A 115,884-nucleotide genomic window follows, 5' to 3' on the forward strand; every position below is an offset into this window, starting at 1 on the left:
CAAAAAGTCTTTCGTACAGCGATTGTACGTACAACCAATTAGTCAAATAATGAGGCATATACATATAATGATAATGCCATGCATTTTCCGTAGCTGCTTAGTCATGCAACAAAATTCTCTCCTTCCATCAAGGTCTATCAACACTAAAAGCATGAGCGTAAACAACGAATTCAATACATGAAACGGTGGATAAAGTTTCTCTCATCAAAAATATTTAAACGACAACTTATTTTAATCCCTTCAAATGGTGTTAATACATACTAAAAGAATTTACACTGGAAAAAATAATTTTAACCATCGATTGATTATATTTATACGCGCATGTAGTGCTAGTTTCCCAAAAGAACAAACAATTGCAATTACTTTTCAACCATTTATCACACAGTCATTACTGCACCTATGTATAATGAAAGAGTATGATAATTGAGTGAGTTGCCGGAGATACCTGAACCACCCGCACCTTCATCTATGCAGCCAGAGCGGTTTTCTTTTGCTCAAGTAGTTTGGTCAGAGCATTATCAATTTGAATAAAGACATCCTCCTTTGCCACGTTTCCATTAACCTGAAATGAAATGGATCTAAAACGTCAGTTACACATTGGACATGAATAGCTCTTGTCACAAATCAATCCAATCTTCCTTCAAAAGATCTTTCTCTTTTCTTTTCTAAATACTTCATGCAGAGAGCTAATTAATGCCTATAACAAAATATTTCCGCAGTATAAGGAATTGATAAGATAACAGGGTGACTACCAAACAGACTCAGCTTCAACATTAAGCATTAAGCATTATCATTTTTAATCTATGTTACAAGTTATGCTTCGATTCTTGATGAATACAAGAATATCACATGACTTCAAAAAAAAGTCCACCATTATATGTTTGGTTGCAAACAAATAAAGAAAAATATGGACCTGATGTCTACAAGATTGCTTCAAAACTAAAAGAAAAGAAAACTATGATTTGAAGATAGATAATTTTTAAAAAGGAACAAGAAATAAATATGTATGATGAAGACACTTTAATATCTTTGACGTCACTAATGATTAGAAAATTCTTCAAAAGGAAATTCAATAAAACCATAGACATTCTATGTCTACTTCCAACAACAGGAATCCATCAAGCACCTCCGAATCCCATCCTACATGTGTTATTAACAATACAGATAGAGAGGATTAATGGTAGAGCCTCTCAAGCTCCCCACCACTAAAACATTAGTCAATCAAGGTCCTTTCCTACAAATTCTGTTCACCATAAGATCCTTTCCTGGAAAGAAAGAAAGACAAGACAAGACAAGATCCTAAAAGAAGAATACAGTGGCTGATAACCCATTGAACCAAGTTAGACAAACAATACAATAGGCAACTATAGACCAGCGGTGGCTAATATACATATATATAGAGACTGATTTTTCATGTCACAAAAAAAAACAAATATTCACGTAATTCAACAGTGCAATTCTTTTTATGTCTTATATTTTCACTGTCATGACTGAACTCATTCATCAAAATCTTTTTCTTAACATCTCAGTCTTTTTGTCAAACCCTACTACTAGTAGCATTTCACAAATCAAACATACACAGGCATGTATAAATGTCAATAGAGAGAGAAAGACAAAGACAAAGACAAAGAGATGATATCACATGCCTTAATTGTTATGTTTTCATACATTGAAAGTACTGCCTCCACATTCTGATGATGCGTACGCAAACGTAATTTCACCTATATGGACCAAGAAAGAAAATAATATAATAGTTGTCCCATGAATACAACCATAAAAAAGGTAAAATCATTATTTGAAGGAAAAAAAAAGAGACCAAAGAACAAAATAATTTTATTTAGTAAAAAAAATTTTAAGCTAGAAGGAAGAATCTGCTCATGCCTTTTCTTCTGTATCATCAAAGCGTTGGGTTAGCCTCGCAGCTATTTCTTCAGTTTCTGGGGGAGAGTACTTCAAGTGGTATATCTTCCCTGTTACAGGATCTAACCTACGACCCACAACTCTCTCAACAAGAATATCTTCTGAGACCTGCAATATAGGTAGACAAATCCTATGTATACTTCTGGAAAGCTCATCCTAAAATTTTACATGCACTATTTAATACTGAAACAAGAAATAATTAAAATATAGAATCAAGAGGGAGTTCATGACTTCTCTTCCTAACATAATGTTGAATATGCCAAAAGCAGTAAGAAAAGGTCATTACTTCTAAGAGAATGAAAAGATCAGGCTGGAAACCAAATTTCTTAAGAGCAGTTGCCTGTGATGAGCTCCTAGGATATCCATCCAAAAGCCAACCCTTTTCTAAAGAATCTGGCTGCGACAGACGTTCCTTCACCATCTACAGGATCAAATTAAGGAATCAACCAAAAGAGTTTGGAGTTTGCATCAAAGTGAAATATAACAGCCCTACCATGACAACAATTTCGTCTGGTACCAACTGTCCTTTCTCCATGTATTCCTTTGCTCGCTTCCCATTTTCACTTCCTGAAGCAATTTCAGCCCTCAGTAAATCTCCAGCAGCAATATGCACCAAGCCATACTGCAAATATGAGGATGACTTGATTCAATCTGCTTTTCCTCAGGAGCATTTAGAAAATAAGGAATTCATGCAGCAACAACAGAAAACCATGTAAACAACAGCATGCAGCAATTTGGAGACAAACAGGAAACAAATGACAAGTAACAGGATCTCAGATAGATAAAATATCATTGCATCCAAGTAATTACATATCGGAGGCAAGTTAATGCAATCACTGACTGTCATGATTTCTTTATTAATGAACCAGTTACTTTGTGTGCATTTCTTTAGTGAAGAAGATACAAAAACAGCTTTCAGAATTTTAACATAGGAAACTCCTCACTAGAGCCAGCAGTAGAACTTGAGAGGAAACTACTGGTCACCACAGCCAGTAAATTGATAAATTGCTAAACCTTATATTGACACACACATTTCCCATCAATCCACAGAGAACATGGAAGAACAATGTCCTCAATGTTTATCTAGCAATCAGACGAGCATTTATTATGTTTCTGCTTTCTGCGAATCCTCGTTATGCTCTTTGTGGATGCAGGCATGTGTGTAACTGAACATAAATATGTGGAATACCAGTGTCCTGGAAAGGCAACAGACACAGAAAGACAACCAAAAATCCTGAGTCTAAACACATTCATTCTCCTCACCATCTCCATCCTCCAAACTGTTCAAGGTTTCACTTTATAGCCCACACCTCTTAAAGCAAACACCTTGACAACAGTTGGCATTCTGGTCTTAGTAACACACATACTGAACCCAATAATCTGAGCATATGTTACTAAGCAAGGAACCTGTAAAATACTTTGCTAATATAAAATATATTTTTGGCTGTAAAGTGCATATTTCTACCACAAAGAGAGAATTAAAAAAGGAAGAAAAAGACCATGAAAAATAGTTTGATATGGGAAAAGCAATAAAAGGTGAGATTAGAATACATGATATCATCTTCTAAGACATCATTTATACTAGTCAGGTGTCTCAGTAACATGCAAGTTCAAATAGATGGTGCAAACCACCACTTATCCACAAGCACCTGTGCATGCTGTGTGTGTATGTTAGTGCATGCAAGAGTGCTGTCTGTTTGTGCTGAGGATAGTGAGCTGTAAGAAGCTAGAGGCACAATGTAACACTTTGATGATGTACTTTTCACCCTTTGCAGCACATATTTTTCCAATGTTTCATAAGATAATCATACCAAAGCCAGTGATGAAAAGATAACCGATGAACAAGATCAAGTGGTAAGCTAATTTTCTAAAGCGATTTTACATGACTGAAACTTCTTTAATTTGAGCTTCTGATACTTTCCTCTGTGGATCCTCTAACTTCTCAAGCACACCAATACATTTAATAACTCCAAAATCTATCCATTCATCACATGTATGACAAATAAATTTCAAACATCCTAACTCAATGAAAGCTACTGGATGAAGAGTACAGATGGATCTGCCTTGTCAGCTGCGTGAAGCTTTGATGCTCCTGTATTTGCATTCTTGAGCCTTCACCTCTTGAAACCGATCAGCACAATAATTGGGTGGCACAAATAAAACCTAAGGAAAGTAGTAGTGCTACATGCGTGGAAAACCTTCTTAGGTTATTATTTCTCCCTCCTTTTTCTAATTAGGGGCCCTGATCACCCATATGTGCAGTGTGCTAAGAGATGAGGGACTAAAGAGCACAAGTTTTTGCACAGAACACAGCATCTGATGCAAAGCTAAATACCTAATTTTCTCAAAAGTTTATTTTGGGCATTGAAATACTAAAGGGAATCATCAGTTTCAAATACTGGAGGTTGAAGAAGGGCTATGGCAGCTTTAAAAAAAAGTGATGGTGGAAGAGCAGCAGTTTAAGAACTTGTAGCAGATCTGAAACTACTAAGAAAAGAAAATAATAAAGCTTTATAGAAGAGAATAACTAAGCATACTGCTCAACCAAACAAAAATGTTAGATTGCTCAAGTTTATATGTCTATTAAATTAAATAACAGGAAATTACTCAATCCTATCACATCAAAAACGATTTCTTCATCAAATTATGTCAATTGAGAAACTCCAATAAAACTTGACATGAAGTAATGGCTTGCAAATTGAGGAACCCAGACGCCAAAATGGAAGAATGAACAGAAAAGAGCTTACTTTCTTAGTGATGAGCTCACATTGAGTACCTTTACCAGAAGCAGGAGCTCCTGATATCATTATCTTTAAAGGCTTTGTCTTTGCCGATGATGCCACTACCTGCTCATAGCCCACATAAAAAACAACACTGTAATTAAATGGCACAAAAATCCCATAAAGTTATTCAAAACTCGAGAAACCAAATTGAACCCATATTCAAAAACAACACTTTATCTAATTAAACTGCATAAAAATTCAATTAAAGAGATTGAAAACTTAGCAGTCACAGTCAACCAACATTGAGAAACAACTCAGTTTATAATTAAACTACACAAAACCCCATAAAATGATTTAAAACTTGAAATTCAATCAAACTGAACCCATATTACAACAACAAAAAAAACTTTGCCTAATTAAATTACAGAAAACACCATGAAACCAATTGAAAACTTGAGAATCATTGAGAACCCACATAAAAAAATACAACAGTTTCTCTAATTAAACTACACAACAACGCGAAAAATGATGCAAAACTTTAAATTCCAAAGTTCCCACCTGGAAATTGACGACCTTGGGCGAGCGGGTCTTCTGAAAACGAGGGTTTTCATGTAAATTGAGAGAGAAAGATGCGTTGTTAGAAGCAAAGCTCAAATGGGTAGCGAGAATGTGCTTAGGCTTAGTTGAACAAGAGGGAGAGAGAGAATTAGCTTTCACATTCATAGGCGAATTTACGCAGCAAGTTGAAGCCATTTTTGCTGCTTCCGTCTCTCCCTCGATGGTTTTGATTTTTGTGTTTGTCGTATTTATATTTTTTCAGGATAAGATTTCAAAAGATTCCCCGTTCTTTTTCATTAGTTTAATTTGTCTTCATCTGAGCCCTTTTTGGGGTCTAACTTGTAATCTTTTCAAGTTTTTCAATGATTTTGTTTTTCCCTTTAATTTATTTTTTTTTTTAAAGGGAAAAAGAAGCACATATTAACATTTAAAAATAAACCATCGCAAAATAAATAAATAAAAGGGTTGATAACGATAATTCCCCTTAGATATACTTAAATAATAAAATCCCCTTATGATTATAGAAATAACAAAATTTTTTCTACTATTAATTTTTTGATATTTAAATAAATGTTCGAGGGACAATTAGATAAATATTTATCAACACATCACACTGTGAATTCAACCTGTACACCAACGGTTCACTAACGTTAGAGGAATTTTTTTTTTTAATTTATTAAATAGCAAAGGAACTTTTGTTATTTGATTAAACCTCAATGGATGAAGAAAACCCCTAAATAAAATGATAAATATAAGATGTAGTATTTTACTGTTTGGGAATTGGGAGGGAAATTGAAAAAGGAAAATACAAAGAAAAAAGAATGGTAAAATGAAATATAAAATACATGTTGGGAGCCCCATATGATAAGGTCATTTGCATAACATTGGAATTTAAATTTAGGATCATGTTTATATTATTTGAATTGGGATGAGAAATATGATTTGACTTTGAATTAATTTTATAAGCTCAACTAAAGCATTTTTATATTATTTAACTTATCTCTGACTTCTACTTTTCAACTAATGAAATGATTTAAATATAAACCATGTTTATGTTATTTAAATCAAAGATTAATTTATATTGTAGTTTTAAGCTTTAAATAACCTAAACATGGCTTTTGATTTAAAGCGTTTGTTAGTAGTTGAGTTTAATTTAAAGCTTTAAATAACATAAACATGGCTTTTAAATACAAATGTTTGATGGGTGTTGTGTATTTTATCATATATTTATTTTAAGAGTAATGTAATTTGAACTCATAAGAATTCTTTTTAAATAAAATATATACTTATTTGTATTTCATCATCGATGCTTCAACATATAATTTTATTCATTGGATTTACTTACTTTTGTATTGGTTTTCATATTTTTTTATTAATTTTTTTGAGTTACTTTCATACTAACGTTTGTTGTTGCTTTATTATCAAGGTAGAAAAAGAAAATAAACAAAAAGAAAGAATCTTAATCTTTGATGGCTTTTTTATTTTGTTAAACTCTTAGGATCTGTTTTGTATGATTTCATTGAGTGGAGCTTATGAAAGAAGTGCTTATTAGAGTGGAGTTTATGAAAATAGAGTTTTTGTGAAAATTCTGTTAGTATTTGGTTAAGAAAAGATAAAGAGTTTTCAAGTATTAATTTACCAAAAAGAAATTAAATATATAAGAATAGATAAGTTGAATTTGTAAAATTGAATAGGAATAGTTTTGAAATTTTAATAGCTCAAATTGAGTTTCTTCCAGAAGTTGTAAAATAACTTATATAAAATTCTATAAACACTTTTAAAATGCAACCTGAGTTTGTTTGGTACGACTTCTTTGAGTACATCTTATAAAAGAAGAGAGTAGTGTTTATATGATTGCTTTTGTGAAATTTTTTATAGCTGTTTGGTTAGGAAAATGTAAAAATGTTTTCTAATATTAATTTACCAAAAACGATTTTAATATCCAAGAAATAGATCAAGTCAAATTTATAAAATTGAATGGGGATATTTTTTAAACTTTAGCACTCTAAATAAGCTCAAAATGAGCTTATGAGAAAACTCAAAATTTGAGCTTCTCCAATAAGCCGTAAAATAGCTTATTTAAAATCATATACTAAATACTTTTGAAATACAACTAAATAGCTTAACAAAATTTCAAAAATACTTATAACTTTAAATAATCTCTTTTTGGCCATAGATAAGCCCAACCAAACAGGCTAACAACTTAAAAGAATTTTAAATGTAACTTTAAATAAATTCTTTTGACCAATAGACATGCCCAAACATATTCTTATTATTCCAAAATTTTTAACTTATTCAATCACTTAATCTAGATTCATCGGTTCCATTTTTATCCCTCATTTCTAAATACATCTCTATTATAGTTTCAAAAATTCTTTTTAAACTTTATTTAATACCCAAAAATACCTTGTTTAATTAGCTTTAGCCAGTGTTTTTGTTTGCACCCTTTTCCCCCAATTCCAAACTTAACTAGGGTTTTTGTTTACACTACTTTTTCCTAATTTCTTAATTATGTTTTTTTATTTATACATTTTTTTTTCCAATTTTAAATTTAAAACTTATTTTTTTTCTTTAGCTTCAAATTCATTTCGTTGTATGATTGCTTTCTCCATAACTTATAGTAAAATTAAAAAAAAAAAAAATGTTTCAATGATTTAGAAAATTTAGATTTAGGGTGTATGTAAGAATTTAAGTTAAAAATAAAAACAAAAATATAAAATACCGAATAAGTGTATTTATAAATTATTATGTTACTAAGGTTAATCTTGTCAAAACAAAAATACATTTAAAAGTGGGGATCTTGATCAATTTGATAGGGCTGAAAATTATTTCCCATATACTATTTTCCTTTCAATTAAAGATATTGGGCTGGGACAGAAGCAATGGAAGGCTGGGCCGGGCTGCACCTCAACTAAATCTTCATCCCACAAGTTGGGCTACTCAATTATCACTAAGGATAGAGATCTTTTAGCCCCACTTAATTGATCAGTAAACTTTGTAACAAAATGTAATAATAAACACTACTTAGTTAAAAGGTTGGTGTAATTAAAAAAAAAAAATTTTTTTTTTTCATATTTGTATAAAGGAATTTACTATTTTGGTCTTTCTTTTAATTTATTAAAGACTTCTCATATCCAACATTCTTCTTTCCTTTTAATGATTAGATCTATTGTTTTCATCAATCTTTTTCTAACGATCAGATTTATTATTTTATTAAATTTATTGAAATAGATTATCGACTTTTATTTAAGTATTTTCATAGATTGTGTTATTTTTTAAATTTTAATATGACTTTTAAAATCTTTGTTAAGAATAAACTTCTAAATTTACAATTTTATCATTGTTTTATAATTTTACCCTCATATAAATTAAAAGTTAGGGCTATAGATAAATTACATGGGGTTTAAAAATTATTTTCCTTTGTTTATATTTTCAAATCTCAACAATTCATCAATGAATAACAAAATATCTTCTGAAATTTAAAAAATAACATAAATTTGCTTATCATTTCTGCTATTAGTGTTCCCTTACCAAATTATCCTTATACTGTTTATTTTAACAGAAAAACTTAACAATAGAAGAATTTTAGTGATTAATTTAACTACAGTGGAATTTCTGTTATTTTATTGTAAGATTATTTTTATTAACCGAAATAAATGAAATTTGTGTGGGATAAAATTTGGTTATAAACCAGTTAACACCCCGAACGGGTTTTACCCGTTACTAAAATAAATGAAATTTGGTAAGACACAAATTAAACATCCAGGAAGTTTCACTTATATGTACTACTTCCTGGATGTTTCTGTCTTGTTTCGTGAGTTGTTCTAAGAAAATGCGCAGAATCTAAAGTCTCCTTCCTGCCAAGTTTCATAGCACTTTTAAACAATCTCCTACTGAAGTTTCTTAGAAAGCTTCTTCGAACTTCCTATATATCCCAATATTTACCCAACTCCCATCATCACAATTCGCAATTTGTTCCATTTGTTGTTACAAGGATGAAATTCAGATTACCATACACAACCGTGCTGCCCCTCAGTCACGCCGTCCCTGTCGCCTGCATACATAACCATCAGGAGTATCCACCGTGAGTGCTTTACTCCGATGAATTGATATTCACTGCCACCGTCATTACCCCAATGCTAATCCTGCAACTTCCGATGACATACATCGATGGAAGTCTGGTTCCTACTGTTATTTTTGACCATCAACAAGTTACATTCCAGGCCTTCCTTTTATGCATTGTGGGTGCCTGTTATGGTTCCGGTTACTCCATGCTTTTCCGGGAATCAAAGCCGAAGATTGCAGGCGTTGGGCATACTTTTGCTGTGGCTTCCATCGCCACAGGTATTGCAATTTTCTTGTGGGCGGCTGCTTTCTCTGGATTCAGGTCCTGCCTTCCGTTATTCCTTAGTATTGTTGCATAAATTGTATTTTACAATAAGTTTTTCTGTACTGGTTGCAACTGAGTGCATTCGTACATACAAATTAATTACTCTAGTATTTATATTATATATCAAACAAAAAGAAGAAATTAAATCTATTGCACAATATTCTTAATTTTGGAAGCAATTAATCAATACAAAACTTTGTCCGTGGCTAAGAACTCAACTGCACTGTTCATAAGAGCCAGACCTAAAATTATGAAGAGCACAACACAAGACAAATCCAGGGGGCGTATTGAGATTCTTGGGGAGAAGAGCAGAAAAGAAAATGGTTACGGCAGCCAGGACACAGAAAAAGCCGAGAAGGTAAAATCCTCTGGCCAGTTTGGGGAAAATAGCAACAAGATTATTCCTGTTAGTGATGCATAGAAAGCAAGCATCAATATGAAGGAAAACAGGTGATAAAGAAAGGAGATGGTAACCAAAAATACATGATGCAGCGAAGAGAGCAATGGCAATGTCGAATGGCAACATTACTATCTTGTTAGTCCATATTTCAAATATACTCTTGAACATCATTCCTTTTTGTTCTGTTTCAGTATTTCCACACTCCCAATTGATCAATCTCCTCACATGAACCCATGTCCGAAGATTCTGATTGAGTCGACTGATTCACCTTTCTCTGAATCATATAAGTGAACCGCATTGCTTATAAAATATGCATCTGCTGAAAAAGAAAATACAAACCAAGTTACTTATAGCCTTCTAGCTTTCTATTTACTGTGGAATTGCATACTGAAATTAACATTGCTACTGCTATGTTTTACATCGTCTACACATGTCATTTGTCTCCATTACTAGTACTTTCATTCTTTTATTGAACAAGAAAACTTAGTGACAAATTAATTTATCTTGTGTCGTCGGTTATGATCAAGTAAAATCATATAAAAACAAAAACAAGCTCTCGAGCTCTAGAGAGAGGCGAGAATCCATAATGTAGCATATGTAGTACAGTATATCATATGAAAGGTAGCAGGAAATAATTAAGGTTTGAAACCATAATAATATCCATAACACCAACGGAAAATCCCATTTAATTCTAAAACTATGAAAACTTGTAAACATTTTAATTCAGTAGCCAAGTTCCTTGACGTGAGTCTTAAGGCATTAGACTCAAATTAAGAAACAACTCCGCTTACTAGTTTAATACGTGACATGTGGGTAAGAGAAGAAAATTGAAGACAGGGATTTTGAAGAGATTAATAATTTTCTGTAAATTACCTGAACAAAACCCAAAGAATTTATGATAAAGTTTAGGAATAGCCCTCCTTTTGCAAACAAGACTAGTTCTTCTTTGCAATTTGTGCGAAATCGCTCTCAAAGTCTAATGATGAATTTCGGACCATTTTGATTATGCTTGACTTAAAAAGTTTCCAAGCTGGAATGAGAGAGATTATAGCTTGTCCATTCAGAGGTGCAATGCCATGGAAGATAATTGAAGATATTGTAGACCTCTCACTGGGGGGCCGAATAGAAAATTATGGCTAGAGAGGCTTTGAAATTTTGTTTAAAATACCCACCTTGACTCACCAGTCAACTGATAAAAAAAAATTGAATGTTTATGTCACATCAGTTTTATATTTACTTTTCCATCAATCTCATGATTTAATTTCAAATTATGTTTCTAGTACACGTTCTTATAAAACTACAATTGCCCATTATAAAACAAAGACAACTTGATTTATATAAACCATTTCAATTCTCAGTTAGAATAACTAAAATTATATTTGGGGACGAAGAATGATAAGTTTTTAAAGTGATCATGTTCTCAAATTAAAAATTAAGTGAAGGGTGGTTTATGGGATTTTAGGGTTTTATAATAATAAAAATAATTTTTAACACTTTGACCTTCCACTATCAAACAAAAGAAATCTAATTTTTTAATATTTTTGATAATTAAAAGTTTATTCTAAAATTATGTTACTAAACTTACTTTTAATATTTATTTTAAAAAGGATTTTGACACTCCACTTATATGTATATTTAAACCCTAATTTTTTTTTTTTCTTATTCATATCCTATTTTGATAAAATCGAAATATTTTTCAGAACTACAAGGTAATTTCTTTAACAAAGACAAAAGATTTGTAAAGGAACTTATTAGGTTACGAAGGGTATAAAATTATAAGTTTCTTTCACAGGGGAGGTGAATAAAACCATTCTTTCTCTTTTGATTTTGAGTGAACAAAGCCTCGAGAATTTACGACAATGATGAAATGTTATAAAAAAAAAAATCACATAACCTTTCAAAAATAAGAACTAACATTATTTTATTATAGCTTAAAAGAAAAAAACATATTAAACGACTCTTATACAAACAAAAACTTTTATTTATACTAAACACTAAAGACTTAATTCATTAGTTGAAAACCAGTTATAATATTAAAATGTTTCCTAATAACAATTTGCATATATATGATTTTAAAAATAAAATCAAATAGAAAAACTAAATAAGTAAACAAACGAAATTGCCCTCCATCAATGTTATCTTAATATCATCTTTATGAAATGCTTTGGTACACAACTTCTTCTTCTTCTTTTTCTTCTAGCCATTATTCGGGGCATTGCTGTCAAAGTCTGATGACTCACGTCAACCAATGGCAGACTATTGAATTAAAACTTTTACAAGTTTTCATAGTTCTAAACTTCTAAAATTGAATGAGATTTTCCTTTGGTGGGATGGATATTATTAAAGCTCACTGAGACGTAAAACGGAAATAATTAGAGAGCCTTTGAATTGTTTAAAAGAAGACAAAGATGCAAAACCCCCGATATATTTTTACTCTTAATTTAAAAATAAAAATAAATTTGCAGCTAGCAAATAATATAAATTATTTTGATTGGTTCTCGTAAAATCTTCAAGACAATTATTACAATGAAAACAAAATAAAATGACTTTTGACTGTCCGCCTGTCCGGTAAGAGATGAATCCTTTTATAAACGTTAAGGATTCATCTCAATATTGTTTCTCACTTATGGATATCTCAATTTTCTTCCTTCTGCAAACTCCTCGATATTCATCAACAACATTTCGTTTTCTTAAAGAAGGCAAATCTTTATCAGTTGGGAAACCAAATCCTCACCTCACCCCGCTGTTTGGATGGCTAACCGCGACAAACCAGTCAATGGAAAAGGCCCTAAACTTTCACTTTCCAGAAACGGCGATCTTTTTTTGACTGATATTTTACAAACAAGAACAAAGAAAGAAATTCTACAGAAAAGACAGAGAAGAGAGAGAGAGTTTTGTGGGGTGCGTTTGTTTCCCTATTTTTGCCCTTTCCTATTCTTATAATTTCCAAAATAAACGTTTGTTTCCTATTTTGAAAACACTATTATATTTTATTCAATTTTTTTGAACCCCCTAAGTTTATTAATTTAACTAAACACCCCCCAAAAAAAGTTTAAAAATTGACAAAAACACCCCCACCCACCCACCCACATTTGCCAGATTTCGGCCACCACTATCGGAAGGTGGCCGGAATTTGGTATAATGGCGCACTATCGGTTGGATCTGGCTAGTAGTGCACTGATATAGCATGTTCGACCAAATCCACGGTAGATCTGGCCGGAAAAGGCCAAAGCTATGGCCAAAGATATGGTCGTTGACGACTAGATCTTTGGCCGTAGCTAGTCGTCAACGACGGCCATATCTTTGGCCATCATTGATGACCAAACATGACCAGATCTAGCCCTAGATCTGATCTTTTCCAGCTAGATCCACAGTGGATCTAGCTGGAAAAGGCCATCTCGACGCACGATTGGCCAGATCAAGTCGGTTATGCATTGATACGATGACTCCGGCCACCCTTCGGCAGTGGTGACCAGTTGCCGGTATTTAATGGGTGGGTGGGGGTGTTTTTGTAATTTTTAATGTTTTTATTACAAGGGTGTTTAGAAATTAACAAACCTAAAGGAGTGTTCTTGTTAATTTGTAAATCTTATCTCCTTATTACCACCCAACTCTTACTTTTTCAAAAATACTATCCAAAATACTAAAACAAACGCACTCGTGTATATTCAATAAAGTTGTAGAGTGCCTTTATACTTGAGCTTTCTATTTATTAAAAATACCGCATATTGACTTTTCTAAACTAATGACTTATTGTACACACTCACTAATATAATGATAACAAAGTTTATTTACATAAACTAAATATACAGCTAACTATATAGTCAATATCCCCCCTTAAGCTGGAGACTAATGTATATCAAAGAGTCCAAGCTTGGACATAAAGTGTTGATGTTGATGTTTGCACAAGCCTTTAGTGAAGAGATCAGCTGGCTGGTTAGCAGTGGAAAGATGAGCAGTCTTTATGATATTCACTGTAATTTTCTCACAAATAAGGTGACAATCAATTTCCAAATGTTTAGTCCGCTCATGATAGACTGGGTTTGCTGCAATATAAAGGGCTGTTTTATTGTCACAATACAAGAGAACTGGTGGAAGATTGTCTATTCTCAAATCTTTAAGCGGACTAATTATCCAAGTCAGCTCACAAGAAGTGGATGTCATAGCTCAGTATTCAACTTCACAAGACAACCGAGAAACAGTGGATTTTTTTTTGTCTTCCATGAAACTAAAGAGTCTCCAAATTTGATGCAGAAAAAATTTAATGAATGCCTGGAGATTGGACAAGATGCCCAATCAAGATTACAATATGCTTCAAGATGCAATTTCTTGTTAGAAGAGAATAAAATCCTCAAACCAAGATTTTGTTTTATGTATTTTAAGACTCTCATAGCAATTGTCATGTGAGATTTCTTGGGCATGTGCATATGCTCACTTAACCTCTGCACAGAGTAGGAAATGTCAGGACGAGTCATATAGAGATATAAAAGTTTTCAACTAACCTCTTGTAGGAAGAAAAATCATCCAATAAATGATCATTTTGATTTGCACCTGAAAGTTTGTCAAGTTTTACTGAAGTTAATTTCAGATGTTGCTCAGATGGCATATCTGCTGGTTTAGTAGCAGCAAGAGTAGCTTCTGAAAGTATCTCTAAAGCAAACTTATGTTGATTGATGACAATGCCTTTGCTAGATCTGCTGACTTGTATCGCATATGGCTAAGATCTTTCATTTTGAATTTAAAATTGAGATACCTTTTTACTTCTTCAATGGCTGCAATATTATTTCCCGTTAGAAGGATATCATCCACATATAGTAGTAAGATGACAAAGCTGGAACCTTTCTTCTTGGTGAATAATGAATAATCATTTTTGGACTGTTGAAAGCCATTCTAAAGCAAAGCATTGGTGAACTTATGATGCCATTGCCTTGATGCTTGTTTCAATCTATACAAGGATTTTAACAATCTACAAACTGTATTCTTATGCTGAGCAGTATGTTCAAGTCCTTATGGAAGTCTCATATAAATTTCCTCTTGTAAACCTCCTTGTAAAAATACATTAAACACATCCATTTCAAACAAAGCCCAATGATTCATAGTAGCAAGAGCCAAAATAGTCCTAACAGTAACAATCTTAACAATAGGAGAAAAGGTTTTAGTGTAATCTATACCTTCCGGTTGAGTGTAACCCTTAGTTACAAGCCGAGCCTTATACCTTTCTACAATTCCATCAGCTTTGAATTTAATTTTGTAAACCCATTTGACCCTATTGCTTTCTTTCCTGGTGGTAGAGAAATCAATTCCCAAGTTCTATTGGATTTCAAATCTTGAAGTTCATTTTACATAGCAACTCTCCAATCATGGTGTTGGACAGCTTGATGATATGTTTGAGGTTCTGTGTGAGTTGATAAAGAGGAAAGAAGACACTGATATTTTGGGGATAAACTAGAGTAGGAAACACAATTAGAAATGGGATATTTGGTATTTGTGGTTACAGCATAGTCTTTATGCCATATAGGAGGTTTAGTGGATCTAGCAGATTTTCTTGTTGGAAGAGGTTGCATAGATTAAGAAATAATATCAGTTAATGGAATAGAATTAGGAGAGGAAGAAGAAATATTACCTGAAAGGGAAGAAAAAGTTGGTGAACTATGTACTGGTTCAGATTAAGGGATGGAATATGTATTGTGCACAAAATTAGGCATGAATCAAATGGATATGAATCAAATATAGTCTTTGCACTAGGAAATAAAGCTACAAACTTTGATATAGTTTGGAATTAGAATATGGAAAAATGTGTTCAAAAAAATCAACATCTCTGTTGACAAAAATTTTATTGTTAGTAATATCAAACAATTTATATCCCTTTTGAAAAGTAGGATACCCCAAAAAAATGCAAGGTAAAGCTTGGACTAAACTTATCTGATTTAGGCAAAATCATAGCATAACAAAGGCCTTCGAACACTCTCATGTTTGTCAAATCTGGTGTTTTATGAAAAAGCATTTCATATGGGGATTTATTAAGGATGTATGTGGCAGTTAAATGCAGTCTCTCCAAAAATGAATAGGAAGTGAGATTGAAATTTAAGTGCTCTTGAAATAATTAATATATGCCCATGTTTCCTTCTAAACCCCATTTTGTTGGGGTGTATAAGGACATGAATTTTCATGAATAATGCTAGAGAACTTAAGAAATTTTCAAATTCTTTGCTAAAGAATTCAATCCATTATCTATCCTAATTTCTTAGGTGTAATGGAAAACTGATTTGAACCATCACAATAAATTTTTTGAAAACATGAAAAGTATCAGATTTTGTAACCATAAAAAATGTCCAAGTTGCCCTTGAATGATCATCCACCAAGTAAGGAAAAACTTAAAACCATCATACACAAGTTCCTTATAAGGACCCCCTTTACAATATGCAAAAGATCAAAGATTTTATCAGATGATACATGTTTAAAAAGGACTTCCTGCATGTTAGCCATTGGACAAACTTTACAATGATGAGTTGATCCTTTATAGAAATGTTCTTAAGAGATGGAATCAACTTTAATCTAGAAAAAAATGCATTCCTAATCTATGATGCCAAACAGAATCATTAACACTAGTACAAGCATTCAGACTTGATGTAAAATCTGATTTATTATCTACACAGAGTAAGACAGATTATTATCCTGTGTTTTGACCAAATAGTAGAGCCCATGATACTGTTTACCAATTGCTATCATCGATCTAGTCCATAGGTCCTGAAATAGGCAAAAATGAGGAAAAAATAGGACAGTAACATTGTTGTCCTTACAGAATTTAGGTACAGACAACAAGTTATAATGAAAATTGGGAACAAAAAGAACTTTTTTTTAGTTTAACTCTAGATGAAAGTGATATGTCACCAGTATGAGTGATTGTGTTATCATACCATTTGGAAGATTAACATTGGGTTTTTCGAGAGAGTTGTACGGAGAAACATTTTCCAAACTTTGGAATACAAAAGTCATATGGTCGTTGGCTCTTGTATCAAGTATCCATTCATCGTTTAAAATTGTTCCAGGAAGAGAAATTATATGACCTGCCACATTTGCAGTAATCCCTTAATTCTCTTGAGTCAAATTGTTGGTGATGCTTGAACCTTCTTTCCTAAGAAGTTTGAGTATTTCCTGGTACTGAGCTAGAGTAAAGATGTCCGAAGGCTTGCTTATAGAGGCAGAATTTTGTTGTTGATTATCATGCACATCAGATTCACTGTGATTGGCAATAGGAGTCTTGTAATTAGATCCTTTCTTCGGCTTATTTCTCTGTCGGACTTCAGGGTATCCATGTAGCTTCCAACAATAATTGACAGTAAGATTTGTCAAATGACAGTATTCACACTCCATAGATCTGGTACTTTGAGTTTGATTATTTGGAGCCTTATGAGTAAAAAAAAAAGCTGAAACTTCATGTTGATTGTTGATAGTGTTTGTAATTTCTCGCTATTTCTCTTCTTGATTGAGCATTGAATAAGCAATGTTAACTATGTTAATGGATTCATCAACAAGATAGAACTTCGGACTGCCGAATAACTCTCATTTAGACCTATAAGAAATTGCAACCTTTTGGGTTTGTCCATGCTCTTTGGTGACTTTAGAAACAGGACAAGTACAACTAGTAGACGGAAGCATTGAAGCATATTCATCTTGAAGAATCTTCAGTCTTGTATAGTAAGTGGGAATCGTGGATGTACCTTGTTGGATTGTAGTAATCTCCTTCATGATTGAATAGATTTGCGATCCATTTATCTTGTTATAAGTCTCTTGATTTCCAAAATGTGATTGCATTTTCTCCATAAATGACCCCAACAACTAAATCTGTTGCAATGGTGTTCATAATCCAAGACCTAATTGTCGCATCACATCGGTCCCATTGCTGAGCTTGAATAGCTTTTGAAGGACGCATAAATGACCCATTGATAAACCCTAGCTTATTTTTGGCCAAAAGAGCAATTCGCATTGCATGACTCCAAAGCCCATAATTGTCAGTTCTAGTCATAATTTGTCCAACAATTTGACTACCAAGAGTGTCGAAATGATGCAAATAGAGTGGATTGGTATAGTTTGTCACCATTATCGCACCTCGAACACTGTTACCCTCAACTTCATTCATCTTCGATCAAGATTAGTTCAAGAAATCTTCTCAAAAGAAAGGAATGATTCAAGAAATGATCAATAAAGGATCACTTGGATCTAAATGTTGATTTTGAGGAGAAAAATATTGGCGAAAATTTGATGGAATGGGTCAATATCGAAGCTCTGATACCAGTTTACAAACAAGAACAAAGAAAGAAATTCTAAAGAGAAGACAGAGAAGAGAGAGAGAAAGTTTCTTGTATATTCAATAAAGTTGTAGAGTGTAGGGATAGGCGCCGGCCGGGGCGGGGCCGAGGACCCCATGCCCCGTCCCCGTTACCCACTCTCATGACCGTCCCTATGGGCAGGGATTTTTATCATGACCATCCTCGGCCCGTGGGGATGGAATCACTCCCATTCCCATCCCGGCCCAGCCTGATGAATAGGGCTTCGCAGGGAATTCCTCCCGCTGGGATTTATCCCTTGAACGGGGATTTTTGCTCCGTGTTGATCAAAACTTTCCGTAACAATAATATTTAATTATTTTAATTGTGAAAAACTAGCACGTTGATAGATNCATCCTCGGCCCGTGGGGATGGAATCACTCCCATTCCCGTCCCGGCCCAGCCCGATGAATAGGGCTTCGCAGGGAATTCCTCCCGCTGGGATTTATCCCTTGAACGGGGATTTTTGCCCCGTGTTGATCAAAACTTTCCGTAACAATAATATTTAATTATTTTAATTGTGAAAAACTAGCACGTTGATAGATATTATATTTGACAATTTGACTGTTTAATTTCAGTAGTTAATTAATTAAAAAGACAGAATTTAAGGTAAGAAAATATAAATTCAACAATTTCTTGTAAAATTTAATTTAAGATTTAAAAACAATACATAACTACCACTATAAACTAAATTAATTATTACTAAGTTAGTAACACGTTTTCTACATAGTATTAAATAGAAGAATTCATATTCCACATTCTGATGCTTTATGTTGCTAAGGCATTGTAATGTTCCACTGAAATAGTCTCATCTCCTAAAATTCATAAAATAAATACTTGAAAGAAAATTTCGCCAAAAATTGATATGAATAATTGAATATGGTGAATAACAACAATTTCTTGGCAAAAATTGGAACATGTTCATGGATTTCAAAGCAATAAAATATTAACGTCCTTCAGGCTGCAACCATGCGTCTATGCCATTCACAGTTCAAAAAGCTTGTGAACCATATATTTCCAATTTCTTAACAACTTGTTAAAGTTAAATGTCATCCAATTTCTGAACAGCTGGTTACAAAATATACAACCTAAGAAAAGAGATTCCCTTTAAACATTAGAACCTTGGACAGGCCCAAGGCATAATAATAATAATAAATAAATAAATAAATAAAACACAACTAGGGGCACAAGCAAAAAGAGAGCCTAAGTGCTCCATCAATCACCTCAATAGTGTCTATACAAAAAACTAACCAAGCCACCACCAATGAAGGGATGCTTGTAGTAAAAAACAAAGGTGAAAGTAAAATTCAAAGTGAACATAACGACAGCTATATACTAACCATTGCTGCTGCAACTACCAAGCAAACCACAAAGAGAAATATCCACATGATTGTTGCCGCCTACCAAAAACCTTGCTATTACCGATATACAAAATCCAGCTACCACACAAACTAAGCTGCCACAATGCAAAAACATTTTAATTCAAAATTTACAACCACATTATGTGCATACCCTTTGAACATATAACCCTTCTAATGAAAAACAATGAACTTTTAGCCAAAAAGAAAAAAGTTGTGAATAAGAAATCTTTACCTAACTTGAACTGTTATTGATATGTACAACACCTGCATCACTGTCATCAAACATCCGCCACTTTAAGTTCCTTTTAAACAAATAAATAATATTATTTACATATCATAAAATGACTTATTTTGTATAATAAATAGGATTCTTCTCTTTAGTAACCCCAACAATTACTTTAATTTGTTTACCAAGTACAATTTGGTGCCCTCTATAAGTTATATATGTGAACACAACAAGCAATAAAAAAGATACCCATACCATAACCATGAAAATCTTTAATTAATTATTTAATTAAGTGTAAGAGAAGAGTCATTTTTTGTTTACATATCATAAAAATGACTAAAGTAGGAAAAAAAGATAATTAATTACAAACGTATAATACCTCATCATCCACATCGCTATCATCATAAATTGTCGAACAACATTCTTGAGCTGACATAACAATATAAAAAATTTACATTAGAGACTAACATATGTCAACAATTTTTTCTTGTTAATTGATCTAGAAATTTAAAAAATTGATTTGAGTACCCTTTCTATTAGTTCGTAACCAATTCTGAGAACACATCAATGCCTCTATCGTATTATAATGAAGTCTGTTGCGATGTGGACTCACTACATTGCCGCCAATGTTGAATGTGGACTCAGAAGCAATTGTGGAGATAGGAATGGCAAGGACATCTCGAGCAATACTTTGTAGGATAGGATATGTAGACCCATTTAATCTCCACCAACTCAATATATCAAAATCAGAAGTCCTGGGTAGAATTGTATCCTCTAAGTAACAATCCAACTCTGCCTTCCCTCGGCGAATACTAATTTCTTTTTCCATAAACATATCAAAACCAGCCATATATCCTTCAACACCTTTACTAGTACGAACAATAGTGTGAGAGAAAGGTGTATTGAAAGAGGGTTGATGTTGATAACTTTCTTGCCTTCGTTGGTATTGAAGAAACAAATTAGAACATAAGTTTCGAATCCTCATAATTTCATCTTGTGCATCATCTCCATAGATCAAAGGAAAGAAATATTCTTATAACTTCAACTTATATCTAGGATCTAAAACTATTGCAACCCCCATTACACCATGAATGATGTTCCAATACTTGCTAAACTTTTCATCCATCTTTGTTGCCATTTGCCTAATCACATCATTTTTAGATCTCAACCAAGAAGACAACTGAATTCTAATCTCACAGATTTTTGGAAAATAAATATTGGTTGTGGGATATGTTGTTCCGAAGAATAAGAGTGTTGTCTCGTAAAATATTTTTAACTTTCCTGAAATTTCTTTAGCCAACTGCCATTCTTCCTCGGTTGGCAAACATCTAAAATTTGGCTCACGAGGTTTTAAACGGCTAAATACTCCTTTTTAAAGGAAAGTCGTTTCAAGCATCAAATAGGTGGAGTTCCACCGAGTCCTACAATCAAGAGCCAGCTTCTTCGTACATCGACCGCCTGAATGAGTTGCGATTTCATCAAAACGTTGTTGTCTCTTAGGCGATGTCGTCCAATAAGCAACACTATCACGAATCTTTACTATTGCTTCTGCAATCACTGATAGGCCATCTTGAATAATTAAATTCAAAATATGTGCACAACAACACATATGAAACAAATCACCATGTAGCATAAGCGATGAGCGTTCAAGCTCTCCCAAGATATCTTGAACTACTGCATTATTAGTGGAGCAGTTATCTACTGTCAATGTAGAAAACTTCTCATCAATTTTCCACTCAAAGAAATTATCCATCAAGGTTGCAGAGAACACATCTTTGGTATGTGGGCAAGGCACATATAAGAACCTGCAAATAAATTAAACAAAATTCATATATTAATAATAATATAGCTACACAATATGTATGAGGAAATAAGAATAATAAAACATAAACATGTAATACCTTAGAAGTCGACTTTGTAAGACCCAATTGTTATCGATAAAATGTGTTGTCACGGTCATATATCCTTTGTTCTGATTTGTTGCAGTCCACAAATCAGTGGTGATAGCAATTCTTCCCAAATTATTTTTTAACATTTCCATAGACTTCTTCTCAACTTTATAAATCTTCATAATATCCTTCTTGATGGTCCTTCTACAGACAACCGTAAACAAGGGTTGCATAATGCTACAGAATTTTCTAAACCCCACATGATCAACCATGGCAACAGGGTACTCATGTAGAATAATCATATTTGCCATTTCGTTTCTTGCCGCCTCTTGGTCAAAATCGTAAGTGCTTAATGTCCTCTTAGCATCTTCTCTCTGGCTCACCACAAGCAACTTTTGTGATACATCTCCATACTTTCTCCGTAGGCAGACTTTATAGTGATCATGCAAATGTCGTGTTCCATTTTTATAACCACCAACAAGTTTTTTATGGTAGTAGTTACACTCTGCCTTGTCCTTACCATCAACTTTGACCTTTTGAAAATGAAGCTAGACAACTGACTTAGTCCTTCCACTTCCAATAACACGATTTTCTTCAGTTGAAATTTGAATAGGGCTTGAATGAGGTTTGTGGTTAGAAAGTGTTTCTTCAGAATCACCACTTCCTTCAGGTGGAGATTGCATTTGGACACTTTGAACAGTTGTAGATTGCCTTCGGGGATTGATAATCGAAACTTTCTTGGATGAGTTAGAATATTGATGTATGTCCTGTTGAAAGCTCTTTCTTTTGCCATGTAAATAGTGCGGATTTGACATGGTCAAATCTAGAACAATCCTACAGCCACAAAACATAGTTAATTTCCTCAAAACACCAAACAACAAAAGTCAATTAGACCCGTATTAAAAGACTTCCTGCCACGGCCCCAAACAACCCTCAAGTCGCCAAAAATCTCCCATTGAATAGCTGCCCACAAACATGACCCTACAAGCTCCCAAAACCCCACAAAACCCCACCAAGACAACTCACAAAAACCCTACAAACTCCCCAAGACCCCTAAAAACTCCACCAAGACAGCTCACGAAAGCTCCACAAACTCCCCAAGACCCCTAAATACCGCACCAAGACAGCTCACGAAAATCCTTAGAAACAACCAACCCACCGTGACACAACTCGCCCACAACTAAAAAACCCTCCAAAGGCATCACACAAACGAGCATTTATAAGATTCTTTCTAGGAGAGAATACTATTGGAGCTACCTTATAACATATTTTTTCAAAGAAACATTACTAAGAAGAATGATTGTTTTACCTTGTCTAAGAGATTAAGAGTTAGAGAGTTGAAATTGAGAGTGTGGAGGCTGGAGAGTGGAGAGGATGCTTGAGTAGGGATGAGCGCCTGAGATGTGAGCCACACTGCCATAGGCCCACAGAATCGTGTTTTAGGGACTTCAGCAGCAAGACTTTTGAGTCTTGACCTAAGACTTGAGAGAGACTTGAGAGTGAGATAGTGATATTGTAATTGGCTGATTGCGAATTGAGCCCTAAAACAATTAAAATTCTTCTTTTGTCTTTCCTTAATTCTTTAAAAATTAAAACGCTGCGTTTTGTTTCTTCCCTAATTTATTTTTCCTTTTTAATCAAGGTCAAACAGTTTGACTCAAACTATAAAAAGTTAAAAAAGAATTTAAGATGTTACTTTTTACACTTACAAAGTTACACATATAACAGTAACACATGTTACGCATCCCATAAAATAAATTAAAGGATTAATAAAAAAATTGATTTAATAAATACACAAGCACAATACACAATGTTAAAATTTAAATTGATTGCTATCACTCATCACCTCTCTGGTTTACAATGAATGAATTTTTCTTATTGTTTGTTATCACTTATTACAAGAGGAAAGTATGTTTATATACTAGGTTTAAATTACTAAAATCTATTATTACAAGGATTTCTATTCATAAGCCCAAACCCAATAAAAAATTAATAACTTAAAAGAAATCATTCAATGGTTATGCATGGAAAAATCCCAAACCACCTACAAGCTTGGGGGCGCGACCCTCGCTTGCTCATCTGGAAGCAGGACCCCCGATTGTGTCTGCGTTGCCCATTTTTGTTTGGCCATAAGAGTCCTTCGAATATTCTTGTCTTGATTTTAGTGATCAGTCATGACATTTTGGAATATGAATACAGAAGAGAGGAAGAGGCTCAATACATTAAAAAAAAGATATGGGACTGCCCCCCCATACATAAATAGTTCAAGTAATTGAGTCTGAGAGTCAAATGAATAAAAAATTTCATGTTTGGTTCGGGAAGGGATTATGGAAATTTTGAGATGAATAGAACGATAATCTACTTTCATTAAGTGATTTATTAGATAATCAAAAATTGAGGATCTTAAATACTATTCGAAATTCAGAAGAACTGCAGAGAGGGGCCATTGAACGATTGGAAAAAGCCAGGGCCCATTTATGGAAAGTTGGAAAGTTGAAATGTTGGATTGCTGGAGTACTCATACAACTCCAACAAGAATTAATACATTAATTATATTCAATCTTAACATAATTTATTAGGTAAATTACTGAATTATTCAATTGTATGGAAGCTTAGGTTTAGTTAGCCATGTTAATTAATTAATTTTTCATAAAATTAATATAACTAAATTCAATCTTAACATAATTTACTAGGTAAATTGATAAATTAATTCATAAAACACTATCTCCACTACAACTAATAAAATTAGTCCATTTGTGAAAGGGACAAATCCTATTATTTGATTAAGTTTAACGTCATATTTAATTGATCAATTAATTAATTACAAGGATAATTGAATTTGTGTAATTTGTAAGTCGTTAAACAATTGTATATATTCTTATATTGGTTTGTAAATTGTAATAATCTAATAAAATTTATTTTTGGGCCATGTATTATTATTTTGTGAAATTCAAAAAGTAATAATACATATATTTAATTATTAGACATTTAGACTCTCTCGTATTTTTCTATAAATTTAATACAAACATTAGAAAATATTATAAAAGTAAATATCATAAATTTACATACATTACTTAAAATCATGATTTAAACTCTAACTTTATATACAATTTCGTAAAGGGAAATAAAAAAAACATAAAATTCTAAAAAAAATGGGGTGGGGAAGGGATCCACCGGGTCGGGGTGGTCCGGGGCGGGCCGGGCCGGGGATTACACTATCCCCTCCCTCGGCCCATCCTCGGATGCAGGGATTTTACTACGGACCATCCCCGGCCCTATCCCCAATTTTTTCGGAGATTCCCCGACCCATTTGGGTTGGGTCAGATCCCCACGGGGCCGGGGCAAACGCCCATCTCCAGTAGAGTGCCTTTACACCTCGGCTTTCTATTTATTAAAAATTTAAAACTACTGCATATTGACTTTTCTAAACTAATGACTTACTGTACACACTCACTAATATAATGACAGCAGAGTTTATTTATATAAACTAAATATACAGCTAACTATATAGTCAATATGATATTGGGAAAATCCTCGTTTGGAACTCGAAAACTGAATCCAAATGTCCAGTTGAATTAGTCCTTTTAGACACTGGGATTCTCGTCCTCCGTATTTTGGATAATAATGTTACTCTGTGGAAAAGCTTTGATTCACCAACGGATACACTTCTTCCTCATCAAGCAACCAAAGACGCACCACTTATTTCATCAAGAAGCAAAAGCAACCATTCGTCAGGTTTTTACAAGTTTTATTTCGACAACGACAACGTTCTCCGACTTCTTTATGCTGGTCCTGAAGTGTCAAGTGTATATTGACCAAATCCCGAGTACTTAAGCTGGAATCAAGGACTGAAGGAAGGATGATATGCAACAACAGTCGAATGGCGGAATTCGATGGTTTAGGCTATTTCATATCAACTGATGAAGCATGGTTTCGTGCCACTGATTTTGGTGTGGTGCTCAAAAGAAGATTGACGCTCGATTTTGATGGTAATATTAGAATGTATAGCCTAGATGAGGCCAAAGGGACATGGAATGTTTCTTGGCAAGCCTTATCTCAACAATGTACGATTCATGGCATTTGTGGACCAAATAGTCTTTGTAGTTATGTTCCTAAGTCTAGTAGAATATGCTCTTGTTTACCAGGATTCAAGATAAAAAATCCCATTGATTGGTCTTATGGTTGTGAACCTGAATTCGAAATCAACTGCAATAATACTGAGGTTCCTTTCCTTCAACTCCCTAATGTTGATTTCTTTGGCTACGATATCCTTTACATGCCAAATTTAACTTTCTGCCAGTTTAAAAATGTATGCCTGCAATCGTGCATTTGCAAGGCTTTCATGCACAAATTCAACATAGAGAAAAACGTCTTTGACCGTTATCCGAAATTCCTCTTGTTTAATGGATACCGGTCGCCTAGTTTTCGTGGAATCACTCATTTAAAAGTGCCTAAAGCTGGAAATGTTTTTTCAAACAAAGACAATTCTCCAATAATGTCAATGTTGAATTGCTCAGGAGTCAGCGGATCATCAGAAACACATAGAATATACATGAAAGCAAAAGAAAATGAAAAGCTAAGATTTTTAGTGTGGTTTGCCTGCGGTATTGGCAGTGTTGAGATGACCTGCATCTTTTTAGTTTGGTGTTTTCTGTATCGGACTAACAATAGAGAGCCCGAAGTGGGGGGCTATTTTCTTGCTGCAACTGGCTTTAAGAAATTCGGTTACACTGAGCTCCAAAAGGCTACATTGGGTTTCACTGAAGAGATTGGAAGAGGTGCGGGAGGTGTCGTGTACAAAGGTTTACTGNAGGCAGAAGAAGAAGAATGTTATTGATAACTGATGGGTTTAAGGGGGACAAAGTGGGTCCCATTCACCACTTTGATATCTGTACACATCAGCAATCATCTCCTTCATCTATTATACATCATGTATTCTATCTATTTATTTATTGTATTGGGTATTTTCGTACTTTTGACTACCCATTGACTCTATCACTCCTTTGTCTTTTCCTTGAAATTATATTCTCCACGCGCCCTTTTTTTGCGTGACAAATAATACATACGTCTCCCGCTTATCATTCTATATTTGAGTTCATTTGCATTTGCTTTTACTTCTTTTTTAAATTCTTTTTCAATCATTGCAACTAAATAATTTAATAGAAAACACTAAAAAAAATTCTAGATGAAATTAAATATTTCTAGTGTTTTTTATTACCTATAATAAAGAGAGAAAAAAAAGAATTATTAGAAATTTATAGATTATTAAATTCAAAATTCAAATATTTTGAATCAATATTCTAAATTAAGAAAATCAATTTTACTTTTGTAATTAGCACAATAAATAATAAAATACGAAATTCAAATATATTAAAAAATAAAAGAAAAAAGTGGACCAGAGAAGCGCATGCTTTGAAAGAGGACGAAGCACTAGCAGGCGCCAGGTGGGCGCTGTGGAGAAGCATGCAAATGTAAAGCAGGTTGCAAAAGAAACTATTAATTCCCAGAATGCCCTCAAGAAGTTAACTGGACATACGTACCCTTTCCTTTTTAGACCCAAAGAACTTTAAATTCTGTTTCTCCTGTTATTTAGTCTTCTTCTTCTTCTTCTTTATTTATTTATTTATTTATTATATTTGTTTTCCAAAAATAATAATAGTAATAATAAACTTTTACTTTTCTTCTACTCTCTTTGTTTGTTATATTATTTAGTTCATATTACTTTAACGCAAACATTCTGTTGAAAATGTTAGTATGGTACATCTTTATTATTTGGCGGATAGAATAAGACCAAAGATTTTTGTCTCTACTTTTAATACCAAATTGTCTTCACCTTAATATATATATTTTTTATTTTTATATAATTTTTTTATGTAAACTTCGTTAGTTGAAGGTAATAATCTAATGCTAAAAAACGTTAAAACTAAGAAAATTTATTGTATAACCTCTCCTTTGCAGTCGAATAGCAAACCTTTTAACCACTAGATTAGTTATATCCAAAGAGTATTATATTCGAGTTACAGAAGAAGTAATCTATCATACTTTTGCGATTAACTTGATTTATTGAGCTTATAAGATATTCTATATTCCTGATAATTAGACAAACTCTAACGTATGTCTGGATACATCAGTTACCTAAAAAAAAGAAAATTGTTGTATATATATATATATTTTATTGAGATATCTTTTTTGAGTCGTTTATTTGAATTTTATAAAAAGGGAATTGCTGATAAAAGTTGTATCTATCTATATAATACAATACAATACAAAATATAATAAAAATCGAATCTCTATAAACTATCCAATAATTTATATAAGAAATTTATATAAATATAATAAATAAAGTAAAAAAGGGCTTTTTTTAAACTTTTTTTTTTTTTTTGTGTGTAATGTAACATAATAATTGTCTTTTTTTCAATTAGGAGAGATGGCTGAGTGGATTAAAGCGGCGGAATCTGCCCTGCCTATTAAATTGGGAGTTAATGAGCATTTCTATAGCTAGATGGATTTGACTTGGATACCCCCAAACATAGATGGCAATTTAATATACAAAACTTTGACATTTGCCCAACTAATTAAAATAATTATCAATTAAAAAAAAAAAAAGGAAGATAGAGGTTGGCATGAATGGAAGGGAGAAAAACTAATTAGCGGTCAACAAGATTTATTGGGTATAATCAAGAGGTTTGAGTTCGATCCCTGAGTTGTTAATAGAGTGATTACTAAAGAGATTTACAGTCCTATCAACTTCAGGATGCATGGAGATTATTGAGTATGTATAAACTGGTTTAGACATCCCCGGTCATCAGAAAAAGAAAAGGGAGAAAAACGAAAAAGAAAAGAAAGAAAAGAAGGGGAAATTGAGAGAATCAGGGCGTGGCGGGGGGGGCACAGGATTAACCCATGCCAATTTGTTCACCAACTAGCCATCATCTTCATCACATATAATATAATGTGAAATTTGTAACCAATTTCTGGTAGGGTCACGCGCCTCACGCCACCCCAGGCCTTCTCATACGCTCCCTCTCTGCACACCCTCCCAGTCCCCACCCACTATATTTTAATAAATTATATTATTTTAACTATTAATTAAAACTATCTCTAAATAAAAATTATTAATTAAACGTATAAATGACGTCAGGAGGTTGTGCAGAATAATACGAAAATATAAAGGCCTTATTTTGATATGTTAAAGAATCTAATACTCATTCAATGTATTGGCTCAAATGATGTTGGAACTAAACCAAGATCATGTTGATTATGGGAAGAAGATTTAAGTATTAGTAAAGTAGAAGAGATTGACATAAATTAGGAGTATGATAAAAATGTGTCAGGAGTATTTTATTACAGAATATGAATATAAAAAAATGGATAAAAAGAATAACATGATGGAATGTAAGATTTTATTACTTAGAATAACATGAGATTTGTAACATTAATTTAATGTAAGAGACATAATATTCGTTGGTATTAGATGATGCATTCCTGAAGTCAACTTTAAAATTTTCAAATATATTCCTTGAGAACTTAGGTGTGATATTGGTCTGTATCAAATCAGGTTTAATTTTATTTTTTTTCCTTTTTTTTTTTTTTTCAATTTGCACACGTCTCAATTAATCTCTCAAAATCTTTTTAAGTAATATATCCAACAGTCCCAAACGAACTGTCAAACTACTATAAGTAATTGTTAAATCAAGTTTAATTTAATAATTCAATTGGTTTAATTTGAAGAATTAACGAAGAATCCATGATTGCTGAGTAGTTATTGCGAATATTTAATAGATCTTTTCTGTTGTGTTAAAACCAGAAATAAATTAATTTAGACATCATGATTCTTCTTCTTTATAACTTTTCCAAAATTTCTCAAAATTCAATTATAGTATGTATTAATTTCTTATCATATTTGCGGCAAACAAAATGTACCATTTTACATTCTCACGAAAGGTCATTCCATCACATTTGAGATTGGGTATTTAAAATTTCACATTTGAAATTATCGGCAATCAAGCGATTAAGATTTGTTCAATCGCCCCTTCCAAGTCAAATTCCTATCAATCCCAACAACCAAAATCCAACATTTCACTATCAAAAGACTCATTAATCTTCCCTCTTCAAAAGCTCCAACATTCTAGACCGAGTTTGCTCTTTGTTCGTTACCGGAATATAAATTTAGATTGTAAAGTAGTATTTTAAAAATTTATGTGTCATTAAGCCATTATTTGAGAAGGAAAAAATGTACAACTCTTGAAATTTTTATAGAAGCAAGTACCCTTTGTAATTAATACGGGGTTTTCACAATGTCTAGCTACTAATGCNAACATCCATTGTTCTTTTCTATTAAACAACAACGTATATGACTAAAGCTTATTCTCTGTTTGGCGGCTGAGAAAATCAACATTCAATATCGAACAATACTTACAAGCCACACATAAAAACAACAAAACTAATCACAACTCATGAATTCTCTAAAAAGAACCCAGAAAGCTTAGAGAAAAAAAAAAAAAAAACACACACTAACCTTTAGAAGATACTGAAAATATGAGGACCTTCTATGCTGGTTCTTGTTCTTGTAAACAAGTCTTTCAAAAATTCCAAACTCTGTTTGAAGTTGAGCCAAAAGAGTCTTCAGTTTCTCTTCAAGACTTCCAATTTCCGATGAATCCATCTCTTACACATCAATCACCTCTCTCTCTTCTCTTTTCACTCCGCTTCCTCACACTCTTGGACTGCCGCGAATTCTTTCCTCTATTCTTAACCAAAAATGGGCCGGGTCTCTGGCCCAAATGGGTCGGGCTCAGGCCCAAGTGAATTATATGGAGTAATATGGGCTTTAAATTAAATAAGAATACAAAAATTTCAAATGCTTTTTTGGGGAAGTATTTAGCCCCACCTAATTAATCTTCAAACCCCCACCCGTTTTAAAATTTATTTGCTTTTGACAAATTTAACTTTAATTTAAATTATAATACATATCATCATTATTTCTAAATATACTCATACTCTATTTTACATTTTGGTTTTAATTTTTAACATTTAATGTTATGTAAACACTAACCCTAAATTTTCATAATCATTGAGACCTTTTGTTTTATTTTAGATATTTCTTTGTTTGATAAAAATATAATACTAAAACGTTAGAAAAAGTAATTACATAACGAGATGAATCTGAATTAGACTAAGAGAAAGATAAGTTGAAATTAGGAAATTAGGGGGAAAGAAGTGTAAAGAAGAAACCTAATTAAGTTTGACTTGGGAAAAGGGTGTAAACCAAAAAAAAACCTAATTAAGTTTGAAATTGAGGAAAATAAACCGATTAACCTTAGAAGGTTATTTTCGGTATTAAATAGGGTTTAAAGGGTTTTTTTTAAAAAAAAAAAAATTATAGAAGAGGTGTATTTAGGCATCCAGTGAAGATCAATTATAGAGGAATTAAAAATCACTTTTTTTTTTTTTTTCCTTTTGTGTGTGTTATTTAGTGCTTGAATGGGCCACTTATGTAAAATAGAGTAATAAAAGTCAAATAATAGATAATGCATAGTTTATTAGTGGTATTTAGAAGACTTCCATTAATGAAGCATAAATCAAATTGTGGATTAGGTGAGAAGTTTTGATGAGTCTTATCCCTTGACTTTTCTTCAAAATTTTCATATCTAAATATGTTTGTTTTTCCTCTTTGACATACTTTTCACTAAGCATGATTGACGTTAGATTGACACTTCAAGTGGATTATAGCTACTTATAACATTACGACTGTCTATTTCTATTTAACATATATGTATATAGACACTCAAATATTTTCCCATGGGCAATTAATGACCATCATTATCATAAAACAATTTTATGGAAAAAATCTTAGAATGAAATAAGTTAAATTACATATTTATCTTAGAGCTTACATTCGGTTGTTGTAGATTTGGAGAAAGTTTTGTTATAAAAGCTGAGAGGTTATTGGTATTTCAAAATACCAATTGTTATGCAATTAAAAGTAATTGCAGTTTTTTCTTTTATTTGAAAACAAATTGCTTCGGTTACTGCAATTCAAAGCATGGCAGTTTCTTATATTAATTTGAAGTGTAATGGTGGCAATTATAAGGGGTGTAACATAATTAAAAGTTGAGTTGTTATGAATAGATTATCAAGTATAAAAAAGGGTGTTTATTCTCTTTTGATGTACAATCTTTCCATTCAATAGAATCCACTTTTGCTTTTGCATCTTTATTCTATCAACTTTCCTTCACCACTTCTACGTTGTTCTAAGCTTTTGTCAAAGAGTGTACTTTAACTAGAAGTTCGTCATTATATCTAGGAGGTCAGTCCGCTGTTGAGCCTTTTTGCACCACGAAGATTCTCCAGTAGGGGTGGAATTCTGATCTTAAGGACAGTGTTTTTGCATGCCTTGATGCTACTGTATTGTTGCTGTTTCACTGCTGTATCATTGCTACTGTTTCGCTGCTGTGTTTGTTGCTGTATTATTACTGTTTTGCTGCTGTGTTTGTTGCTATTTTCCTGTTGTTTCACTGCTGTTCTTCTGCTGTTTTGTTGCTGTTCTTCCACTGTTTTGCTGCTGCTGTTTTGCTACTAATTTTTATTAAATTTCAACAAGTTTTGTATCATGTTGCACTACAATGATAAAATAACCATGTTTCATTCGTTTTAATATGATATATTTTCATTGACTAGTTGTATTGCAATAAAATGTACATCATAATTTTCGTAAATACCTTTTATATATATATATATATATAAACTAAATATGATTTTGAAAGATTTTCTTGAAATTCGTATTATATGTGTTAAAAAGGAAGAAAAAAATGACTTAAATCTCTAGAAATTGATTTGATGATTTTATATATCTATTTGATATTTGACATTCGAATTTCATACATAATAATTTCGAATTGTTTTTTCGCGAGCCGTATGAGGAGAAAACTTCTTATACGTTTTTAGGGGGTATTGTTCTAGGGGGGGTATTGTTCATTTATATCTATCCCAATGAGCCGTTTATCGAATCGTTGCAATTGATGTTCAATCCTATCAAGAAGGAAGAGATCTTCGGAAAGTGGGTTTTTATGACAAAGCATGATTAACGTTAGCTTGACACATCAAGTGGATTGTAGATACTTATAATTCATGACAATTGTATTAGGACGGTCTATTTCCAATTAACATATATGTATATATATATGTATAAATAAACAATATAGTCACATTCAATCAATATGTATAGACACTTATTATTTTCCCATGGGCAATTAATGACTGTCATTATCTTTTTCAATTTTATGGAAAATCTTAGAATGCAATAAGTTAAATTACGTATTTATCTTACATCTTACATTTGGTTGTTGTAGACGTGGAGAAACTTTTGTATCACGTTGCAATACAGTGATAAAATAACCATGTTTCATTTGTGTTAATGTGACTTATTCTCATTGACTAGTTGTATTACAATAGGATATACATAAGATTTCTAGTAGAGATATAGATATATATATATCATCTTACAATACAATTAGATAATGATAAAATAAGTACGTTTTCTAAAGATTCTTTCAAAATTCGTATTATATGTGTTGCATAACGTGAAATTGAAGTAAAGATATAAAACAGTGGAAAAGCATGAAAATGACGACTTCTTTTTGTAAGTGAGTTAGAGTTTCTTTAAGGACACACTTAGCATTTAGAAGAAACTAGGTAGGCAATATAATTACATATTGATGTATTTGATTGAGATGGATTCTTAGGTAAATAGTTATGGTGTGGATGGTCCTTATCAAGCTCCAACTACCCATTGAAGGATCCCTATGAAAGCAATGGAAAAACTTTTTCTTTCTTCTTGTTTCTTCCCTTATCACTTTCATTGGTCCCTCTATCTTTGAATATATGGCTTTAATTATGAAGAAACCAGGTTTGATGTTCTTCTTCGAATTTGGATAATTAGTTGATTTCCTCTTTTGTTCTCCAATAATTCAAATTTCAATATAAACCATGTTCTAACCTATCTCTCTAACAACGGTCGCATTTCTTAATATGCAAAATTTATTAACTACCATGAATAAATAATAATAATCAACCATAAATACCCATTCATGGGTAGCCTAGGGAAGGGCAAACCAAGGTGGCTGGAAATGGTTAAACCCATTATCTTAGGTTTGATTCCCCGTTGGACGCAGATGTAGTATTTTTGTCTATGATTTACTTGGAGGACTGCGATGTTGCTGTGAGATAACTCTACTTGAAGATTAGTTGAGGTGCGCGTAAACTAACCCAAACACTTCAATTATTAAAAAATATATATATATCAAACATAAACAATGATAAATTAAAGTATAGAATAGAGTTAAAGAATAGCCATAAAATGAAATTGTAGTACCCACTTGTCCAAAGCTTAGCTTGTTAACTTCCCTCAAAGGAAAAGCAAAAGGTAGAACAAAACAAAGATTAGATTAATTGTGGGATATAGTAAGCAACCATATATTATATGATTGAGATATATTTTATTTGTAGCTAAGAAAATTTTGCTTGTAACTTTCCCAAGGAGGACCCATTTCTCAATCTCATGTCTTGTTGCCTCCATCATTTGAATCCAATTTTCTTCTCATGTCTCAACACGTGTATCACATACCACATCAAAGTTTGGCACACAATTTGAGAAACAAAAAATATTGTTTCAATCAAAAGGAAAAGCAACCTAATCATGTTTAGTTGAGAGGTTTAACAAAAAATTTATAATTAATTATGCTTATTATATGTAAAATATAATATAAACACTTGATAAGATTAAACTTGAAATCATTCTTTAATTAATTAATTATAAGAAGTTTGGTATTGCCTTTTTCATATCCTACCCAACTCTCCACTTATCCTTAACACAAAACAAATTAATTGAACATAGAAAATTAAATTAAATTAAATTAAATTAAATTAAATTAGTTAGGTGGTTTTCATCTAGATGTCCTCCTCCCTTGGTGGTATGCTTCTCTCCTACCAAATGGATTGTAGTTAATATTTCAATCTTTCTCTAGGATAAGGACACTCCTCTTACCTAGTTTTTTAAATTTATAATGAAGGGATATTTTTCTTACCCAAATGAAGATTAATTACACTAATCATAATTAGTATTTTGCTAATAAAAAACATTAATGTTCATACTATATATGAAAATCCCTTGTTTCTCTGTGAGCAAATCCTTAGTTATGTCAATGACTCATCTTGTAGTATTGTTGTTGTCAATTAGTTAAATATAATATAACAATTATTTGGAGTATAATTGGAGATGGGTATGATTCAAATTAAAGATATAATTATGGTAGGCTGCCCATGTACCCAAGTAGAAATTTCATTTAAAATGGGATAAACATTGTGAAACATGAGTGGATCTAATTATAACATCTCTTACTCTAAGTTGAATAATTTGAAAAGAGGTTGATTGAAGATGAAGATTGAATTAATACCAACAAGCAAAGTAACCAAAACCTTCTTTTTTTATTTTTTATTTTTATTTTTTTGTTATGACTGGGATGTATAGTTCAATTTACATGCATTTTGACTAATTCTTGAGATCTATGGATTACCCTACAAATCTAACGTTTCACGGTAAATCACAAATATGATAAATGACTCTAAAATTCGAACTTAAAAAGTCAATAAAGAAAATAAATATTATTGATCGTTAAGCTAAACCCTTTGAGATTTCTTTTGTTATTCTTCTTCTACTACTCTTGTTGTTTTTGAAAAGGATAAAGAAATTTAATGTTGTTTCGTTTGTAGCTTTTGCTTTATTCCAAAAGCCTTAGAGACACTTGATCTAGATCCACCAATAAAATCCCAACACTTTGTGATTGATTATGTCATTGATCATGCCACCAACATCTCTCTATCTTTGTTGTTTATTATTAATTAATTAATGTATTAAGGAGTAGATTTCGTTAGTCAATTGCCTTCATTAATAGCTCTTTATGAAAGTATATTTGTTGTCAATTTAGTTATGGCAATTTGATTATGTCTTTTTAATTGCTATAAATATCCATTAAAAAAAGGGGATTTATTTTACATATAAAAATGACCCTTAAAATGATTAATGAAGCCTAAGAAAATAAATATATTACACCATAATATACTATACATTCACCACACAATAATAAATCCACCTTATTATAAAAATATATATAAGAAAAAAAAATTCACAAGATGCCTGAGTACTGTAGATGTGGACAAGCTTTTACCTTTAACACGATGAATTATTCTTTTCACCCAAGTGAATTTCCCAAACTACCCTAGACAAAAATAATGAAAAATAACCCTCGGGAGTCCAAAAATAAAAAACATTGGACTCCAAAATTGACCCAAAACACCATACAACGTAGAGCCCGAGAAGCCGGCAATTTGGACCATATGGGTACCGTGAAATACCGGTCAACCGTTAGGACACCATCGCCCTCCAAGTACCTCTCCTTTATTGGCTTCTTCTCTCTTCTCTTCTTTTTGTTAGTTAAAGCACCAAACTTTTATTAACTATGACACCACCTCACCACCAAAAGCAAATCCAAATACAAATACAAAATTAAGCTTTTACTATTCATTTTCATGGCCAAAGTCATTCATGAAGCCACTGAAAACATGACTCAACTCTGCAGGAAAGTAGCCCGTGTAAATATTAAGTGGAGTATACTCGATAGAGTTTCAATTTTCCGGAGGTTCTTTCGGTTCATTTGGGATAGAATTCTTGTTTGTTCTATTGGGAATAATAAGCCTGATCATTTGGGTTACCGGAAACTCACTCACCGGCCGTCTTCTCCGGAGACCGTCGAAGCAGGCCTGGATGACCTTTCCAGGACGTGCAGTAGTAGTAGTGGGTATGAAACGGATTCCGATTTGGTTTCCTTGAAGATCAGCTTGTTGGGTGATTGCCAAATTGGAAAAACAAGCTTTGTGGTGCGTATAATTTATGTATAAACATACATACACATATCCAATTTCTTGTAAATTTGATTATTTATATGCTGACTTTTTTGTGTTGATTTTTGTTTGAAGATTAAATATGTGGGAGATGAACAAGAGAAATGTTTACAGATGGCAGGATTGAATCTGATAAACAAGACATTAATGGTTCAAGGAGCAAGAATCGCTTTCAGTATATGGGATGTAGGAGGTAATTAATTAAGCTTATAATAACAGCTAAAATCTCATGCTCAAACTTATTTCTGGGAACTGAATTTATTAACATTTTATCTTCTTTTTGCTGCAAATTTTCTGGGTTGCAGGTGACAGTAGCTCCCATGACCATGTCCCAATTGCTTGTAAAGATGCAGTAGCAATTTTGTTTATGTTTGATCTCACCAGCCGCTGTACACTTAACAGGTTAATAAGTTTAATAAGAATCATTAGACTTTTCTTTCTGAATTATGAATTGAATAAGAATTAACAGTGATTTCTGGTGATTGATTTGCAGTGTTGTTGAATGGTATAATGAAGCCAGAAAGTGGAATCAGGTACTAAACAGAGCCTTAATTTCTTCACATAATTAGCAAATTTAGTTGCTACAGTAATAGATAATGAAGCTTTTAGAAGCCATTATTAATTGAGTCTTTATAAATTAATTAGTTAATCATGAGGTTGATGTCGATTGAACTATTGAGGCTCCACCATTAAAGAGGATTGATGTCAAATCCAGTACTTGGTTCATAAATGAAATCAATGGATTGTCCTCTGGATCACCAGATTTCTTTTAAAGAGTGGAGCCCCAAAATTGATTATCATTTATGTTAGTTAGTTTGTATATAAATGCCTACTTATATCAATGTTTAATTATGATTTATTTTTCTCCTTCCATTTTGTAAATGTATCTGCAGACAGCTATTCCCATAATTATTGGCACCAAATTTGATGATTTTGTGAGACTCCCACCAGATTTGCAATGGACAATTGTAACCCAGGTACATATTTCTATTTACTCAATTGGGTTCTTAATGCAAATTCTTGATCAATCTGTAATCACAATCATCAGTGTGCATGCCTTGAAAGTTAAGCTGGTTTATTTAATCAATTAAGTATTGGTAATTTTGACATAATTGAACTGATTCTGGTGTGAATTTGAAGGATGTTTTTGGGGTGATTTGTAGAGTCTTCGTCTTCTTCTTCCACTTTAGTCAATTTTCCATGAATTGAATTGACATTAATGGCATCTTCTCTCTTTTTCTCTCCGCGTTATTAAGAAAGGCAACATCATGGGCCACTGTTCATTGAAGCTTAACTCAGAATTCTACCCTTTAACTTGTTTTACCCGCTAAACATTTTCCTTTCCTTAGTGTAATCTTCTAACACTGAACATAAAACTGGTCTGATACGTTGAGTCCTTTGTAATGTAAATGCAGGCAAGGGCATATGCAAGGGCAATGAAGGCGACCCTTTTCTTCTCAAGTGCAACACATAACATCAACGTGAACAAGATCTTCAAATTTATAATGGCCAAGCTGTTTAACTTGCCCTGGACGGTCGAGAGAAACTTAACCATTGGAGAGCCAATTATCGATTTCTGAATATATATATATATATTTTTTTATAAATTAGTATTCTGATTTTCTTGTACATAGTCTGAAAGAGAAAGAATTTTTAAAAGAAAAATAATAATATAACAAATTTCTATATGTTTCTGTTGATTCTCCAAGGAATTTATAAAAAATGGAATCAATTTGTAGTTGCATGGCGGTTTGGTAGTCTAATATTTTAAATTCTTTCAAAGGCATAGATTCCAAATTCTTTCCATTTAAAATATGCCTTCAAATTAAAGTCTTTCTCAACAAAAATTTGACTTCAAGACTCGATCAATGGAGGAGGCAGACTTTAGTGAACCTTTCAATATTCTCCTTCTGGAAAAAGATAAATATATCTTTATATCCTTACCATAATGGACCATAATGGACGGTTTGACTTCATCAATGTATTATAGTTGTGAAAACACAAACCCTGAGATGGCATAAACTCAATCCATTACATTATTATAGTTTATTAAAAGCAAGTACAAGACAAAGGGGTGGGTAGCTCTATTATTCCTATATATTATGTACTTGCTAGCTACCAAGGAACATCACACTGAGGGAAAGCATTTGCATTTCTCTAGTAAATTGATATTAGCAGATAATTTGAGGCTTTTATGAACTGCTGCACCCTCTGAGCTCTTTGTAGATATGCTTCCCTGTTGCCACCATTATCATCAACTTCCTCTGAAAGATAGAGATTGAGTTGCTGCAAGAGTGGTCCAAATCGCACCAGATATTGCAGAATGTATAATTCATTCACTGTTCCTTTGAAACCCTTGACCTCAACAACCCTAAGACTTTCTTTAATGCACCTGTAAATTACCAGGTTCTTGGTCCAAAATTCCTGAGGGTTAAACTCATATGGAGCAACATAATCCTATGAAAAAAAAAAAATAGAATGGTAAATTGAGCATTAAAATTATTACAAATAAGGTCATACTGCAACTGTTATATATTACTTACAGGAAAAATTTTAGCAGGGACAATGTTGATTGTGAGAGTCTGTAACTGAGGACAACTCTGGAGCATGAACTTGATTCCGCAGAATTCATTCGAGTGCACGGCGGTGTTCAAAGTGAGACGGTTTACATTCAGTGGAGATGACAATCCCAATGGCTCCTCCCCATGGGGAACAACCTGTTAAATCATTTATCACGTTATCGGTATTACTTATTTTGACATATTTTACAATAAATTCTTTCAAAAAATATTATATGGTCAGAAGACTGGGAAAACAATATAACTATATACCTGAAGCATGTAACTGCAAACTGTCAAAACTCTAACAGGAAAAAGCTGTTGCAAGAGTTCATAAAGAGTTTGACCAGTTTCTTCAAATTCCGTCTCAAGTGAGAAGTCTAGGTCTGCTTCAACCATGGAACGTTGTCTCTCAAAGTGAAAATGGCCTACTGTCCCATTATACTTGAACAACCTTAAATTTGGTGCCTCAATCAGGAACACAGGTTTCAGAAAACGGCACTTATCAAGAACCAGGCTTTGAAGCCTTAGATTGGGCACAGAAATGTCAAGATGATCAATATTCCAACATTTCTTCAAACTCAAACTCTCCAACGATGGACAATGCTCCAACAAGAACTTGATAGAATCCAAATTCAATTCCATCCAGCCAAAAGAAAGTTGCTTCAATGCACTGAAAACTTTAAACTCTTTCGACACAAAATTGCATGAAAACAACTTCAAAGATTCAAGACCCTTGTGGCTATACATACGCATTGGCAAGTCAAACACTGCTTCATGATCTTCAACATCGTCTTCTCTCCACGAGGGGTCATGAAAATCAAGGCCAAATTCCTTGACATTGTGAGAAATTGCGAATCTGGTACAGTTTTCAACGTCCACAGGAAAATTTCCAGGCTTAGAGAACGTCAGACAGAATGAATTTACATCTGTTTCATAATAGTTTCCCATCCATTGACGTATAAAATCAAAGAAATTCCTTCTCTGAACCTCCTTGGTCTCTTCAGGATCGTCAATTTTGACAAAGAAACTCTCAAGAAACTCAATGTTCTTCATAGAGCGCCAAACGTGATACCAGCGCTTGGAGAGAATGCAGGTTCTTACCGCTTCATTGAAGGGCAATAGGGAGATGATGCAGCATAATAAGTTGGTTGGCAACATTGAGATTCTGTCCCTGGGATTAGCCATGGCTGTGTTCATGGAACTGTTGCGAGAAAACAGTTGGTGTCATTTTATAGGGGTGAAATTGAAACGTCAAGTAGTGCAGGAAGCAAATGGTTGCAATGTTTGAAAAACAGTTAGTGACGGTTGGGTTTTTGGCGGAAGGGATATGTCCATTTGAATATGAGCTTTTCAATAACTTTTTAATTTTAAAAGATCTATGTTAAATTAAAAATTAAAAATACCACTGAAGATATCTAAACATTATTATTTGGAGGGCAAAATCTCAGATATATTCTACAGAGAATTTTAAAATTAAACTTTATTCTACATATATTCATAATTTCCATAAAAGAAAATATTTTATGCTAGTCAGACAGGATTAATTTACTGCTGCTGTGGTTGCTACATATTCAGCCTCTGCAGTACTTTGTGCCACGAGCTCTGGCTTCTTTGAGCATCATGAGAACACTCCTAAACCAAAACTGAAAAAAATAATATGTTTTACTTCTCATATCATCCACAGAACCTACCCAATCACACTATCGGAGAAGCCAAGAAGTTTTAAGCTATGATATTTTGAAAATCTGATACCATAATTAATCGTGCCTTTTAACATATCTTGCAACTCTTTTTGTGGCCTGAAGATGAATCTCACTTGCACAATGCATAAATCTAGATAGTAAACTTACTATATGCGTTATGTCCGGTCTAGTTGCCGCGAGGTACATTGGACATCCAATCAAGCTTCTATACAAACCTTCATTAACATTTTCTGCTCCATCTTTTTTGTTGAATTTCTCCTTAGGATTCATAGGAGTAATTTTAGGCTTACAATCACTCGTATGAAATTTACTAAGGATTTCTTTAGTATATTTTTATTGGCAAATCATTCTCACTTTGTTTCACCTCCATGCCTAGAAAGTAAGCAAGATATGTCATTTCAAAAACTTGTAGCATCTCTTTCTTGAATTTGTTAACAAGTGTCTCATTGCTACTTGTCACCAATAAGCCATCAACATAGATTGCTACTAGCAGCAAATCAGCTACCTCCTTCTTCACATACGAAGTAGACGCCCATCAATCTTATTGTACCAGGCCCTTGACGCTTGCTTAAGGTCATAAAGTGGAAGTGCTTTCTTCAACAAATACACATTGTCTTTATGTCCTTCCTTGACAAATCCTTGAGGTTATTCTACATGTATCTTCTCCTCTAGTAACCCATTCAAGAAAACTGATTTTACGTCCAACTGGTACATATTCCACTTTTTTTGAGTTTAGCAACGTATAGCTAGCTACCATACCTTGATATTAGTTGTAATAATTGAAAAACTTGTAAACTTGATATCTACTAATATAAAGTATTAAATTATAATACTTGTGACATGAATTTTGCGGTTTTATTATAAGAATCAATTATAGCACAATATAGCGTGCCAAACTTTTGTGGATTACAGTGATAGAATGCGTCCTCTTTTCTGCTTCCCAGATTGATGATTTTCTGTTGTTTGTGCCAAAATGGGTAAATGGACAGGGGAATATAGCAAGCAACATAAACTGTTGGAAATTCTCAACGTGTAAAGAGTGTTGCTAACATTTATTGATATAAAAAGCAGAAAATATGGAAAACTCTCGACGTGTAAAGTAGTGTTGCTAGCATTTCTCGAAATAATATTCCAAATAGAAGCAATTTCCTCGAAAGTTTGTACCAAAAAAAATGTATCACATAGTCGTAAGACTAATATCATTTAACAAAACTGTTCCCTTCTACAGGAACAGAAAGCCTCTTCAATCCTTGGTCTAACAAAATTAAAGATAAGTAGTACCAACTTTTGTCGCAAACATGGCATAATGAGAAAGACATCCCTAAACCTCCATGTGGCGGACAAAGAGAGATACATATTGGAGTAGCCGCATTCACGAAACTGAGTTCTCATGCAACAGCACATACTCTCGACTGCAAAATCCCAAATAGTAACCTTTTAAGTAACATGTAGAACTTAAATTGTTACGAACAACTTGCAAGCAGAACAAACATCGATACAGTACTTGAAACAGATCAGAAATGAATGGATTTAGATGCCTTGGAAAAAAACAATACTAGGCAAAAACAACTAATTGAAAGTACTGCATTAAGGGCAAATTACAGAGGGTTATCATCCTTTTAAGTTTTGACACCAAAAAAAAAACACTGTGAAATAAGACTTTAGAGAAATTTCTCTCTGCTGAGCAGTGTACTAGCATAAATGAATAACAAATCTTGGGAAATCGTATAGTCAGCAATATCTGCAGAGAAAACTGACTACAATGAATGGCACTATTTGCTGACTGAACAAACTCAAATCACAATACAACCAATCTCCTAATCCAAGTAGATAAATATGGGCAACACCCATACCTAAAGGAAAAAAAAAGGAAAGCACAAGTTAAATCGATCAATGATCTATCTAATATTACCAATCTAATGGTGTCTTTTAAAAAAATTCATGAAAACCAGCAGAGGATGAAAATAATATATCAATCGTTGGGATACTCGAAAGCGTGTGTTGAATATTGATCAGAGCCCTACCTACTATTACCAAATTTAATGGTGTCTTTTTCAAAAAGTTCATAATAGCGTTGCGGCTCAATTGGATTCTCCTGCAAATACACACCCAAAAAAAAAAAGGTTAGCTAATCTATTTCAAACACTATAAAAGGGCATAACAAGTAGAAACAAGAAAATGAGATGAATTTCTTACATTAAGGTAAGTCTTATTAGTGCTTCCAAGGTCCATCAAGTAAGGCCTGCCATAGTGAAAACATAAGACAATTAGATTATAAATTCTGAAATAATAACTCCAACCAACACCCACCAGTAATTACAAATGTGCCTAGTCTTACTTTACTTGCTTAGACGATGTACCATCAGGATTCTCCTTCTCTACTTGCCTAAAAAGACAGAACCAACTTGTTACGCAAGGTCCCAGAATATCAATAACAAAATAAAACAGCAATTTATAGATCTACCGGTATTGAATGACAGCATGTTGTTTGCTGCATGATGGGTGGTCCGTAGGAATGTCTGCTACCCTTCTTTCTCTCCCAAAAAGGTAACAAGTTTGTCGATGTATGTAAAGGGGCTCTGTTGATCGGGCAAATATGTCAGTGACACAACCATAAACCAAGGGTACATATTAAAGTATCTCTTCAGCATCAGGAATCATTTTCACAAAGTAACAGTACAACAATAAAAGTTCAAGATGCTTCACCATCCACATCATCATATCAGTATGGTTTTAGACCAACTCAACCATTTAAAAAGCCTTGCCTAGCTCCATCCAGACTGAAGTAAACCTCAAGGCCAAGTTGCCCGAAACAGGAGGTCAAGATTCAATTAGTCTTGTTTGCATCAAGGTGAAGTTTGACTCTATTGTATTATTCCACCAGTTTCGATGATTATATTCCATATTTCCAAAGTCCTTATCATAGTTTCTATAACCTTAATTGGTAGCTTTAGTCATAAAAAACAAAAAGAAAATATCCAAAGTTCCAAATACGAAGTAAACCCCTAGCACTCAAACTATGGCATTGAGTTTCAACTATATGATCCCTATATTAATATTTAAACAAAACAAATATGTCCTCGTACAGTTTTGACCAAATGAATTCATAAGAAACATGTACCTTTCATGGATAAAGCAAGAAAAATGTACGGTGAAAGACAGAAGCAAGGAAAAGAGATTTACATGAACTATAGACGGATAAGAATCAACAAATAAGTAAGTAGACGTATAAATTTTACCTTTCAGCACTTCACCAGCCTTGAAAACATAAAGTCGCCATCTTACATTAGGTTTTCGAGCATCAGGAGGTTCATTGAAGAGCAATGTCACACCTGGAAGAATAACATACAAGATGGAGAATGAAATTAAAACAAAAGAATTGATAAATATTCCGATCATTTCCATAAGACGCTCTTACTAGTTACTACACTAGATTTACTAAATCAAAACCAGAGAGGGACAATGCCTTCCTCTTGTAAATCAAGGCAAAGGAAATCTAGAGAAGCTTTTATAGGCCAAAAGAAGAGGTACCATAGCACCTGGTCACTGCCTAACAGCTATCAAACTACCAGAAAGATCTACCTTTGATAAAAAGAAATTTTTGAGTAACGGATAATTGAAAAATACTGAAAATCCCAAATAAAGTATTCACCAGGCAGATGTATCTAAGAATAGACACAATGAGCGCAAGATTAAGGTACAAACCTAGCTGCCTTAAAAACCATCGAAGTGTCCAATTAAAGCATAGGTAATGAGTAGGCTGTCTAAGATAGTCCGTAGATAATGAAGCAAATCAAAACAGGGAGATTCTATGTCTAAAATAACAGGGAAAGTAGATCTTACCTCTTAATCTATTCGTTTCGGCAGCAAGCTTTCCAGACAGCTCAAATGAAGGTTTTTGCTGAAGTTACAAAGACAAAGAGAAACAAGAATTACACACAATACATAACCATTTACCTCACCAAGTAAAGATGATGTATACCATCTTAATGACTCAGATAATCAAAGGGGAAAGAGGAGTTATCATTACATCACAAGTTGTTCTCAGGATACAAAGAATAATGAGGCCAAACGAATGATCAATTAATGGATAGGAAAAGCTACAACTACCTTGTTTTTGGCTTCCAAGGTTTCCTCAGCAGCTTTCATCTTAGCCACTGAATCATCATCATCATTCCTGGTCAAGCAAGCAGGCAATGTCCCATCAGAAACAACATCAATGCTTATTTCAGGAAAGCATCCTTTTTGTCATTTAAGGCCTATAAGGTTCAAGACATCAGCATCAAGGAGTTTCATTCTTCCAAACAGAAAAAATTTACATAGTGACTAAGAAAATGAATTGACCACGTGTACACCGTATCACTTTTACCACAGTACTAAAGTTAACTCTATTATATTGGTAAAACCATATTTCTTCAAATGATACATATTGCTCAACTTACTCTTACCCTCCAAGAATATAAATTTTAATATATTATTTATATTCTCATTACTGTGCACAAAAGGGTAACAAATACATTTTATAACTACAGGTGTCCACAGCAAAATTCTAGTAAAAGCTTAAGAGAAAAGTTTAAAGCTTGAAAAGTTGCTCACCTGTGTTCAGCTCCTCTTGAGTTTGTCCCCTGGAAAAAATTGACTTCCAGTCACACAATCTATTTGTTCATGATGCATGAATTTAAAGATAGTTTGATTTAATAAACTTTGTTTTGAGTAATGCCCCTGGAAAAAATTGACTTCCAGTCACACAATCTGTTTGTTCATGATGCATGAATTTAAAGATAGTTTGATTTAATAAACTTTGTTTTGAGTAATGCACAAAGGCCAAATAATGTTGATAATAACAGGGATAGAAAGGGGTGAATATCACCAGACACCTCATGACGAGTTCTGGCACCATCAGCTGAATGAGGTGAGCGAGATCTATGCCTACTCCTACGGGGTTCAGCCAATGGCGAAGTAGACCGCTCATGTCTTGTTCTTGTAGACCTGCTACTGACTTCATCTCTTCCTGAAGTTCTCTCCTTTCTTTCACTCTCAATATCCCTATCAAAACCACGTTTATCCTTTCTCTCACTCACAGTTTCCCTATCTGAACCCCTCTCTCTATGTGTGCTCTTATCACTTGTCCTACCATGATTCTTCTCACGCTCTCTCTCTGTCACTTTTGTAGCCTCTTTTTCTGCTTGGGCTCTCCTCAAGCGTTTTGTACGTGGTGAAGGAGACTGAGAAATGGATGAGCGCCTTTCCTTATCATTAGCCCTACCATGATTTCTCTCATGTTCTTTCTCAGTCACTTTATCAGCATCTCTTTCAACTTGGGCTCTCCTTAACCGTTTCGTATGAGGGGAAGGTGAGCGTGAAACAGGAGAGCGTGACCTTTCCCTGTATGTTCCCTTATCACTTCCCCTACTATGATTTCTCTCATGCTCCCTCCCTGTTGCCTTCTCAGCCTCCCTTTCATCTCGGGCTCTCATCAACCGTTTTGAACGTGGAGTAGGAGAGCGAGAAATGGGAGAAGGCGACTTTTCCTTGTGTACCCCCTTATCACCTCTCCTAACATGGTTTCTGTCATGTTCTCTCTCTGTCACTTTCTCCACCTCTCTTTCAGCTCGAGCTCTCATTAACCGTCTTGTATGTGGGGAAGGCGAGCGAGAAACTGGTGAGTCTGACTGAGCACGTTTCGGAGACTGAGCACGTTTCGGAGATTTAGCAAAACTAGAATGTTTCTTTTTCTCTTTATCTCTCTCTCTTCCAGGAGAACTACCCCTATGTGAGCTCCTGTGCCGCACAGGTGATCGCTCTTTTCGAGACGGGCTCTTTCTAGTTGGGCTCCTCCTTCCTCGATCTCTAACAGGGGATTCTGATTGGTTGCTTATATTGCGCCCCATCACCACTCCTCAATGCCACTACTCTGTACCCATTCCCATAGTAGCATAAAATGAGAATTCAAACCACAACCAAATGATGGAAATAAAAAAATCAACAATATAAATTTTCATTGAAATTAAGCACAACCCCACAAAAACAACCAACCAAATACAATACTCTTCAAACAAAAATATCAAAACGGCAAAGTACACATTTCTTATTACACTCTGTTCGTTTGGATTCTCACAAAGCTATAGAAAATCAAAACGACATAAAAATCGGCATTTGGTTCAATTATACAATGTACTGATACTCATTACTAACAGCTCATTCTAAAAGCAAACCCTACTTAAACCCTAACCAAAATTAGTAACACAGGAATTAAATTATCAAGAAAAAAAAAAAACTGAAACGTTCTGGTTACCTGAAATTGTTGAAGTAAATATTTGCAGAGAAGGTGAAGACGAAACACTATTGAAGCTTGTTATAGGGTTCGATTTTGTTAAGGGGAGAATTGCTCTCTCGTCCTTTGAGGTTTGAGGCCCGTTAGGGATACTACACTTGAGCGGTGTAAGGAGATAATTAATTTAGGTCCTTGACATTTAATATATTTTTAGTCCAGCAGAATGGGAAAGTAACATTACGGTCCCTGAGTGATTGAGTGTAGTGTAAGTAACATAGGTTTAGAGGAATATCTGGAGTACACAATTACAGTAACTTTAATCCCGTAAAAGATGAATGTCTAAAATACCCAAATTACAAAATTACATTAAAACATCCTTATAATAATACTTTATATAAGAATAACCACTTGAGATATTTAGAAATAAAAATAAATTCTACATTGTAATAAATTATAATTTTCTAATTTTCATCTTAAGAAAATTATTTCTACATAGTAATAATTATTTACGTATTGCAAAAATATATATAATATGTTATTTTGAAGGTTTAAGATAAAATAAAATATTTATATAAAATTATTTGGAATAATGATTTATGTTTTATAATTGTTATCACATCTTTTAACTTACGAATACATAATAACTCGCTAGTATATATACATTTTTATTGAAACTAAAATATTTCTAGATTCTCAAGTATGTTGAGAGCTGTTTGGTACGACACGTTTTATATTTTCGTACTATCATGCTTATGATTATTTTTTTTATCTTTTTTGTCTAATTGTAGCAATGACTACCAAAACAATAAATTGAAATATTAATAATAAAACGTGAATTATAAAATAAAAAATCAAAACAGTAATTTGTTTAGATATACACCTCTATTAAGTTATAACCTCCTTAGTTTGATCCCACCATTATAATTATAGAAAAGTTTTACTTTTACATTTTTCGGAGTTAAATACATTATGTTCCATTATGTTTTGTATAAGTTTAGTTAGGTCCCATAAACCTCAAAATAACACTTAAGTTCTTATCAATTATCAATTATCAATTATTTATTTTCTTTTAAATCTAAAATACCCTTTATTTTGTCTTATGTAAATGATATTAAAAATTAAAAGAATTAAAAAAGAAACAAAAAATCTGTTAATTAATATTTCTATTAAAACTTTGGAACAATTCTATTGATTACTATTAAAAAAAATGAAAATTAACAGATTAAAAGTATTTTAGATTTTTCTGGAAATTTTTTCAACAACCGCTAATTTACTATTTTAATTATTAACATTATAATTCAAATAATTATTAAATTAAAAATAAATTACATTAAGGATAAAATCGGAAAAAAATTAGAACAGGAGTAAGACAATTTTTTCATTTCCCTGTCAATAGAATAGGAATAGCCGAATAGGAATAGCCATTCCTCCCAAACTCAAGAGGAATTGGATTCTTCCCAAAAAATGGAAATGGTCCCTTGTAGAGCTGGTCAAGGATCAGTCCCAAATGGGACCAATCGCTCATGGGCCTGGGATCCATAAGTAATTCTAAGACTTGGACCGGTCCCTAAGACTGGTCTTATGGGTCCAGAACTGATCTATAAGTCTGAAAAATTTCTTTTTTCTCACCGATTTTTTTTTTTTTTTATATTTAAGGGCGAAATAAAATTTTTTAGGGGGTTTTTAATATTTTTCAAGGGTAAAATTTATAAATTTTTTACGGTTGAGAAATTATTTTTTTAATAAATTTTATAAAATTCCCTTTTAACCCCTATCATTTATGTTTATTTCAAAATTTATAGAGGATTTTATGTAATTGTACAAGGGACTAAAACAAAAATATGTCAAAAAATTTGGGCCCAAGCTTGAGCCTTGGAGGAGGGCCCAGTGGAGGGATCGAATCCTCCTCCTTAGGCCTGGTCCCGTTTTGAGACCAAACCTCCTAGGACCGATTTTTAGACCCAGTCCCAAATACCCGCCTCTAGTCCCTTTTCAATCCATGAACTAAACATGGCATAAGTGTTAGTTTCAAAACAAGAGTAACTAACTTTTCCCACCCAAGGTTTGCCTTAATGGAACTTTCCCACCCAAATAGTTTCAAAATTCCATTTTCGCACCCAATCGTCATGTTCCGTTAGTAAATGCCGTTAAATACAGTGATTTTTATTGTAAAGACAGAAATACCCCTAACTGTTGGACTGGAATTTTTTTATTAGTACATGTCACGTCAATGGCATCAATTAACAATATACCCGTATCAATTGTATAATTACCAATATACTCCCAACCATGTGTAAAGATTAAATTACCAATTTGTCTCCCTAACGCCAAAAATCAACTGGAAAATTTTGAAGCAATTGAAATTACCATTTTGTCCCTGAGTTTGATGCAAAATAAATTGCCATTTATATATGAATTTTGTCAATTTAAACCCAACAAGAGTGTAGATTTGAAAATCACAATGCAATCCATTTGAATTGAAAACGAAATTTAAAAAAAAAAAAAATGGGAAGGCAATACAAAGATCTTCAATTTGGATAGAAAAATCACGCAGGTTTTAAATGGGGAGAACACAAAATTGGAGTTAAAATCACTTCATTGTCATTGTCACAATTCACATTCAAAAATATCAACGCTAATTCATCGTCATCGTCACAGTTGTCATTTAAAAATATCAAATCCAATTCAATCTCCATCTCCCTACATGCTACTATCATAAATCTATGATCAGTAATATATACATAGAGCAAAAAATGACCAATATTTGATCTATCCTAGGTGACAAAAATGGTAAATAAACATCAGGCTTTAATTTGGTGCTTCTTGTACTGCAAAACCTTGATGATCTCCAAGGGTTATGACCTGAAACAGATTAACACAATAACTTTCACTCAGAATTTCCATAAACTTATTATACAGACGATTTATGTCATTGTCACTGTACAAATTTGGACAAGCAATTCCATTCCAAAAAATAACTAACTAGCATTACACATTCATCAACACAAAAGTCATGAGACGTATCAACCAACTATCTTAAAGTTTCCAACAAAAACAAGTCAAACCGACCGTATTCCATAGTCAATTGAACATATCCTAAAAGTGACGCAGGTCATGTAATGGAGTTCAAAAGGAAGCCTCATGAAACAATATCAAAAGATTCCTCATAGGCCACATATTTACAAAACTAGAAAGATGTCTAACCTCAAACTTTTATCATGCAACCGTCTAGAAATTCAATTACAAACCATTACATTTCCACTTTCAACAATCTACTGCAACTAGCAACGAACAATGATTACTTAGAATTCATCCTCCAGGGAAGCAATTGGCATAATTCATTCACACTAAATCACACACATACAAAAAAAATCCCTAGGCATCTTCAAGGCCAACAAAAGAGCTCAACATTAGCAATAAAGCAAAACAAGTATAAAATGCAATCTTATAGGAAACAATGACAGGCAATTGAACAATGGAAGTTTATCGACATAATTTAGAAGCCAAGATTCTAGTGTCACCAGAGAAAAATAATTTAATCATTATAAAATAAAGGAGTCATATATATATATAAGACCATCAATTGACTACTAGTCAGACCATCACTTCTCATTATCAATTCTGAAATTAATTAACACCCCTCCTACCTCTACTTTCTTCACTAACCCGAACCCACATGCATGACTATAGTAAGTCTTACTCAATTCAACATCAAAAACCAATTAATCTTATGAAAAGCCAAAAGTACGTATACACGTGTATATATATAATTAACAAGCAAAAAGACAGCAAGAGTCACCCTTTTTGGAGCTGAGCTTAATGTAATTGTCCTCCAGTTCATTCCAGCCGAGACGTTCAACCCAAAACAATCCAGTTACGACCCAAAAGCAAGTCAGATTTCTCATTACAAAACACCCATTTCCCAGGTTCCCACCAATGCATTCGGCTAAGCTCAAAACTAACATGCAAACTTCAAATTTTTTCCCAGCCGATACATGCAATCCAGTCAGCCTATAGTTTCATCAAAAAGTTCAGCCTTTTATCAAATTGTTCAGCTAAAAGAAAAGGAATTGAACATGCAACACATCACCTCAAACCGGTCGAACAAATAAAGCCAATTTTTGTATCGCACACATCAAAATTTATGCTTCAAACACCACAATAAACTTCAACACATTACATCAAAACAGAAAATCAAACTTTCAGAAAAGAAATTTTGGAATCATAAAACTACTGGGAAAGGACAAATGAAAGCCTGAACATATTTCAAAAAAGGGATCAGAAGACCAGCTTGTCACTAAAAGTCACCAAAAACCTCGCCGTTCGCCCAAAAAAGTCCCTATTAACAACCCTTAACCCCTATCGTTAACACTGTACATGAACTTAAAACCCTAAACTCGCAAACTGCCACTCCACTGCCAGTCTACCTCGCCGTTAACACTCACCGGTCGTCGTAAATAGTCAACAGAAGGCAATCGAAGACTTCAACCCAAAACCCAAGAGTCTCCGCTCCAAGAACACGCAAAAGTTGATGAGTTTTGCGTTTCTCTTTCCATTTCTTTCAAATGTCAACTTTACTGGACACGTGTCACTGCCTAAGCCCTACACTTCAATTTCAAATTTTAATTTTAGATTTAAATTATTAACCAACAATAATGCCCTTCCTTTTAAGTGTCTTTTGACCATTATACCCTTATACATCACAAAAACTACTACCGGAACTGACGATTGGTATTATTGGGTGAGAAAATGGTATTTTGAAACTTTTTGGGTGAAACGGGCCATTGAGGCAAACTTTGGGTGGGAAAAAGTTGTTTACTCTCAAAAACAAAACAACTACAATTATGTCGGACCTCATAAAAAATGTATATAAAAATCTTTTTCTTTTTGTAATTTCTTATTAACTTTTTAAAAAAATTGAATCAATTATTGAAATCAAAATGTATATAAATATTTTTCTAATTTTAAACATATAAACATTATCAAAATAATAAAATATTTAATATTTATTTTTTTATTACCAAAAATAGATAATAACAACAAAAGTAGTTGCCTTTTTCAACAAATCTGCTTCACAAATATTAATTATAAATAAAATCCTAAACACTACCCTTTTACTCACCAGTCTCTTATAATGGCCGCCGCCTCCTCTTCAACTACCTCCACCGCAGCCGCGAAGCTTGCCCCGACCTTCACTGGCGAACCCACCAAGTGCGCTGCTTTTACATCCTCTAGGCCTTCGCAATTGCTCTTCAATTCCAAGAAATTTGCTTTGGGCCCTGCCAAATTGTCTTCCATTCGTTGTGTTATTGCCAAAGAGTCGGTCGCTCCTATGGAGACCGCTAAGAAAGACTCCGACCCGGCTAAGTGGTTGCGTCCTGATTCTTTTGGACGGTTTGGTAAATTTGGCGGGAAATATGTGCCTGAGACACTCATGTATGCGCTTAGTGAACTCGAATCCGCCTTCCATAAGCTCGCTACTGATCAAGGCTTCCAGGTTTGTTGATTTGGCGTTTCAATGCATTATTATTATTTTTTTAAAATTTAAAATTTGATGTTTTGCATTGCAAGATAATCGATTTCTTTGATATGAAAATGAGTTTAATGTATGATGAGTGGTAAATGATTTCGGCTGTTTTCATTATATTTTGATATTAAAATAAGTTGTTTCTGGTTTTCTATTTGATGATTATATTGTCATGTGATTTCTGGATTTTTTTTTTTTTTTTTTTTTTTTTAAATATAGAAATGAGTTTAATGTGCAATGGGTGGTGAATATCTTCAGTTGTTTTCGGTTTCCAAATAATGATTTGATGTAAAAATTGTGTTTGATGTTTTATGGGGTAAAGATTTTCGGTACTTTTTGTTGTATTAAGTTGCGTTTTATTTCAATTTGATGATTACAATGTCATTTTATTGGTACGAAAATGAGTTTAATATGTAACGAGTTGTAATTTTTGGGATAAACAGGACGAGCTAAATGGGATTTTGAGAGACTATGTTGGCAGGGAGAGTCCACTTTATTTTGCAGAGAGGTTAACAGAGCATTACAAGCGTTCGAATGGTGAAGGGCCACTCATATACCTAAAGAGGGAAGACTTGAATCATACTGGTGCTCACAAGATTAATAATGCTGTTGCACAAGCTTTGCTTGCGAAACGGTTGGGTAAGAAACGCATTATTGCTGAGACTGGGGCTGGTCAGCATGGAGTTGCCACTGCCACTGTTTGTGCCCGTTTTGGTTTACAGTGTATTATATACATGGGTGCCCAGGATATGGAAAGGCAGGCTCTTAATGTTTTCAGAATGCGTCTTCTCGGTGCTGAGGTTTGTTATTCCTTTTATTATGTAGTTATATGTAGTCTTTGGTGAATATGATTTGTTATCTATGTTTTAAAATATTTTTGTTGAATTACTTTCCCCTTGTAATTGGTTTTTATCGCTAATTCTCTTAATTGAGTTAACTTGTATTGATTATTATGATTGGAAACCTTGCGTTTTATGATACAGGTTCGATCAGTCCATTCTGGGACGGCCACGCTGAAAGATGCTACATCTGAAGCTATAAGGGATTGGGTGACTAATGTCGAGACAACCCATTATATATTGGGATCTGTTGCTGGTCCTCATCCATACCCCATGATGGTTAGAGAATTCCATGCAGTGATCGGTAAAGAAACAAAAAAACAAGCTATGGAGAAATGGGGTGGAAAGCCAGATGTTCTGGTTGCATGTGTTGGAGGAGGTTCAAATGCCATTGGTCTCTTCCATGAATTTATCAATGACCAGGATGTTAGGTTGATTGGTGTTGAGGCTGCAGGTTCTGGCATAGACACTGGTAAACATGCTGCTACCTTGACCAAAGGGGAAGTTGGGGTGTTGCATGGAGCTATGAGCTATTTATTACAGGATGACGATGGGCAAATAATTGAGCCACATTCCATTAGTGCCGGGTAAGACTTCCGATTCTTTTTTGTTTTTTTCCGCCCCTTCTTTAATTTCATGTGTTCTTATAAATTTTAACATGTCATGCAGCTTGGATTACCCTGGAGTTGGACCTGAGCACAGTTTTCTGAAAGATGAAGGGCGCGCTGAGTACCATTCTGTCACTGATACCGAAGCATTGGAAGGTATGAAATGACATTAGATTTTTCCATTTTAAAGCTTCTGAGTTCTCATGGGTGGATTATGGTTACCAGTAGTTGTTTATGGTTCCTGTTTCCGTCATTGTCTTTCAAACTTTTCAAACTAATAACTGTTCTGCCATTTCTTACAAGGTATTATATGCTTAAGTTATTTACTTGGAGATTTGAAGTTCAATCTCTGAGGCTAAGAGAGTCAAGTATCAGTAGATTCATCTAATAGTTCACCTCCTTTTTCATATCCCTTATTACGTTTTTTTTTGCATGCAGCTTTCAAGAGATTATCGCAACTAGAGGGCATAATCCCAGCTCTGGAGACGTCTCATGCGCTGGCATATTTGGAGCAACTGTGCCCGACTCTCCCTAACGGGACAAGAGTTGTGCTTAACTGCAGTGGTAGAGGTGATAAGGATGTTCAAACAGCCATCAAGCATCTAAAAGTTTGATGGCAATGTTTGCACACAGCAATTTAATTCATTGGACTGCCAATGAATAAGTGAGTTATTCCGTCTTAAGGAAAAGCTCCATTAACATTGTACTAGTATTTTATATTTCAATTTTGTATTATAAGCTTCTCAGAATTATTCCATGAAATTTAGATTGGAAACGTTTTTCTGCTACTCATCTCTCCCTCTTCCATTTTCCTCTTTTGGAGTTGGGGAGAATAATATGTATCAATATANGTAGACACTTCAGAAAAGCCTCACCATTGCAGGGTTCAACTGTTTCCTCTTCTATACCTAGATTAGATTCCATCTCATTCACGACAAAGGCATTTTCTGAAGTTTCTGCACGTTTTTCTTTGTTTCTTTCATGGATATTTGTGGGTTTGCTGTGTTACGAAACAAAAAGAAAACATGAGATTATAGAGATGAATGGCAGTACAAGAACTTACAAAATCAAATTACCATAGGACAAGAAGAAATAATATAAGAGAGGGGATGAGAGTAAATAAACAACAGAAGAGAAGAATTCAGGATTTTGAAGAAATTATCATAAATACATTATTTTTTTCAATCACCAAGAAGCTGTGCCCAATATTCAACATACATCCTATCAGGTTCAGTCATAAGAGCTAAATATGAGAACCTTAATGTCCCAAGTTTCGACGGTATCATAATTAAACAGGGTCCAGGATAAGACTAATAATAATCAACAGAAAACCTGATCTCCAAAACATTAAAAAAAAAAATAATAATAATAAAAAAAAAATAATAATAATAATAATAATAACAACAACAACAATAATAAGCAAAAGAAAATCAAATAATCAAAGAAGTTCCTAAGTGTTACACATAAATCTAACATATGTCTTTAGGTCTTATAAGGATCTCCATAGCTACCATATTCATTGCAAAATGCATCACAGTTAAATTAACAATGACAAGATAAGTAAGGAACCAAAAATATAAATTCGGGAAATGCAATAAAGTATAATAACTAGATATGTGAGAATTGTCATAGTTCATGCATAACTGACAAGGAAGAAAATCAGTAAATAGGTTTGTAGGGGTAAAAGTCTTAACAAATACCAACTTGCAGCACAAGGGCCTTAATAACTACCTTGCCATGCAGAAAAAGGCTGTGCAATACACATTTGGACCACCATAAATCTTATAAGTAACAAAACACTAAATAAATTTTTCAAGCAAAAGCTAATTAGCATCATTCTAGTTGTGCATCTTATTCCCCCATTTTGTCATAGGTTGCATCCTTATGAAATAAATATAAAGTAGAAATTTACAGTTTCCAGAAGTCTGTGCCCCCAATTGTGGCATTGATTCAGAGATTTTTTATCACAACAATGCATTTTGATGCTATTATCTTCTAAGATATTATAAAATCTCTGGTAGCAAAAGATCTGCATTAATATGACATAAGTTCTTTTTTTTTTTTTTTTTTCTCTCTTTAATTTCTAGTTACTTCAACAAAAGGCATAGCTTTAAATATTGGACGGATGAGAGATTTTTGTGTAATCTTTGTTTGATGTTGATTCAAAATTTGTTGATAATATTTTACTGAAGATTTTTGTGTAAAAATTTTGTAAACCGTCAAAACTGAACCAATCCGAACCAATTTTCTCAGTTTGGTTTCAATTGAAGAAGGCTCCGATACAGTTGGGTGTTTGAAGGGAAAAAAAAAAATCAATTGGGTTCAGTTCCATTCAGACCAAAAACCAATATGTAGTGACTTTATGCAAGTACAAAGCTAAATTAATATGCTCACCCAGAGAAATTTGGAAAAATAAATCCTATGTTGATGTCAAAATCATTAAAAACAAACTCCAAATAAAATTTATGCAGATAGCAAATATAAAAGCAAATGAAGAACTTATACACAGAAAATAAGATGTACCTGAAGAGTGTTGTCTGCATCTTTTGAAATTTTGATGCAATTGTTTTGCTTGACTTCTGCTCCAGCAAAGCCTGCAACAATGACAACAACGTTAAAGCAAGGAAGGAAAAGGAAGAAAGGAAATAGAAGAAATGATTTAGGGAAGACATAAAACTCACTTCTCCTACTTTATCAGAAGATCTTGATGAAATAAATTCCGATCCAGGAGCAAATAATGGTGACAGAGCATCTAAATCTCCCTCTTCAAAGACAAATAGATTCAACAAGGACATCATTGTAAAGATGCAGTCTTTAACTAAAAAATCAAGCCCAACAACATAACTTAATGAGAGCAAGCCTGAAAAATGCAGAAACATCCACTTGGACTCTTTATGCCTCATCGGGTGAGTTTTCATCACATCAAACACAAACTTCTGAATTGGTAGACAGATATTGAATTGCTGAAAACAACCAACAAGATGCACTATGAATTCATATTCCTTACATAACAGAACATCCTGCAAAGTTTTCAGACAACCTGAATTGCTGCTGTGCCTCAAGCACCAAATTGCTTGCAACATCGAACTACTCATTAACTTCAATATAGAAGCAAGAAGACATATATCCTGGGGACTTTTGACCTCAATACACCACAAAGGATCATGCATATTATCGGAAGAGCATCTATGTACAATGGAAGTTAATATTGACAACATTTTGTCTTTGCATGATTTATCAAAAGCATTTAGGCTCTCCCTTATATATGCAATAGAGGCATCCAGCAGGTCAGATTTTGTTCTATGAGCTGTATTGTTTACGTAACAATCCAAAGATTCATTAAGCTTTGTAACTAGATGATCAATTTTGTCCTTTGTAGCTGGCTGAAGATAAGATTCAAAAGCCAGTTGACTACTTCCAAACATACACGATTTGACACTTGAATTGTTACTACCTATAGGAAGGTCATCCATATGCAAGTTGGAAAAGTGGCTTTTGTACAAGATAATGGACCTCTCCAATGCTGTTAGGTAGCAATCCATGATTCCAAGATCTGGATTCAAATACTCAGAACGTATGCAAACACCAATTGCTTCAGAGACCAATAAAATCAAATATGGCTGAAACATTTTTGGTGCAGAATGCGTGATAGGGTTAAGAAGCAACGATAAAGATACAATCAGGCTCATCTCAGGAGTCCTAAAATCTTCGCCAGGCTGCCAAAATAAACTGCTGACGAAACATTCAAATGATTTGTCACCAGAAATCGACAGAATAAAATGTGCAGCAATCACCTCCATCACAATTCCAATATCACCATGACCAAAATGGCACATGAATAGCATTTCACTTGTGGAAGACACAGAATCAATTAGCAAAAAGTACTCCCTCAATGACTTATGCATTAGTAGCTCGTCCGCAAATACCTAATATCAAAACTTCAACATTAAGACTTGTGTTTAGCACATTTTATATAATAAAAATTTAAAGGGTGCTTTCTAGTTCAATACTAACAGCAAATACCCTTTTAATAGCACTTATTAATAGAACTTTTCAGTAAAGAGAAAAGTGTATCGAATTGAAATGATTGAGTACCTGAAGCAACGCACATGCGGAAGCAATATTTGTGATAGAAATTCTCTCAGATTTTTCATTTAATTCAACAGAAATCAAAGTGCGAAGTATCGAAAGAAGAACTCGGCCTTTTTCAATTAAAAGACTTTGGTTAGACACCAGCAAGTTCAAGAAAACCATACAACATCTCAAAAGCAAGGCTAGTTCTTGGAGTGATGCCGATGCTCGTCCACAGAGAAACTCTTCAAATCTACCATCAACTTCTTCAAACAGAACATCAGAAAGGCTACATATGTCATTGTCATTTAACTCAGCTTCGATCCAAGACGATTTTATCAGTAGGTAATATAATCTCTTCAAGATTGGCAGCTTTATTCCCTGAAATTTTAGAAAATTATAAGCTAAAAGAAAGTCATGAATAAGAAAAGATGTGGAGAGAGATATGGAGCACCTGTGGAGAATGAACAACAGAGATTAGGGTTGCAGAAGAAAAGGTGGGTTCGGTGTAATTCTTCTTCTTCAGTTGTTTGGCAGCCATTTTCATTAGAGTTTTAGAGGAAGAACAAAGCCCAGATCTTGGGTTTTTGTAGTTGGCGGTTCTCGTTTTCTTTGGTGGGAATTTCCAGATTTCAATTGCAAGTTATCTCCAAAATGGCTACTTTTATTCATTCATTACTATTTAATGGGAGAAAATCACGTACCACCCCTATCTTTCTAGGAAAGTTCTTGTATGATAACTTTTCTAGTTATAATCAAAATCATCCTTTCATTTTTCAAAATATATCACCAACTACTCAAACCCTGACTCGGCTATTGATGAATCGTTCAAAATGACCAATTTACCCTTACTTTCTAAAATTATAAACAATTAAAATGATTTCCAAATAACCTTACCCATTAAACTTAGAATAATACTACACCAACAATTCTCTCTCATAAACCCAATGTGACAACTCGTAATTAGTCAGTTCACAACGGATCTCACATGGATCTCATTATTTAATTACAAACTGATCAATTGTGAATTGTCATGTTATGGTTGTGAGGGAAAGTTTGTGAGAAATGGTTATTGGTGTAATATTACTCTTAAACTTATAGCCCAACCACCGACCCTCATCGCTCCCCCCAAGCCCTTCACCCTTGTCCGTAGTCTATTGAATTGCCTCTACCTTCTAGCATCCCCATCACGCCGAGAACTAAACCTTCTACCATAGCAAAACAATTTCAGATTAACTCTGAAATAGAAATCCTTACCTCCATTCCACACACACAAGCTGCCAATAACACTAGCAAAGCTATCTAGATCAACTAAAAAGAGTCACTCCACAAAAAACATGTAGAACAAGACAATTGAAAAATCCAACTCTGACTACATATCATTGTCGAATCACAACCTCAGAAGCACCGCAAGTCTTCCATTGGATCTACTTACCTTATATGTTTTTTATTTCTACATAATTAAAATACAATTGAAAACCCAAGAGGTTGGTTTAACGGTCAAGCATGTTTACTTAATTTCTTGAATTCTTAGGTTCAAATTGTAGGACCACCTACCACAATAACATTATGGTTTATCTAGCCCTTTGGGTCAATGATTAGTTAAGGAGTGTATAAGTTGATCCGAACACCCTAATTACCAAAAAAAAAAAAAAAAAAAAAAATTGAAACATATTTATATACTATTTTTCATGCCTATATTTTCTTTTTTACTAGGCATAGTCTACTTACATTATATGTTTTCTTGTGAAACTTAAATTCATTGTTATCATATACGTGATTACAAGTTGAAATGCGAATGTGCCAAATAGATATGTGTAAAGCATTCATCCCTTGTTTATGCTACTATTCGATTTTATCAACAGATGATGCATCCAAATTGCTTTATGTGTCAAACGGAAATTTGTTCCCTTGTTTTCGTAAATTGATATTCTTACACATCAAACTATCATACACTATTATTTAAAACGGTTTCTTCCAGTATTCATAGTCTTTCAAAATTTATTTGCCAAATATCCACAAAGAAATCCACTATATATGTCTCAAGAGTTCTGGTAAAAGGCTTTCGTTGAGTTTTCAAGATAGTAATTATGACATAACTCAATTTTGTGCAAGAAAACTGTCTTACACTCGACATGAAAGTGTAAACGTCATCATATTTGTGGGGTTTACTATACATATGTCTCAAAAGTGTCGTAAAAAGATTGTGTAGCGTTTTTAAATTGCTAATTGTGACACAACTCAATTTTACGCAAGTGAATTATGTCATACACTTAATAAGAAAGTGCAAGCATTATCGTGTTTGCAAAATCTATCATATGTATGTTACAAAACTTTTTGTGAAAAACGTTCATAGTGTGTATCATATGTATGTTACAAAACTTTTTGTGAAAAACGTTCATAGTGTGTTTAAGTTGTCGATTGTGACGCAACTCGATTTTGTGTAAGCAAACCGTGTCTTACACTTAGTACGAAATTGTGAAGGTCATCATATTAGCATTCACTACTTATATATTAGTTATCATAAAAAATTTTGTGGTGTTTTCAAGTTGACGAAAGTGACACAACTCAATTTTATGAAAGTAAACAGTGACTTTTACTCAATACAAAAGTGCAAGTGTTATTGTATTTGTGAAATTCATTATATATATGTCACAAAAGTTCTTGTAATGAGCTTTGATAGTGTTTTCAAGTTGTCGATTTTGACACAACTTGATATTATGCAATGAAATCGTGTCTTACACTAAATACGAAATTGTAAGGGTCATCTCATTGACAACATTCACTATATATTTGTCGTGAAAGTTCTCATCAGAAGCTTACATAACGTTTTTGAACTATCGATTGTGACAATTAGATTTAATACAAGTAAATCATGTCTTACACTTAATATGAAATCACAAGTGTCATCATATTTGCAAAATTCCCGATATCTATGTCACAAAAGTTCTTGTAAAAGATTTTTGTAGTGTTTTTGAGTTGTTGATTGTGACACAACTCGATATTATGCAATTAAACCATATCTTACACTCAATACAAAAATGCAAGTGTCATCATATTTGCAAAATCCATTGTATATATGTTACAAAAATTCTCATAAAAGTTTTGTAGAGTTTTCAAGTTGTCAATTGTGACGCAACTCGATTTTATGCAAACAAATAATGTCTTATACTCAATAGGAAAGTGAAAGCTGTCAGAGTAGGTATCCTAGAGCCAATCCACATATTGTATTTTGACTCTCTGTATCATGTATAGATTAATAAAAATGCAGTTATCTTCTATATCATGTAATTCATAATTATATATCTTAATATATGTTTTTAGGATGGTAGAATCGTAATGAGGGTAAGGACCTTATGATAGTAAGGACTTATGATTACATATGGTGACCATTCTAGAAACGTCCTCAACTCCAGTATTATTCTGATTAACTGCATATATAATACGGTAAGACTATCATAATGTTGAATGACCATGTCAAAAGACAGCGATTGATCTTACTTGTCAATGTTGTTTGATGACAACCTGGTGCAACACATGGGTGTTTGTTAAATGCAATTTATTGAACCCCTCAATTATTAGAAACTACTTGAAGACCCCCTACCATTTGTTTTAGGTGTTAAATTTGATGTTGACTAGGTTTGACTAATAAAATGTCTTAATTGCCCCAAAAAAATTAAAATTTAGATCTTTCTGACTATGTTTGACTTGTGGAATATCTAAAGTGCCCTTAAAGCATTTTAGTTTTACATAATATTTTTCTAAAATCTTTTAAATATTTTTAAATTTCCATTAATTTTTTTAGTTTATTTAGAATAAATAGAAAAAGGAACTTATAAAATGTGAAAAAAATTATATTTAGAATTTCTTAAAATTTAATTTAATTTGAAGAAATTAAGAAAATTAAAAATGAACCTCGAAAATTAAAAAAAATTATAAGAAAAAAAAACTGAAATAAATCCAGCCACCAATCCATAACCGGCAAGCTTTGGTGCCAATTGGGCTGGATTTGGCCAATGCGGCTAGATATTGGCTGCTCCAGCCAATAGAGGTGGATGGTTTCCTAGGAAAATGGTTGGTCAAGCCAGGTTGATGGCAAAGCATGGCCATGCCTTGTGTAGCCAATAATTGGCTAGGATCTGGCAGCGTAGGCCAGATCCGACGTTGCAAGGCCATAGGTGTTGGTCGATCTCGCTGGCCAATTTTTTAAAATTTTTTTAACACTTTCTATATATTTTTCAGATTTTTTTTTTTCAGTTTTCATATTCCTTAACTTTTAATTCTTTTTAGATTTTAATATTTTCAGATCTATTTTGTTGATTTGTTTATGTTTCAAAATATTTTAGTTTTTTTTTTTAGTTTTTAACTTTTTATGTTCTTCTTTTTCTGATTTTAAGAAAAAAAAATTATTTTCATTTTTTAGACTATTATATTATTAATCTATCAATTAATTTTAATTCTTTTATTTTATTCTTTATAAACAAGTTATTTACAAAATATAATATCTTTTTTTAAACTTAAAAAGTCAGTTTTATCCTTCATTTGTTAGAACTAATGGCTAAAAATTAATAGACAGCATGGGGTGTTTTTGGTAGTTTTTGAAAATTAAAGGGTGCCAGAGTTCTTGAGTTTCAGATGTGTCAAATAGTATTAACCCTAGGTTCGTTATAAAAAAAAAAAAATTTGTGTTTAAACAATTTTTTTTTGGTGACTCAGGGCATGTCAGGGCCAATTTATAAGTACCCTGATCAATCATCCGGGTTAAATTAACCTTCGGAGGCCTGAAGTTATTAACTGGATAAACCTTCTAATGACTATCCCTATTAGTAACTAAGTAGAATCGAATTAAAAAATAATACATTTAAGAGTCCTTATCGTCCCACCTAACTATTCAGGATTGGTTAATTGTATGTAAAAATTGAGAGAATAATAACGTAATACACCTGCCATACATTGGCTTAAATTTGGCCAATTATTCAATTAGGGCAAAATTGTTTTTGTTGTTATTTTATTTATTTATTTTGAATCCTAGAAATAATTAACTGAAATAATTAACCCTCTTTCCCATTACAGGTAATGACGTTTTTGTCATTAAGGATTGGGAAAAGTACAATCTCTATCGTCAACGGCCTCTAAATCTCGTAAACAATAAGGACATTTTCAAAGTTTTATAACAAATTAAAATTTAAAAAACCCTGAATTTGTTTGTTTATTTTGAGTTCGTCAAATTTCCAACAGCTATGTTAGATTTAACCGATGGTGGCTATGTTACCGGTGGTGGCTGTGTTGTGGTCTTTGTTTCTAATGGTGCCATTCCGGCAATAGTGACGAAGTAAGTTGTCGACGTAGATTCTATTAACATCACCTAAATCCAATCTGCCAGAAACACGGTTTTACAACGCCTTGAGTTCCGACGAGGCCGACGAAAGAAGTTGTGAACGAAGCTGCCAAGAAACATCGCCTGCGAACGACGAGGTAAGTTCCGACGAGACTAACTAAGAAGAAGGTTAATATTTATTTTTTAATAAAAAATGATTTGTTTAAACTAAAACAAAATTTTTCTCTGATGAAACAGCGTGTTATTCTTACGGGTAATGCTATGCGTACTAACGGATTTTACTAACCAGTGTACTATTTTTTGTTAAAATTATATATAGTACCCGTACTATACGTGTACCCGTACTATATATAATTTTAACAAAAGTTAGTACACTGGTTAGTAAAATCCGTTAGTATGCAAGGTATTATTGTATTTTTATTCATATTTAATATCAGGATATTATAGGGTGCGTTTAGCTTATTGTTTTTATCCATATTCCCAATCTTATTTTTCAAATGTTGTTTGGCACGTTATTCCCAAAATATTAGTCTATTTTTTTATTACTTGAGACCCTATAAGTTTATTAATTTCATTAAATACCCCCCAGAAAAAAGTTTAAAAACAAACAAAAACACCCCCACCCACTAATACCTGCCAGATCCTAGCAACCACCGCTGGTGGTAGCCGGAATCTATCACAATAGTTACACAGCCACCGAAAATAGCCGATAATGGCCAGATCTAGCCGGAAAAGGCCAGATTTGCCGTCAACGACGGCCATATCTTTGGCCGTCACTGACGGCCAAAGATGGCCATCGTTTTAACCTTTTCCGGCCATCGCAGCCATAGCAGTTCGCAGATCTGGCCTTTTCTGGCTAGATCCGCGGCCAGATCCGTGGTGGATCTGGCCGGAAAAGGCCATAACTATGGGTTACGGTACAGATCCGACCGGTCTGTGTCGTAACAAAATTTTTCGGCCAGATTTCGGCAGTGGTGGCCGGAATCTGGCACTGCAGGTGGTGGGGGTGTTTTTGTCATTTTATATATTAGGGTCTTTAATTAAATTAGTAAACCTAAGGGTATTTTCATAAATTTTTAAAGTTTACCTCGTAATACTCTCCTATCCAACAACCCAATACTATCCCTAAAATCCTATCTAAAATAATAAACCAAACGCACCCATAGTAATTTCGTAATGAAGTCAGTAATAACAGGTAAGGTTATTGTAGTAATTTGAGTTTCAGTGGACTAGCCTTTATTCATAGGATTTATTAAATTTGCATTCAAATTTATCTTTACTCTTTATGCAATTTTTGTGGGGGCAGTTTATTAAAACAACCTTTCAAGTTTGAATTTAATTAAAAGGCTATCAAGTTTTAAAGTTTTACTAAATAGCCATATTATTGATTAAGGGTAATTAACTTGATTAGTGCTTAATTAGGATTAATGAAGTATTAAGTAATCTTTTAAAAATTATACTATATTCCCAAAAACCCGAAATTCTTGCAAACAAACCCAAACACCTTCTTCTTCCTCCCGCCATTAATGCATCTCCACCTTGGTTGCTGTTTCTTCTTAGCTTCGTCTACATCTTCTTCTTTGTCTGCATCTTCTTCTTCGTTTACATCTTCTTCTTCCTCCTTCCTCTACATCTTCTTCTTTCTCATTCCTCTATATCTTCTTGTTCCTCCGCCATTAACACTTTCTTGTTCCTCTACCATTAACTCTTCTCCACTAAAGATCCCTCTCCTCTTCCTCCTGACATTTCGTGTAAATATGTGTATCTCCTCTTTACATTTTATATTTAGATTTACAAAGATTTAATAATGGATGGGGTTTGGGTTATGATTTTGATTTAGTTGTTTAGGTTGTTGGGTTGTGTTTGATGTAATGCAAGTTGAAAGGAGTGAAATTTGTTGAAAATTTGTTTTGGGTATGTGTTCTGGGTATGATGGACCGATTGTAGGTGGAGATGGCTGAAAATGTGTTTTGGATCTGATGGATCGCTTAAGTGATTTGGTATATGACAGAAGATCGCTTAAGCGATCTGGTATAAGTCTGGTATATGGTACCAGATCGTAAGTCTGGTATATGGTACCAGATCGCTTAAGCGGTCTGGTATATGACAGAAGATCGCTTAAGCGATCTGGTATAAGTCTGGTATATGGTACCAGATTGCTTAAGCGATCTGGTATATGACAGAAGATCGCTTAAGCGATCTGGTATAAGTCTGGTATATGGCAGCAGATCGCTTAAGCGATCAGATATATGGCAGCAGATCGCTTAAGCGATCAGACTTATTTGTACTAGATCGCTTAAGCGATATACTGGATCGCTTAAGCGATGTAGTAAGCAATATACTTCGGTGAGAAATTATATTCCATAATGTTTATTTAATATTTAGTCCTTTTTTATTAATTGTTTATTATTATTAATTATTTTTTTCATTTCAATAGAATGTGAAAAGAAAATTTCGGTCTTTGTCAATCAGCACCATACATAAAACTGAAAAATCTATTGTTATTCTATTATTTTTGTTAGTTCTTGGCAAGAAAGTAATATAAAAAAATATAATATTGATCATACATAAAAATGAAAAATCTATTGTTATTCTATTATTTTTGTTAGTTCTTGGCAAGAAAGTAATATAAAAAAATATAATATTGATATAAAATTGAACTCTGCAACCATCTGCTCTGCACTCTGTAGACCAAGGCTAAATAGACGAGATCGCTTAAGCGATTAAGGGTAATTTACTTCAATATTTATTTTCCATGTTTATGGACATATGTTTAATATAGATGTAAAAGAACAAATTTAATTAAAATATAATAACGGTCATGTTCCACTGAATGAATCGTACACCTGATATGTTTAATATAGACGTAAACATTCTATATCATATATGTTTAATATAGTTGTAAAATAACTAATTTAATTAAAATATAATAACGGTCATGATCCACTGAACAAACCGTACACCTAATATAGTTAATATAGACGTAAACATTCTACACCATATATGTTTAATATAGCTGTAAAAGAACTAATTTAATTAAAATATAATAACGGTCATGANCTCATAAAAATTGTTTCACAAGCCTTATAATGTCATAATAATTTATGCAAAGATAAGAGTCTACAAAGATGCACTCGAACTCTATGAAAACTAGTGTAATTACTACACCAGCAAACTGAATGTGTAAACATGAAGAAGAACTATCCCTAGAGACAAAGCCAATTCCATGTACCCCGTCAGAAATGATCTAGCTTTTGTTTTGTGAACAAGCACAATCAACTCAACTGAAGAAATGAGTACCCCAATATTTCATCAAACAGACTTTATGATAAACAAGAAGAATACATATGAAGCCTCCAAAGGAATTCAGAAAAGAATCAGAGTTTGATTGTATACTCAAATGAAATTGCTTACCTAAAGCATATGCATGCATGAAATCCTTTAGTGTGATATGATCAACTTCAGGGAAGTGTTCAAGAGCCTGAAATGGTAAAAGATATTTCATCATACTTGCAACTTCCAAGGCCAGAGAACAATGATAACAATTGTATCAATTAGCTACTACAGAGTAAACGCTATGAATAAACAGCAAAATCAAAATGTACTTACTCGTTTAATTGCCAAAAAAACTTTTTCAATTTGAATATTTTTATTGACTGTTTCTTGATATAATGAACTTTGACGAACCATATCTAACTCATCTTCACTCCAGAATATCTGCAATGATTTCATATATGAGCATGCTATTTATCTTGAAAATTGTAAACTACTTTATTCAATGCTTACAACCATATATCAGGTATAGGAAAGGTTGATGATGTGAAAACACTGTTTCGCAATGAATCAAAATCAGATGTTCTGACAGAAATGAAGAAATATGGTAAGAGCAAGACAATCTTCATTGAAGAAGGAAAAAACAGGCATCACTACTTTTAATACATTTATAAATGAGAAGTAATACACCTTTAACAAGGTTTATGGTTTTTCAATAATAAAGAAGAGACATCAATAAATTCATATGAAAATAGAAACATTTACTGTGTTATGCATTTCCCCAAGCTGAGGAAGTCTGCTGATGTAAGGGGCCCACTCCGAATCCTGCCACAGAAGATAACAAAGAGGTAATTTAGATGTATGCATTTTTTTATATTTCGTCATGTAACCTAAAAATAATGATGCAAAAACAAATGCGTGCAAAATATCTACCCAAATATACAACATAGTGGTCCTTTAACAGATATTTAATTTTTCAGACAAAGTTCAAATAAAGTAAATCATATTACCTGGTTTAATTTCTGCTCAAATAAGATGACAATAGCAACCTTTGCAACATTGCCCACTTCATCACCTAACAAAGATCGGATTTTTGGAAGAAGATTATCTGGTGCTATTTGCTGAAAAATCAAGACAAATATGCTGTGCAGTTTAATATACTCACCAGTCAATGCCATGAGATACACCTAGATGAGTTTAGTAAAGCATATCAAAGACTAGTTATTGACAAGTATGGAAAGAAAAGTTTACCACATTGTAAGGAACTCTCAATATACAGTCTCCAGTCCGTATCTTCTTTGAAGCAAATAGTGATCTGCATGGTTAAATTAAGAAAAAAATAAAATAAAATAACAGAAGTTCTGTAATGATGCCCAAGACAAGAGTACGTAAGCAACAACCAACATCTTTTGCAGCAGAAATTCAATATTTTCTGTGAGAATATGCAATTCACAGTGTTACAGCTTACAGCACATAAACCCTTCTCATTCCTAAATCAAAAGAAAGAACAGGTGCTTGCTCATTGTCAAAATCAGGAAAACAAACAACCAATGACTTCTTTAAATGTTTCCTGTTCAGTGGTGAGCAAGGAATTGTAGAAATAAATGAGCACAACCCACACTACAAGATGATTTGCACAAACTGAACCAATGAGGCAGTAGTTCATTGCACAAGAAACATATGTACACCAGTCTTATATCCAATAAGAATCCAAAACAAGTTGGTGCTTTGGCATAGCACCTGATAATTATAGCTGGTAAAGCTACATTTTATGATGAACAACAACCAATAGTCTGCAGTTTGTGTAGACATGATACATTAAGAATTGAGATAAAGAAAAATCCCATTGTCAATAACAGCAGGAAACCTTGCAAAATCTCTATCTAACAACTAATAACCAATCATTGCACAATAGAAGTGGTTACATTGAGCTAAGCTCTCTAGCCACAAAGGATTGGTCAAGAATTTTTTAACTTTGTATGCTAAAACTACTTCCAACTAAAGATAAATATGAAAAAGGAAATTCTTATCCTGGAAATCATACTGCCTATTTTTCAGTAAAACCTACATTTAAGTAATAAGCACGCTAACTGAATGAAAAACAGACACAAATCAGAAATTTGCAACAAAGGCATGTGTACGAACCTGCCATATGCAGATTTCGCAATAGAAAGTGCAGACGAAATCTCAACTCCAGCTTTCCTCTCCAACCACGGCAAAAAATCATCATCACATTCCTCATTAACAGAATACAATACCTGACACAAAATCCCAATAACGTAGCTGAACTCGGAATTTCATCAGAAATACCACACAAATATACACACTATTAACCCGAATGAACGATTCTATGAGTATGCTATTTCATTTTTCAAGAACAATAAAAGAAAACACTTTCAAAAATGGTTGAGTTACACTTATTCTCCTCCATTCCTTTCAGTTCCAACATTTCTCGATAACTAAACATATGCTATGGGGATATAGTTAAAGTTAAACTCGTGGGACAACGTGATTTTGAATTCTAAATCACATTCAACAGATTACAGTATACATGATTGCTCTCTATGTTAATGCAGTTAATTTTGACTTATTTTAGTGATAATTTTGAGGAAAATAATATTTATCCGAATTTAAATTATCTTTTTTTTTTAGGTTCTTTTCCAACATTTTCTCGGAAACCAAACAGAGCATAAAGGATGCATGTTCAAGCGAACCTTGGATTTAGATAAAGACGAGAAAGGGAGTTTGACACACAGGCGATGAGAAGTGGCGAAGAGTGATCGTTGAGAGCACCATAGCTTTGTGATTCTAACGCTTAATACCATTTGCAGATAAGAGGTAAGTACGGTGTTTCGCGGTTGATAACCGGAATGTGGATTAGCGGCTGGCCAGCTAAAGGCCGGGAGGGCGTCGGCCAGTCGGGGTTTAGAAGTCTACGGACTGTTTGGATAGTGGGCTTAGTTTATCCTAGTCATGGGCTGGGTTGGGATCATCCAGTAGAGTAGAGTTAAGCTTCAGTGCGTTTGGGAAAGTAACTTGGCTCCAGTAAAACTTGGAAGTGACACGGCAGTCCGTGTCAGATTATTGGCTTTTGTAGATTAGGGTCTGTTAAAAATGAAAAACCACAATTTGTAATAACTAATTTCAAATTGACTAAGTCATAGACTCATAAATAAGGATTAAAGATTTTACTTCCAATTAAATACATTATCGAAAATTTATTTAATTAATAGGAGAGAATGATGCGTATTTAATGAAAAATAATCATTTTTTAATAATTCATTTTAGATTAATTAAACAAGCAATGAATAAATTAAGATATCACTCTCTTCTCTTATTAAATAATTAAACTCATCCAGAGTTTATTCAGGTTTAGGGGTGAAAATAAAAACCAAGCAAATTAATAGAAAATAATTATCCCTTTTAATTAATAAATTTCAGTTGGATCTATAGTTCTATACTCGGGCACTTTTATGTTTTATCAATCAAATGATCTTTTACAGTAAAATAACATTGGTTTATTAATAAAAAAAAAAAAAAGGGTTTATTTATTTCATTGATTGATAAATATGTTCTGATTTATTGATAGAAATAAAGTTTGTATTATTTAACATTTTAGATTTTTAAATTATTGTCGAATGATCAACTAAAACTCTTAATTATATTATTTAAGAGGTTTTAATTGTTAATTTCAAGATAAAAAAATTAATCGAACGGTAGATAAACTATTTGAAGATCCTAATTTAAAAAAAAAAAAAAAAAAACTGGTCACAAAAAAACAAAAAAAATTGATTTGGAAATTCTTAATATAATTTAAGGAGTGAAGAGTAACTTCACTGAAGAAAGAAAGCAAAGAATCTTTCTCTATTTACTTTTCCATGAAGTAACTCTGCTCCATTATGATATCGCAACTTGTTCAATAATGAACAAAGTGGTGGGGCCACTTCACATGAAAATTCCACAAAGGTGTTATCACATTTACACGTGTCAAGATCAAATTGAATGCCCGGTCGGCAAAGTATGATAAGGACCGCACCCGTCACATACACCAACAAAAACATGAGCCAAAAGGTCAAGCCGATCCGATACTAATAATGCAACTCAATGACCTATTAGTTTATAAATAACACCTTAGTACAATCCCCAAGAAACCCTAACCCTAAAGCAAATTGCAAGACACGCTACTTAAGATTCCTTTCTCTCTCTTTAAGTCATTTCCTTGGAGTTGCGCAAAAGAGCATCTGAGTTTTGCTTCTATCGGTTAGGTAGTTTCTCGATCAATTTCCATTTTCATACCTTTGTGTTCACCAATTAGTTTTGGATTATTGTTCATCCATTTGTTGCTTTTTGATCGGTCAACGGTACGTGTTGATTTTGATTTCATTTAGTTGTTTCCTGGAAATTGTTATTGTATTGATTTCTTTAAGATTTTTTTTTTTTTTGTTTGATTGATTTAAATTAGTTTGAGTTTGTGGATACAGTTTGTTTGGAAAATTCTTTAAATCTTGATGGCTGTCGATGTTTATGATTCTTTGTAATTGAACTGTTTCAATTTTGTGATATAATAAGATGCATCTAGTTGTGTCAACTGTGTAGTCGATCATTTCTTGATATATTTAGATAATTTCAGATCGTGTCTTGTTCTATTTAACTATGAGAAATCATCAAATGGCTACTTTGAGCTATTGAATATTATGGGGTTTAAAACAGTATGGTTTTCATCCTTTTGTCTGCAGATGCTTTCTTAATGATTGAGTACGATTACTAGGAGACTGTTTAATACTTCCTGCAACTAAGCACCTAAAATTGTTTTCGGTTATTGGTCAAAGTGGATTTGAAAATAGCATCGGATATGTTTGCTAGAAGTTGATTTTGGACTATTTTTTATAAGATAGCAAGAAGGTTATAACAGTAGCAAATTCTGAAGGCTTTCCAGTATCAGGAAGTGAAGAGGTGTTTATTTTAAACTTTTTAGAAATTACTAATGACTAGTTTAGAGAAGTTTATGCAAATTGTTTTGTTATCGGGTTATTGACTACCTAATCTTCTATTGGCAGACTGGATTGAAACCTGTTGTCCGAATGTCTAGTAATTATAGTGCAGGTGTTCCTATCAAGAAAAGGAGGTTCCCGTTAATCCGGCCTCCTTCACCTCCTGCCAAAGAACAATCTGTAATAAATGATTTGCTACAAAAAGAAATTTCTAGCCCATCTCAAGGGTCAGCTCTATCAAATGCCAAGGTTGGGCCAAGTTCATCTGGCTTATCTGATGCAAACAAGGAATCACTTCTTGCGGAAAGAAAGGGAAATCCTGATGCAACAAATGTTAAAATGGTTAACAGCAGTGCTAAAACCTATAGCATCAAGGTTGAACAACCAAGTCTTACAATTCACTCTATTTCCAGGGCTGATGTGGACAGCAAAGAGAAGCTTGTGGGGGCTGAAAAATCGGCCAATACAATAAAATCAGCAAAAGCCGAGTTGAACTTAGCACTGACTGAAGCTCCTGCCCTTACCCTAGGAAAGGATCTATGCAACAAACAAAAAATGGTGGAAAAGAGTACATCAGAATTTGTTAAAACTCCTGGGATTACTGAGTTGTCATTGGCTGTAAATGAACATATTGTTTCAGCTATGGCAGGTCATAATGGTGAAAGGAGTCATCAGAATCATGAGAGTGGAGGACCAGTTTCATTGAGTTTGTCTTTAAACAAAGGAGGAAATAGTAATCAATGCAAAGTTGACAATGTTGACTTGAATACTAATGCCGATATGCATGCTAACAGATCAAACTGGGATTTAAATACTACCATGGATGCGTGGAATGGTTCTGTGGTTGATGAAGCTGCAGGTCAAGGAACTCTTGATGGATGTAACACAATTGGTGGAACGCATGATATAAAGCCTTTGATTTGTTCTGTCGGATTATTTGGTGATAGTGCTACTTCAAAAGGACAAATTCTTGAAAAGAACAAGTGCAGATCTGATGGCACTCTATCATCTCATCTGTTGGGCCAGCCTTGCAATTCTGAGGCTAATCTTCATTTAGGGCTCAGTCCATCTTTTTCTTTGTCAAACCTTAGTCAGAAACCTGCCAGTTTATCAGCTATGTTGAATTCAGGCCGGGGTACTGCTAACTCAGGCTTGGGCAAAGCTTTTGAATTAACTGGCAGTTTGAACCCGGTTAATATTAGGAATGTAAAATCAGAACCACTTGATGAGAGCATCAAACATGGTTTCACAGGAGCTACGCCCATTCCTAAGGGGTTACCAGATATTAGAGCAGTGAAACGCGAATTAGTTGAAAGATGTAATCCTGAAGCCTTGAAACCATTTAAGTTTAGCTCCCTGAAATTAGTTGATCCTGGGTCCATAAAACCTGAACCAGTTCGTGAGGATATTCGAGAAACACTCAAGAAAACAGAGGGGACATCAAACCAATCAGATAAGCAGATGGTAGAAGCTATGGATATTCGAGGAAAAACTACTAGTTCAGCAGCCTTGTCTACAAGTGGTGAAGTATCAAACCCTTTTGAACATTCTATGAACAGGAAAGGATCTCATCTTAGTGGGGAGGTGCCTGAGGAAAAATCTGAAAGTTCTGGACAGGTTCTTACAGAAACAATGTCTGCACCTGTGGGTCTTGATGGTAATGCATCAAACCTTAGTAGGGAGGTGCCTCAGGGAAACAATCTTAGCAGGGAGGTGTCTCGGGAAAAATCTGAAAGTGCTAGACAGGTTCTTACAGAAACAGTGTCTGCATCTGTGGGTCATGATGGTAATGTGTCGAACGTTTCTAGCTTGGTAGATGCTGCAATAGCCGAAGATAAAAACATTGATGATACTGAGCAGTGCAGATTGAAATTCGTGGAAGAGGTTCCTCCTAATTCACGAGGAAATGGTGAGGGTTCTGCAAGTGATGATGAGGAGAAGATCAATTTATCAGGTGATATGCTAGAAGAAGATTCTTATGGTTCTGATTATGAGTCTGATGCCAATCATAATCTAGAAACAGCTATGGATGCTGAACACAACAATGGAAGAGAGGAAGACTTTGAGGATGGTGAAGTTCGGGAACCACTGGCACATACTGAACAGGAGGGACCCATATGTGAAAAAAGAGAACTACAACACTTCGATAGTGGTGATTCTTCTGATAATAAACGACTGGATTTTGTGGGACCTCCCAGTGATCGGCCTTCCACATCATCTTCTGTTGAAGATAAACCCACTAAAACAGAAGAGCCCAGTGAAACAAACAATGATAATATGAAAGAATTTTCTGAAACAACTCATGATGAGAAGGACAGTAAGGGTGCTGGTAGTAACGACACCGTTTTGCAAAAACCATCGGCAGGTGAGATGCTTGCCAACGAAGGTGACCAGAAGAGATGTGGTAGGGCCTCTCCTATAAGACCTGTTGTCATGTTGAAAATGAAAGATGGCCTAAAGGGCCAGGAGACTGAACTGTCATATGATCAAGCCACTAGTTCAAGCCAAGGAAATTCAGCCGCTGTTGCTCAAGGATTTGATGAGAATGTTAAAAGAACTGATGTGGTGGAAAAGAGTGTTTCTCCATCGCCCAAGGCAGAAGCATCTTCAATTATTGATGATCCAGCTAAGGATGCTAACAGTGGAGGAAATAAAAGCCGGATAATAAACTTGCCTCGAGTTTCTAACATGCCATCACCTGGTCAAACAAGAACAATTTCAGGCAGGCCATTGCCTCCCCGAGCTGGGAGGGAAAGGTTAACTGACGTTGCACTTGAGGGAGAAATATTACATCCTCGAGGGAGGTGATTATTATTACCATTATATTGCCTTTCCCCTCGTTTTGGTAAGTTAGTTAGATGATATAAGCGATGTACTTTCATTTGATATTTTTTTCTTTATTGCTTTTTGCAGGGATGAAATTTATGCTGATGCTTCTCACAAATTTTCAAGGGAGAGGCATCAAGACCATCCATCTAGGAACTCTAGATTGAATTTTGTGCGTGGCAGAGGGAGAATCTCCAGTAGAATAGACACACTACAAGGTGATTGGAATTCTGAACGGGGCTTTGCTCCAGACTTTTATAATGGTCCGGNGGCTTTTATAATTGCATTCTATCAGTGACCTGCCATCATTATCTTTTGCCATGTTGTGTATGGTAATTAATTCTAATAAATATTCTGGTAACTTCAGTGAAAGATTATAAAGTTCATGCTGTTGGGGAATTTGTTTGAAGCACTTTATTAATAAAATGAGACTGGTGATTTGAAGGAAATTTAACTTTGAAACCATACTCTGGTGCCCTAAAACTTTTTGCTATGCCTCAATAACAGCGATGAACCTTTTTTCTCAAAAGATAGCTATGCAAATACCAGAAAGTAATTTGACCTTATTTTGTCTCTAGCATGGTAAACATCCAGAGCCTTATATACTTGGCTCCTAAGTTTGCTGAATTGATTTCTGAATTTGGTCATGTGGAGTTTTGCTAGAATCATTTTTTGGGAATTAAAATTCCTGTAAAAGCTACATGTGATGCTTTCGTAATGTTACTGTACATATAATCAACATCAATTCTTTAATGTTGCTAATCTAAACATTTTACAATGGCATTCTGCTTATTTTGTGTACTTAGATCATTAACATGCCTGGGAATCCGAATGCGGTTGCTGAATGCATGGAGGCTTTGTTGGTGGCCCTTAAGCATGCATTGAAGCACATAAAGGGTGACAAGAGAGAGAAACATCCTCGTCATGTCCCGCACGCACAAGCGGCACCAGTGGATGCATGGGAGCACAGTTACAAGATGGCTTCTGGTGGTAACACAGAACATGGTTGTTCTTGTTCCCATTAGCATTTTCTTTGGGAGAAGAAATTCAAATTCTGTAACATTATGTGTAATTTTGGTTCACTTCATATCATGTGTGATTAAGGATAAGTACTCCATTTTACACATGGGAATTGTAATTTTGCTGTTTTATTATTTTCATTTACCCCAAAGGTAACAAAAGAATAATAAATTAATAATAATAAATCATGGGTAATTTGTTTAGCCTTTTTCCTTATGTGATTAGAATGTCTTGACACAAGATATGAATAATTTTGAAACTAGATCTGTGATAAATGAATTATTTCAAAGTACTATTAGCCTCCCATATTTTATCTCTTTTGATCCCAATTACTGTTAAATTTTTAATTACAATTTTATCTTTTATTAAAATTACTTAAAAAAAACATAAAGGAGTTATACGTATTTATATTTCCTCTTTCAATCATAAACCTTAATTCAATTAACCCTAATTTTATTTTCAAACAATGAAGATGTAATTTATATCATGGAAAGAGTTTGATCAAGATCATATAAGTGAAATGGAGATAGAATTTATGATTTGTAATTGTAAGTTGTTTTATTAATTTTTCTTTACTTTTTTATTCTTTCGTACCTTTCTAAAATTTATAAGTTAGTTTGATGTATTCAAGTTCTTATACTATTATTTTTTGAATCTTGAAAGTAATATTCATGTGAACGAATTTCATGTTTGAATATCTTTTAATCCGCCTGCTTGGGAATTAGATTAAATGATACATTCAAAACAAGAAGCATAAAAAATATTAAAAATATAAATAAAATAGTATATTTAGAAGTAAATGGAGTCTATAAAAACATTCCATGTGTCAAAACATTTTGATGGGGTAAACTTTTGAAAGATAAAATATGAGGGATTAATATCTACACAAAAATGAAGTAATTATAATATTAATGACCCAAATCATATGGTTATTTAATAAGTCCTCCAAAAAATTCATGCCATCTTCACATAAATATGATCATCACAATAAAAACATCTTCATATAAAAGTATTTAATCTTATATGCTTGTTACATAAGAGACGAACAAGGAAATAAACATAATATTTCTGAGTTTTAGTTGACATTGGGTTGTCCATATATTTTTGGTCTAGGCCTAATTTGGGCTTCGAAATCACCTTTAGCCAAACTATTGCCAATATTCTACACTCCACAGCGTACCATCACCAGTTTGCTATAGAGGTGGAACAAATGGGTCGGGTTAGGCAGGTCAACCCTAACCTGACCCACAATAAAGAGGGTTCAACCCAGATCACCAAATAGGTGAGTCGGGTTGAACCCAACCCACATGCAACCCTCGGGCGGGCCGGGTTGATATATGGCAACCTGATGGCCCGCGGGTTGCTATTTTGTCTTTTCTAGAGATAGACCCGCCAATCTGCGCGGGTTGACCCGCGGGTTGGCCCAAAAAAAATTAAAAAAAAAACAAAATTAATTTTTTTTCAAATTCCTCTTTTACCCTTGAAATATAGTTGTTTTATAGCAGTTGGAGAGGTCTTTTTCGTCATTTTTTTTTACCATTTTTTTTTTCTATAAATTGGCCCTAAACTCTCATATTTTCTCACAACTCAAATTCTCTCATTGTCTCATTTTCTCTAATCTCTATTGAAATCTTTCAATTATTCTCTTAATTTCTTATTATCTTTGTTATCAGTTTGCTCTTATTTTAATTTTTATTAGTTTTTGCAATTTTCAATTCATATTTCCAATTCTCCTTCTTTAATTTTTTATTTCTTCTACATCAATTTTTTTTTTTCAACTACAATGGATGGATATTTCACTCCCATCAATTGCAATGATGAAGGAAACTACTATCCTAGTCCTAGTCCCGCTGAATTTACTAACATAAATGCAGGAAGAGATTCAAATAGTCCCACTTTCCCAGTCTCAGAATCCGATACACCTCAAAATATGTCCCTGATTCCTCCCCATGCCGGTGGTTCTAGAAGTCGTTCTTGTAATCGTCGTCCTCGTCCAGCTTCATCTCAAGCTGAAGTGGGTTCATCAACTACTATCGAAGGTGACGACAGACACACATCAGACGTTTGGGTGCATTTCGATAAGTTTTACGAGGTAGAAAATGGAGTTCAAGTGAAGAAAGCAAGATGCAAGTATTGTGGAAATGTTTATAAAGCTGATTCAGATAATGGTACTAGTACTTTAAAAAGGCATGCTAATAAACATATTGCTCAACATGGAATAGAGAAGCTAATCAAACTCAAATAACTAATATAGGTACTACTTGGTATTATAATTCTGATGTATACAGGGAACAATTAGCTTTATATATTGCTGCAACTGATCAACCTATTAATATGGCTGAAGATATTTTGAAAGATTTATTAAAAATTCATTTTTTCAAGGATTTAAAAGTTATTCTAAAACTGTAACTAGAAATGATTTAATAAAATTGTTTGGGAAAATGAAATTAGAATTAAAAAATAAAATACGTAGTTGTCATATTAGTGTGACTCTAACTGTCGATATTTGGAGTGGTAGAGCTAAACAAGATTATATTTGTGTAACCAGTCATTATTTTGATAACAAGATTAATGGATGTGGATTATAGTGGTCAACAAATTTATAATAAAATTGTTGAAGTTTTAGAAGATTATGATATTATTAATAAAGTGATAAGTTTAACTTTAGATAATGCAAGTTCTAATAGTAAAGCTATAGATTTTTTTCAAATTAATCATCCTTTATATAACAATTTGAAGTTTTTTCACCAGCGTTGTACATGTCATGTTATTAATTTAATTGTGAAAAGTGGTATGAAAACAATTAAAGAAAATATTGATAGAATTAGAGAATCTTTAGCTTGGATTACCAGTAGTAATAGAAAAAATGTTGAATTTCAAGATGATTGTATAAAATCAAATTTGTCTCCTAAAACTTTTGCATTAGACATGCATATTAGATGGAATAGTATTTATTTAATGTTTGATTCATGTTTACCTTATGCTAATATAATTAGTTATTTTGTAGCAAATAATAGAGGTCTTCATTATTTGGTAGAAAATGATTGACATATAGCTAAAATATTTCATTCTTTTCTTAAATTTTTTTACCAATCCACTTTACAACTTTCTAGTGTATATTATTCTACTAGTCCATTAGTAATACATACAATTATAAAAATTTCCGAGTTATTTATAAAAAACAAAAACAATGAAAATTTAAAGGCACCAATAAAGGCAATGGGAATTTTTTTTTTTTAAATATTGGCAACCCATTGCTTTTCTTTATTGTTTAGGTGCTATATTTGAAAATGGTTTTCACAATTTATGTGAAAATTTACAAACCGAAGCATATGCCAATCAAATAAGAGAGGTCACAAATTCTCTTGCAGATGTATATTTCCAAAATGAAAACAGTTATGGAAACCCGCAAAGAAGCGAAATATCCGGGGAAGTTGCATCAGAAGAAACAAATGAAGACTTCTACTCTTGGAATGCATTGAATAGGCCGAAGAGGACCGAATCCGAAGCACAACCTCCTCTTTAGAAGCACCACCACCACCAACAACAACTAATATATTGTCCTTCATGCAGTCAGAGAGTAATGAGTTTCATCAATTATTGACAACCCCCGAAATGTTACCAACAGATCCACAACAGAGAGCCAACTTTGATGTCTTAGAATATTGGAAAGCCAGAAAATGCATTTTTTCGGTATTATCAAGACTTGCCTTGGATGTTTTCGTTGTTCCTGTCTCAATCGTCTCATCCGAACAAACATTTAGTGCAAGTGGAAGAATTTTAAATGAAATGAGGACTAAACTTTTTCCAAAAATGATTGAAGTCCTCACATGTCTTCGAGATTGGGAACGATAGCGCCATCAAGATCAATACGAGATTGTCAATGATACTTTAATAGAATCATTTCAATTTTGTAATGTAGATGATACGGATGAGGGAGGTTCTAGTCAACCACCCCAAAATTAGTTGTTTTGTAAATTGTAACTTGTAAATTAATTGTCAATTATTGCACTCTTTTTTCTTTACCAAGTTTTTGTCCCATTGGGTTTTTCTTGGTGAGGTTTTTAACGAGGCAATAATTGTTGTAATTTCTTATTTTATTTTTTGATAAATGAATAAGTCTAATTTTTCTTATATTACAATTTTATTGTATTAAAATTGAATTAACATTTGAAATGTTAACAACAAAAAAAATTTAATTAAATTAAATTATTGATATGTGAAAAGTTAACTAAAAAGAATTACATTTATTTATTTATAAATTATTAATTATTCATTTGAAAAGTTAACTAAAAAAATAAAACAAAATTAAATTAAAAAAATAAAAAAAAGGGCTAACCCGGCCCGGCCTGCAACCTAACTCGGCAGGTTAGGGTCGGTGGGCCAGGCTGGGCCAGCCAATATCTAAGAAATGGCGAGCCTAACCTAGCCTGCCTTTGTTGGCGGGTGGGTTAGGCCCGACCTACCAAATTTAATGACCCGCCATGGGCCAGGCCGGGCGGGTCAATTTTCCACCATTAGTTTGCTATACCTGTACTTTCTAAAAAAAAATGCAAAAGTTTAATATTTATATAGGGAAACATTAAGAAACAAGTCGGTATGTTCTCTAAATGAAAACAAGCTTTTGTCAATTATTTGTTTATCTGTTTATTATATGAATATTAAATTCTTTCCATTTATGTTTGAAGAAATGTGTGAGAGAACTTCACATCCTTAATCCTTTGGGTAATACTTTTTGTACAAAAAGAGTTTGTACAAACTGACGTGGCACATCACAAAGCATGTCATGTGGTATTGAGACCCACGTAATTTAATGTCACATTAATGTTATGTGAACCCTCATATCACATGGCACTTACATGGTGTGCCGCGTTAGTTTGTACAAACTCTTTTTGTACAAAGAGTTTGTACAAATAGCCAGGAGCGGATCTAACCCACTTTTGACTCAATTTTATTTTAAAAAATACTAATATATATAATTTTTGGATTTTGGCTCACCCTAACAAAAATATTAATGTATAATTAATTTTTATTTTGGTCCACCATAACAAAAATTTCTGGATCCACTACTGCAAATAGCATTAATACAATATAACAGAGTAACTCTATTTATTAATAAAGATGTAGTTATTTTATTTAGAAAACTTGACTCTGCCTCTTCACATGAACATTTAATGCACTCACAATATAACAGAATAATTCTTTTAATTAATAAAAATAACAACAGAATAATTCTACAACTAAATAAATTGATAGAAAGAATTCATTCTTTACTTTTATCTATTAGTAAGCCGTGTTTTTCCGCTCGTTTCTCTGCACTTTTTCAAACTTTCTCATCCAGCAGCTCTTTTGCTCCTAAGATCTCCAACGGCTCTTTCTGATCTTTGGGTTTTTTACAATTCTGGTACTACAGCTGCGCCTTCACTGCAATATCTACAACATTCCAAGCAATGGACAGAGTTTGAACGCCGATTCTGGGTAAACAAGCAATTAAACGAATATCCAATCTTGTTATACGATTTTTTTCACTTAATTTTGAAGTTCTTCTGAATTTTTTTTTTTTTTTAAATTTGTGCAGGTGAAACTGTTGTGCGCGTCTGAAGATGGCGAATGTTGTGGTGGTAATTTTTATTTGTCAAGTGTTATTTGCTTTACCTTTATTGAAAAATTGGATAGTTTGCTTTTGTTGGGATTTTAAATATGAAAATTTTATTGTATGTAGGACGGTTCTTTTGGTGATGCCCAGAAAAATGTGTTTGATTTAGGCGCATTTGTGGGGGACTTGACTTTTGAAGAAGATGCAAGTGGGTAAGTTAATGCTCTCACAATATAACCGAATAATTCTATCAATTAATAAAAATAAAAAACGGAATAATTCTTCAACAAAATAAATTGATAGAAAATAATTCGTTCTTTACTTTTATTTATTAGTAAACCATGTTTTTCCTCTGTTTTCTCTGCACTCTTTCAAACTTTCTCCTCAGCCTCCAACGGCTCTTTCTGATCTTTGGGTTTTTTGATCCCAAGATCTTTGGGTTTTTTAGTTTTATTTTGGAAGGTTAAGAGTTGTTCAGTTTCGTATTTAGGGTTTTGGCTTTGTTATATAATTTTTTTACAATGAACTAAAATTAGGATGTTAATGAGATGATGAATCAAGGAGGCAATACTCAAACCATGGCTTCACTTGACCCTAATTTGGTTGAGGTAATTATTTTCTTTTTATTTTTATTTCATGGTTTTAATTTGAATGGATGAATTGTGTTGTATAAACCAGTAGAAATTTTGTTTATGTTATTGTTAAATTGATAGCTGGAATATGTTTAGTAGAATTTTTAGCTTTTATTATTGTTTATATGTTCAAAAATAAAATTTGTTGATCTAGCGGATAAATCAGTTAGAATTAGATTATAATGCATTGTTTCTGCGATTATATGCTTTTCTTAGAATTTAGAATGTAGGGTTTGAATGGGGCACAGGTTTTGAATTGAAGTTTGTTGAGCATTTCTGTGTTAGAATAAAGAAGAAGAAAAGCAGTGCGTGGTTATCTTAGCTAGAAGTAAATAGTAGTGGATGTTGATGTATTAATTTGGTTTTCAGGTTATGGTGTTCTTTAGCAAATTTGTAGCAGTGTGTAGTAGGAAGGAAAAATTGTTGATTTAGTTGCTCTGATTGATTTATAATAGAATTGCAACTCACTCTATCAATGTACTGAAGTTCACAGCATTACTTTTAATTGTTCATCCCTTGTATTTTCAGTTTTTGATTCTAGTGGAGGTGAGCAATAATTATTTGGTTCAGAACTTTAGCCGAATTCAGTTTCTTCTTGGATCCAAGTTGGAAATATGAAAAAGGTTGCCTATTTTACATATCTTCAGGTTTCATTTTTCTTAGACTACTTGTGTCAAGTTAAAGAGCTCTTGCTTCTGTCTCATGTCTAAGTGAACTCTGCTTATGGATGTAATGCTGTATGAAAATGAGTATAGCTGTTTGTTTTCATTGTAAAGGAAATGAAGCATAATAGAATAAGAGGAGTTGCATACTAAATTAATCGTTGAAAACTACCTGAGACCACTATAAATAATTACATCCACTCTTCCAACCTAGTAGATTACTTGTATGGATGTTACTGCCCCTTTACCTGATAATTAGCTCCAATAAGTAAACTTATTAAATCTTATTTGCAATTTTTACATTCTTACCAATTTACATGACGACCACACACTAGCTGTTTGGTTTAAAAATATATTATATATGATTAGGCTATTATAATACACAACATTTTAGGTGTATTAATCTTTAAGTAGGAGCCTTTTCATTGAGCGCTGTAGGTGGCTTGTTAATAATTTGTACTTACTGCATCTTGTTATTAATTTAGTGTGTTTATCTTTATATTCACAGTACATACAAAGCCCTTATATATAGTCAGCTGAGTGACTTTCTTCAGCTTTTGCTATATTTTGTTTGGCTATTATGCTTTCATGTAAATAATATTTTCTTTTATTTTTTTCAGAACTGATATGTTGTTGATGCTAGCCAATAACATACATCATATCTTCCCTCAACAACTGCATCTAGAGCTGTGTCATGGAACATGCATGGTGTGGATAAGAATGGGATTCTTCCAAATTCCACTTATCACCATGAGCAGCACACAGAACCACTTGTAAGGAATGTTCAAGATGGAGTAAATGCGACATCTGTGGCAAGTTCATCAAGTTTAGGAGCAACTGCTGTATCACAAGATTACATTGACTATACACCGTACTCGAATTCTAGTGATCCATATAGTTATGGAAACACAGGATACCCAGGTTACTATAGCAGCTATCAGCAGCAACCTAACCATTCATACTCCCGGCTCGTAGGAGCATATCAAAATACAGGTGCTCCTTATCATCCTATTTCTTTGTTTCCGAATTCAGCGTCTTATCCTGGTCCTGCAAGTTATTCAGGCACTTACTACCATCTTGGTGATTATCAAAAAGCTGGAAGTTATCCAGGTAGCGGTTACAATAATCAGACGAACTCATGGAATGAAGGCAGTTATGAAAATTATAATTCTCATCAATACTCAAACTACCCTGCAGAGGCAATTGGCACTTACAATTCTGGTACTACAGCTACGCCTTCACTGCAATATCCACAGGAGTACAAGCAATGGACAAATTTTGAACGCGAATTCGTTCCGATTCTCAGTAAACAAGCAATTAAACGAATATCCAATCTTATTATACGATTTTTTTTTCACTTAATTTTGAAGTTCTTTTGAATTTTTTTTAAAATTTGTGCAGGTGAAGCTATTGTGCGCGTTTGAAGATGGCAAATGTTGTGGCAAACCAAGTGGTAACTTTTATTTGTGAAGTGTTAATTTCTTTGCCCTTATTGAGAAATTGGATAGTTTGCTTTTGTTGGGATTTTAAACATGAAAATTTTATTGTATGTAGGGTGGTTATTTTGGTGATGCAAATGGTGCCCAGAAAAATGTGTTTGATTTAGGCACATTTGCGGGGGACTTGACTTTTGAGGAAGATGCAAGTGGGTAAGTTAAGAATTGTGAAAGCTTTTTGTATAATTTATGTAGAACTTTGTTCGTTGATTTGTTTAAGGTGTGACCTGTGTTTTCGAGAATTTGACTATTCTCAAGTTTTCTTGAATGTTTGTGTAAAATTAGTTGGTAAAGTAACTTAAAATAAAGAAATAAATGGTGGGTGATTGTAAGTTCTCTAGGTGAGTTGATTGAGGTTTTGAAATCTTGGAAATAGCTGGAAACTTGAGAGGGTCAGTTTTGGAAGTTGATAGGATTCAGCAACTCAACAAACCCAACAACGAAAAAAACAGTTAAAAGAGAAAAATGTCAATAGAATATTCAAGAACATAAAGTTGTATTCGAATGATTCAGACTGTGTATTACACTTTTGGAATTGCAAAAAATAACCTAGATAATAAGTTCGCTGCATACTCAATATCAAAGACTCACAAACACTCAAAACAGATTCAAGAAAAATAAACACTGCTGAGCTTTGAGGGCCAGCTTCCTCCCAAATTCCCTTGTCCTCTCTTCTGCCTTTTCCTGACCATCTGCTCCCTCTTTGTAATGCCCAGTATAACAAAATGTTGTACTGCTCCTCTCCCATATTACCATCTATCTAGTATTCCAATAACAGAATGTTGTGCTACTCCTCTCTCATATTGCCATTTGTCTTGCGCTAATTGTCCTCTGTCATGTTGCCATCTGTCCTGTACTGTTTTGCCAGCCCAACTTGTGATCCTCTACTATGCTTCCCTTGCCTATTGTAGACCTGCATTGCATGTGATCTATCATTACCCTCCCCAAGAAGAGCCACCTTGTCCTCAAGGTGGAAAGAGGGGAATTGAGTATTGAGGGTGTGGAAGTCCTCCCAAGTGCTCTTGAATTCCATCAGTCCCTTCTAGTGGATGAGAACTTCCCATTGCCCATTCAACAATTTTCGTTTTTTAAGAACTGTTTGGGGTTCCACATTCAAAACTAAGTTTTCGTTGAGATTGTTTGGAAGGGGTTGGCTATTGGGAATTGGAAAAATGGCTTTCTTCAATTGAGACACATGGAAAACATCATGTATGTGAGCTGAGGGAGGAAGATCTAATTGGTAAGTTGCTGCCTGGATTTTGTTTTTGATTACAAATGGACCATAAAATCGTGGGCTAAGCTTTTCATTGTGGCGTCTTGCTAGAGAGCGTAGCCTGTATGGCTGAAGTTTCAAATATGCTGAGTCCCCCACCTTAAAATCGACTTCTCTTCTCCTTTTATCCGCATATATTTTCATGCGATTTTGGGCTTGAACCAGGTTGTTCTTTAAGTCTTGGAGAATGTAGTTGCGGTCTTGGAGTTGGTAGTGGACTTCATCAACTCGGGAGGAATGGTCAGTGTATTTTAGTACTGTCGAAGGGTTACGACCATACAATGTTTTAAAGGGACACATACTTGTCGATACACCGAATGTGGTGTTGAACCAGAATTCTGCCCAAGGTATCCATTTCGGCCATTGTTACGGCTGTCCATTGACAAAGCACCTAAGATAAGTTTCTAAGCAACGATTTACCACCTCTTTTTGCCCATCCGTTTGTGGATGATAGGCAAAACTCATGTGGAGTTGGGTCCCCGATTGGCGAAATAACTCGCCCCAAGAATGACTCATAAAGATCCGGTCTTGATTAGAAACAATCGATCGTGGAAACCCATGTAGACGAACTATCTCCTTAATAAATACCTCAACGACTTCATTAGTGGTGTAGGGACGTTGCAATGTGACGAAATGGCTATATTTCGAGTGTCGATCGACCACTACTAGGATAATCTACCCCTTTGGCCTTCGGAAGCCCTGAAATGAAGTCCATAGATATATCCTCCCAAATTTGATTCAGAATGGGTAGTGCTTGCAACAATCATGTAGGACTCAAGGCCTCGTATTTGTTCTGTTGGCATACAGCGCAAGCTTCCAAAAAATTCTTGATATCCTTTCTTATCCCCTCCCAATAAACCATATTGCCAATGCATTTGTAGGTTCTAAAAAACCCGGAATGCCCCCTCATAGGTGAAGAATGAAACTCATGTAGAAGGTTTTGTATGTGAGGGCCTATTTTAGGGACTACTAACCTGCCCTGATAGAGTAAATTATGACCCGCAAGTTGGAAGGGAGGTTGGCCATTTGGATCGATCAAAAGTTGTTGAATAATGTGACGAAGTTTCTCATCCTTCTTAATAGCCTCTTCTAAGTCCTTCATACCTGCAAAACAACCCACGGTTATGGCATTGTGTTCCGCCTCTTCTTCCCTGCGAGACAGTGCGTCAACAGCCTTATTTTCTGCTCCTAATCGATACTGTATGACAAAATTCAATCCCAGCAGCTTGATGACCCATTTCTGTTGACTTTCACTCAGCAATTTTTGGTTGGTCAGAAAGTGCAGGCTTTGTTGGTCTGTTCAGATAACAAATTGCTGTCCCAGGAGGTAATGACGCCACTTTTGAGTGGCTAGAACCACTGCCATGAGTTCCCGTTCATAGACTGACTTTAATTGAGACTTCATCGACAACCCCTTACTTATGTACGTGAGTGGCCGTCCCTCTTGCATCAAAACTGCCCCTAATCCACTACCCGAAGCATCTGTTTCTATCACAAACTCTTTGGAGAAATCAGGCATAGCTAGAACCGGAACGCTAGTCATAATCCTCTTCAACTCTTCGAACGCTGTTTGGGCTGCTTCGTTCCATCCGAAAGCATCTTTCTTAAGTAAAGCTGTTAAGGGTGCTGTGATCTTACCGTAGTCTTGGACAAAACGCCGATAGTAGCCTGTTAAACCGAGAAACCCGCGGAGTGCTCTCACATTCTTTGGTACCGGCCACTTGATGATGCTCTCTATCTTGGATGGATCGACGGCTATGCCTTAGGCTGAGATGACATGCCCCAAATACTGTAACTATCGCTGCCCGAAAAACATTTTTTTCTGTTCACTATCAACTGATGTTCTAGTAGAATTTGAAGGACGGTTGCCAAATGTCCCAAGTACTCATTCATCTCCTTGCTATAGATGAGTATGTCGTCGATGAACACAAGTATAAACTTGTGCAAATGCGGCTTGAAAATTTCATTCATTAATGCCTGAAAAGTGGAAGGTGCGTTTGTTAATCCAAAGGGCATAACCAAAAATTCATAATGTCCTTCGTGAGTTCGGAATGCCGTCTTGGGGGTGTCTTCAAGGAGGACTCGTATTTGGTGATAACCTGACTTCAAATCAAGTTTAGAGAATACCGACGCTCCTCCTAGTTCATCAAACAATTCATCAATTGTCGGAATTGGAAACTTATCTGGTACTGTAATTTTATTCCCAGCCCTGTAGTCAACACAAAATCTCCATCCACCATCTTTCTTCTTCACTAGTAGCACCAGACTTGAAAATGGACTCACACTGGGTTTGATGATCTAGGAAGCCATCATCTCTTTAACAATGTGCTCTATCTTATTCTTTTGATAGTATGGGTATTTATACGGTCGAAGATTTGGGGGTTGGGTTCCTGTCACTAATTGAATTGAATGGTCTTGAGTCCTAATGGGTGTTAATCCGACCAAGGGTTCGAACACCTGTCCAAACTTATCCAGCACCTCTACCAACTTTTCGTCAATTCTCTCTTCGTTTGTCGTTTGCTTCTGAGTCTCCCCAAACTCGATTAACACTCTCTGTCCTTCTCTCTGTACTGTCTTAATCATGGCCTTTAGGGGTACTAGTGTTTTGCTTAAGGAAGGATCCCCTCGTAGTTGTACCATTCGCTCTCCTGATCTGAACTTCATAGTCTGCTTCCAATTAATTATTGTCTCCCCTAAAGTCTCCAACCAAGCCATCCCGAGTACTACATCAGCGCTCCCCATTTCAAACGGAAAAAAATCTTAAACCACAAGCATTCCTTGTAATTCCAGCGTAACTGCTTTACATTCCCTTTGACATGTCACCCGATAACCATCTCCCACACTGACTCTAAAGGACGGGGTCATAATCACTGGTAATTCCAACCTACCTATTGCCTCCAAACCAATGAAACTGTGGGAAGCCCTACTATCAATCAACACAATTAATTCCTTACCGTGGACACTCCCTTTAAGCTTCATCGTTTTTGGCCCTTGTATTCCCACCACCGAGCTGATGGATAGCTCCACATGGCTTTGATTTTGTTCAGCTGCAACTTCCTCCTTTTCTTCTTCTTCCTGCAGCTCTAGATACTCATCTTCTCCCTCAAGCAAGACAATCTGAAACTATTTCTCACTACACCTATGCCTAGGTGAAAATTTTGCATCACGTCTATAACATAATCCCTTTTCTCTCTTTCTCTGGATCTCGGATTCTGTTAACCTCCGGAAGGGAAAATCTCGCCGAAAGTTGGAAGATCTAAAGGTTTCTACTGGCGTTGACGCGTAACTGGAGTTGTTCTAGGTGGAAGCATGCCTGAAATTTGTGTTTTGGGGCTGAACTTTCGTGTTGAATGTTGAATGTGTTTGGGTGGTGCTGGGTTGGGTTATGTGGGTTTGGGTTAGGTGTGTTTGGGCTTTATTTTGCTCTTCCATTCTAATTGGGTTTAAGTTGAAACGTGGGCCATTACTAATTCCCCCAAACTTTCCTTGTCGGCCCAAACCTCCTTTGGGCTCTTCCAATATTGCATTCCTTTCTTCCACTCTTTGGGCCAGAATTGCAATTTGAGTTAAAGAATTTGGCTGGCCCAAAATGTCTGGTTGCTGGAGCTTCACCTCAGCATGGATCACGGGTCATAACCCGTTCAAGAATGCTGCAGAAAGCACGTCCTCCCTTTCCCCCACTGTCATTGTCGCAATTTCTTCAAACTGTCGGCGGTAGTCTAGTACAGTTCCCGTCTGCCTCGTCAACATAAGGAGTTCCAGCGGACTGATTTCTTGTTTGCTGTTGAATCTCTGCAGGAAAGCCACCTTGAACGTAGGCCACGTTAGTCCCGGCGTCCTGGATTCGTTCCATTGATACCAATGGAGGGCCTTTCCTTCCATGCACAACGTCGTGGAGAAGACCTTGCTCTCGTCAGCAACTTGGTTAAGGGCGAAGTATCTGTCCACGCGAAAAATCCAGCCATACGGATCTTCGTCGGAAAAAAGTGGAAGCTCTAATTTTCTGCCTACCCACTCTCGTCGGTTTCCCCCTTCGTGGTGGTGATAGCCTCCTTGGTAAGGAGGTGGCGGTGGTCTTCATCACGGTGGTTCCCTGTGCCTGAGTTGTTGTCTTCTTCCTGCCCCACCACCCTCCGGTGAGCCTCTTCCTAAGTTTTCCGACGTCTTTCTTCTTTTGCTCTATGGTGGCTTATTCCTGTTCATCCTTACGCCTCATCCAGTTTTGCACATCCATCATTATCTCCCTCATGGACACCATTGTTTCTGTCAACTTGGAAATGTCTCTCTTCACCCCAGGAATTTCCTTCTCAACAATGTCCATTCTATTTTCCATTCTAGTACTGACCATACCCTAACGAGCAACCTCGCTCTGATACCAATTGATAGGATTCAACAACTCAACAAACCCAACAACGAAAAAAAACAGTTGAAAGAGAAAAATGTCAACAGAATATTCAAGAACAGAAAGTTGTATTCGAATTGTTTAGGCTGTGTATTACACTTTTGGAATTGCAAAAAATAACATCGATAATAAGTTCACTGCGTACTCAATATCAAAGACTCACAAACACTCAAAACAGATTCAAGAAAAATAAACATACTGAGCTTCGAGGGCCAGCTTCCTCCCAAATTCCCTTGCCCTCTCTTCTGCCATTTCCTGACCATCTGCTCCCTTTTTGTAATGCCCAGTATAACAGAATGTTGTACTTCTCCTCTCCCATATTGCCATCTATCTAATATTCCAATAACAGAATGTTGTGCTGCTCCTCTCCCATATTGCCATTTGTCTTGCGCTGATTGTCCTCTGTCATGTTGCCATCTGTCCTGTACTTTTTGCCAGCCCAGCTTGTGATCCTCTACTATGCTTCCCTTGCCTATTTTAGACCTGCATTGCATGTGATCTATCAGAAGCCTTTGCCGTTGACCAAAAGTGTCACTCTCTTTCCAGTATGTAGTGATGCTGACTGAAAGAAAAGAAATAAATTTTCTTTCCTTTTTAGAGATTATTGCTTAGAAGATTCTTAGGAAATGTTTGTGGGATATGTCATGGAGAGTGCTTTTAACCGTAAGAGAAGAGTTGTAAACTTTTCTTGTATTTTTGTTTAGACTACTTGGTATTTTATTGTGAAGATGTTGATTGCTGTTGTTGTTTTTGGCAGTGATGACACTGGAAGGACTTGAGAAGGAGCTTGAAGAATGTAAAAACTATGATGTGAGTAAATTTTGTGTTGTTTTTTCATGAAGCTATAGTCTCGTTTTTGTGGTTTTTGCATCTGTAGTTTTTATATGGGGAACTAGGGTAAGGTAGCATTGTATTTATAACTTACTGTTTGAGATAGAATCGGCTGTTTGAGGATAACAAGAAGTGAAAGTAGGGTGGGTGTTCTTGTTCTTTAATCTGTGTGACTCCTTGAGTAGACATGATGTAAGTTTGTACAATAGGCTACATGGATTAGATCTATGAGTTCATATTGCTTCTTGGCTTTTGTAATGATGATTATTGTGTTGAAAACACTATTGGAAAATTGTGATATCTTGATGTATGATAGAGATAATCTCTGATGTTTGTTAACTCAAGGTTGTCTTGTTCCTAAGAGGTGAAATTTTACCTGTAGTGTTTGAGTATTAGGAGAACAAAGTGATTCAGATGTTAGTATAAAATTAAATTGTTAAATGAGTAACACAATGATAGGACCCTAGGACAATCACTCAACCATGCAACCAATAAACCAAAAAAATGCACAGACAACTCAAGATTATTTCCAAGGCAAAACTGGATTGATTCTAATTGATTGTGATTAAGAAATAAAAGGCAGGTTATAGAGCAGTGCTCAGCTATAATGAAATTCAAATAAGCAACAGATAATTCCCAACAGTTCGAGGCGTTGGGGACCTCCCTGATTCACAATTGATAATATTCTGTCTTTTCAACAAATGGCTCTCCCTTTTATACATGAATTAGCTAACAGAATTATTCCTTTCTAACTAATTGGTTCACACGTCACATGCCTCAAGCCTTCCTCCACTAACGCATGCCTCTTCAATTCAGTTAATGGCCTTTTACCCTTGTGCCCTCTGTGTTGGTAAACCTTCTTGATGGGAGGTCTATCAATACCCCCACACCAACACCCCCCCTGCCCCCCCTCTCCCTCATTCATAATTGATAATATTCTGTCTTTTCAACAAATGGCTCTCCCTTTTATACATGAATCAGCTAACAGAATTATTCCTTTCTAACTAATTGGTTCACACGTCACATGCCTCAAGCCTTCCTCCACTAACGCATGCCTCTTCAATTCAGTTAATGGCCTTTTACCCTTGTGCCCTCTGTGTTGGTAAACCTTCTTGATGGGAGGTCTATCAATACCCCCACACCAACCCCCCCCCCCCCCCCCCCCCCCCCCCCCCCCCCTCCCTCCTCTCTTCTCTTGAAGAGCCACCTTGTCCCCAAGTTGGAAGTGAGGGAATTGAAGCTCGATGGTGTCTGTCAGCTCCCAGGTGGCTTCAAATGGGGCTAAGTCTTTCCACTTAATAAGGACTTCTTGAGAGCCATTCACCAATGTGCGGACTGCCAAAATAGATTCCGACTGTACCTGCAACTCCATGTCCTCGGTGAGGTATGGTAGAGGTTGGATGGGAACCGAGCTGTGCAAGCTGCGCTTGAGTTGGGATACGTGAAAAAGGGGATGTATTTTGGTTGTGGAAGGCAGCTTCAGTTTGTATGCAACCTGTCCAGTTTTTTCCAAAATGGGAAATGGTCCATAGAAACGTGGGCTCAATTTTTCATTAAGTTTAGAAGCCAGGTTGGCTAAGGAAGCTACAGCAGTGAGGCGTGTGCTTGAACCCCTTTTCCGTCATTTTGATGTAGAAAATCATGGGTCATCAGATACAGGAGTTGCCTGTTCTCTTATATTGTATTTGTAGTTGCTTTTGGAGGAGTCAGGTTACATATGGAATCTTAATGCTCCATATTATTGCAATTTTTTTTATTAGTTTTTCTTGATTTCTAGGCTAGGGTTTCATATGTCAATAGATTTGAGGAAGGCTGCTGCTTTTATGTTTGTGTTTCTTTAATGTCAATGATTATACTTTCTCTAAAGGCATAATGAAAGATTTAATATCCTTGTTAGAAGAGGGCAAGAAGATTGAAAGCAAGCTCATGTAGCAGACTTCAAGCTCATGTAAAGTGTGAACCATATCCAACAGTTATTACAGTTATTATTATTTCAAAGGGAGAGCCACCTCTTTTAACTGTGTTGCTTGAGTTGTTCTTTGTTTTAATTGGATCTTGTATGATAAGGAGTACTAACATTTTTAGAAATTTTGTTCCAGTCTGAGATTGGTTCTATAAGTTCAAACATAAAAATACTCCAGGAGAAATCAATGGATATGGGTCTGAAGCTGAAGAATCGCAAGATATGGTTTCTATTGGGGAAGTTTTGTGTCCTAGAAGATTCTGCTGTTATCTTAATCTTATTTCTATTGGGGAAGTTTTGTGTCCTAGAAGATTCTGCTGTTATCTTAATCTTATTTCTATTGGGGAAGTTTTGTGTCCCAGAAGATTCTACTATTATCTTAATCTTAATGGAGGATATGATGGTTGTCAAGGAGTGACATCTAGTTCTGTTTTATTGATAAATTAGTTTTGTCCTCAGACTTTTGTTAATCATATGTGCTCTCTCAGGCTCAAGGAATTGTTTTCCTAGGAAAAATGGTAAATTTTGAAGAGATTTTGATTTTAAAAAAAAAAAAAAAAAAATATTGATTCTCTGTATAACATATTTGATATTATTAAAGTAGAAAATAAAAGTAATCAGCTAAACAATTTTTAACTTAAATGAGTTCAAATTTTAGAAGTTCGAGAAACTACTACTAAAAATATTATAGTTGTTACTTAGTTATCTTTTATTCTTGTTGTTGTTCGTCTCTTAACTTTTTATGTTACTCCTTGAGTTAAAAAATTGGTGTTGTAGACACTAATGGATAGAGCAGGACTCATGTCTAATTGTGCCTAATATTTACATGTGTAGTTACCAAGGAATGTACTTTTACTTGTTTTCAAAAAATGCATATACTTTTATTGTCAAGAAACATGAAGATATTGGTTGTGTTTGTTTCTTTATCTCTTACCTATCCTACTCAAATACATATTTGTTTCCTTATTCTGAAAATCCAATTATATTATATTCAACTATATTAAACCCCTTAGGTTTGTTAATTTAACTAAACACCCCCCCCCCCCCGAAGAAAAGTTTAGAAATTAACTAAAACACCTCCACCTACCCACATTTGCCAGATTTCGGCCACCACTGCCAGAAGGTGGTCAGAATCTGGGGTAATGGTGCACTACTAGCCGGTCTTTGGCTATAGTTGGTTGTCAACGACGACCAAAGACACTATATCTTTGGCCGTCGTTGACAACCAAACGTGTTGACAACCAAACGTGGCCAGATCTAGCCTTTTTTGGTTAGATCTAGTTGTAGATCTGGTCTTTTCTGACCAGATTCATGGTGGATCTGGCCGAAAAAGACTATATCGGCGCATCACCTACCAGATCCAACCGGTCTTGAGCCATTACGACGACTGCTGACCACCCTTCGACGGTGATGGCTGGCTGCCAGCATTTAATGGGCAGGTGAAAGTGTTTTTGTTAATTTTCAATATTTTATTGTAGGGGTGTTTAGCTAAATTAACAAACCTAGGGGTTGTTTTTGTTAATTTTAAAATCCAACCTTGTAACAACCACTTAACTCAACTTTTTCAAAAATCGTACCTACAATAATAAAACAAACACACCCATTATTGTGAACTCCTTGCTTTAAACATTACTCCATTTTGAAGGAGGCTGCTTTTATGTTTGTGTTTCTTTAATGTCATTAATTATACTTTCTCTGAAGGCATAATGAATGATTTAATATCCTTGTTAGAAGAGGGAAAGAAGATTGAAAGCAAGCTCATGTAGGAAAACTAAGTATACTGAAGATATGTTCTTGTCACCTATGATAATGTTCATTATATGGTATTAAGAGTACATCTTCCTTCTTATTTGTGGCTGGTGGATTTCCTAGATGTACTATATTTGGTGTAGCAGCTCAAAAATTAGATTTCTAGATTTTGTTTAGCTTTTGATACCCCAATCAGGTTTTTTGTGCTGATTTAGTGGACACCTGGTGCGCATATTAGTGTAATTTTATAGTTCCTTTTCCAAAAAAGAATATATTGATTTTACTTCTAGTATGTTTACATTTCTTGCTTGTATCTGGTATGTAAGTATCAAAGTATGTTTCTTGGATTTATGAATTGCTCTTTTTCTCTATTTTCTTTTAGGCATTGTCATTCTTTCTATTGCTTTGTTTTCTCTTTCTTAGTTTTTTTTTTTTTTTTTTTCCTTCTAAGATATGGACTGGATCTAAGAACAGAGGGAAACATTACAAATAAAACAATTGAGTGTACATTTTACTATAAGTGTATATAAGTGTAGGAAGTCTTTTATAGTTCTTCTCTTCCTCAAATATGTGGAAGGAACTTTAATATGTATGATATCTCATAAATTCATTGTTTATTCCTTTGTTGCTTGATTCCACAATTATATTGCATCATTATTTTATTTCTGCAATTTTTCTGTCCTATTTGAATATGCAAGCTCTTTCTTCATTATGACATTTGCTAGAGTTCACTGTTCTTGCAGGCCATTCTTTGCTGGCAGTTTATTAGGGATTGTTCGGACTCTTTTGGAGCAAACTCGACAGGACGAAATGTGGATTCTGGCTTGCAGTATTCTTGTTGATTTTATTAATGGTCAGGTGCGCAATGGATATAAAGTGAAGTTAGAGCCATGAGATTAATTTTGACATATTTCAGCTTGATTGCTCAAGTAATACAAGTTAGATTGGGGAGCGCACTAATAAAAGACATTTGAAAATAATCTGCCATCCCATCAATGAACTTTTTAGTTACATTTAACAAGGAGTGGGAGTGGTGATGGGGCTCTCCAAAAATGTGATGGCTTGAAATCTGTTAAATACGTTTAATGTGCTTAGTGTAGAATAATTCATTTGTAGGCACTAAATTACATCTACCAAATAGTAGAAACTGTAAACATGATATTTATTATGTTTATGAACCGATAATGACTTATTGAATTGAAAGTAGATGGATAGTACATACATGTTCAACTTAGAAGGTCTCATTCCTAAACTTTGTCAATTGGCTCAAGAAGTGGGAGATGATGAAAGAGCTCTACGCCTACGTTCAGTTGGAATGCAAGCTCTCGCAAACATGGTACAGTTTATTTACCTAGTGTATTACTTTGTGAATGCACAGACTTAATGCACATTCCTGCTGGAATGCAAGCTCTCTCTAACATGGTACAGTTTATTTACCTAGCTTTGTAATGCACATTTAGATACACATACAATCAGACTTGATGCATGTTAATCTTTATGGCCAATTCTTTTAATTTTCATTTTATAATTTCTTCTTTCTTATGACGCTGAAAATCTATTTATGCAGACTGTTGTAATTTAATTGGTTTTTGGTACTTATATCTGCTGCGAAATGCCGTAACCATTTTTTAGCTGTGTACACTTTTTTTGTAATCTTTTGCTTTTTTTTACTTCTAAACTTCTCTGAGGCATTTGATGAGAGGACTTAACATGATTGCTGAAGTATAGATTTAGTAAGGTTAGGTACATAGTAGTTCAAGTCCTACACTTCCTAGTCCTTACATGGGAGATAATAAAGACCTAATTAATTTTAATTAAAATCTAACTAAAACAAGACAAGCTAACCTTTTTGTGAATAAGAATAATTTTTGGCTTTTGAATTGCATTCCTTGTTTAAGAATGTAGGTGTGGCATCACTTTTTCCTGCTTGCAGGAGATAGTGATTGAACATGAAATCTGCTTCTAGTAGCAAGCTGGTTCTCTGCATTACCTTTCTGGACCACATTGTCTGTCACTTCTACTTGTCAACAGGCCCTTTATCAGACTTAGAAGATGTTGAATTGATTTTATCATTTGGCCTTTAATACATGAATAGATAATTATTAAATTCTTTTCTCATAACTCCAACATATTCTATTGACAAACTTAATTATTTTTTGGTTCAAATGTAGAGATTTCATTTGTTAATGTTATGCCACTTTTAATAATCTTTTCCCGCTTCCTATGCTTAGGTGTGGTTCATGGGTGAGCAATCACATATCTGAATGGAGTTTGACAATGTGAGTTTGCTTTTCCTCTTGTTGGTTCTTATTAGTGTTTTTTACTTATGTGATGTATGTAATTAATGTCATCTAGTTTAGAGGTGAATTTTAGGAAACATTTTTTTTCCTTAATATATTTTAAGTTGGACTATGAGGTACACTAGCAAGTGTGCACAATGTTTGCTTTTCATATTAATTTGAAGTATTGGAGAACTACCTCGATCTTCAAATGAAACCAGAGGATGGTAAGGAAGCGAGGCAACAATCTCAATCTCAGGACCGGTGGGTTCAAGGGGTGCTTAAAGAAGAATCTCATGGCTCATCTTTTCCAGATGTGAGTAAGAGGGTTTCTTCTCTCTAGAACCCTGTGACTAATCCTCATATGTATTCAACAACGTAAGGTATCATTTTTTACTTCTTGGGTATATATTCTTTATATAAGGAGATTTCTTAAATGAGTTAACATACTTAGCTTTATAGGCCAATTTTACAGTGACACTTCCAAGAGCCCCTCTTACGGGTCCAAAGTTTGCTTGAATAATATAAGCCAGGTTGGCTAAGGAAGCTACAGCAGTGAGGTGTGTGCTTGAACCCCTTTTCCATCATTTTGATGTAGAAAATGATGGGTCATCAGATACAGGAGTTGCCTGTTCTCTTATATTGTATCTACAGTTGCTTTTGGAGGAATCAGGTTACATATGGAATCTTAATGCTCCATCTTATTGCAATTATTTTTTATTAGTTTTTTTGTGGATATAATTGATATGATTTTTATCTTTTTTTTTTTAGTTTAATCTCCAGGAGGAAACTCCCACCTGTTGCCATCTATCTTGATCAAGCACTTGGATCATAAGAATGTTGCCAAACAACCTCGTGTACAGATTCATATTGTGGACGTTGCCACACAACTCGCACAAAATGCGAAGCTGCAGGCCTCTGTTGCTATCGTTGGTGCAATAGCTGACTTGATTAAACAGCTACGAAAATGCCTGTAAAATGCAGCTGAATTATCTAATGCTGTGGATGATATGGCTAAATGGAATGCTGATCTTCAATATGCTTTAGAAAATTGCATTTCATAACTCTCAAAGAAGGTTTGTTATTGTTTATGTTTTTTATTTTTTGAAGTGTGAGTTAAAAATATTTATGCAGGCATGCCATATATGCAACTGCCACACAACTGTTTGTACTTAACAGGTTGGCGATGTGGGAGCCATTCTTGATATGATGTTTGGTTTGCTAGAGAATATTTCAAATAATTCTGTTATTGCTAGTAACAACAATCTTGGCTGTTCATAGGGCTGCTCAGATTATTTTCCATCCCGAACATATCATATTACCAGAAGGCAAGTGTACTTGTTGAAATTACAGTATACTGTTCAGTTTTAAGAAATTTGGAGAAACATCTAATTTTTGAGGATTTCTGTTTCAGGCTTTTCCTGATGCTCTGTTTCATCAGTTACTCCAAGCAATGGCTCATCCAGACCATGAAACTCGAGTTGGGGCGCATAGTGTAGTCTTTGTTGTGCTAATGCCATCTCGGGTCTCCCTTTGGGGTCAGATCAGGGCAAGGATACTTCACAAGCTGTTTCTAGCATCTTGCCAGTCTCTGCGTCACAGAAAGTAAGAACTGGAAGTTTCTCCTTTCAGGATGAAGGTAAAGAAAAAGAAAAACTAATGGATGGAGGACTGTAGGAGGAAAGTCGGGTACCAAATGTGATGTGAAACACTCTCATAGTCAGTCATATAGCTTTAAGTGTGCTCTAACTAATGGAAAAACAGTATGAAACCCCAAAATCCTATAATTTTAATTTAAAGAGTGTTTTAGTAATTATGTTTAATCATCTACCTGTATAAATTATTTTCCGCAGATAACTTCCTTCCGACTGAGTAGCCATCAAGTGAGTCTTTTGCTTTCATCAATCTGGGTTCAAGCAACATCTGCAGAAAATAACCCTGCAAATTTTGAGGCTATGGCTCACACTTATAACATTGCTTTATTGTTTACGCGATTTAAGGTAATTCATGTTTATGTTATTTTCCAGTGTTTAAACTTTTATCTCCTCTGTGTTCCTTTTTCAGATATTTTGAAAAAGTGGAACAGATTTTGCATGGTCTCATCATTTTTCTTTGAGTTTTTATGGGATGCTTGAAGTTTGATAAATTTTTTTGTGGTGCATTTGCTTATGTTAGGGGCAGTTTACCCATTCAAAATCAAGCATGTCAAGGTAGTGCTTCATCTCTTCTATAACACCAATAATGTCAACAGGTTTTTTAGAAGTCCCATAAGAGAAAGGCAACAATGATTTTATCATAAAGATGGGGCTTCTCAATAGGATGGCAATTGCCTCAATTGAGCGATTGAAACTATTGATCCAGTGCTAGAATGAGATTATAAAGATCAATCGATTATCCCATCCTTATAAGGGAATTGGTGATTGCTTTCTTATAACATTGACAAATGGAGGTGTCATTTCTTTTTGGAGGGGCAACACTATACATATCCTCGAATTCCTATCCTTTTTTTTTGGCTTACTTATAAGTTTCCTTTAATCTCATTTGTCTTCATATTGAATCATTAATGTAGCATCTGCCAAATTTTGAAATCATGAGCTTGCAAAAAGATTCGTTGTTGATTGGTTAATGTCACTGAATCCTGGCCTGATATTTTAAAATTAAATGTAAAAACAGGCTCAAAACATAACTACTGAATCTTATTTGGAGTGACCTTTGAAGCACAAGCCAGACAAAAGTGACTACCTAAAGAGATTGGTCACAACAATCAGTTTATCAGTAGGTGCATCTCTTTATATTCTTTATCCCCCGAGACATGCTCATACACGTCTAGCAATTGATATGATCTATAGTACGTCTGCGAAGGTTAGCAAAAGGGAATTCAATGGTTTAATTGATATTTTCAAGAAAACTATTTGAACTGATGGCTTTGTTGGACTCTACCATGGTTATAATGTTTTGTATGTCAAGATTTTGTTGAATGATGCACTCTTACTAGGAATCAGTCTTCAAAGAATCCCACAACTGCTTGAGTTACTTGGGTTGCAGGTTAGTAGAAGCATGAAAATAAATGTACGCAGGTACATATAATTGATACGATTTGTTTGTCTTACATAATTAAGACTTTCTTTTGCAGTATGATGGCATACTCCAGTACTCATAAATGGGATTCAAACTTTTGTTCAGTTGGTGACATACCCATTGGATACTTTACATTGTAAAATGATGATGAGAAGCTATCAAGTAAAGAGTTCATTGCATGCATTTTCTCAAATCCTGAAAACAGAGGGTGTTAGGTCTCTATACAAAGATGCAAGTGTACAAGTCCTTAAAAATACTATCATTCTTGGTCTTCTGTGGGCTAGTGTCAGGTTATTCCAAGCAAAATCACCTGCCGGAGAGAGTAAGTCTGGTGATGAAAATGGTGAAGGAAGTTCCAGTTAATTTGTGTTGTTATATGGAATAAGGGTTGAGATGTTGGTCAAGGCATTAATAAAAAATAAAAAAAAATAAAAAAAAAATTATGCTTTATTTTTCATTTGAGATTACAGGAGAGTTGTGATGTTTGACCACATGAACACATTTGATGTTTAATGTTTTGCCAATGGATGTAGTTGTAATGAGATTAATTTAATAGGAAGACAGTCCCATCGATCTTTTACTTGTTACAAAATTCCCACAGCTAAGAATTCGGCAACCCCTTTCTTATTGTTCTTTATTACACAAAATATAACACAATTTATAAGCTATATATGGAGGAAGGTTCTGCAACCCCTCTTATTTAACACAAGTTTATGTCCTCTAGATTAAAGAAAAATTAGTAGTTAACCAACACTTGGTGGGTCTGATGGCAAAAAGGTATTAATACGGTGAACATTATAGCTTTTACCCTAAAAATTAATTTAGATATATCATCGCTCTCATATTTCTTAAATCTTTTTCTTTATTTATTGTAAAAACCTCTCCCCTAATTAATTTTACTAAATCTCTCTCCCATAATTTATTCTCAAGGCCTTTGTTTAATTAATTAACTTATCAAAGTAATCAAATCGTTTAAAAGTATCTTTAAACAAATTAAATTAATAAAATAAGTCACTCATATTAATTTTGGACCATCATTTAAATATATGTATAAACTACGTTAAATTAAATTATTGTACTCAAAGTGTGACCACACTCACCAAATTATCAAGTCATCATTTTATTTATTTTTATTAATCTTTAATATTCTCAAACTCTTTTCATCATATATCCTCATACAAACCTTTATAGTTTAATCATCAAATGTTACTCATCAATGCAAGAAAACTAAAATAATATAAAATATTGAAAAAAAAATGCAAAAAAAAAAAAAGCTAAAAAAATCAATGATGATAATCTAACAGTATCTGGGCTCGAGTTGCTCAAGTTGTTTTTTACCACGGTGAAGTAAGTATTCAATATAAATGAAATTTTTTTGATCTACTTGCTTGGAATTCTGGCGAAACTTAGTTGATACTACTGATTCAATCTGGTGTCGATCTTAGGGAGATTTGGAACCAGTAGCTCGCAGAAACCCTCTGTATAGACCACAAGTACTTGCTTCTACACCCATTGCATCTTCATGTTAAGTTTAGTGAGGAAAGTTTTCTTATCAAAAGTACATTTGAAGAATAAAAGCAAGCTATTATGCTATTTCCTTCTACTCTGGAACAACAAAAAATGATAAGTTTCGTAAGCAAAACCGAAAAATCTTCTAAACAGAAAAAGTTGAAAAATAAATACAGTAACAAAACAAGTCTTGCAAAGCCCGGGGAAAGGAATGATTTGACAAGTAGTGACAGAAATTATAGCATGAAACAAAAAATATAGCCAGAAGTAGCAACATATCTACAAATTCATAAGTAAGAAGATATTTTAAGACCACAAACACAATCTTAGTTTCGCAAACAAACATGAAAATAAAATATTTCGAGATGCACATAGAATCATACAAAAGAAGACATGCATAAAATTCATCAAACCGTTATTAATTTATGCTACTGCAAGGTAAAATTGCCCCTTGCCCAGACCTTTAGATCATCATTCAATCAACCCTTAGTCCATGATCCAAGAGTCTAGATTGCAGGTATTGATACTGCCTGCTACTACCTTTTTATGTTAAAGCAATAACCAACAGCATTTCTCACAAGATCCTAACCAAGACAATTGCACATAGATAAACTATAATCCAAGAAAACATCAAGAAAGTATACACCACCAAAATAACAAAACAAACACAACGTACTGGACTGACCAAACTAGGCCTCACAGCTTGCAAACCATCAAAACATCAAGTAGAATCAAGTTAAAACAAAATGAATTAAGTTGTAGTCACATTACAAATCATAAATAATCAGATACGCTAATGCATAAAATTAAAAAAAATCAATTCACAGGGATTGAACTGAGCTTTTTCATTCCTTTACCAAAGATAAATACATTCAAAATTTCATTGAAGTTATTCCACAAACAGATGGTGAACATTTTGAAAAGAACATGAGATGTTAAAAAATTTTAAAACCCATTTACAGAAAAAATTCATAAATACACAATGGAAGAATTTAAACAAAACCCAGAAGGCAGAAATTGAATGGTGTTCAAGGAATAGCGAGCATTGATTAGATGGAAAAAAAAAAAGCAACTACGGATTGATAAAACTATGAATAAAATAAACAAAAATTAAGCTTAAATTTCAAAGAAAATGTGTACCTCCGGAAATAAAAATAAGAGAGGGAGAGAAGGCGTCCTACCCTGTGTTGGGACTTCAGATGTTAGAAATAAAAATTGTGAAATTATTTTTAATTTATTAAATGAGAAGTTTCTAACCATCATTCTGTCAGAGAATGTCAGAGGAAGTTCTTCTTCTGCTGTCTCTCTTTGATCAGACCAACCGATGGAAGCACTCTAGGTCTTTGAGTTGCCTTTACTTGAAGATGCAGGTCTTCGAGTATATCTCGATACAAGTGTTTCAATATGAAAAGGGCGGTGTCGTAATCCCTCCAATAATTTCTGTACACAGAGACTCAAATTATATAAAAAATATATATTACACATGCAAAAGCACATGTACTCAACAAAATTAAGCAATATCACATGAAAACTGAAGCTACACAGCCATATAGTATTAAGTTATAAACAGATGGGGTCACGTTATTCTACCCAGGGTTAATTTCTTCTTCAAACATACGAAATAATTATACATGAATGCTAATAAGAAGCAATGTTAATGAGTTCGTATGATTAACACAATGCAAGCACATAAAGTAGAAAGGGTAATTTTTCTGCTTTCTAATGAAAAACAATTTTTATGCTCCTTGTTTAAAGAAGCCTTCAAGACCATGTGATGGTCACAATGCAAATACATATGGCATCCAGATGCAACAGAGTGCAGCAGCTTCAAGGCCAATTAGCTTAGCTGGTAATTCTCAAGGTGTTGTCTTAGAGCTAAATTTTATCTCGCTTCCACCAAGTGACAAGTGTAAAATGTTATGAGATTGGGGAGTTGGAAAAAAAATATAATAAATCCCCATTCAATGAACTATATATAACATCTTCAGAATACTCTTTTATACTGACTAATTCTGGCTTTTCTATGATTACAACCATAAACTCTAACACATTATATGCTCCACGTTTCTCAGAAAGATAAACGTCAAAGATGTAATCAAATGTGCTTCATATAAGTCAAAAATGCATGACAAGCTTCCTTGAGGGAACTATTGAGATACCACATTTCATTGGGTAAAAAGTATGGAGTTATCAAAATGTATAGAAGAAGACTGAATACAGCCTAGTAGTCTATAAACGATAAAATATTTTGGTTCAGCATAGAAAATACTTACGCATGCAATCCAATGGCTTGTAAAGAAGGATGCTCAAATGTTTTATCCTCCATTATCAATATGAACATTAGAAGAAGTCCACAAATGAGCTAGCAATGACGATATGTAAAACAAAAGTAAAATATCATGTCTATTATTACTAAATAATGAACCATTCAAGCAAAATGTTCGACAGTGGAAACTCCATATCCTCGATGTACTTAATGAGCATCTTATACTGTGTCCATCACCATTTGAACATTCTTCTCATGGCAATTGGCAAATATTCATGTTCACATGGTATTTTGCAAATTGATGGTAACAGAGGCTACGAAGCTAAGGACTCACAAACAATAAGACACCGGCATTCCCAAATCCCAACTACCCTCATAGCCCATCAAAATAACTCCCAGGGGCTTCAAATACATAATTCATCCATGACGATGGAGCTATGACATTCTGATGATAACAATACATAGGAATTTAAAAAGCTCCTGAGATATAGTTTCACAGGACAACAGTATTGCAAGTATTGCAAGTAGTTACCTTAATACATAGGAATTTAGAAAGCTCCTGAGATATAGTTTCACAGGACAACAGTATTGCAAGTAGTTACCTTTATACATAGGAATTTAGAAAGCTCCTGAGATATAGTTTCACAGGACAACAGTATTGCAATTAGTTGCCTTTATAAACTCGTTTCTTTTCTTCAAAATTTTGTGAAGGGAAGACATCCTTAAACTACGATTATAAACTCTTCAAAAGGGCTAATCTATATTAAACATTAAGACCTTCAGGAGGGAAAATGATGGGTCAAATTTATGACTAATTATAGGCATCAATGGAGGGTAGTAGGTATCAACTTAAAAGCCTGAATAACAGTGGTATAGACACTCAAAAATTAGCAATAACATGATATAGCAGTAAATGCAAGCATCGAACTGCACTACAAACCTGAAGCATGTGATCTATCCATCCTTCTGCACTTCCAGTTAGCCTCTCCATCATTATAACACCATATGATCTTTCTTCTCTTTCTTTGGCATTTTCTGCCACTGCAATATACACAAAAAGATTGTTGAGTGCACTCAAAAAATATGGAAAAGAAATCAACATAGATTAAGTGAAATTTCATTTATGGGATTAGGGCTTTGTTGTTTACTTTTAATATTATCTTTTTTACTACTGAACAATGGAGGGGAACCCTAAGTACAAGAATGGTGGGTCCCTTCAGCCATTGTTACTCATATGTGCAAAAGGAGGACAACATGAAGAAACAGAAAAGCACTAAAACAATATCAGTAGAAGATTACATTAACTTCTAGGGCATCTACATTTCTCGATAGACAAACTGTAAGTACTTTAGCCTGTTTCAATAGCATAAAACTCAGAGCTTCAATACTCACACATGATCAGAAACCAAAGACCAAAACATGTACATGATAATTCTGGGTAAACTTAAGAACTAAAGGTCAACTAATATTAAATTGATACATTGATGTTATATATACATAGAAACATATATAAATGAATCGCTACTGAGTCAGAATTTCAACAAAATTAAATTCTCCAACAGTGAACAAAAAAAACCACCCTTAGATACATACATAATATTTAGTTCAAATTGAGGGGAAAAAATGACACTCTGATGAGACCCCGCTGGTGCACATTTTCAACAGAAGGAAAAAGAGTGGGCAAAGAGGATAAAACAACACTTTTTCCACTCAACAAGCATGGGACAGGTGGCATCCTTGGAGGGATAGGTGGCATCCTCAGATTGGAAGTGGAATAATTCTATTAGAGTGAAAGTTGGGCGTAAAAAAGGTTGATAGGTAAGATTGTTTGCATTGAAAAAGTAGAGGGGAATTGGGTTGGGGAGGTACTGGCCCTCGAAGCCAACAGATTGTCTTTTATTTCTTACTTCTTAATTTTGTTCTGGGAATTTTTCTTATTGTCAATTTCTATTCACTCTTACTCTTATACTTGTTAATCTTGTGAGATTGTACGGGTACCTTCTGAATATTAATAGTAATACTAAACAATTTCAGAATGTTTTGTTGAGTGTGTTTGTGTGTTGTGACAGTGAATCTGAATTCTAGAAATTGTAGTGTATGAGAGTTTTCTGTAGATGGGAATAACAGAGGGGATTTAAAGAAAACAGAAGGGTTCTAACAAGTTGGTATCAGAGCGTAGTGACAATTGGGGAATGGTTGGAACAAGGATGGAAAACAGAATAGATGTTGTAAGGGCATGGGAACAATGAGAGACTGTTTACTGGAAATCCAAGCTTGGATTAGACGTAAGGATGAAGAAAAAGCTAGAAGAGCTGAAAGAGGTGGTTCGACAGAAACACTGGTGAACACTACTGCTAACACGGAGGAGGAGAATGGGGACCCCAACGCAAATACGAATGACGAAAATGCAATCGATGGCCGACGTCGTTCATAATACGCTGGCCGAAAAATCGAGATGCCAGTCTTCGTCAGAGAAGACCTTTACCAGTGGTTGTTCAGAATCAAGTGGTACTTCAACATGTATCACATGGCGGAGGAGGAGAGGCTGAACACGATGGCTGTATGCATGGAGGGAGACGTAATAAACTGGTTTCAGTGGATGGAAATCCATGCTCCAGTCACGTCTTAGGCAGCGTTTAAACTGTCTCTGCTTCATCGGTTCGGAGGATCCCAAGATGGTGGTCCGTATGAAGCGTTGATGGGAATCTGGCAAATTAGAACAGTGGAGGACTACCGCCGCAAGTTTGAAGCTTTCTCTGCACCATTGAGAGATGAGAAGGAAGACTTGCTATGGGCTGCATTTCTAAATGGGCTAAAACCAAAAATAAAAGCTGAGGTCAGATTGGGCCAGCCCACTTCCATAATCCAACTAATTGAACTGGCCTAGAAGATAGAAGAAAAAAATTGGGCCTTGGAAGAGTTAAAACATGGGTTAAACAAAGGTGTAAAGTTTGGTGTGGGTAGTGGGATTAATAGAATGAATTGGGCCTATAGTGGTAGATCGGGTAAAAGCTTTGGGCAACAGGAAAATGGGTTAAAATTTCACACAACTCTAACCCGCTGGTACCTTCAGGTAGCGTAAACTCCAACTCCATTCCACACCAAACTTTTTCTGCACAATCAGGCCGCCAACGGAACGAGAGACCCAGCCATGTTACTCAGAACGATGGTCAACATAGCAGCAGTAGCTTTATCCAACGCCCATTGAGCAATTTAGCTTTCAGGAAAGAATTTCCTTTCAAACAGATGACAGAACTTGAGATCCAGAGGAATAAGGCGCGTGGGGTTTGTTTCCGATGTGACGCGAAATTTTTTCCGAGCCATCGATGTGGAGACAAGCAGTTCCACATCATGTTGGTTGAGGAGGATGAAAGTCAAGATGAGAAAAATGACGTTGGGGGAGATCTGAGTGAGACCGTGAAGGAGTAACTTCCAAATGAAGCAGAGCTTTCAATTAGTTCGGTGGTGGGAATCTCAGGTCCAAAAACTATGAAGCTAAAGGGTAAAATCAAAGGGGCCGAATTGATAGTGTTGATTCACAGTGGAGCGTCGCATAATTTTATTAGCAAGGGTATGATCGAGAAGTTGGGATTGCCAGTGACACAAACACAGACCTTCGGGGTACGTGTGGGTGACGAATATCGAGTGCGGTGTGAGGGAGAATGTAGGGAGGTACCGTTAGATATCCAGGGAACTCCGATTATAGATAATTTTTTTCCATTCCAGATGAACAGTGTAGATGTGGTTTTGGGTGTGGCATGGTTGGAAACTCTGGGGGAGACAACAGTGGATTGGAAAACACAGGTAATGAAGTTCAAGCTAGGAGACAGAGTTATGAAATTTTTGGGTGACCCTTCTCTGAGCAAAACTCTGATTTCTTTAAAAGCTATGCTTCGTACAATTCAACGTGAGGGATATGAGTGTTTTGTGGAGTTTGGTAATTTACAGAAGCTAAGGGAATCACAAGTTGAAGAGGATAGCAGCATTTTACTAATTTTGGTCCGGTATCAGTCAATCTTCTCTTCACTTCCAGGATTACCGCCGCCAAGGACCCAAGATGACTCCATTAACCTTAACCCCGGCTCCTAACCCCCAAATATCAAACCCTACTGCTACCCTACTACCAAAAAAATGAGACAGAAAAACTAGTGAGTGAGATGTTAGCTGCCGGAATCATTAAACCTAGCCTTAGTCTGTTTTCCAGCCCAGTGTTATTGGTGAAAAAGAAAGACGGTGGTCAGCGATTATGTGTTGATTATAGGGCTCTTTATAAGATCACGGTTCCGAATAAGTTTCCCATTCTAGTGGTAGACGAATTGTTTGACGAATTAGGGGGAGCTTCAATTTTTTCTAAACTAGATTTGAAGTCGGGCTACCATCAGATTCGAGTAAAGGATGAGGACACCCACAAAACGGCCTTTAGGACACACGAAGGCCATTATGAGTTCCTAGTCATACCCTTTGGTTTGACTAATGCCCCAGCCACTTTCCAAGCCTTGATGAATGACATATTTCGGCATTTTCTATGTCGGTTCATTTTGGTATTCTTTGATGACATATTGGTTTACAACCATACAAAAGAGGATCATATCCAGCATTTAGAGATCACCCTTAGCACACTTGAAGAACACCACCTGGTTGCCAATAAGAAGAAGTGTTTCTTCGGCCAACGAGAATTAGAATCCTTTGGGCATGTCATCTCGATGGGTGGGGTGGCAGTTGATCCTTCGAAAATTGATAGTGTTTTGCAGTGGCCAATTCCCAAGGATATCAAGGCATTATAGGGATTTCTAGGTTTGACCGATTACTACTGAAGGTTCATCAAGGATTACAGGAAATTAGCCATTCCTCTCATCAGTTTACTTAAGAAGGATGCATTTCACTGGAATTCCGAAGCCTAGAAAGCCTTCGATGAGCTTAACAGTATAATGACATCGGTTCCGGTGTTAGCCATGCCAAACTTTGCTAAGGAATTTATCATTGAGACCGATGCCTCAAGGAGTGGGTTAGGGGCTGTCCTGCTGCAGGAGGATAGACCATTAGCTTTTTTTGAGCAAAGGCTTATCAGCGCAGTTGAAGCTTAAATCAGTTTATGAGCAGGAATTAATGGCTATTGTGATGGCAGTTCAGAAGTGACGACATTACTTATTGGGACGTCGCTTCACTATTAGGACAGACCAAAGGAGCCTCCATTTCCTAATAGATCAGCGGTTACTAAGTGAAGATCAACAGAAATAGGTTACTAAACTGATTGGGATGAACTTTATTATCCAGTATAAGCCGGGGGCAGAGAATCGGGTAGCTGATGCATTGTCTAGAAGAAGTGAACAGGTGGAATTTAATAGGCTATCTGTAAGTTATTTTGCAGGTATTGAAGAAGTAGAGGATGCTATTCAACAAGATGACAAATTGCGTGGGAATGTTCAAAAATTGCTACTGGATCCCAATGGTCATCCACCATTCACATTAGTTGGCCACCATCTCTTGTGTAATGGCCACCTAGTTGTACCAAGGAAAGGGGCCCACATTCCACTACTTCTACATGAGTTTCACTCATCTCCTGTTGGATGCCACTCGGGTTTCTTTCGCACTTTTAAAAGACTCAATAGTGTAGTATACGGGAGGGCATGAAACGAGATATCAAGGAGTTTGTCGATTCCTATGCAGTTTGCCAACAAAATAAATACCAGGCCTTGGAGTCCCGCCGGGTTTTCATCAGTCACTTTTGGAAGGAATTTTTTAAACACTCAGGCACGCAGCTTCGCATGAGCTTGGCATACCACCCTCAAACAGATGGCCAATCGGAAGTGGTGAATCAATGTGTTGAAACGTACGTTCGCTGTTTTATGAGTAGTCAGCCTTGCCAATGGCCTAAATGGATCTCTTGGGCCGATTTCTGGTTTAATACGACATTTAATGGCTCCACAGGTATGATCCCTTTTAAAGCACTCTATGGTCGTGATCCTCCCACTCTTTTTAAATTTTCGGATCATGGTTCACTAGTCGATGAAGTGAATTGTCAACTGCAAATGCACAATGTCATCCTAGCTGAGTTATAGGAGAATCTCCTCAAGGCCCAGACCCGAATGGAACACTATGCCAATGCAAAGAGAAGAGAAGTTCAATTGGAAGTCGGACATTCAGTTTACCTTAGGTTGCAACCATACCGCCTTCGTTCTTTTGTTGTAATACCCAAGATGTCAAAGGTATGTTCCTAACTCAAAATAGTCCTTTAGATGTTAATTTTATGTTAAAAAGCATAAAATCTAACTAAGGGCAAAATAGTCAATTCATTTGGAACGGTATGAATCAATTATCCATAGAAACGCTTAGGGGCAAAATGGTTATTTTGCCTATGGATAAGCATTGAAAAAGTCAAGGACGAGTATGCTTCATTGCATTTAATGGCATTAATTAAGTAATAATTATGTCTAGTGTGAAATGACCAAAATGCCCTTATATGAAGAATTAAGGACTTATGAGTTATACAATTAAAATAATTGGGCCAATTGCATAATTTTGGAAAATAAATGAAATATTTTCCTATAAATGAGATGAAATTCGTTCAAGCCAAAGGAGAGAGCCTTTCTTCAACATTTCTTCCATTTTCTCTCAAATCTTCCATGAAACAAGCTTTCTTTCTCTAGGTTTTCAAGGAGTTTTGCATAATTTTTCAAGGAGAACAAGATAGGAGCCTTGGATCTTCAATTTGAAGGGTTTAAGGTAAGGATTAAAAACTTTAGTTTTGATGTGATTTGAAGATTTGAGGTAGATGTTGAGGTATAATGTTATATATGTAGGATTAAGGTGTAAAAGAAGTCAAAGGCAAAGGATTTGTTGGAGGAAGTCTTTAAAAAGGTAAGGAAGAACCTCCCATGACTTTAGGGTTTATGCTAGGGTTTGTAGATTTTTATGAAACCTTAAATTAAAGCTTTAAGGCATAGAATTAGTTGATGGCAAGTGTAGTTGAACTCATTTATTCTACTTATTGCCTTGAATTCATTATACATGAAGTTATTGCTATTTATGTTTTATGAGTTGTTATGTTTGATTGAAGAAAATGAAGTGTGGATACTGATTGTGGCAAAATTTGTAGTATTGGAGGCCACATGGTATTGAATGGTTGCTATTAGAAGTGTTGATGTGTTGTTTGCATTAGCTTACAATGTTATAGCAATAATGGATGATTATGAGAATGAGATTTTTACACTTCCTTTAAGATGTTAAAGACTATTAAGGGGAGGTTATTTGATCCATAAGTTGACCTATTGGTTAATTGTCAATAGGAATTGATGTGGCATAGTTTAATATGAAAATTCGGATTTGGTAAGCTTAAGGGTCATGTTAAACGTGCTTCAGTATTTCGACCATAACTTGAGTTATAAAAATCGAAATGAGACTATTCTTGAAGCATTACAAAGTTAAGAGATAGCCCTATAACTTTTATGTTTATGCCATAGCCAATTCGTTTGATAAATGGTTAGAAAATAGTCTGAAGTATAAACTAGTTATTAAAGTTTAAGATTTAACATGATCAATTCTTATGATTATGAATTGATTATTAATGTATTATTGTAATTATGTCATGTACTAACGTTTGCCCATTAGTTAGATGATCTTTGAAAGATATACATGGTCATGATGTCAATGCATGATTAATGTTTTGAAATGGCATGAAGATGCAATGTAATACATGTTTTAAGATGATGTATGTGAGCAAGAGGTAATGTAAATGAATTGATAATCCATAGATGAATTAAAAGTATTAAGCTCACTAAAATATGTATTTACATGCCATAAGATGTTAGAGATGCAAATAGACATGATAATGATGCATATCGACATGATGGAAAACGCGTAAGCATATCCTCGTATACCGGTTGAGGAAAGATGAATATATGCTTTAGATGCTAAATAACGCGTAAGCACACCTCTCGATGATATGAGCTCTAGATGAATTTGAGGCTAGATGAGAGGAAAGATGAATATATGCTTTAGATGCTAATTAACGCGTTAGCATATCCTCGTATTCTAGTTGAGGAATGATGAACATATGCTTTAGATGCTAATAACGCGTAAGCATGCCTCCCGATGATATAAGCTCTAGATGAATTTGAGGCTAGATGAGAGGAAAGATAAATATATGCTTTAGATGTTAAATAACACATAAGCATGCCTCCCGATGATATGAGCTCTAGATGAATTTGAGGCTAAATGAGAGAAAAGATAAATATATGCCTTAGATGTTAAATAACACATAAGCATGCCTCCCGATGATATGAGCTCTAGATGAATTTGAGGCTAGATGATATGAAGTGCTTAAGATGCTGAAAAAAAAAAAAAAAAAGTCCGATCGGCTAGACGTTAAATGGTTCATACACATTTAGTTGCATTACATGAGTTACGATGTTATTTACATCATGAGATGATTTAGACTCATGTTAGATGATTTTAGATGTTATGTCATGACATGTGATATGTGTGTACTATGTTTACATACTTATTTGTATGTGTACACATTGATGTTTATATAGCCATGGGATAAAATGATGAAAAGCATATGAATTAGTAAGAAAATGGAAGCATACCTAGATGTAAAAGATAAGTGGTGTGTTAACAAATATATTTAAATAAAGGTCCTCACCCTTTCATTGTTGATTGCTTTACAAGTAGACCAGAAGCGAAGGATGCTAGAGACAGCTGGGCTACACGTGAGGGGAGATGATTTATTGTCATCTTGATGTTTTTTCTTGATGTAAATGATAAATGTTTGTGAAATACCTTTGGAAGCTTCCACCCTATAAATATGTTTTGATTGTGTAATTTCTTTAAGTTTGGATCCTGCGTGACATTTTATATGCATGTTTTGGATATTATTATTATTATCCTTACACAGATTTTTCTAAATACAACTCGTTCTCCAGACATGTATCCCCAGGATTCTCATTGAGGGATATTCAAAGGATACCTGACTGGAGGGGGGTTTTACATTGGCTCGTCAGTCCAATGAAAAACTCAGCACCCGCTTCTATGGCCCTTTTGAAGTTAAAGAAAAGATTGGATCAATGGCCTATCGTCTGGATCTACCCCTTTGGGCACGCATCCATGATGTTTTCCATGTGTCACAACTCAAGAAAACAAAGTACCCACCGCCCACTGCACAACCCTTTCCAGCAGCACTAGACAAAGATCTAGTATTGCAAGTCGAACCTAAGGAGGTTTTACGCATGCGAAAACTTTTGAATGGTACTTTGGCAGTCTTAATCAAATGGAAAGGCTTACCCACATATGGCAACACATGGGAGGATTTCACCTCCATTGACAGCTAATTTCCTTTCTTCCACCTTGGGGAGGGTAATGATGAGAGCCTGATGGTGCACGTTTTCAGCAGAAGGAAAAAGAGTGGGCAGAGAGGATAACATGGCACTTTTTCTACTCAACAAGCATGGGACAGGTGGCATCCTTGGAGGGATAGGTGGCATCCTCATATTGGAAATGGAATAATTCTGTTAGAGTGAAAGTTGGGCTTAAAAAAGGTTGACAGAAAAGATTGTTTGCATTGAAAAAGTATAGGGGAATTGGGTTGGGGAGGTATTGGCCCTCGAAGCCAGCAGATTGTCTTTTATTTCTTACTTCTTAATTTTGTTCTGGGAATTTTGCTTATTGTCAATTTCTATTCACTCTTACTCTTGTACTTGTTAATCTTGTGAGATTGTACTAGTACCTTCTGAATATTAATAGTAATACTGAACAATTTCAGAATGTTTGGTTGAGTGTGTTGTGACAGTGAATCTGAATTCTGGAAATTGTAGTGCATGACAGTTTTCTGCAGGTGGGAATAACAGAGGGGATTTAACGAAAACAGAAGGGTTCTAACATACACTAACGAGTATGATCCATTTGGGTTACGTAAAAAAAGAGCTACACCGAACAAAGTTGAACCTCTGATGAATTTAATCATCATAAAAGTTATTCTTAGAAACAGAATTTTAACTTCTGAGGGAGATATAAAGAACAAAAATGAGCCTTGATTCTGAAGCAAATACAATACTTAACTCTAAATTCAAACTGGTCAATGTATATTCGCTATGTATGTATATATTGACATTATTAATTAGTCTGAGCAGGAGAGTGAAAGCATAATCCAATAAAGCTCAGTTCATAAACATGTAGCATAGTCTATATTACAAAGTTGAGAAATGAAAAGCCTGACCACCATCATGCTCTATAGTAAGTGTAAAGAAACAAAATAAGCCCAAAAACTGAAAAATAAAAAAGAAATATGCCTTTGAAGAAGTTGAAAAGAGAAACTAACAATGAATAGTATCAGAACCCACCCTTATAGAGTTGAATTGGTCCACTATTGCCTGAGAACGAGCAGCTACATCTTAAGTAAATTCCTAACTCACATATATAAGGATATATTAGAAAGTGGGAAAATTTCTTTTAAACAAAAAATGCTCCACAAAGAGAGAAAGAGGAAAAATTTTAAAACCTTAATTGTGTGGTGCTATAGAGAGCTTACCTAGAACCCATATATGCAGCCTCTTTCCACCTCTATGGTAAGGGATAATAACTGGACGTACGGTGAGGAACTCTTTACAAACAAGTGGTTCTACTATGTGTAAGAAACCACAACACAACATCCATAATACTTTCCAGATTTATAAAATATTAAAGACAAAAATAGAAAAGAAAAAAAACATGTAAAACCCTACATGTCATTCACAAGAAAATAAAGCATTCAAAATAATCATAGTCACATTGGTTTTGTTCTGAGTCAAGAAATGTGCAAAAGCATGTGTAACATGAGTTACTGGATTCTTTTCACCTTGTGCAAGACTTTGTGGCATTTAATAAAATACTCGAATGTGCAAGACTTTGTGGCATTTAATAAAATACTCGAATGTGCAAACTTTGAACCAAATAAATATTTTTTAATTTGATTTAACAAGAGGATGTCAGCAGAGGGGGGACATTAGGAAGAAAAAACCATAAACTTGTAAGAGAGCAAAGAGAGAGAGAGAGAGAGAGAGAGAAGAAACACGGAGAAATAGCAAAAGACTAAACTCTCTTTTCCACTATTCTTGATTTTTGTTTATTCTACCTTTGCTATTACCTAATAGACATTTAAAATGTTCACATCAAGTTTCTCATTAAACTTTGTTCACATATACAAAAAAAAGTCTGAATAAACAGATGGTGATTTTTCTTATAAAAAACTGATAATATGTATTGGAACAACATGAGTTACACCGGTGGACAAGCTGCCAACAAAAGAACAAAAAAAATCACGGTAGGGGTAACAAATCTATACAAGAGAAGAAAATAAAAACTAGGCAGTGATAATTTTCCTTATCCTGGCCAAATGAAACCAAATTATAAATATTAACCCAAAACCTCTTCCCAGTGAAGATGTATAAACAAAAAAGAACAATCTTATTCATGAAGAAAAGTTAAATAGTCAAAATCTATCACATAATTCCCATTGTTACTTCTCTTTGCTTAGCAAAAACCAATGGTCATTTCGAAACGTTAAATAAAATGGTTCCTCATTGCATTCACAGGCTTTCACAGTGTCGGTGAGGTGTTTCAAATAATAATTGACATGCCATTATTGCAACATTTTATGGCGAAATACAGTCCACCACTTAAAAGGTCAGAAAAAAATAAATAGAGCATACTGTAGCATTGATATGGATGTGCAAAGACAAACCTATATGCTATAGGATCATATGGGTGAAAAATGTTGAACATTTGACGACAAACCAGCATCTCTTCAATTATATTTTCTTCATCCAAAAACAACTAAAAAACTGGATTTCTAGAGCTTCAAGTATGGAACCAAGTATAATAGAAGTTCCGAAGAAAAATGCAGAAACTAAAATTAAAATCAACAAAAGATGAAGATTTTTAGAGGATGGTTGAAAATATGAATTTTTTGTGTTGAAAATGCATGATTGCCTGAACTAGCATCAAAATACACAGGAATTTATTACATATTACATATCTATGAGCTTCTAAAAAAACATATAACAAAAACTGCCAAAGTACCAGCAAAGTAATGAAAAGAAATTCTTCTAACTAATCATAATTTATCCTGAATTTCCCACTCAAATTGATGTAAAATCAAGTCCAATAATGAAAACGTGAAAGCCTTTAAACTTCAATAAAGATCTAATGAGATTCTAAAGATGAAAGCATTTCACAAAACCGTGAGGAACAAAAGTATACTTCATTATCCACACCCACGGCCAAATGATATAAATATTTACAAATATACAAAATACTTCTCTGAATGTCATGTCACAACACAGAGAATATTCACTCATCCAAAATTTCAATCATACAAGTGTATTGAGGAT

The 115,884-nt window shown here is 34.4% G+C and overlaps 9 protein-coding genes, 1 long non-coding RNA gene and 1 pseudogene across 12 annotated transcripts in view; 6 read left to right on the plus strand and 5 right to left on the minus strand.

Moving 5' to 3' along the window:
- Positions 1-5,437, minus strand: part of LOC116107881 (adenylate kinase, chloroplastic) — a 5,505-nt gene extending 68 nt beyond the window's left edge. The window contains exons 1-8 of the mRNA XM_031394155.1: positions 5,202-5,437; positions 4,668-4,766; positions 2,414-2,542; positions 2,207-2,341; positions 1,882-2,028; positions 1,647-1,721; positions 446-562; positions 1-143 (exon numbers count right to left, since the gene is read on the minus strand). The exon at positions 1-143 is cut by the window's left edge and continues 68 nt beyond it. Coding sequence (XP_031250015.1) covers positions 467-562; positions 1,647-1,721; positions 1,882-2,028; positions 2,207-2,341; positions 2,414-2,542; positions 4,668-4,766; positions 5,202-5,396 — 876 coding nt within the window. The 5' untranslated portion in view covers positions 5,397-5,437 and the 3' untranslated portion in view covers positions 1-143; positions 446-466. The remainder of the gene's footprint in view (positions 144-445; positions 563-1,646; positions 1,722-1,881; positions 2,029-2,206; positions 2,342-2,413; positions 2,543-4,667; positions 4,767-5,201) is intronic.
- Positions 5,438-25,674: 20,237 nt separating this feature from the next.
- LOC116107855 (putative receptor protein kinase ZmPK1) lies at positions 25,675-26,631 on the plus strand. Its single transcript, XM_031394135.1, has one exon. The coding sequence runs from the start codon at positions 25,675-25,677 to the stop codon at positions 26,629-26,631; it is 957 nt and encodes a 318-aa protein (XP_031249995.1).
- A 9,600-nt stretch (positions 26,632-36,231) lies between these two features.
- On the plus strand, positions 36,232-38,654 carry LOC116107886 (septum-promoting GTP-binding protein 1). Its single transcript, XM_031394161.1, has 6 exons — positions 36,232-36,728; positions 36,828-36,945; positions 37,058-37,154; positions 37,246-37,285; positions 37,646-37,729; positions 38,168-38,654. Exons 1-6 carry the CDS (start codon positions 36,381-36,383, stop codon positions 38,330-38,332), a joined length of 852 nt encoding a protein of 283 aa, XP_031250021.1. The 5' UTR covers positions 36,232-36,380; the 3' UTR covers positions 38,333-38,654.
- A 111-nt stretch (positions 38,655-38,765) lies between these two features.
- Positions 38,766-40,498, minus strand: LOC116107856 (putative F-box/LRR-repeat protein At1g56400). The gene is made up of 3 exons (XM_031394136.1): positions 39,584-40,498; positions 39,296-39,469; positions 38,766-39,209 (listed from the first exon to the last, which is right to left on the minus strand). Exons 1-3 carry the CDS (start codon positions 40,496-40,498, stop codon positions 38,910-38,912), a joined length of 1,389 nt encoding a protein of 462 aa, XP_031249996.1. The 3' UTR covers positions 38,766-38,909.
- Positions 40,499-42,111: 1,613 nt separating this feature from the next.
- On the minus strand, positions 42,112-46,707 carry LOC116107892 (FHA domain-containing protein DDL). The gene is made up of 10 exons (XM_031394164.1): positions 45,894-46,707; positions 45,613-45,641; positions 45,124-45,193; positions 44,860-44,917; positions 44,256-44,348; positions 43,481-43,595; positions 43,355-43,402; positions 43,213-43,258; positions 43,041-43,111; positions 42,112-42,428 (listed from the first exon to the last, which is right to left on the minus strand). Exons 1-10 carry the CDS (start codon positions 46,638-46,640, stop codon positions 42,389-42,391), a joined length of 1,317 nt encoding a protein of 438 aa, XP_031250024.1. The 5' UTR covers positions 46,641-46,707; the 3' UTR covers positions 42,112-42,388.
- A 5,673-nt stretch (positions 46,708-52,380) lies between these two features.
- Positions 52,381-55,052, plus strand: LOC116107878 (tryptophan synthase beta chain 1). The gene is made up of 5 exons (XM_031394153.1): positions 52,381-52,787; positions 53,261-53,617; positions 53,801-54,243; positions 54,326-54,420; positions 54,703-55,052. The coding sequence occupies exons 1-5, from the start codon at positions 52,425-52,427 to the stop codon at positions 54,876-54,878; spliced, it is 1,434 nt and encodes a 477-aa protein (XP_031250013.1). The 5' UTR covers positions 52,381-52,424; the 3' UTR covers positions 54,879-55,052.
- A 1-nt stretch (position 55,053) lies between these two features.
- On the minus strand, positions 55,054-58,913 carry LOC116107857. Its single transcript, XM_031394137.1, has 5 exons — positions 58,790-58,913; positions 58,360-58,716; positions 56,946-58,190; positions 56,788-56,858; positions 55,054-55,264 (listed from the first exon to the last, which is right to left on the minus strand). Exons 1-5 carry the CDS (start codon positions 58,880-58,882, stop codon positions 55,054-55,056), a joined length of 1,977 nt encoding a protein of 658 aa, XP_031249997.1. The 5' UTR covers positions 58,883-58,913.
- A 12,256-nt stretch (positions 58,914-71,169) lies between these two features.
- LOC116107910 lies at positions 71,170-72,369 on the plus strand. Of its 2 annotated transcripts, none has more exons than XR_004124554.1 (3): positions 71,170-71,307; positions 71,683-71,899; positions 72,004-72,369. It is a non-coding gene; the product is annotated as an uncharacterized LOC116107910 (long non-coding RNA). The 2 variants fall into 2 exon arrangements; XR_004124555.1 differs by having other exon boundaries at positions 71,171-71,211.
- Positions 72,370-72,461: 92 nt separating this feature from the next.
- Positions 72,462-75,061, plus strand: LOC116107858 (serine-rich adhesin for platelets-like). Its single transcript, XM_031394139.1, has 2 exons — positions 72,462-74,741; positions 74,851-75,061. Exons 1-2 carry the CDS (start codon positions 72,493-72,495, stop codon positions 75,059-75,061), a joined length of 2,460 nt encoding a protein of 819 aa, XP_031249999.1. The 5' UTR covers positions 72,462-72,492.
- A 6,020-nt stretch (positions 75,062-81,081) lies between these two features.
- Positions 81,082-98,594, plus strand: LOC116107859 (annotated as a pseudogene).
- Positions 98,595-101,137: 2,543 nt separating this feature from the next.
- Positions 101,138-115,302, minus strand: LOC116107833 (phospholipase SGR2-like). 2 transcript variants are annotated; one of them, XM_031394122.1, is made up of 7 exons: positions 115,236-115,302; positions 114,045-114,139; positions 113,857-113,919; positions 104,460-104,560; positions 102,511-102,693; positions 102,394-102,430; positions 101,138-101,349 (listed from the first exon to the last, which is right to left on the minus strand). In XM_031394122.1, exons 1-5 carry the CDS (start codon positions 115,292-115,294, stop codon positions 102,589-102,591), a joined length of 423 nt encoding a protein of 140 aa, XP_031249982.1. In that variant the 5' UTR covers positions 115,295-115,302; the 3' UTR covers positions 101,138-101,349; positions 102,394-102,430; positions 102,511-102,588. The 2 variants fall into 2 exon arrangements, with proteins under 2 accessions (XP_031249982.1, XP_031249981.1); XM_031394121.1 differs by having other exon boundaries at positions 102,394-102,435.
- Between the last annotated feature and the right edge of the window lie 582 nt (positions 115,303-115,884).

Source organism: Pistacia vera, unplaced genomic scaffold, assembly GCF_008641045.1.
Source record: "Pistacia vera cultivar Batoury unplaced genomic scaffold, PisVer_v2 Contig549, whole genome shotgun sequence".
Classification (NCBI taxonomy): Eukaryota; Viridiplantae; Streptophyta; class Magnoliopsida; order Sapindales; family Anacardiaceae; genus Pistacia; species Pistacia vera.

Bases quoted from the DNA above. Each gene is read 5' to 3' on its own strand.
- LOC116107886 (XM_031394161.1), top strand. From the start codon at position 36,381: ATGGCCAAAGTCATTCATGAAGCCACTGAAAACATGACTCAACTCTGC. The intron at 36,946-37,057 runs GTAATTAATTAA...TCTGGGTTGCAG, and splicing joins CAGTATATGGGATGTAGGAG to GTGACAGTAGCTCCCATGAC. The intron at 37,155-37,245 runs GTTAATAAGTTT...ATTGATTTGCAG, and splicing joins AGCCGCTGTACACTTAACAG to TGTTGTTGAATGGTATAATG.
- LOC116107833 (XM_031394122.1), bottom strand. From the start codon at position 115,294: ATGCTGGTTTGTCGTCAAATGTTCAACATTTTTCACCCATATGATCCT. The intron at 113,920-114,044 runs GTAAGCTCTCTA...TATGTGAGTTAG, and splicing joins GCTGCATATATGGGTTCTAG to GAATTTACTTAAGATGTAGC. The intron at 102,694-104,459 runs GTTTGTAGTGCA...CTCTGTGTACAG, and splicing joins GGATAGATCACATGCTTCAG to AAATTATTGGAGGGATTACG.
- LOC116107892 (XM_031394164.1), bottom strand. From the start codon at position 46,640: ATGAGAGCTCGAGCTGAAAGAGAGGTGGAGAAAGTGACAGAGAGAGAA. The intron at 43,403-43,480 runs GTAGATCTATAA...CTGTCTTTTTAG, and splicing joins CATGCTGTCATTCAATACCG to GCAAGTAGAGAAGGAGAATC. The intron at 43,112-43,212 runs GTAAGAAATTCA...GTGTATTTGCAG, and splicing joins CTAATAAGACTTACCTTAAT to GAGAATCCAATTGAGCCGCA.
- LOC116107856 (XM_031394136.1), bottom strand. From the start codon at position 40,498: ATGGCTAATCCCAGGGACAGAATCTCAATGTTGCCAACCAACTTATTA. The intron at 39,470-39,583 runs GTATATAGTTAT...ATGATTTAACAG, and splicing joins TTTGCAGTTACATGCTTCAG to GTTGTTCCCCATGGGGAGGA. The intron at 39,210-39,295 runs GTAAGTAATATA...TTTTTTTCATAG, and splicing joins TCCCTGCTAAAATTTTTCCT to GATTATGTTGCTCCATATGA.
- LOC116107878 (XM_031394153.1), top strand. From the start codon at position 52,425: ATGGCCGCCGCCTCCTCTTCAACTACCTCCACCGCAGCCGCGAAGCTT. The intron at 53,618-53,800 runs GTTTGTTATTCC...TTTATGATACAG, and splicing joins TGCGTCTTCTCGGTGCTGAG to GTTCGATCAGTCCATTCTGG. The intron at 54,244-54,325 runs GTAAGACTTCCG...CATGTCATGCAG, and splicing joins CCACATTCCATTAGTGCCGG to CTTGGATTACCCTGGAGTTG.